The sequence below is a fragment of the Neophocaena asiaeorientalis genome, unplaced genomic scaffold (genome assembly GCF_003031525.2).
Source record: "Neophocaena asiaeorientalis asiaeorientalis breed wild unplaced genomic scaffold, Neophocaena_asiaeorientalis_V1.1 scaffold723, whole genome shotgun sequence".
In the NCBI taxonomy this organism is placed as follows: Eukaryota; Metazoa; Chordata; class Mammalia; order Artiodactyla; family Phocoenidae; genus Neophocaena; species Neophocaena asiaeorientalis.
The window spans coordinates 827,024-971,202 of record NW_020171826.1 but is presented as its reverse complement, the minus strand read 5'-3'; the positions used below and the strand labels follow the sequence as shown (position 1 = coordinate 971,202).

At 38.3% G+C, this 144,179-nt stretch overlaps 1 protein-coding gene across 3 annotated transcripts; it reads right to left on the bottom strand.

Moving 5' to 3' along the window:
• Positions 1 to 49,048: 49,048 nt before the first annotated feature.
• Positions 49,049 to 115,585, bottom strand: CCDC50 (coiled-coil domain containing 50). Of its 3 annotated transcripts, none has more exons than XM_024740242.1 (12): positions 115,074 to 115,585; positions 89,396 to 89,458; positions 88,413 to 88,539; positions 85,360 to 85,450; positions 77,052 to 77,169; positions 72,094 to 72,621; positions 65,051 to 65,166; positions 64,574 to 64,618; positions 64,354 to 64,458; positions 62,089 to 62,168; positions 57,200 to 57,306; positions 49,049 to 55,383 (listed from the first exon to the last, which is right to left on the bottom strand). In XM_024740242.1, exons 1-12 carry the CDS (start codon positions 115,120 to 115,122, stop codon positions 55,364 to 55,366), a joined length of 1,449 nt encoding a protein of 482 aa, XP_024596010.1. In that variant the 5' UTR covers positions 115,123 to 115,585; the 3' UTR covers positions 49,049 to 55,363. The 3 variants fall into 3 exon arrangements, with proteins under 3 accessions (XP_024596010.1, XP_024596019.1, XP_024596027.1); XM_024740251.1 differs by having other exon boundaries at positions 72,175 to 72,621; positions 115,074 to 115,583; XM_024740259.1 differs by lacking the exon at positions 72,094 to 72,621 and having other exon boundaries at positions 115,074 to 115,570.
• Positions 115,586 to 144,179: the final 28,594 nt, after the last annotated feature.

The window sequence follows — 144,179 nt, the reverse complement described above, 5'->3', positions numbered from 1 at the left end:
TGAGGTCTTCTGCCAGCGTTCAGTCAGTGTTCTATAGGAGTTGTTCCACATGTAGATGTATTTTTAATGTATCTGTGGGGAGGAAGGTGATCTCCACGTCTTACTCCTCTGCCATCTTGAAGGTCAGTATAGCTGATTTTTCACTAGCCTTTTTTTGACTGATTTTTTTCCCCTTACCTCCTCATACCTAACTATGTCCTCAGGGAGCTCTCATGTACAAACTGTTCATCTTCCATATAAAATCCACCATTTTTTCCATCTTCTAAACTCATTTTCCTTTGCTGGGGACTATTGTGTCTGTTGGGTACAAACATCTCCAGTGAGTGCTGCCATTTCTCCCAGACATGAATTGCTTTCTGTAGATGCTTACAAGCTCCTTCTGGGTACCACCACCTTTCCTGGGTCTACATCTGCTTCTTCTTGGTACCTCCATGTCCATTGTATAAAGTACCTGTTTCCACTAGATTCTGCCATGTTTCAGTTACCATTATATATGCTGTTATGTATACCAAACTCCACAATTTCCATTAGACCCTATTGCCAAAATCATTAAGTGTCATTAATTTCCTCGAGATTTCACTTTGGGGCAAAGTTCTATAAATAGTCCTTTTATTATTTTTGTATTTTATTCAGTTATTAGCATAACAAATTATCAAAGCAATGATTCCCTGGACCCTAACTGCCTTAGATTAAACTTATACACGTCCTCTCTAGGAGCCAGACACAAGTCTATGGGAGACCTCTTCACTCTGCCAATTAAAACCTTGCTCAAACAGTCCTGACATATTCCCTCTTCTTTTAGATTCTCTCCAAAAGGCTCCTTAGACACCCAGGGAGATTTCTAAAAGGCTCATTTCCTTATGGTCCAGGCATGAATTGATCTATAATACAGCATTACTTTGACCAATTAATGAATTGTAAAAAAAGAGAATTCATTTGGACTTGACTTGCCGAAAATTCTCTATAGAGAGACTCATTTAATGATTTAGGATGACATTTCCTTTTCTCTACAGATCCAATTACACAGCTTGTTTCTGCAGTGAATGATGTTTACATCAATAATGTAAACACTGTTGGGTTTTGTTTTTCACAATTTTGTAAACATAGTGTAGAATTCTCTAGTCTATGAACCATGGAAATGTTAAAATTATGCTAAAATTCTTAGAAACTGGGAGACAGAAGAAGGGAAAAAGAGAGAGAGGAGTTTATACCTGAGCAAACTGCATCTTTTGTTTTTGGAATAAACTGCTACTGCTAAAAATTGATGAATCAAGAAATGGAGTTGTTATGTTTATTTCTTAAGCTTATGGGTGGTAAAGTAGGCAGTACCAGATATCCACGAGAAAAATGTAAATCAAAGAAAAGTAAAAGAGACTGCCTCTTGTAGTAAACCTGCAGTAAGCAGGTGGGGTGTGAAACTTTTACTTTTTATTGTTTGCTCTGCCATAGTAAGAGAATATTTGGGGATCAAGCTCTTGTGTTTACTTGAATAAATTTCTTCTCAACGTGCACGTTGAATTCACCTATCCTAAGTAATATACATGAACCCCTGGTTGGAGAATACCAGCCTATTATATCACAGAGTAAGTATCTCCAGTTTTCTCTTACTCTCTTCCAGGCAAGAAAGGCCAGTCACTTGCCACCACGAGAGGTCCTAAAGATCAGGCTTCCCTGGTGGCGCAGTCGTTGAGAGTCCGCCTGCCGATGCAGGGGACACGGGTTTGTGCCCCGGTCCGGGAAGATCCCACATGCCGCGGAGCAGCTGGGCCCGTGAGCCATGGCCGCTGAGCCTGCGCGTCTGGAGCCTGTGCTCCGCAACGGGAGAGGCCACAGCAGTGAGAGGCCCGCGTACTGAAAAAAAAAAAAAAAAGAAAAAGAAAAAAGAAATGCAGTGGTATTTTCTCTTGAGGGGAAAGAAAGCTCACAGCCACTCTGAAGCACCTTCATGCTTTCTTATATGGGGCTCTTCACTGTTCTGCCCCTCTGCCATTCTTTGTGGTTATGAATTTGGCATCACCTGAAAGAATTTCTATGATGAACATTCTTTGTAAAAACATCTCTCCTGACATTTCTTTAGCCATTTAAAACCCTTCCCTACAGTCTCTACTGCTACCCCCAATCAAACTGAGTTTCTCACTATTCACTGTATATTGCCCCTTACTTTCCAACTTCTGCTCATGCTGTTTCTTCACTTGGGATTCTTCCTCTCAATGGTTTCATGGTGAAATCTTCTCCATCTTTCAAAGTCCATTTGAAATCCCAACCACTGGATGAAGGCTTCTGTGATGATCCTGAAGGTTTGAAATGTCTCCATCCTCTGGAATTCCATAGCCTTTTAGCCACATCTTATCACTTTTGCTTTTGTTGCTTACTTACCTCTCTTCTCTGTCCTTTTTAAAAACTGTTTAAAGAGAACAACATCCTTTATTCGGCCCCAGTAATGCAATACGTGCATCCCTAAGGTCTCTTTAATTCATTCCAACATTGATATGCTCACCTGCGCGCATATGCTCACCTGCGCGCCCCCCTAGTGATGGTACTGTCTGAACTGGAGTCCACAATAGCTGCACGTCCCAGTCTTTGTTTCTTTGTTGACGTTTATGTATACTTTCAGGCGGCCAAGGGCCCCTCCACTGCCGTCACACTGTATCACTACTCTCGACTTCGCTCACAGGCTTCTCGGCTCTCTGAACAATGACAAAGTTTTCTTTCACCTCTTTCTGATGACCTACAAATTGAAATTTCCTGTCATCTTTATCGTCATAAACCTGGCCGATGTTTATGACCTTCTACCCGGTAGGTGAGGTCCGCACCCTGAAGCACCTGGCGCCCAGGGGGTGTCTCCGCGCTGTGCACCGCCCCATCCCAGCAGCCGAAGGAAGGTCACCACCGCAGCCTTCTTGCAGGCTGACCCTTGACCTGGCGCGCTGTTGCGCTGAGCGCTGACGCATGCGCACGGCTCTCTTGTCGGCATATTTAAATCCAAGTGCCCTGGGGGCAAGATGTGGTCATTATAGTATTTCCCAAAGGACTTGGCGCATAACAGTTAATATGTGCTAAATGAATGGGTATAGATTATAAACTTTAAATGTTACCAATTATCTGAGTTTTCACCAGGCTACGAGTAAAACTAAGGTCTCATTATATGAATAATTGAATCTTATTAGTTCTGAGTCTCCAATACCTACAGGAAATTCAGTCTCCTGCAGAAAGAGTCCTTTTCACCTCCGTATTTCTGAGAGTCACCCAAGAGGTCTGCTCATGGTTTGCTTAGGGACGTTTGAAATGTGCTGTAACCCTTATTCATCTGATGATACCTCGTGATGCCTTCAGTGAAAGTACAATTGTTCCAGCTAAATTACCTTTCCACTCACTTCCTAGGAGTTTACCAGAATGTCATTGTCACTGAAAACATCCTTGACTGTCATCCCTGTGTCTTTATGCACACCCTTCTCTCTGTGGTTCTCATGCCTCCCTTCTCTGCATGTCAAAATCTTATGTATCCTTAAAAAGCTAGATCAACTGCCTCTTAGGATAACATCCCTGATTTCTTTACAGGATTTGATTCTAACTTTCTCTGAACTTTGATTAGCACTTTGTATCAATGTACTTCCCCTAGAAACAGAGTTAACCTTATCTCTACTACTAGCATTAACTCTTCTTCCCTCTACCACACTTCTACTTCCTTCGACCCTCCACACACACAATACTTAGTCTCTTTGAGGTCAAAGACCAAGTGTGTTTCATCTCTGTAATTCTCACATTACCTGAGGCATTACCAAGTACATATCTGTGGGTCAGTAAACATTGATAAATCTAAAGTACATAAATTGCAGAGGATAAACTCAATGGAATTTCAGCACTTACCTTCCAATTGCTCTATCACAATTGTGCAAACAGTCCAGTAGCATTAGACAGAAGTAGAGTACAAAGGCTAAGAGCTCCAGAATCCTAACCCAGGACCTTACTAGAATTGTGGCTCTATACATGCCTCAGTATTCTAAACTGAAAATGTAAATAACAGGGCTGGCACATAATCTGGAAGGCTAGTGGAAAATACAAATGCAGAGCCCCAGGCGTGAAGGAGGGACTGGTCAGTGTCCTCTTCCCATGGGCTTGCCTCCTGACCTATAGTGAATGGATCACCTCCAAAGGCATTGAAATTTTCACATGGGAATGAGTTTAATACCTAGATTGGAGATAGGTGAGAGGTCCTTGCCAAACTGCCTGTCCAATGCTCTATGGCCAGAGAGCAATGGTGAAACACAGCCCCCCAAGCAACCTGGTCAACTCCTTGGGCAAAGAGCAGCAGTTTGTCACAGGGAAGCAGGAAGCCAGCAAGAACTTGTCCCAGGGAAGTGGAGAGGTGGTGGGAGCCAGGACAGTGCATGTGCCCAGGTCCCAAACCCACTGCATATGCTCCATTGTCCCATCAGACTTAGCTTACAAAACATAAATTCAAATATCAAATTATTAAGAATTTCAAGATGGTAACCAACCACAGAACATTAAACATTAAGTGCAGGGCCCCATATAGCTGCACTAGTTAGAGGCTCATGAAGCCACACTAAAATTAGTAATAAATCTCTAGACTTGATGTAAAGGCTACATTTTCATGCACTGAATAGTGAAAAGACATTTAAAACTTCAAGATTTAATTTGCTGTTTATACTGAATCATTGGTCATCACACTATGAATATGCATCTGGCTTTAGTCCGAATAGTCCTCCCATTTCATCCTGAACCTCTATCAAGAAAGAGGAAGGAAGGGAGGAAGGGAGGAAGGGAGGAAAGGAGGGAGGGAGGAAAAAGGAAGGAAGGGAAAGAAAGGGAGGGAGGAAGGAAGAAAGCAAGCAAATTCCATTTTCATTTTAACTAGGATGCAGAAAAAAAAAAAATCCACAAATTCAAAAATACAGTCTAAAGCAGCAGAAACTTGCCCTTAACCCCTTGGGATGTAGTGGCATAGGGAGCAGTGGTGCATTGCAGAGAAATCAAGTTTCCAGGGGGGCTGAAAAGCAGCAGAAAGAGCCAGAAAAACATGTGTTTCTTGGAGGTCAGGAGCCCATGGGAAAGAACTTTGGAGAAGTAAGTATTTTGAACAAGGATGAGATGAACTAGACTCAGATCAGACTGAGCCAGCATATGGGGTAAGATGGAGTGATAAAGTGGAACAAATGTCAAAGGATGAGAGTTAAGCCTTTATAAATTCAGAAAGATCCATAAAAACACAGCTTCTGATAGTAAGAGGCTCAGCCATGTCCCTTGGACAAGAACCGTGTTCCTTGGCTGTATTAACCAACAAGGGAGGTGGGGAGCCCAGGGCAGGCAGAAACCCTCCTATGCCCAGTTTGGTTGAGGGATGTGGAGTAGGTACATCCTCACAGCAAAACTCACAGTGCGGATCTATTTGAAGAAAACAGTTGGTATCATTTGCAGCAGAGGACAAATCCTGGGGGACCATAGTATCCCTTGTCCTCTTTTTCCCCTTCCCAAAACTTTGAAGAGCTACTCCAGGAAAATTCAACTCTTTCAACCATATACCATAAAGGAGGACCTAACACAGCCTTGATAAAAGATACTATAAAAAAGAAAGGTGAAAGAAACAAAACTTACTGTCAGAAAAAAGAAGACACACAGAATATATTGTCATAAACGTATGAAAATTATAACCATAAATCTATCATTAAATTCATAAGTTTAATAAAGCAATCATTGCCCAAAGGAAGATGGCAAAATGAAAATGCAAGAATTGAGGAAAGAGGGGAGATAAGAGGAGGAAGTGAAATATAAGTGGCCAAATTGGAACAAGCACAAGAAAGAGTGGACATTGTGGAAAACACAGTAAGGAAAACTGAGAATAGAAATAAACAAATTAAATTTAAAAATGGAATTGAAACACATAATTAGTGGAAAATGATAGATATGAAATGGGGTGAAAACGGAATAAAGCAGTGGATGAAATAGAGTAAAAATAACAGATATAGAAGACTGGCAAAGCAGAGCAAATATAGACATAACATGGTCTCTGAAGAAAAAAACCGAGATAATAAGACGGAACAAATATTTAAAAATATAACTGAATGAAATTTTTCTGGCATAAAAAAAAGGCTTAAATTTGCATATTAAAAGAGTAAATCATGTACTAGGGAAAAGTGACTCAGAGCTGTCAACATCGAGCTATTTCCTACAGAAGTTATTTGACTTTAGACAAAGAATTATTTGGGCAGCTAAGCAAACACTTCATATCACTAGTAAAGTGAAAATATTGTATTGGTCTCAGATTACCCCATAGCAGCTTTCAAAGGCAGAAGACGATAAAGAAATATCTCTTATTCTAGGAAATAAAATGTAATCCAAGGAATTTCCATCAAACCAAGCTGAGTTTCAAGTAGAAAGGAAATAGTCTGACAGCTGATCCCGAGTCTTTCTAGGGAAAAATGAAAAACAAAAACAGAAGCAGAGTATACTTCCTTTCTCTTTTTTTGGCCTCTGCTCGGTTTGCAGTTCCCCAATCAAGGATCCAACCCTAGGCCCTGGAGGGAAAACTTGAGCCAACCAAGAGATGACTAGAGAAATGCAAAAGGAGTGGCAGTGAAAATAGAAGATATTTGATTGCAAAACAAAGACACTTTTAAAGTGTTAGGAGTAAGTGACAGGAAAGAATTTAATTATAAGAGCTGATGATGTAGGGAAGATGTAATTAATATAACTTGAGAGGCGGAAGGTGAGAAAGAGAATAGAAGTTGAATAAAGCTAGGAGATGCCTCTCCAGTAGTAACTGGGACTCAAAGGATAAGATCTAGAGTGACAAGAAAAGCAACAGAATAATAAACATCTTTTACCATATAAAGGTAAAGAAAGTTAATAGTGTTGACTAAAATTGGGTGAGGGAAGAAAGATTATAAACTCTAACAGATACTTTGTAGAGGCTTGCAGAACTATGAATATTATACAGTGGTACAGTTATAAATTAATTATGAGAAAAATAATAACAATCATCTTAAATATCAGAACTGCAGATAAACATAGAAAAGAATTCAGAATATGGGTTATAATCTACATATCAGACAGAGGTGACTGTAGGTCAAAGAGTAGGGGAGACTTTTCTTAAAAATTCACAGAAGCAGGCTGCAAATGGTCGCATTCCACAGCATTGTTTTCTTCAGACCACTTTATTGTTTTTCTCTTTTAGGCCATCTAAGAAATACTCTTTAGGCATCTGTCCACCTTGATGACAGCATGGGCGCCCTATCGTCATTCATATCCTCGATAATGCTGCAAAACAACCTGTCTAGGTAATAAGGAGAGTGTCTAAGTTACTGATTACTAAATTAGAGATAAAAGCTATAGAGAACAAGACTTCCTGAAGGCAAGTAAATTTTAGCACTTTCTACAGATATTTCTTAATACATGAGCCCTGGCTGCTTCTCAAAATGTATGAAGCAGGCATAATTTTTCATTATATAGTCTCTCCCTGTGAATCTTTTCTCCCGCCCACTCTCAGTCCCTGAGGTTCAAAGACTGTTGACTACACCAGCTACAGGATTAGGCATGTGATCCAGATGTGGCCCCACAGAGGACCCCATCCTCCTGACCACAGTGATTAGATCATGCATCAGCATATAACTCAGCCTGGACAAATGAGAACACATGGAACTCTGCGGGCCCTGTCCAGAAAGGCCTTCCCTTTCTCTTGCAGTTGCTGAACTGAAAGAACCCAAGTCTAGAGATTCCAGTAAAGAGCCCAGAAGCAAATCAACACAGAGAAATCAGAATCTGAAAGACTCCTGATGACAGTACTTAAAGTACCTGAATCCAGCTATGCCTTAAAATTTTTCCTTGAACTTCCCAGTTCTATGAAAAGGGAAAAAAAAAAAGATTCCTTTTCTTGGTGGTTATTTAAGCTAGGTTTGACTATCTGTCTCTTGCAGCTCAAAAATCCTAACAGAAAACTTTTCTTATTTAATTATAAGATATAGATACATTTTTAAGGTTTTAATGCTCTCCAAAGTATAAGTATATTGCTTATTCTTTCCAATAAAATCCCCATGAAAATGGAAAGATTATATTTAAGAAAGCAGACATTCAACATATATTCCTTATTTTAATCTCAAATTCTCTGGAGGAGTTAGAAATTTTTCAATAGAAAAACAACATACTGGAGAGAAAAAAAAAACACTAGGAATAATTTTTATAATCCTTATTACAAGTTATAAAGTACCATCATATGCTAACAATTTCATTCTCCTACCCCCATAACAAGCCTTTAAGGGGACGGCGTGTTAACTGCTTTGAAAATGACCAAAGCCAAGTTTCAAAAGTCCTAACGTCCAAATCACAGAGCTAAGGAAGGGAACAAGAGTTGAACACAAGTATCCCAATTTATTCTTCGTATGTCCATTCCACCATGTAGACTTAGATCAGAACAAACAAAATCTGACTGTTCAACTGTTTATTCTCAACTGCAACTGTTCATTTTCACTTGGGTTCTGGAAATCAAATGGATTTCCTCTTTTACATTTGCCAATCAGTAAATCTTTCTGTTCAGTTTTTCCTCTACTAGTCCTGTTCAGAAAATCTGTGTTCACATTATACAGAGATATTGATTTTGCTCACCAAAGAATTATTTTTTAGGTACTATTTATGAAGAGTGTAGGGGAAAGCCTCTTTCATTCATTACAGGAAAGTAAACAGTTCCTACAGAGCTGCCTGGGGCTGTCTTCAGACAATTTAATTTGACACATAAACAATTTACGGGGCTTCCCTGGTGGCTCATGGTTGAGAGTCCACCTGCCGATGCAGGGGACACGGGTTCGTGTCCCGGTCCGGGAAGATCCCACATGCCGCGGAGCGGCTGGTCCCGTGAGCCATGGCCGCTGAGCCTGCGCGTCCGGAGCCTGTGCTCCGCAACGGGAGAGGCCGCAACAGTGAGAGGCCCGCGTACCGCAAACAAAACAAAACAAAACAAAACAATTTACAGAGTCGATGCATTTGTAAATCCTGTGAAATGGTGCTAGTTGTGATGGTGGATAAAGATGAGGAAAATGATCAAGAGGAATAAGACAGCTCCTGTGCTGGGGAGACAATGGGTGCAGCATAGTGGGTAAGAGGATAGGGTGTGTTTCTCGGGTTTTAGAGTTGCAAACCACAAAATTCCTTCCATTTTAAGGGGAAAAAAGAGTCTGCTTTGCATGTTAGGTGACTTAAAATATACCTGAGGTGGAGACAGAGTCAGAGTTGGATGTGTGCAACCAAGAACAGAGTCCGGGGACTGCTTTTGCAGACCCCATTCTTAGTACCAATGGAGACACACACAGCAGCTCTTCAGAGGCCAGACACCTTGGCCACCAGGCTTTCCTGCAAATGGCTCCCATGGGGCGAATGCTCCCTCAGGTAGCTCTCTTGTGAGGATGTTTCTGTTTGAGAGGGTCTAGGTCATATGCCTGTGTCCCTGCTGCAAGGAAGGCAAGGAGGACAAATATCTGGCTTCTGAATTGAGAATAGAGTCACACATTTAGTTGAAATTTCTCAAACATAGAAAGGATATTAAAGGGCTCCTGATTTTTTCTAAGCATATACATGTCTACAAGATAGATTGGAGGAAATACAAAGGGCAGTTTCTAGCATCTTACATCTTAAATCTTACATCTTCTGATGGAAGACATGGCAGAGAGACTTGAAGGTAATGATTTTGAGAAAGACTGTACTTGAAACAGAGCTTAGGCAGCAAAGCTGGACTCCTAGCACCCTAATTATTCTAATCCCTTCACAAAATGTTTTGCTCTTCACTCCTTGGATATCTCAGACAAAGTCACCTTGCACTAAAGATGGTTTTGAAGCTTTCAAGGTGCTTTTATAGAGACAATACTACTGAAATGTAAACTGTCCCCGCCATGGTCTCAAACATCAAACTCACAGATGTCAAACTCTAAACTGAATCCAAGTATACTGAAATAATTTGGCAAATGAATAAAACAAAACTCCAGAATGGAAGATTAACATCTCAAAGTCTAATAATGAGGCAAGCAAAGCAGTTCACATTCAACTTTTTGAAGTGATCCCCAAAGAGCTGATTTATGATAGCCCTGAGCTAACATAAAGCTGGTTCTAAAGAAATCTTTCATCCTTGCTTTAAATGTATAACAAGCAGAGCATTAGAGAAACAGGCCAGACTCTACCAAAGGAGAGGCAGTTTTCATAATTATAATGTCCTCCAGGGCATTGTATATGACACCAGGTCACAGGACAAAATCCCTGAGCAATGCTCACTAACACTCCAGCCTGTGCCTTCCCCCCAAAATGACTAACTTGCAGGTGGACTGTTCACCCAGCCAGCTCCTAGTGCATTTAAACATTTTTATATTGAGGGGTTCAAAGAGGCAGTAGGAAAATAGACCATGCCCTTGCTTTCCGAATGTCTAACATACATCATTTACATGATAGTTTTATTATTTTTTGAAATTCACTCAGTCAAAAAGAATATTAGTTATTATTTTAAATGGAATATGATGTAATGATTACAATTATGTCTCTGGAGAAACGCAGGGTACTAAATATTTTCAATATATTAGTTATATTTTTGAATGCACAGAAAAAATCAGCAAGGATATGCCAAATTTTGACACTGATTGTATTTCAGTGTTTGAATTTTGTGGGGCATTTTTAATTTGAATTTTACTCTTTCTTTCCTTATACCTTCTTACCATCCTGGATGTTCCAAATCATCTATAAAACATATATATTACATTAATAATCAGAAGAATAATAGCAAAGGCTTAGTTTAGGATGTCAAAGTCACGATTATTTAAGTACAATGTAAAATACATGACGATTTATTAATGCTTTGACTATATGTTAGCCCCAGAAACTTGTTTTTGAAATAAAATAATTTTAAACTATTTGGGAAGTTTAACTTTCTAAACTGGACTGCTTCCCTACTGAAAAAGAAACAGCAGGCATAAGAAACACTAAACATTTTTTCAAGGCTTCAAAACAACTAATACTATCATGGACATCGACTAATAATAAGAAGGGGCCTGATTTTTTTTTTTTTCCTGGTCCACATGGCTTGTGAGATTTTAGTTCCCCCTCCAGGGATTGAACCCAGGCCTTCGGCAGTGAAAGGGCCAAGTCCTAACAATTGAACCGCCAGGGAAATTCTGGGCCTAATATTTTTTACTGCAACACTTAGCATCTCTAAACTACTCTATTTCTGAGCTCTTTTATTTATATATTGTCCTCTTGTCTGCATTTCTGTGGGGCTGTGTAGCTGTGGTCATTGCTCCCCTAAAGCCAGCATTGCTTTCTCTTGCCCTCACTCTCTCCTCCCTGGTAGAAGAGTGGGTAGAAAAAGCATGCATGTTGGCACCATGCAGGTTGCATTTGAATTCACATTTGAGCATTTACTAGTGTTCATGATCTAACCATTTAATCATCTGTAAAGTGGGCATGCAAATAAATAATAGTCCACAACAACCCAAATAGTAACCCAACAATAATAGTACCCAGCAAGCATTTAATGTGTTGGAAAATTGAATTAGTTGGGACACATGAAAGCAGCTTTCAAATTATAAAGCAATATGCCAATGATTTTATTCTTTTCAATTCTATATTTGTTGCTTTTAATAATAAGCTATGGCTTTAAAAACCAGACTACACCTACTAAGTATACTGAAGAGTAAAATGAAATCTAGTTAATGAGCTTTAAGTGTTGCCTGAATTAAACTAAACATACCAAGTTTCATCTATTCTAAGACATACAGATTGTTCCACAGTTTCAATATTTCTAAAATTGGGATGTGTCCTGAACTGATCGTGTCTTGTAATTGCTGCTGCCAGATGGCATTGGGGCTGTGGTCATTACCTGCCCAAGGGCAAGCATCAAAAGCACCACCCTCAACCTTGCAAAATGGTGTCTGCAGCTTGGAAGAAAGTCCCAAAGTAAAGGGTGAAGCACTCTTCAAAGAAATTCTGCAATACCAGTTTTCCTAGTGGTACAGAGGATGATACTGGAAGAAATGACATGGATGTGGGTGGCAGTGAGGCCAAACAAGATCTGAAAGAGTCAGACTCTGAGTGTGGAGAAGTGTCAGGAAAAATTAATGAATATTTTTTTAAGTTTTCATTTTTTAGGTATGTACAAAGAGATGTATAATTATGCAAATTTTCATGAATGACTTAAAAAGCTCTATCAATAAAAGCTAAAATGCAAAGTGGTATGAAAGCATATAGCATTATTTTTATTGACAGCATTTTTCTCTCTTAGTTATTAAACAATAGTGGTACATCTTACAATCAATGGATAGAATTAAATAGGGTAAATGTCCACCTGTTCGTTTTTGTTTTTGTTTTTGTCCTGTTACCCTAATACTTCAGCATGCTCTCTTAGGAATAAGGACATTCTCTTATAAAAATTATGGTACTCTTATTACATCTCAGAAAGTGGACAATAATTCCATAATGTCATCTAATATCCAGTCTATATTCAACTTCTCCAATTGTCCAAAAATGTCTTTTATAGTTTTTTTTTTAAACCAGCATTCAATCAAGTTTCATGCATTGCATTTGACTAAAATTTTTATTATTATTAGCACTGTGTACCAACTACTAAGTAGGGACACATTTATTTTGTTTTAAACCTGCCCCCCTTTATCTTTTAAGGCATTGGTGTTCATTTTGTTTCATCCTGTTTTTATCTTGTGGAACTTTTTTAGGTAGGAAATATTTAGCAACCTTATCAAAAGATTTGCACACCTGGAATCTATATTAATTTTTTTTACTGAGTTTCTTATCTTTCAGATGTAAGAATAAATAGAAGGTCATTTTTTTTAACATCTTTATTGGAGTATAATTGCTTTACAATGGTGTGTTAGTTTCTGCTGTATCACAAAGTGAATCAGCTGTACGTATACATATGTTCCCATATCCCCTCCTTCTTGCGTCTCCCTCCCATCCTCCCTATCCCTCCCTTAATAGAAGGTCATTTCTAAACTTAACTTCTGAATTACAACAGAACTAAATTGCTCTCTGGAGCAATACATATGTACACCAGAAGTTCCATATATCTGGAGAAGCATTGCCTTTTGAAAGTTCAATGTCATGTCCCCTGAGTGTTTTGGGTTTGGCTAATCGTGAGTAACTTCCTTATTTCGATGAAATATTCCAATCTTCCTGCTGCTACTTTAAAAATAGTTCCTTTCATATTTTCTTTAGAGAGGAGGTGGTGCTTTGAATATGATGTTCACATTTTGGAAAGAATAGCATTTCTCGATGAATTAAAATATTCTTTTTCAACAAAGAATTTGCTGTACCATTATTGTATAAAATGGTTTATTACTGGTATGGGAAAAGAAATGTACAGACTTGAGAGAAGTGTATAGACTAAAGAACAAAAAAAAATTGAATGTTCAAGATAGTAGGACGGGAACACTGCATATATCTTATTATGCTTTCCATTTATGTTGAAGCAAAAAAATGATATTTTGGGAAAAAATTGGGTATTAAAAGCCACACAATACCCAATATAGAGTACAACGGAGATTATCAAATTTACCATGTTATCTATTTTTGACCAAACAGTTTTCTATCAAGGATCCCAGAATATTTAATTGAAATTGTCTGGCAACCCTAGTGCTGAAAGTATGTTGTATATTCCTATTTTAAGTTGTTCAGAATGAATATTTTGCCTACTTCTAGGTTTCAATAGGATTTTCCATAAGTAAGACATCTAGACAGTAGAATTCTGCATGAGTAGAGTTTTTCTGCTTATATAAATTATTCCTTGTTCAGTTGATAGTAAACAATAAGCTAACCCAGAAATGTGCAACATACAGTGATGTTTAATCATTGGTTTAGCATAACCTCTATTAAATTATTATATAGATTTACTATGCTAACCAGATTCAGAATGGATTAGTCTTAATTTCCAATCAACTGATACATTAGTAAGTGGACAGACTCTATCAACAAACATTCCCTTTTCTTCTGTTTCTCCTATCCTCCCAAAATAATAATTTTTAAAAATCCAAATATATGATCTTGGGATGGAAGCTTCCTCAGTTATGCTTCTAAGACCCATCATTACCATTTGAGCACCAGGGCATCTCAGTGCGCAAGTAAAGTCAAGGCCATTTCTATTTTTTGAGGTTCCCAGTTGCAGGATAAAGAAATGCCAAAATATGGCTACAAAACTGATGTACGTTAAAGGTTTACATTTAACAAATTCATTATGTTTATGCTCTAGAAAATTCAGTCACTGTGTATGTGACATCTTAGAGATAACATGAAAAATATATTTTTAAGTCTCAACATTATGAGAGACCCTGGACTCCGCAGTCACTCTGCAACTTCTGGTCTCTCTTAGGTCCGGCCAATCACACATTGACTTTGGGATATACATAAACTTTTGATTCCCCTATCATCTTCAACTCCTATAAACTATTTTCAATTGGTCACTGTAGCTTTTTTGTCATATCTGTAATTAAAAATGTGCCATAATAAAGTACCAAACATTGACATCCACAGCAATAAAAAAAAATTTATCAATATCTTCTTCCACACAACATTTTTTAGGACAAATCATTTTATACTTTTAGTATACCATTTCAATTTCATGGAGACAATCAGTATTCCTACGAAAGTATCCACAGAAATATTGCCATTTTATTTTATTTTTTATCACAGAGGAGATTTCTCTTACTTCCCAAGATATAGGTCATCATTCAATTTCCTGCTTTTACCTCATCCCTGTCCATCAATAAATAGCTATATCTCCACTGGCTCTTATCACCTCTCTCCAGTTTCACAAGTAAGTTGGTCTTATATCAAGTCAAACATAATCCTTCAAACTGTGCCCTAAATCACATTTTCTTCCTTAGGGACCTCACAATATCTTCCTTCTTTTCTGTACTCTCAGCAACTCTCTCTACTGCTTCCTTTCTCTTCATACATAGGTACATATGAATCTCTCTCCCATTATTAAGAATTAAATGTTCAGTCTGATTTCCAGGGTCTTCTAGCCATCCTTTAATCTCCCTGATTTCCTCTGTAACCAAGTACTTTAAAAGTAGTCTACATTTTCTCCTTTCCATTCTGCCCTCACCCTACTACTATGTGATTTCTATCCCTATCTCTCCAGGGAAATTTTTTCTCACAAGGGTGATCAGTTATCCCATTTTTCCTAATAAAATAAACACATTTCAGCCTTGATCTTACTTAATTCCTCTGAAATATATAGAAGTCTGGACCAAACCTCTTGAAATTTTCTCCTGGAAGACTTCCATGATGCAATTCTCACCTATTTTTCCATCTACATCTCTAGCCACTTAACCTCCTGCCTGAATTCATTTTCTCTCAGCTACCCCTTAAAAGACAGTGTTTAACAGAGTTCCATCTTTGTCCTTCTTTTCCTCTTACTGTATTTGATCTCCCTCGGTGGCCCCACCTACTCTTTGGATTTCAATTAACACTGGGTTGCTAAAGCACAGATCTATTCTTCCAACCTAGGTGTTTCTTCAAAGTACCTGGCTGCAACAAATGGCTTTTGCACTTCTCTATCTACTTTTTCAGGGGTCTTCTTAGTCCCCACGGGATCACTCAGTACTTTTCATCATCTCTCCAAACCGCCTCCCTTTTCAGTCAATGGAACCACCACCCTGCCTAATTCAGAATCCAGGAATTATGCTTGGTCCTTCCCTCTCCCCTACTCCTCACATATAATTGGTTGTCAAGCCTCTTGAGTCTACCCACAAAGGTCTCTTGGTTTTGTCAGATGCTTTTCCCTTGCACAGTTCCTGATGTTTAAAACCTTGCCATTTACATTACCCGCCTACCTCTTCTCCCTACCCTCAGTTTAATGACCTTCAGTATTTCTACCACAGTCTTACCAGGATGATCTTTGTAAAATGAAGAACTGATCAAGCTATTTCTCATTTCCAAAACTACTTAAAACCGCTCGTTGGATTCCTACAGCCTTCAAAATAAAATATCAACCCCTGAGCGTGGCCCTCCACAGTCTGGCACTGCCAATCTCTGCAGCCTCCTCTCTTAACCACATTTGCTCTGCAGACTACATTTTAGTTATACTGAAACGTGTATACCAAATACTGACATTTCAATCATATTGAAATACATGCTTTGAACGAATCCCTGATAAAACATACTCTTTCAAGCATCCGCACATCTGCACATCATCCTTTCTTGACTCGGCTGGAGCATCACCCAGGAAACTTGGTTTGCTCTTTCCCAAGGGACTGGGGAAATTCTGCTGCTGTATGTTCTCATAGCTCATTGAACTAATCTCAGCTACAAGACTGTCTTGTTTTATGATAGTCAATGCATTTACGTGTATATTCTCTAGGCCGCGGATTCTGTGTTCCTTGAGGGCGTGGATCCTATCTTCTTCATGTCCCCATTGTTCTTCTCAATGACTGGCACACACTAGGTACTCCATCAATGCCAAATGAATGAATATAAGAGCTACTTACCAATACTCCTTTGTGGTTAGTCATATGATAAAATCATATGGTCTCAGTTAAACTTATAAGCATTTTATTTTATACAGATGTATAGATAGATGTATAAAACAAAAATAAACCAGGAATTTGTAAACTGAGCTTTCCTACTGTAGACATTAATATCGTCATCCATAATTTTACATGTGTGCTCACACACAAACATACATGCACAAAAGCTTCTCACTCTGCAGAAATACAAATTATTATTTTAGGGATCACTGGTAAAGAAAATGATTAACAATGCTTCTGTGAATGGGAAAGACTTATTGTAATTAGTTACATGTAACTAGAACAGGCAGATGAAAAAATCTAATGCAAGTAAAAAACATTCCATTGGCGTTTTTGAGCTTATAATTCTCTTTTATATAATATTCTTCTAAAGAGAAACATTACATATGGCTATCTTTAAAACATTATTTTAAATAATCAAATGCATCTCTGAGATTTCAAAGAATATTAAAAATAACAGTAAGACTCAGGGAAAGCTATCTTGCATAAAAGCATATAGCTTGTAAATGAAAAAGTCATGAAATGTTGGCATTTTAAAAATTAAGTATATCTCATTCCTTTATTGGAAATGATTGATTTAATTGAAAATATTGTAGCATCTAGGGTCTCTTCTGTAATTTTAAAGTCTCATTTAGACTCTTAAGACAAAAATGAAAAGAATAGTGATTCTATGTGGTACCCACTCATGATGGGACTCTTTTATGTAAGTGTGATGGCACCACAGGGACATCTGCTTCCACCATTAAACTCCTGACAAGTAGAATCTTAGGGAATACAATTTATGTGTCATTAAATCATCAGGGTCCCTGATCAATGGAGAAATCTAAAGTTAGATAATGCCAGCCATGGCTTAACTACTCTGAGGGGAAGGAAACCATCAGGTCGCAAGAAAAAGTCCCCAGAAAAGCAAAGCTTCCCCTTTCATATCCAGCCCCACTACTAAAGGGGCTCTTTACCCTACCAACCTGGTTATACCACATCTGCCACACAGACGTGAGGCTAAGAGATCGTAAGAGGAGGACACAGATGTGTCTGAGGTAAGACCACTGCCATTCTTACTACACTATAGTTCCTTTCTCTGGTATTAATTCAGCGCATATGATGCAAATGAGTTTTAGATCTCACATTTAGTTTTCTTAGAAATCAGCTATACAGTGAGGAATACATGAGGCATTTTAGATAAAGTAGTATTCTTTTTTATTTCCCTGCAATGGTTTCATATCCCAAGAGCAACTTGGTGCTTATGTTTAAATGTGATTTTACATTATAAGGATTCTTATTCATTCATGACAAGAAAAACAACTTCTACAACTTAGCTAATGTAATACACAGTTCACACATGTTTTCATTTGTGTTTCATCTGATCTCTACAGTCATGTAAGTATTATTATTTTTTTACTTTACAGAGCTGTAGTAGGCTCGGGGATATTACATTAATTTGGAAGTTCACATACATACTAACTGGTGGATCATAAAATTGATCCCACGTCTTTAGACATGAAGTCCAATGTTCTTTCCACTACTTAATTCTACAATGTCCTTAAAGACATAATATTAGAGTGTAATATACTTTTTCTTCAACAAAGTTTTTCAGAGTAAGTATATTGGGTTATAAGTATATAGGGTTTCAACTGTACTTGCTTTGTTGAGATATGTTTCCTCTCTAAGAAAAAAAGTACCCAAACATTTGATTCTCTAAATAAAAAGTAGAAACCACTATTCTGTAAAGATGAAAGAAAGAAAGAAAGAAAGAAAGGAAGGAAGAAAGGAATGAAGGAAAGAAGAAAGAAAGAAAGAAAGAAAGAAAGAAAGGAAGGAAGGAAGGAAGGAAGAAAGGAAGGAGGGAAGGGAAAGAAAAGAAAAAGAAAGAAGGAAAGAAAAAGAAAGAGGGAGGGAGGGAGAAGGGAAGAAAGTGTAAAGGGAGGAAGGGAGGGAAAGGAAAGGGAAGGAAAAGAAACATCAGATACTTCATTTTAAAGAAAAAAAATGTACATTAGGAGTCTAAAAGATTCCATCTTTTAAATCTTTAGCTCTATTAACAAACTCTGTATACAGTTCTTTGTATATAAATGTGTATGGCTTTCTGGAGAAAAGAGTATAAGTCTTTCATGCCTAGTAGTCTGTGGTAGTATTATCAGAGGAGTGTATCTCCTAAAGTAAGGAACTGTTTGTGTAGGAGACAGAAAATAATAAGACAGAAAGTTCTAAGCGTAAGGAAGAGGCAACTGAATGAAGCAAAGGGAATCTTGGAGGGGCTTATTGACACTCATGGAATCTGAAAGACAGGTTGAATTTCCACAGGAAGGGCAAAAGAGGAGAGGACATTTCTTGCTAAGAGAAAAGTAGGAGCAAAGATATGGAAGAAAAATGTATGTTTGGGAAAATGCAGATGATTGTAACATAACAAGAACTTAGATCATGTTTAGTAGTCAGGTGGGCTGGAGTGCTTCAGGAAGGGCAACAAGTTTATTTTCTTGTTTTGAAAGCAGTTTATGTTAGCTTCAGTAAGAATAATAATGCCAGAGTCTCTGACCTGAAAAAGATGGTTTGTTTTCCCTTCTTTAATTTACATTGGAGAAATGTGAGCCCTAAACCTGGTTTCCAGCTCTGCACTTTCTCTTAATTCTTATTTATAAAGGACAAGCCTCAGATCTACTCCATTATAGAAAGGCTTAGTTAGTGCTTGTTCCACTATGTATGCTTCCTGCCTCACTCTCATAAACCATTTGGTAATTTTTCCCACCGAAGGAATCACATATTTTTCCCTAGGTATATAGACAGAGCAGACCTCAAAGCATGTTTGCCTTTTGGATAACGTAGATCCTAATTATAACTCTTTGGAATGAGCTAACATCCCAATCTAGCCCACGCTCATTTCTTTTTGAGTTCCTTTTTCTCATCCATCCACCTAAAACGTTTCCAGTTCATACGATTCAAGAAAACTGGGTTAATTGAAGTCACATGTGTTGAGTGTAAATTTATTTCAGCTTTTTCATTACTATCTCAGTCCAGCACTAAAATCTTTAAGAAAGAATTGACTATCATGTGGAACTAATTTTAGAAACTTAAGGTTCATTGGTTAGATGAGCTCTGAAGTCCTTTCCTAAAAATGCTATTATTTTATGTTCTCAAATTCTTTTTCTTTAGAGGAAATAAACTTTCATATACTTCGGTTATTTTTAAATTGCTTTAACATGTTTGAAATTGTCATAGGTTATTAGATACCGTGAAGTTGCACCATATATAGGGATTAATTAAGTTCTCAGATCAGCACAGAAGGTGAGAATCCCATATTCCAAATTACCCTATATGTGTATATATGTATGTATAAATATGCATGTGTAAAATATACTATGGTAATTTAAAATAGTGCTTACCAACGATGAGAGACAGACAGAAATCCATGAATTACAGAATGGCAAACATATAGAGTTGAAAATTAGAAATCTAAAATGCCATTTGATGAAAACTTCATTATATATTTAATTACAGGACCCTGAAGTGATGGTAGTATATTAATAAGGAAAAAGTATGCTAAGAAATTACTCTTTTTGTATTAAAAATTATTATGACTATGCTGATTAGTTATCAGTTTGCTCACACCTCCACATTCATTCTATACTCTGAGATGCTGGGGCTCAAAATACACCAACTCTATTTCCCAGATTCCCATGCTGGTTGGCTGACTGTGACCTCCCACCAACAGGCAGCACTCTGAGAGCAATCCTGGAAAGTAGGAGGAGGGGACAAAGAATTTCGTTTCAGCCTAGGCCCCTACCACTGTAGCTGCCGTAGCAATGATGCTCGACCAAGCCTGCAGCTTCTTTTTGCTTCCCGAAACCAACCACACTGTTTCCCTTATCTTCACTGTTTCCTCTTTATCCCAGGCTCTTCCTATAGCTATTATTTTAGGCCACAGTGTTTCCTTTTTGCTCTTTCAACTCTTTAACTACTGTGTGGTGATATCCCAAATCAAATCTATTTTATTTTCAATGACTAATGCAGTTTTCATTTTCCCATCAGGATTCCAACTGATGCTATAAAGGATTTCCAACTGAATGCCAGTCTGTAAATGTTTTACCATCTCCTACAATGACCATAGATGGATATGATGAGAAGATTGGCCAAAAAAAGAAAAAAGAAAAAAAAAAAAGTCAATGACAGCGTCCTGCCCTTTGGAGCCAAACAGAAACAAACATGTGCTGAATCCAGTGAGCAAAAGATGTATTCTCCTCCGAAGTTACCCCAGTCAAGACAAAATTCCCTACACATCAATCACTCAGAAAAGAGGAAGTAAAAGGAGAACAGTTTTGTTAGAGAGCTTTCCACTAGAAACTGGGTCACAAAAGGGAGGGGAGGTGGTTTGAGGAACATTTTTATCTTCACTTCAAGAGTTTCAACATTATTTTATGCTTTTCAGCTTCAAAAATGGCCTCGTTCATAAAAGTTTTATGAGTAATTTAGGTATGTTCTGTAAAGCAATACAGAATATACAATAAGTTTTTGAGTTCAGGGGTTTTCTCTGTTAGCAACTAATTTCTGATTCCTCTCAAAAGGCACCCCAGAAATTTTGTTGTCTTTCAGCTATCACACTCTCATTTAGTGAAGAATTAAATGAAACCTGAAACCATCCTTTTAATGTAATCTTGGGGATAAAGGTTATGTTATTTTAAATGTTAAATATTTTAGTTCAAGAAAAGAGCACAGCACTTAAATGTCTTTTAGAATGAAGGCAATAAATAGCGCAAGTAGGCCACCCATTAAGATACACTTGAGACATAATTTTGTGGCTACAGCCAAATTATATGTGAATCATGGCAGAGTTGTTCTAACAATTTCAATAAGTTACATCAATACCCCACTGACTGCTGCCAGCAGAAATAACATATAACCTATTGAAAGTAACCAAGGACCTGAAATAGAGAGATATGTATGGCCCACAGGTGTTAAGAGCAAGCTGGGCTTTCCTACTCATCTGTGACTATTCCGGCAGAACAGTTAGTTCATTATATTGGTGTTTCTAGAGACAGACTATCCTAGCAAAATAGTTTTGTCCTTGGTCATTTCTGTCTTTCAAAAATAAAATAGTGCCATTTCATATTTTTAGAATGTACAAATTCTTTCATATCTCTTAACTAATCTGATCCTCGCAGAAGTATCACTCTGAGTTGACAAAGGAAAAACATGAATGCTCCTGGAAAGGGGGGGGCCTTAGGCCTGATCACACAATGTGGAGTCAGGAGCCAAGACTAAGAGTCATAATTATCACAGAGCTGGGGAACGTGGTCCTCAATACTCCCAAACAGAGAGGATATACTCGGGGTTTAACTTTCATTTTTTTCAAAGGAAAAGATAAATGTTTTATTTCAGACCTGTTTCAGGGATATCAGAGGATGAATTATTTCAGTCAGACCCAAGCAAGATTTTATCTTGTATTCACAAGGAAATAAAAACAAATAATGGAGCGACAAAACATTCCCTTGGAGCAAAAGTGTTTCTTTCATAAAGGAAAGTCCAAAGAATAAAAACTTTGGTCTAATACAGCCTAGAACTGCCCTTGAATGATTCTTGTGTATAACAATATAAAAGATGTTGATGGTACTCTACAAGCTAGAAAGCACATATAAGCTTCTAAGGAATAAACTATATAGCAGATGAGAGTTTCCAAAACCTCAGCATAGTCTAGAGCAATGGTTCTCTGTGGTCCCTGGAGCAGTAACATCAACATCACTGGGGAATTTGTGAGAAGAGCAAATCCTTGGGTCCCACAGAATCATAACTCTGGCGATGGAACCCAGAACTCTGCCTTTTACAAATGCCTCCAGGTAATTCTGATGCATGCTGAAATTTTAGAACTTTAGGTCTAATGGAATAATTAAATTTAAGGTCAAATTTGAATTTGTAAGTGTCCACTGTGTCATCTAGGGTAAATAATCCAATTTTTCATGGCCTAAATTTATTCTCTGGCAAAATGAAAATAAAACACCTTCTTACTGTATTATTTTAGAATTTGAAATAATCATAATAGCCAGTGGTCTCATGCCGAAAACTCAGCCCAGAAATATCCTAATAAGGAAGAGAATCAAATAACCATTCCAGGGCTTCCCTGGTGGCGCAGTGATTCAGAGTCCGCCTGCCGATGCAGGGGACACGGGTTCGTGCCCCGGTCCGGGAGGATCCCACGTGCTGCGGAGCGGCTGGGCCCGTGAGCCACGGCCGCTGAGCCTGCGCGTCTGGAGCCTGTGCTCCGCAACGGGAGAGGCCGCACTGGTGAGAGGCCCACGTACCACAAAAAAAAAAAAATAACCATTCCACAAGGAAGCTACTACTAAAATAAAATTCCATGGACACCTGCTTCACCTTGAGCAATGCTTGGGCCATAAAAGTTTAAAAACCACAGAGGTTGCCAAAAGACTCCACACGGCGAAGACCATTCTGCAAGAATGCTGAGCATGGTGTATGCACTGAGGCAGAACTCATTTCTCATCCATATTGCATTACTCCTTTGAAAAGTGGATGTACAAGATTTCAGACCATAAATAATTTACCTAAATACCCATGGATCTTCTGAGTATTAGGGCTGTCCTTTTAAATAGACCAAAACCTGTGAAAATTTGCCTAAGAAAGACAGCTTATGCCCAGCAGCAAAATCTGTTCTGTAGTGAGAGCCAGGGCCAGTAATGGAATGGCTGGCATACCAGGACTAATCTTATCCCTGGAGATGGGAGATTTTCTAATTCTCTTCCCACTGAGTCTGGAGGGCCTCAGAACCTCACCGTGGGTCTTCCCAATTGCTTCCAGGACAGATTGGGTCTAGCTAGTGTCTAGCTGCAGAAATCTAACTTTCTAGAACCTCATGCACACAATTCCAACGGGTCTCCCTGAGCACACAGGGTTGAGCTGGGCCCTGGGAACCTCCAGAAATATTTTTCCTGATGCTCTCATGAGACAATCCCCCCCCCACACACCTCCCCAGGGAGAACATGGCCCTAAAGGCCACTGGGAGTATTGGAATCCAAGATGGAGATCTCAAAGATTCTCCCCCATCTTCTGGAGCAAGCAGGGACTGTCACTTGACCTCTCAGCTCAGAGCAAATGCCAGCAGTCATTAGCCAGCATTCCTATCGAGGTTCTAGATGAAGCTTATTGAAAATCTATCAGAGCTGACTGTGAAGGTCTCAAAGTCACACCAGAAGCCACAAGTCAACTCTGGTGAAGTTGATGCCATCAAGAACTTGGCTTAAACCTGCAATTAGAGACTGAGTTCTGACGACATCCAAAGAACCTCAGTTCTGAGACCCCTGGAAACTTATCCTGGGCTTGGACAGTTAATATTACTGGACTAGAGAAGCTTCTACGTGAACTTGACCAGATTCTTGGGGAATGTTGGCTTTATGTGAAGAGACACGATATGACTGAATATCTCAGCCTCAGGAGCCAGGTGTTAGAGGTTTTTGCTACCCAAAACAAAACAAAAACAAAAACAACAAAATAAACACGGGCTAATCCAAATGTTTAGGGGCCCAGCTGCCAGGGAAGTCTGACAGTTACTAAAAAACCTCATTCTCCTTACAGTGGGACACCCAGAGAAGAAACACCTCTGCAAGTCACAGAAACACCCTAATAGTAGGAATGGCCTTCAGTTAATAAGACCCAAATGTCCTCTAAGAACCAGGGACTCTGGTAAGCCATTCTGTAGTCCATTTCACAGGTTATTACATTGGGGTCAGGTTTAGCATTAGTTGCTAGTGTTATTTCCTTAACAAATGTCCCTGAAGCCAACTATTTTTTAAATAAAACTCATGAGTAATATATGTTTGCTATAGTAATTTAAAAGAAAATATAGTCATTTATAGAATAAAATTTTCTTCCTTTCTTCCATATATATATATATATATATATATATATATATATATAAATACATACATACATGGACATATGTATTTGACTGTTGGTTAAATCTTTCTTGTGATACTAACACTAGAACTATACCCATAGCCTATCCAAGATAAATGATAAGCAGCTTGAGGTGTATGTACTTGGCCAAGCACCTGCACATTATCATCAAGATGCTTTTTCAAGTAAAAAATAAATGATATCGATGAGATACTGCAGTATCAGACAGTGGTACAATTAGCAAGGTATTCAAATCCAGGGCTGATGGCTTCCAAGAGCTCAGCTCTGTCTCTGTGATCACACATGTCCTGAGCGTGTAGTGATTTGGGGATACTGCAAGCTCTGCCTAATAGTCAGAAGACCCCACTCTGTTGGTGTCATGCATGATTTGTTGTTGCCTTTCATTTATCCTGTCATAGAGTGAAATAAACTTGGTGCTGAGTAAATCCTATTCCTTCTCTCACGAGTATATCAGTTCAAACCTAAGATCAACACCAATGATCAGGCAGAGTGGGCATTGCAGTCTTAATTTGCATCTCTCTGATTACCATTAAGTGCCCTTCTGCATTTCTTCTCCAGACTATCTGTTTGCATTTTTTAAACTTTTTCTTTGGGTTGTTGTGTTTTTCTAATTAATTTGTTAGGAAACTTTTTTATATTAGGTGTGGTAACCCTTTATCAATAAGTGTTAGATTGTTTCTCCCAGATGATTGTTTGTTTTGTGACTTTGTTTTAAAGAGGGTCTTTGGCTGTGCATAAGTTTTTATTTGTATGTGATTAAATCTGTCCTCTTGTTGTTATTTGGGGCTTCTGGATTCCTAAGATTTACAAATAGTATCCTTTGTTTGCTTCTCAGGGTTGGGTTTTTTTTTGGTACTCGGGCCTCTCACTGCTGCGGCACCTCCCGTTGCGGAGCACAGGCTCCCGACATGCAGGCTCAGCAGCCATGGCTCACGGGCCCAGCCGCTCCGCAGCACGGGGGATCCTCCCGGACCGGGGCACGAACCCGTGTCCCCTGCATTGGCAGGCGGACTCTCAACCACTACGCCACCAGGGAAGCCCCACAGTTGTGTTTTATTTTCTTCCCACAGCTGTGTTTTAAATTTATTACATAATTTGATCTTTTTAACTTTAGACTACAATTCACCATGTACCATCGTATACTGTATACCAATCTTGATTTCCTTCAAAGGAAAGGAAGCTGTCCCATTACCATTTATTAAATGATCTACCTTGTTTTTCCCCCTGAATTGAAATGCAGCCTCCTCAGATACTAAGAAAATATATATTTACATTTATATTTAATTCTGTTTCTACTCTCTATGCTGATCTACTGATGTATTTGCCTATTCCTGTTTTTCTTCTTAAATCATACCAGCATTATAGTAAGTTTTAAATCTGATATGTAGGTCTTCATTATTATTTGTCAAAGCCTTCAGTTTCTGCTGAGTATAAGATAGGCTACAGGAATGTACTGGGAAACGTGGAAATATAGCCAATATTTTGTAATAATTGTAAATGGAGTGTAACGTTTAAAAATTGTATATTTTTTAAATTGAAAAATAATACAAAATATCTTCTCTAGTTTCTATGGCTAATGATATAGTGCTTACACGGGGTTTGCAAAAATGGAATTTTGAGCAAGTCATGGTCCTACACAAATGTAATTTTGAGTAGGTCACAGTCCCTCTCTGGTACACATTTAGAAAATTAGGTGAGTAGTTCTCAGTGTGTCCCATGGCAGTTCATGTACTTACTCTCCAGTTTTCTGTTCTTTATCCTTGGTGTTCCTGAAGATTTCTTACTTCAAGCTCAGTTGTGTGCTTTGAGTAGGATATCAATTACATTTCATCTGGCAACCCAGGTAGTTGTGTGTGTGTGTGTGTATGTGTGTGTGTGTGTGTGTGTGTGTGTGTGTGTGTGTGTGTGTGTTGTGGAGGTGGGGCTCTGGTCGTATAGTCTGCCATACAGGTAAATAAAATAGAAGTCCTCACCTCTCTATGTTTCAAGGAATTTGTCTCTGAAATAAGGGAGTTGAACCAGATTTTGCTCCTAAGTGTGCGCCCTAGAGCAGAAGCCTGGACACTCCTAGGGACAATACTAGAAAGGCAGAACATAAGTCCCCACCTCAGACCTGCATTTTTTTTTTTTTTTTTTTTTTTTTTTTTTTTTGCGGTACGTGGGCCTCTCACTGTTGTGGCCTCTCCCGTTGCGGAGCACAGGCTCCGGATGCGCAGGCTCAGCGGCCATGGCTCACGGGCCCAGCCGCTCTGTGGCATGTGGGATCTTCCCGGACTGGGGCACAAACCCGTGTCCCCTGCATCGGCAGGCGGACTCTCAACCACTGCGCCACCAGGGAAGCCCACACCTGAATTTTTAATTGGAGTCTTAGGGCTGGTTTGCATATTTGAGTCTGACAAGCACTGAACTAACTGTTCTCTATATCCCTGCAACTTTAGCCATACAGAAGTCAGTAATTAAACTATAATCCTGGTTTTCCTGATTTTTCCTACATGCCAGACTAAATTAAGTCTGGGAACCTGCTCCAAATGTTAAGACCTTCTCTAAAGAGTTAGTAACAGGGAGGGAGAAAGCAGTAATCAGGTTTACTTGGAATTTTCCCAGTTCGTGGTGAATAAACTGTCATTGTCCTGGTAGCTTGCATGAGTACATGTCCTCCTTGATTTCTTCAGTGATATCTTGGTTATTAAGTAGTGTATTATTTAGCCTCATGTATTTGTATTTTTTACAGTTTTTTCCTATAATTGATATCTAGTCTCATAGTGTTGCAGTCAGAAAAGATGCTTGATATGATTTCAATTTTCTTAAATTTACCAAGGCTTGATTTGTGACCCAAGATATGATCTATCCTGGAGAATGTTCCATGAGCACTTGAGAAGAAAGTGTGATGTGCTGTTTCTGGATGGAATGTCCCATAAATGTCAATTAAGTCCATCTTGTTTAATGTATCATTTAAAGCTTGTGTTTCCTTATTTATTTTCATTTTGGATGATCTGTCCATTGGTGAAATTGGGGTGTTAAACTTCCCTACTATTATTGTGTTACTGTCAATTTCCCCTCTTATGGCTGTCAGCATTTGCCTTATGTTTTGAGGCTCTCCTATGTTGGGTGCATAAATATTTACAATTGTTATATCTTCTTCTTGGATTGATCCCTTGATCATTATATAGTGTCCTTTTTTGTCGCTTGTAATAATCTTTATTTAAATTCTATTTTGTCTGATATGAGAATTGCTACTCCAGTTTTCTTCTGATTTGCATTTGCATGGAATATCTTTTTCCATCCCCTCACTTTCAGTCTTTATGTGTCCCTAGGTCTGAAGCGGGTCTCTTGTAGACAGCATATGTATGGGTCTTGTTTTTGCACAGGTCTTGTAGACAGCATATGTACGGGTCTTGTTTTGTATTCAGCCAGTCTATGTCTTTTGGTTGGAGCATTTAGTCCATTTATATTTAAGGTAATTATTGATATGTATGTTCCTATTACCATTTTCTTAATTGTTTTGGGTTTGTTATTGTAGGTCTTTTCTTTCTTTGTGTTTCCTGCCTAAAGAAGTTCCTTTAGCATTTGTTGTAAAGCTGGTTTTTGTGGTGCTGAATTCTCCTAACTTTTGTTTGTCTGTAAAGGTTTTAATTTCTCCATTGAATCTGAATGAGATCCTTGCTGGGGAGAGTAATCTTGGTTGTATGTTTTTCCCTTTCATCACTTTAAATATGTCCTGCCACTCCCTTCTGGGTTGCAGAGTTTCTGCTGAAAGATCAGCTGTTAACCTTATGGGGTTTCCCTTGTATGCTAATTGTTGCTTTTCTCTTGCTGCTTTTAATATTTTTTTCTTTGTATTTAATTTTTGATAATTTGATTAATATGTGTCTTGGCATGTTTCTCCTTGGATTTATCCTGTATGGGACTCTCTGTGCTTCCTGGACTTGATTGACTATTTCCTTACCCATATTAGGGAAGTTTTCAACTTTAATCCTTCAAATATTTTCTTAGTCCCTTTATTTTCTCTTCTTCTTCTGGGACCCTATAATTTGATGGTTGGTGCATTTAGTGTTGTCCCAGAGATCTCTGAGATTGTCCTCAAATATTTTCATTCCTTTTTTTTTATTCTGCTCTGTGGTAGTTGTTTCCACTATTTCATCTTCCAGGTCACTTATCCATTCTTCTGCCTCAATTATTCTGCTATTGATTCCTTCTAGAGAATTTTTAATTTCACTTATTGTGGTGTTCATCATTGTTTGTTTGCTCTTTAGTTCTTCTAGGTCTTGTGAAACGTCTCTTGTTTTCTCCATTCTATTTCCAAGATTTTGGATCATTTTTACTATCATCGCTCTGAATTCTTTTTCAGGTAGACTACCTATTTCTTCTTCATTTGTTTGGTATGGTGGGTTTTACCTTGCTCCTTCTTCTGCTATGTATTTCTCTGCCTCCTCATTTTGCTTAACTTACTGTGTTTGGGATCTCTGGTTCGTACTCTGCAGGTTTGTAGTTCCCATTGTTTTTGGTGTCTGCTCCCAATGGGTAAGGTTGGTTCAGTGGTTTGTGTAGGCTTCCTGGTGGAGAACACTGGTGCCTGTGTTCTGATGAATGAGGCTGGATCTTGTCTTTCTGGTGGGCAGGACTGCATTGGGTGGTGTGTTTTGGGATGCCTGTGAACTTATTATGATTTTAGGCAGCCTCTCTGCTAATGGCTGGCTTTGTGTTCCTGTCTTGCTTTTTGTTTGGCATAGGCTGTACAACACTGTAGCTTGCTGGTCATTGAGTGGAGCTGGGTCTTAGCGTTGAGATGGGGATCTCAAGGAGAGCTTTCGCCATTTGCTATTATGTGGGGCCAGGAGGTCTTTGTTGGACCAATGTCCTAAACACAGCTCTCACACCTCAGAGGCTCAGGCCTGACACCCGTCCAGAGCACCAAGACCCTGTCAGCCACACAGCTCAGAAGAAAAGGGAGAAAAAAAGAAAGAAAGAAAGAAAGAAAGAAAGAAAGGAAGAAAATATAATACATAAAATAAAGTTATTAAAATATTTTTTAAATTGTTAAAAATTAAAAATAGAAAAGTAAGAAAAAAATAGAGAAAGAAAGAAGAGAACAACCAAACCAAAAAACAAATCCACCAATGATAACAAGTGCTAAAAACTATACTAAAAAAAATAAAAACGGACAGTCAGAACCCTAGGAGAAATGGCAAAAGCAAAGCTATACAGACAAAATCACATAAAGAAGTATACACATACACACTCACAAAAAGAGAAAAAAGGAAAAAATATATATATATATAAATTAAAAAAGGAAGAGAGTAACCAAATCAATAAACAAATCTACCAATGATAATAAACTCTAAATACTAAACTAAGATAAACATAAAACCAGAAACAAATTAGATGCAGAAAGCAAACCCCAAGTCTACAGGTGCTCCCAAAGTCCACCGCCTCAATTTTGGGGTGATTCGTTGTCTATTCAGGTATTCCACAGATGCAGGGTACATCAAGTTGATTGTGGAGATTTAATCCGCTGCTTCTGAGGCTGCTGGGAGAAATTTCCCTTTCTCTTCTTTGTTCTCACAGCTCCTGGGGTTCAGCTTTGGATTTGGCCCTGCCTCTGTGTGTAGGTCGCCTGAGGGTGTCTTTTGGGAAGTCTAAGGTCTTCTGCCAGCATTCAGTAGGTGCTCTGTAGGAGGTGTTCCACATGTAGATGTAGTTTTGATGTATTTGTGGGGAGGAAGGTGATCTCCATGTCTTACTCCTTTGCCATCTTGAAGGTGCCCACTCAATAATTTAATTAAATTTTAAATGTTTTTCTACTAATTGATTGACAGTTATTTTCTGGAAGAGATGAGAAATTACTGCTAAGCTTGCTGCTGAACAATATGGCAGAAGTTTTCTATGGCATTTGAAGGCTTTAGATGCCTTCTGCCTCAACTTCGAAAATGTAAAGTCAGCTGGAAGAAGACAAGGTGGCTCTGAGCCATAGAAGCAGAGTTGGGCAGGAGGAGAAATATTGCTGCCTTGATTGTTCATTAAATAAAAATGTAACCAAACTTATCCCTTCAATAGAAACAGTATCTAGGGCCTTTGTTTCTTTAGATTTTCTCCTGAGCCTGACTTGGCACTTTTTAGCACCTTTGCCAAGTGGGTTCAAGACAAGTGTACATATACTTATCCAAATGGCTCAGTTTGTCCTTGTTTAGCAGTTTCGGTTAAAATTCAAGTGTTAAAATAGGTGAAAACTATTGGTTAAAGTGTGAGAAAGAACAAGAGATGTTTTCAATTTTTTTCCATGTCAACAAGTAAGAAAAACAAAATACAAGGGAAACCATTGTATTTCTGATTTCAGCAAGGTTAAAACAGGCACTAATGTTTTGCAAATTAAGATGCAAAATAAATTCGTTATTTGTAATCTTAATTTCTAAACAAGATGGAATAAAATCTAATGAAGAATTTGCAAGTATAATAATTCTATTGTTTTCTCATTTTAACCAATAAAACAGCCACTTGAATAAATTAAGAAAAAATAGACAAGCAAAAGGAAAAATATATTAAAATTACCCATAAATCTCACTGCTAAGGAATGACTATCCTTCACATTTATAAGCTTATTGTTTCAGTCTGTTTTCTATTCTAAAATATATGTGTACGCATAGCTTATATAACTTGGATCATAGTATGCCTATGGTTTTATAAGCCTTCATTTCATTAAAAAATAAATCATGAAAATATTTTACAGGTTAAGATTTTATAATGTAATTGTAATAGCAACAGGTTGATCTACGTGACCAATCTGTCCAATTTTTTTTTCATTTTGAAATTTTAGACTCACAGAATAGTTGCAATAATAGTACTGTATAAAGAAATCCTAAAATCCTTTCACCTAATTTCCCTAAATATTATTTTACTGTACTTTATCTGTGTGAATGTCTCTCTCACTCTTTCTGTGTGTGTGTGTGTGTATGTTTGTGAATTATACTTTTTTTCCTGAACCATTTAAGAGTAAGCTGCAGACAGGGCGACACCCCTTTACCTCTAAACACTAGAGTGCACCTTTCTAAAATGAAGGACATTATCTTACATAAACAGAGTACCATGATTAAAAGCAGGAAATTAACACTGATATCATACTTTTGATATACAGCCTTTATTCAAATTTCTCCAGTTGTCCCTTAAAATCTTTTATAGAATAGGGATTTTCTTTTTCTTATCTGGGCCCAATCACATATTGTGTTAGTGAACTGGGTAAGACGCAGATCAGGGTGAACATTAAGATGTAGGCCTATTCAGAGAAAGACAAATATCCTACGATATCACCTGTATGTGGAATCTTTAAAAAAATGATACAAATGGACTTATTTACAAAATAGAAACAGACTTACAGACACAGGAAACAGACTTATGGTTACCAAGGGGGTAAGGGGTGGGGGAGGGATAAACTGGGAATTTAGGATTAACAGACACACACTGCTGTATATAAAATAGATAAATAACAAGGACCTACTGTATAGCACAAGGAACTATACTCAATATCTTGTAATAACATGTAATGGAAAAGAAACTGAAAAAGTCACATACATATATACACATATACATACACATACATATGTGTGTGTGTATGACTGAATCACTTTTCTGTACTCCTGAAACATTGTAAACCAACTATATTTCAATTAAAAAAAATATTTTTCAAAAAGATGAAGGTCTATTAAGAAGTTTTTACTTAATCTTATAAAAATTGGGGGTTTTAAGGAGGAGGGAAGATTCTGAGATTGTTTCGTTTTGTTTTTTAAAAGGCATTTCTGTTGGTGAAATATTACAGAAAACGGTTCTACAGAAAAAGACACTTTAATAAATTCCTGGAATCATGAGAGGAAAGAGGACACGGTGGAGACTGTATGGATGAAGAGGAAAAATAAGAGATGGACCAAAATCCAGTGTGCAAAGGTAAGCGCCACTCCTACATTCCACAATAGGAATAAAACAGCTTAAATTTGTGATGCCAGACCTTCTCTTATCACTGGTATGAAAATTCACACATAAGAGACAGGACAAGAAACGTTCCCTGTTTTTAACCTATGCTTGCAAAGGATGTTTTAAGATAGAGTCTGCAATGAACATTGTGGTACATGACTCTTTTTGAATTGTGTTTTTCTCAGCTGCATCGCATGGAGAGATCAGCTCCGTGCTTTGTGACCACCTAGAGGGGTGGGTTAGGGAGGGTGGGAGGGAGATGCAAGAGGGAGGGGATATGGGGATATATGTATACGTATAGGTGATTCACTTTGTTATACAGCAGAAATTAACACAACACTGTAAAGCAATTATACTCCAATAAAGATGTTAAAAAAAAACCCAAAAAGATCGAGTTTGTAATGGGTGGCTTACTTCTCAGTGGAAGGAGATAGCCTAGTTTCCCATTTTATTTCTAAAAATCTTTTTATACCATCACAGTCCCTATTATTATACGCCAAATTAAGACAGGCCCTAAATGCTTTACTTTATCCCATAGTCAGAGTAATATTAGAGATCATCCCTAGATTTGTACTTGATTTTAAGTAATCATCTCTTCAGTTATCTATAATGCTAAACTTTTTTTTATAATGCTAAACTTTTGTCATGTAACAAGCTAAATTAAAGAATAAGCAACAGCTTTATTAGTTGAAATGAAAACATATGCACATATGTTGTTTTCCAATCCTATAAAGCCTGAGAGGCTACCCTAACCAAATAGATCTATCAATTAAATGTCAAAGTCCAACCTGAGAGCTTAGTGCATCACAGCTTTCAATGTGCACATGAGTTAAAATGTAGATTCTGATTCCATGGGTTTGGGCTGGATTTTGTATTTGAACATTCTGCCGGGGATGGGGGGGATCCATGGCGCTGGTTCCCAGACCACATTTTGAATAAGAACATAGAAATCGATTGCTTACCGCTGGATAATAGATTTTTCTCCTTGAAAATGGAGGTGGAACAGCAGGTGGGAAAGGGCACAAGGGTGGGGTCAGGATAAGAAATCTAAGACTTGTCTGCCATCAACGAGCTAGGTAATATGGATAGATCCTTTAATCATTTGGGGCCTCAGTTTCCACAATGTAGAAATCTGCATTAGAAGAGCGAATTGCTTTCTAGGACATAAGGTATGTTTTCAATAAAAATTTGACAAACTTCAAGGCTTCAGGATGAACAAGCTAAAGTTGATTTAACTGCAGTAAACATATTTATTTAAAAATGGTAAATGTTTTCCTGCTGAGAGTGCAATCTCAAATAGTTACCACGTGATTATAAGGAAATGAAAAACGAAATTACCTCCATGAGAAACTGACCCTTTCTTTTTAGGAAGTCACAGACTGAATGAAACAGTAAACAAAGAACGTGGCCAAAAAAAACACGATCCAGGAGATTAAAATGTAGAAATGGAAACACTGCTCTTCTGCCTCAGGCATGGCTTTCAGCAATATATACACTTTGAATTTGGAATGAAGCAGATTTTCCTTTATTTCATTTCAACATCTGGCTCGGAACTGATGGGAGGTAAGGAAAAATCAAGTGTCGGGTCTCTTGCTTGAAGAAGTGTTCAGATGAGTATTGGCAGAGCTCCCCAAGGAATAAAACTGGAACACTGAAAATCCAAAATTACAGACATTGTACAAAACGTTATTTCCTAATATAATCTGCAAGTGGTCAAATGGCAAGGATGGAGTTTTTAAACTCTGAGACAGACAGAGAGATAGTTTAACTTGGTCGAGGCTTATCCTGGCCCATGCATTCACTTTCTCACAATCTTCAGGATCATCTGTGCTCTTGAAGCAGACAAGTATCCAGGGTCACCTTTTGCCAGTTGCCTGAGTCCTGTGGCTTTTGATCACTTTCTCTGGCAGATGTGATGTGATTCTTTCTGCCAGCTCATTCCCCTGCGTCTGCAAACTTGGGGCACCCTGCTCTCATCTCACTAGCAGCGCTGCCTCTGGGTGAAAAACACTTAGTCCTGCCACACGCCGCTGTCATCTCCTGACAGCCCAGACTCCCACGGCACCTCTCTGTCTCATTCAGTGTCAGATTCAAAGCCCTGACCAGCTTCCACCGGCATACCGGCAGAAGCTGCCTCTTAATTGCTATAGATTAAAAAGTACTGAACATGTCAATTAAAATAGAGTGGAAGAGGGCAGAAAAGATCTGGCATTTATGAAGACAACCCATTTCCTGCTGGGCTGATGGCTTTCCTTATGCCTCATGGCCCTGCTTGATTAGTGGGCACGTCATTTCCCACCAACACTACGAATACAGCAACTGATGGCAGCATCTGTCTCCTTTGCCCTGCTCTAGCAGACTTTTCTCTCTCTTATAATTTGTTCTGTTCTTTAGCAAAAGGGTTTGTCCTTAGAACTACCTACATATTTCCAGGAGAGGAGAACTCCCCAGACTACACACACAAATATCACAAAAGAAGAAGCCCTATTTCTTTTCATTCACCTATTTGTCCTTTGTTCTTTCCTATTAACATTCTATTGTCATGGCTAAAACCTTGATTTTTAGAGCTGCAAGGGGGCTTCACTACATACCGTCTAAAGGATGAGTGAACAGAGGCCCAGAGAGCTGAACTGACTTGCGCAAGTCTACACAGACACTCTCCTTCCTACCTGGCTTTCTAGGCGATGCACCCTTTCACTGCACAGCTACGTTCCCAGGCTCTCCTTGACTCAAGAACCAGGTCTAAGACCTAGAGAAGCAATTACATGCGGGGCTGAAAGCCAAGCCTAATATGCCTCATTGGTCCTGCCACTTACTAGCTTCCTCCTCTGTAAGGTGGGAAGTTACAGCAGTAAGACAGTCAATGTTGACAAAGCTCTCTGACCTGAACACACAGTGAGTTCTACTTACAGACTCTTTCTTATGTGGAAATTAGTTTTCAGAGGAGGTTGATGGGTTCAGGACAAACCCCGAAATATGGCACCTGGGCGTATTGAATATCTGAGGCTGAAGGAGTTCGAGAAAAGAGCAGAATTAGAAAATTCTCCTGACCTTCCCCCTTTGTCCTTCTTTCCTGAGAAACAGGTCATAAAACTCAAGTGAAGGTTCCCTCCCTGTATCAGGAGGAAGGGAGATATTCTTATCCCTAGAGATGGGGAGTTTGGAGCTGAGAAATCTGTATAAACAAACCTTGTTAAACTCGCCCTTATCTTCCCAGTTACTTCTTCACCATTTAGTACTTCAGGCCCAAACACCTTCTTCTTGTCAATTTTTCACAGATTTATTGTTTCTTTGTCTAAAAGGTATAAAAGCTTTTGGCTCTGGTCATTTCTTCAAGTCTTCATTCTCTTGTGAACGCTCCCTTGGAAATGTGAAAATTCAATAAAATGTGTATGCTTTTCTCCTGTTAAATCTATCTTTGTCAGATTAATTTTCAGACCCTGCCAGTGACCTTAAGAGGGTAGAGGAAAAGTTTTCCCTTCCTGACAAAGTAAATTTTTTGTTCACTCAACGTATTTAATGTATCCAAATAAGTTAGAGACCAATGCTCTCAAATTTGGTAGATCAACAGATTGCCCAATTTTCTTCTCCCAAGTAAGCAGATTAAAAAAAAATCCACTTACTAGCACATCTACCTTGCAAACTAAAGAATGCTTAAATTCAAAGTAGTAGAAAGGGTACAATTTGAAAAGTAAAAACAATCTTTCTCAAAAAGGAATACTTTTGCTTCTGATGAGAAAAACGTTGTCAGGGTCAGTGTTAGGACAAACCCTGGAGCTCGCATGCCCCTTTTCTCCAGCTCATCTTCTCTAAGGAGGAAGCTCCTTGCTGTCTATAGCCGCCTTCCCTCCCACCTTCCCACCCTGAGTCAAACCTCAGGGGCTCTGACTGTGAAGTCAATTTCCAGGCTTCTAAATGATGCAGGAGTCACCTGAGCCTTAGCCAGTGTTCTTCAAACCTGCACATACATTCAATTTGCCAGAATCAGGATCCCCAAAATCAGCAAAGGTAAATGATAGGCAAATCTACGAAATGAAATATAACCTGGAAAAAGAGCACACCCTGCCTTCTGTTGTAAAATTCATCTGCACTTCTGGGGAAGCCCATAAAAATGCTGCATGAGAAACAAACGGAAAGCTTAATAAAAGATCGATGTGGGTTTTAACTGCGTGAACTGCGTCCACACCTCAGATGGTCCATACTACTCAGTTTTGTGGAACTCAGACCGTGCCTGGAGGTGAGGTGCCCGTAAGGAACCGAGACAAACTAACACCGGCAAAGAGGTGATTGGAAGTGCCAAGGCCCTGGGCTGTGTTGTAAAAGGACACTGAAGACCCAGGGACGACTACGTGGGAGAAGTGAACCATCAGGGAGATAGTCACTGTCTCCAAATGTCTGAAGAGCTGTCATGAGAAGAGAAAGTAAAACTGCTAGAGGGCATAAGAAGGTCAAATGATTAGAAATAAGGAAACCAGATTTATGCTGCATAAAGAGAAAACTGTTAACCCTTAAACCTGTCAAGAGAAAAGGAAAAGAGAAGAGAAGAAAGGAGGGGAGGGGAGGAGGGAGAGGGGAAGGGAAGGAAAGGGGAGGACGCTACAGGTTCTAGCAAAGAGTTAGAGAACCTGATATTCCTGCAGTTTGATCTGGAACAACTCCTGGCTTCTTTCTGTTTCTCTTTGCCCATAATTGAAGTTGTTATTGTTGATAAACTCAGAACATCCTTCCAGTCTGAATATGTTCTGCCTTTTATCAATAAACATGTCTGAGGGTTTTTTTTTTGTTTTTCTTCCCTTAGTTTTGACTACGACAACTATCATTTATCGAATATTTTCTATGAAAAAGGTACTGTAAATTTTTGAAATAGATTATATTATTATCCCCATTTTACAGATAGGGAAACTAAGTTTCAGAGTTGATATGTAATTTGTTCAAGCCACACAGCTAGCAAGAGAATCAAAAACTTATTTCTAACCCAAATCTATCTGATGCACTTAAATCCCAGGGTGTGAGGCCTGAAAACAGTTCAAATTTATTACCTTGAAAGAATACTTTTTCTCATCTTGCTCTAGGAGCCTTTGTGGCATTACCAAATTCTATGCCTAGAAATTGACACAAATTCCTGATTACTCAAGGATTCCTTCAAGATTAGCATCATAAGATCTTTGCCCTTCCCAGATCTGTTTTTCTTTGCTGTTAATGTAAACCTCCACAACAACGCCTTCGGTCATGTTCTGAGACTCAAGGCCCACGTAAATGACACTTTAGACCACCAAGTGTTCAAAGTCCTTGACCCTAAACTACAGTCATCTTTCTTTGCACTGCACTTCTCAACTACTCCTTGGGCTTCAGTCCTTTTCCATATCTAAAATATCCTCCTTCTGACCCAAAGCTTTTATTCTTTACACTCACTCCCTCATTTCCTGATCCCTGCACCCTGATCACTATGATCTCTTAGAAAACTTTTCCCTCTTCTCCAAGAATGTTACTCCCTTACCCCTGGGCCTCATATCAAGATGTCACGGTACCTCACTTATTTTCTTTCTTTCTTTCTGGCCCTTTGACTCTGCTACACATGCCCATCTAAACTCCAACAATGGATCACTTCCAACCATTCAGATCTTCTGCCTCTACGTATGGGTTGCTGATGCCGCTGCTGAAAAGCAAGCATTCGTGAAGATTGATGCCACCATAAATGTAGAGAATCCAATCCCAGCTGCTCTCTCGATCCACAGTACTCAGCAGTTCCTAGTCAGTCCCCTTCATCATTTCCCTTGGCCATTTTTCCAAACTGTCACCATTCTCCACTGGCTTCTAAATCTCACTTTTTGGTTGTAAAATAGAACTTTGCTTCTTATTTCACACTCCTCAGACTTCCAACCTTACCCCCTAATTCTCATTCTCAGCACAGGAAATTCTCTCCTACTACACAGGAGGAAAAAAAAAAAAAGGAAGGAAGGAAGGAAGGAAGAAATGAAAGATAGAAACTCTATCCACCTCCTACCACCAAATCCATGTCATCTACACTCCATTTTCTCTGGCCTCCATATTATATATAACCTATTATATAATATGATCTCCAAGGCCAAGTACGAACATATATATGTATGTGTGTGTGTGTGTGTGTGTGTATGTTATACACATAGAATGCATATGACTATGTGTCTCTGGCTCCTCACTTTATCAGAAATTTTATTCTATCAGTACTGAAATTTCTTTATTAATAGTACAAGTTCTTCAAACTTTTTTTCACCCTGGTTGATCAATCTCACTAGCTCTGAAACATGCTCAAATCTCTCTGAACCCTACATTCTCCTTAATATGACTACAATTACATGGAATTAAATCCTATGTACAGAAAAGGGCCTGGAACAGAATGTAGTAAAAAGTGTTTGTAATTGTGTTTCCGTAGGACTATGGGTGATGCATTAATTGATTTAAATTCTACTTATCACAGTTCTAAAAAATTATATAATTAGCATTTAATACTTTCATAAGGTATTGTTTTTTGTAAAGAGTATGACTTTTCCTAACTAAACCAGTGTATTGGTTTTTATATCCAGCCAATCCAGTTGATGGGTGCTAAGTCTCTGGTACTTCAAGGTTTAAGCCGTCTTGCCAGCTCTGAGCGCCCTCTTCTGGTAAAATGTGGGTACAACAGACAAATAAGCGGAATTTACAGTTTGGTGAAGGTTAGAAAACACCAATTCGTATTGATCAATCATTTTGTTTTCACTTGCATTATTGTATGAGCTAGTTAACATGTTAAAATGGGACTCCCCCCTGTCTCCGTTTGAACTGAGGTATGTAATAGATCTGTGCTGTCTGTTAAGAGGAGCCACTAGCCATGTGTGACTCTGGAACACTTGAAATATACCTAGTTTGAACTGACAGGCCTTGTGAGTGTAAAATACACACCTTCTTTCAGAAGTTATTGTGGGAAAAAATTAAGCTTAAAAAAATTAAGGGTTGGGAGGCTCTCAGCTATTTTTTCGTGAAATAAACTCTCTGCTCTCTTCTCCTTCTGTGATACCCATTACCCTAATGTTGCCCTTTCTAAAAGAGTCAAGATTGCTTTTAGAGAATTTCCTCATATTTTTAGATCTTAATTATCTTTTCCCTTCTACCTGTCTCATTTCTAGATTTCTATTTCAAGCTCACTATTTCCCTCTTCCATATGCCCTGCTTTATCTCCAATGCTTTTAAATGCATTCTTCATCTCATTTATTGAGTTCTTTAGCTCCAGAATATGTTTGGTTCTTTTTTAGAATTTCAATTTCTTTGGTAAAGTATTACTTCTGTTCACTAATTTTATTCCTGAGCTCATGAAATTGCCTCTCTTGGTTTCCTTGTAGTTTGTCAAGTTTCTTCATGACAGCTATTTTGAACTCTAACAAAAGTCAGATATTCCACGACTTTAAGTTTGGATTCTGAAGAATTGTCATTTTCTTTTAGTGATACAGTGTTATTGTGGTGCCTGCTGGTGCCTTTAAAGTAGTGAACATGTTTCTACTTTAGATAAAGCTTTTTTCCTAACTTGAATCTAAAGATTCAACAGATTAGAAATTAGAGGCCTTTCTCTTACTTCTCAGTAAGTGGCACTATAGCATAACATTTTGGCTTCCCTTATCTGAGCTGTCTCTGGTTGTATTTGAAAGTCCTCACTTTCCAACCCTCCACCACCTCGGTCAGAGGTTTCACCAAGTGCTCTTATTATCACTGCTTTTGTGCCCCTGGGATTGTTGGTGCTTTGCTGCGGCTGGTGTTGCTGGCGTTGCTGCCTGGGGCACTAGGATGGTGGGCACTTCTGCAGCGTTCAAGATCTTCTGAGTTGCAGGCTCTGCTGCCACAGAGAGAGAGAAATGGGGAGAGGGGAAGCCAGGGTCATGGGTGCCCCTGCCTTGTCCGGTGTTATCGGGTTCCTGGATGCCACCACTGCAGGCAATCGTCAGGGGGCTGGAGTAGTGTGCATCGCCTTTCCTGCAGATCCTGGGTTCTCTGGGGCTTCAGGCTCAGCTGCCATGGCCAGGGGACCAGGATTGCAGGCACAGCCTCCACTGTTTCCATGGTTTTTTCTCCTCTATCTGTTCCACCCATCTTTAAATGTACAGATATGTGGAATTATCTGGCATCCTGGTGTTTTGGACAGAGGCGCCTTTTTTGAGTTGTGGATGTTTTACTGGTTGTAGATTGAAAGGGAGGGACAAAGGAAACATCTCACTCTGCCATGATGCTGACATTGTTCTCCCTTGTTCTTTTATTCTTTATCCTATAAAAGCTTCCCGCCTTCCACCCCATTCTGCAGTTCTCTGAAAGAAGACTCCACTTCATAGTTTGCCCCCTTAGTTTGTTAGTATCACCTAAATTGTCTTCTTTAATCATTTTTTAACACTCTGCATAGTAAATGGGGATCCCAAGAATGTCAAGGTTGGAGAGAGCTTTAGGAGCCCTCTTTCCTTTCCATCCGTCAATTTACTCAGCATAGAAACTTCTACGTTGAGCTCCTACTATGTGTCAGGCACTCTGCTAAGCAAGAATAAGATGCAGTCCTAACCAGGGTTACATGTGGTTAGAAATCACTATTTCCCAGTGTAGCCCACTTCACCTTGAAAAATATTTCAAATTAGAAAGATTCTGTTTACATCTAAATAGAATTACAAAGGAGTCTGTATGTTTGGAGAAAGTGAGTTTATAGTGGTTGGAGCATAGTTTAATGAATAACTTCCTGAGGCAGCCTAACAGCTTTAACTGTTAGAAAAGTTCACTTGTCCACTTTGTCGAAATCATCCTGGTAACACGAAGGCTGCAAGTTTATAAAGTGTTCCTCTTTTTCGCCAGTAATATTTTTACCGAGGTTTGACTTTTCTGATATTTATCACAGCTTTATTTTGGTTAGTGTTTTCATGGAACTTTTTTGTTTGCTTTTTGTGTTTTTTTTTTTTTTTTTTTTTTTTTTTTTTTTTACTTTCAACATTTCTGTATCATGTATTTTAAATATTTCTTATAAGCATCATATAATTGGGTTTTCTCAGTCTGACAATCTATGGCTTTTAATTGGAACATTTAGTCCACAAACACTTAATATAACTACTGAAATGTTTAGGTTTGAATTTACCATCTAACTACTGGCTTTCTACTTGTTTCACTTTTTCTATGTTCCTTTTAGATTGATTATACTTTACTATTCCATTTCTCTCACTATTATCTATCTTAGTAGTTTTACATTATTTTACCACTCTTTTTGTTGTTATAATAAAGATTACAGCAAGCATATTTGACATATCAAAGTCTAATAAAAGTTAGTATTTTTACCTCTTCCTTTACCTTGCTTCTTAGTGTGTTGTTAGACAAGCGGCATAAAAATCACCTGGGAGCTTATTAAAATTTAAAATCTCCAGCCCCACTCCAGACCTTTTGGTCAAAATCTACAATTTAACAAGATCCCTAGATGATTCATATATTAAAAATTTGAGAAATACTGCTTTATGGCACTTTAACTCCATTTACTTTATCATAATTCATATACAATTTTGGTGTATTTTATTTATGTTTTAAACCCACAAGATATCTAATCATTGTTTTAGACAGTCAATATTCATTTATATTTACCAACAAATATATACTTTTCATTTATGTTTATTCCTTTCTGTATTTCTGACCTTTCATCCAAGATCTTTTCACTTTTGCCTGAAGTACACATACATCTTTAGTGTGGCTTTTCATAGCTTTTGTTTGAAAATTTATTTCCCTGTCATTTTAAAAACTTCATTATGGACATTTTCAAACATATATAAAAGTAGAGAGAATAGCATAATAAATCTGATTTACTCATCACCAGTTATTGATATATGGCCTATCTTTTCTTTTTTATACTCATTTATGTCCTATCCCTGACACCGTATCATTTCATCTATAAATATTTCAGTGTGTATTTCTGAAATATAAGAAATTTTTGTTTACAACACAACCCCAATTTCATTATCAGACCTAAAAAATTAACACTAAATTCTTAATATCAGCAAATATCCAGTCAGTGTTCACATCTCCCTAATCACCTTATAGATTTCAGTCTTTTCAACTAGTTAAAAGTATTGCTTGTGTCTTACACTGTTCCCCTTCTCCATTTTCTTTACAAATATATTTTATTTTGAAGAATTTTTGTTGTTTGTTTTATAGTTTCTCATAGTCTAGATTTTGCAGATTGCAATCTTGTGTTGCTATTTAAAATTGTCCTGAATGCCCTATACTTCCTATGTATTAGTAGATAAATCTAGAAACTTGGTAATTTTGTTGATAATATTGTTACCTTCACTTGGAGGGACATAATATCTAATTCTCTCTCTTTTTATGATACCAACTGTTAGTGATCATTGTGTAGATCTATTAATTCTTTGAGGGTTGCAAAATGATTCTATCATTCTATCATTTTTAAAATTTGACTATTAGCTAAAATATTCTATAAAGGGAAATTTATCATAATCAGCTATTCATTTACTCATCAGTAAGATACAGATCTTATTTTAAAAAGAAAAAAACAACAGGCAGGATAAATGCTTGATTATTCTCCATATTCACCAGTTTTCAAAATAATGAGCTGGTCCATAGCATCTGCCACAGGTGATCAGTAAGGGTTATTTTAAGGGGATAAAGATCATTTTATATACATGGGTTTAAACATATTTTATGTCTTTCTATCCATTTCAGTTATTATCCCTATTGATGCACAAATTATCCTGTCTTTGGCTGATTGGGGATATTTTGACAAAACCTTTTCTTTGATAGCTTCTTTGCTATCTGGTAATACAAGATATGGCAGTTTCATCTTGCAAATTTAAATATCTAAAATTAGCCATTTCTCTATGAAAGTCTGATTGGGTTTTTTTTGGTAGAAAAAAAGACCACAATCTGTGCATGAAGGATGTTAATCGCTACCAGGGTGCTCTTTGTTTCTAGGTCTATTTGCTTTATTTTACTTTCACTTTTATAGTTTTCCTTTTACTTGTAAAATTTTGTTTCATAGTGATTTAAAATAAGTATCTGGTTATAACATCAAATCTACAAGATAAGGTATATCCCATTATGTCTAGCTTCTACATATCCCCTACACATGTATTTCCTCCCTCCCTATAGCTAACTTTAAAAATTTTTATAAACATTTCATTTTTTCTTATTATAAGGAAACATGCATACATAGCAGCAACCCCACACACCCCCTTTTCCAGATACATGATGCAAAACCTTTATGCTTTCACCACCTTCCTTTTCTCATTTAAAAATATATCCTGGAAATGACTCCATGGCTGAGACTTCCCTCGTTCCTTTTGACAGCTAAATTGTACTCCACTGTTTATTACTCCTTTCGTTACTCATGAAAAGCATAGTAAGATAAATTTCCCAACATTAATCTATAAAATGACTCAGATTTGCTTTTTAAGAAACTGCTCAGAGTGATGGCAGCCAAGTGACTATGTAGGCACCTCCAAGCTCCAAATTCTGCCACAGAAATATCTAGAAATAAGCAGAAACTTTGTCAGAACTATGGAAAATAGTCATAGGTTTACATTAACCAAGTGAACACAGAATCCAGAAAAAGTTAACTTAAAAACAGTAGAAAAGCTTCTAGGCATTTTACTCGCCATTGCCCCGCCCCCTTCTCTGGCTCAGCCACAGTTGAAGACAGTAGCCTCCATTCCCAGTTGGGGCACCCTAGTCCCTGGTTCCAAAGGAAGCAGAGTAGAATTTATTTGCAAATTATTGTGTAAATCTTCATAACTTGACTGGGGGGCTACCTGAAGGAGTGATGCAAAATGCTCATCTCTGTTTTGCCTAAGTTGGAATTGACCGAGGCTAGAAAAGCAGTGGGCATCATTTGAAAACATTGCAAAGTAGATAAACCATTCAAAGGCAACTGGGGCAAGAGATTACAGTTGAGACAACAGATAGCCGGTCTTAGGAGAAAAAACGGGGGAGAGAGTTTCTTTGTGAAATTGGAGCAATTAAAAGCACCCATATTTATGGAGAAATTTAGAAAACCACGCACATGCCCAGGGCAAGATGCAAGCTCAGAAAAGACCTCAGAAGAACTCAAGCTTTGACCTTGGGTAGATCTTAGACTCAGTGAAAGTCTGGCTAAGTGTTAAAGGAGGGCTTCAGAACAGAGTCAATCTGCAAAGACTAGGAGAGATTTTTTCCTTTTCTTTTTTTTCACCTCTGATGTTCAAGAAAATCTCCATCAAACACAAGAAATATACATAACATAAAATATGCCATTTTAGCAATAAAAGAATATACCAACTAAATAAATAAATCAATGAAATGATGAAAAAAAAGAAAATCGCCAAAGTGATCTTAAGTTTCCCCTGGAGGAATAAATATGAAAGAATAGCCATAGACATATTTTGAAAGAGTAATCAAGGGGAAATGTCTCACTAGATGTTAATTTCATGATTTAAAATGTAGTAAAACAAACTCCAGGTGAACTAAACATCAAAACCTAAACAAAGCATAAAAATGCTAGATTAATATACAAGTAAATAGTGGAGTTTTCCACTTGTAGGAAGATGAAATAAACATACTTCTCCCTATTCTTCCCACTAAATGCAAGGAAAAACAAACAAACAAACAAAAAAACCTTCAATGTTATATAGAAAACAAACACAAGAAGACTTAAAATGGTAGAGAAAAAAAAGATGAGGGATTTGGGGACCCCAGGAACAACATGATTTTGAGTTCCTTGGGTTTTCTTTTTGCCTTGTATATATCAGACTTGGATCTGAAGAAGCCAGGAACCTGGAAACACCAAGAGGCCCAGAAAACAAAAGGCACCAACCAAGGGCCTGCTATCTCTAGCCAGAGAACTGGGAAAGGGACAATCTGGCAAGACAGATACGTTTAGACAACAACAGTTCTACTCCAGCCAAACACCACAGAGAAAAGGCATGGCTCCATGACTCCCCTTGCCAGCAACGGCCTGGTGGGAAGCTTAGACCTTCAGCCTTGTTAGGCTGTGGGGAGGACCCTCGACCCCCTATCATACTAGGGTGGTGTCAGAGAAGGCAGAGTAGGGAGCTGGGACTTATATCCTCAAGGTGATGAGCCATCCACCATGTCCTCTCCCTGACCACACACATACACAGTGTCAGTGGGGACCATGTGAGGAGTCTGGACCTCCTCCACACCAGGCAGCAACAAGACATCCCTCCTCTTTCTTGTTAGAATGATATAAAAGGAGGCCTAATCTCCACTAGTCACGACTTCAATAAACCTTGACCTAAACATCACACTTTATGTAAAAATTAACTCAAAATGGATCAAAGATTTAAATATAAAACTACAAACTTGTAGAAAAAAATACAAAAGAAGCGCCTCCCTGGTGGCGCAGTGGTTGAGAGTCCGCCTGCCGATGCAGGGGACACGGGTTCGTGCCCCGGTCCGGGAAGATCCCACATGCCGCGGAGCGGCTGGGCCCGTGAGCCATGGCCGCTGAGCCTGCGCGTCCGGAGCCTGTGCTCCGCAAGGAGAGAGGCCACGGCGGTGAGAGGCCCGCGTACCACAAAAAAAATGTAAGACTAGGCAGAGTTCTTAAGACTTGACACCAAAAGCATGATCCATAAAAGGAAAACTTGAGACCTATCACTTGGTACCCACCTCTCCAGGCCAGAAAAGTCCACTGTCATTTACACACACATCTGCCAATGGCAGATATACCTGCAGACACACACACACACACACACACACACACACACACACACACACACACACACACACACACACACACACACACACCGCCCCCAGCTCTGCGTCTGAGAGCCCCCAAGGCCTGGTCAGGGATTTGAGGGCAGGTGCTTGGTGGGTCAGCTGGAAAATCTTCCTCAAAATCAGGCAGACACTGAGAGCACTGCTCGTGAGGGCACAGATCAGGAAAGGAATGACACAAAATAATCAAGTGTGGCAGGTGTGCATTACAATGCACATGACCAAAGGCTCAGGAATCGGTCAGAAATATACATTTCAGGAGTACGAAAAGTAAGGTATACTAGCTGGAGGTTCAAGAGTTCACAAGAATATCTAAAGACCTTTCAGTGAAAGAGGGTCATATTTGAAGCTTGGGGATAGAAAGAGACAGATTTGGTTAGAGGAACACATGTTAAGTTGAGGGCAATGTGCTGGGTGCGGAGCTAGGAGCAGAACAGCGCAGTCAGGAACACAAGATCAGCAAAGGGAACAAACACTCAGTTATAAGTTCTGGACACTAACGTACAACATGGTGACTACAGTTAATGGTAATGTGGTATATACTAGAGATTTGCTAAGAGAGTAGGTCCGAAGCGTTCTCACCACACACACCTGCACACACAGGTAACTATGAGACGCGACGGGTATGCTGCTTTGATTGTGGTAATCATTTCAGTGTATACGTTCATCAAAACATCACATTGTACACCTGAAACATATACAGTTTTTGTCCAAAATAAACAAAAAAAAATCTTTTTAAAGGACACGAGTTCAGGAATGAGGCCTTACAAACGAATGCCTAGGAAGAGTTCGGGATTTTCCAGGCTCCCAGTAGGGCATGAGGCTCTTCTCTTTTTGAGGTATCTTAGAGGAACCCAGCACATCTTGACAGCCAGGATCCTAGAATATTCGACCTGAAGGAGTACTTACAGATTGCCAACTCTCACTGCAATGAGCTTATTAGTAGAAAGGATAAGTGGTGTTCCAAGGTCCTGAACCAAGTTCACAGAAAAGCCAGGACTAGGACTCAGACCTCCTTATTCCTGTCGATTTCCTTAGTCATTGGCTCTACTGCAGTGTTTAGTTCATGTTTGTTTAAGCACGTAACTCAGATACAATGGGGAGGAAACACGTGATCTTTCTGCCCCTTGATATGTGGGTGAAATTTCTTCAAATCCCTACCCTGTGACATGTAGTAGTCCAAAGCCTTCTGAGATTTCTCTGAATTTCCAAGGAGTAGAAGGCAGCTAAGGTTCTCCCGGCTGTCTTTGAGGAGCTTTCTAGTGTGCTACCTCTCCACACCACATGGCCACAGCCTGACATTCGGACCCAGCCATACCCACAAAACCCACCCAGGCATATTGGGTACCTCCTGCCACAGATTAAGAGGAGCTGCCTTAATTACATATTTAATTTTTAAATTGACTTTTAGGTATGCAAACTTTTATCCCTGGCAACTTTCACCCATTCTTCAGAAACTGAAATCAACACATTTCTTCAACTAAAAAATACTGTAATGTCTGCATATCACCAGTGCTCCTTAGGTGTCTGGTAGTGATACACAGTGTAAACCTTAAACAGAGCAAAGAGCAATTTTCCTTAAGCAAAAATTAGTTTATATGGGAAAAGCAAAGGACAATTTGGGACAAGCCAACTATGTTGAAACATAAGCAAGTCTGGAGAACAAATGGGGAGGGGCTGTTTTGAACAAAAGTTCACTGGAGGAGAATGAGATTTTGAAGTGGTGGCGGCTTCTCATTGGCTGAAGATTAGGGCAGCTTACTGTTGCCAGGTGAGAGAGGAACTCTTCCTCCTTCCTGCTGAACTATACAAGCTGCAACGCGTGGCACGTGCGACAGCCCTCCCTTCGTGGCTTCCCAACTCCAATTTTGGATTAGGTTTCCTTAACATGTTTTCACAACAGTATAGATGTATAACTGAGATCACTTAGATTCCCTTGTAACATTTGCCAGAGAAGGAAGTGAGGTCTTGAGTCTGGCCAAAGGAAACTAAATATTGGGTTGGCCAAAAAGTTCATTCAGGTTTTTCCGTAGCGCCATGAAAACCCCGAACGAACTTTGTGGCCAACACACTAGTTACCTCTTTAAAAATCAGTTTAACAGTCATTGAAAATAGTATCTTATTTTTGTTACGAGGGTTGTTTGGTTTTGATTTTTTTTTTTTGCGGTACACGGGCCTCTCACCGCTGTGGCCCCTCCCGTTGCGGAGCACAGGCTCTGGACGCGCAGGCCCAGTGGCCATGGCTCACGGGCCCAGCCGCTCCGCGACATGAGGGATCCTCCCGGACCGGGGCACGAACCCGTGTCCCCTGCATCGGCAGCCGGACTCTCAACCACTGTGCCACCAGGGAAGCCCGTATCTTATTTTTAAGTAACCTGCTAAATTTCTGCAGAATCAGTTTCCACATCATGGCTAGTCTAGTAAAGAAAATTAGATAAAGAAACACCTCATAAAGGTAAAATGTTAAATGCTGGTTATTATTAATGTCTATTTTTAACATCCATGGACTGCATGTGTGGTGCAGACTTGGTTTTTGGCCTCATGGAGCCTTTAATCATTCGGATTACTGTGTGAACATCCACTTACCTGTTTTTCTTTCAAATACATCAACCAAGCCACCAATCACCACACACAAAACAAAGCCACTTCTCTAACGGATTTTTTTTTTTTTTTTTCTAACGGATTTGGACTTGGGAGTATTTGTTGAGAATGTTAATGTACTAGGAAGTACAGTGTTATACATGGTTACAGTAACCAGAATAAGATAAAAAGCTACTGTTATTAAACAAAGATACATTAGGGTTAACTTTGTAAAGAAGAAAAAACAAATGAATATTCCCAGATCTTCCCAAGTCCTTGAATGTGGTAAAGAAAACATGAGACAGAGACCATTAACGTAATAAATGGATGACTGTATTAAGAGAAAAGGACAAGATCGGTGTTTGCCTCCATCCGTTCAGGAAAACAAGCACACGGACTTATACAATACTTTGGTTTAAAAATGATTCATAATATCAATGTTAAACCTGATATTGAAAGAATCCAATGGGTCACAAGGTGTAAAAAACGAACCACTGAAACACAAGCTTGCATAGATGAATGAATGAAGATGTATAACTGGCACTGAAGGGAGGCTTGAGCACTGGATTCTGAATGACGTTAGCACCTCAGCCGCCCAAGACACAAGAACGTCTCCAGCACCACATTTCTCACTTTCCCCAATGAGGTCATGAGCAGAAACCTGTGCTGTATGAAGGTGGACTGAAACAGACTGTTTCCATCAACTTCTTCCAGAAGTGTGCACACATACCCACTGGTACCCAACATCAGTCACCTTAAGGCATCCAGTGTCCCTCACAGTTTCACTTAATCTCTAGATAGGCATGTGATTTGAGGTGGCCTCCTTGTTTTCTGTCCTCAGACTGGCAACTCTATTCCATTAAGGTTCTGTTCAGTTCCATGAAGTAACTATTTCAAAGCTGCCTTTCCCTCTGGGGCTTGGCTACAAACTGATGAGCACTTGAGATAACATCTCACTTGTTTTTTTAAACATCTACTTTCCAAATGTCAAAGGGCTTTCTTACCAAAGCATCCAAAACCTCTGGGCACTGTGCAGTTACCTCTTGCAAGAGGATACTTTTCCAAATTTTGAGACAAATGACAGCACCACCTCAAATTTCCTGAGCAGCTTGATTTATATGAACAAACTCCTATACTTTGTAATTCGGCACCTTTCAAAATACAATAATGTTGGGATGGATTCTTCTTAAGGAAAACCGCATTACAGAGAATTCTCATTTTGGAACATCATTTTTATATGCTATCATAATACTTCATGAACTAAATATTGGGTTGCCTTTAAGAGGCAGGTGAAAAATATAGCTATATCCGAGAAAGGGCATTTGGCTTTCAGTCTATGACAAAGCTGAAGGTATAGCCTATGGGGATTTCAGAGGCTAATTCAATAAGAAATTTTAGAAATTCTGGTATCAAAAACCCTCTCACTAAATTTAGAAAGAGTTAGAAACTCTTTTAGCAATTATGGTCTGAAACTCAGTGCAACAAAAATTTATCCTAAGTATATGTATGATGTGTAATAGTATATTCTCTCAACTGTCTTCTCTTTGCTGTCCTTAATCCTTGCTCTTTTGTGAAGGAAATGTCACTTGACCCCTGTCTTTCAATTCTTCCACTCTTTCTATATGAAACTCAGCAATGAATCGTGGGGCACTAAGTTACACAATTAGTTCTGTTCTTATCTGAAATGCCTTATGCTATGAAAAAGTTACTCAAGATGAGAGAAAAATTTTCTAGTTTGCTGAGAATACACAAAAACATTTAAGTCTATTAGGAACATATATCTAGGCAGTGTTCACACATATTTAAGGGCAAAGAGAATGATTTTTAGGACCAGACATTTCCACAAATCAACATGATTACTTAGATGATTGTGTTAGTCTGTAGCATCAAATACAACCCTAAAACACACTCTGGTGTCTCCCCTACCATAGCAAAAGTTTCAGATTGATTTTCTCTTAAAAGTAATAAAATACAAACACTCTTCATATCAACAAATCTCCCATTTGAGTAAATGTCTCTGTTTTGTTCGGTTTTCTTTTTTTTGTTAATGCATGCATTTTAATACATAAGAGTGTTGGTGAAATTCTTACAAAACATAATGACTTCACACTGCATAAGAGAACCTTTGGAAATATCTTCTACACAGTAGCCATAGAAAAGGAGGACAGTCAACTCTCAATTATTTAGGAAGTGATCACCTGAAGAATCCGGTCAGGAAATTCTCTCTCGCCTACTACCAGCCTTCTTGGTCATGCCACTGCTCATTCATAGATTGAGAGGCGATTTGAAATGGAATGACATACCTATCAGTGTGGACGTCACTCACAGCTTGGTGTGAGGATGTCTGGGGCTCACCTGTGAATTTTATATCTCAATGGAGAGTTGACAGTCGTTCACATATAGGAAATATAGTACACTGACCTTGGTCACAATCAAACTAGTTTAAGGCAATACTGCTCCTCACAGACGTTGCTGGCACACAGTGCAGGTCTCCTAAGAAAAGTGACTGTAGAAGTGAGCATGTCCTACTCTACCCTTTCCTTCTTGGTTTCTCTAGAAATAAATTCAGCATTCCTAATGAGAGTTAAATGGCAAGAGTAACAACAGCCTCAACTCTTCCCTTTAACAGTCTTATGTATCCTCAGGGATAAAAGAGACTCTTCCCAGAGAACTCTGGGTGACACTGGGTGCCCCGTGCGGCATTATCAGGCCAGTCTCCAGTTTGCTTCTCCCTGCCCAGATGACCTACTGTGGACTAGGGAGAAAAAAAGGATCCTGTCACCAGTAAGATAAGCAGTTATGGCTTTAAGACTCACAGGCACCACCAGATAGGAGGAAAAATGGGATCATTTTATCTAACTTTTCTCTGACTCCAAGCAGTAAGCAATGGACAAAGTACTCTAAAAATCTGTTTTCGTCTTTGTTTCTTTTCCTTTTCGCTCAAAGAGCAGGTCTTGATTTCTGTATGCTTGTTTCTAAAAAGCCAGTATTATCAGAATATGGCACACTATGTAACAGTGAAATCTACCTGAAGGATTCCCTTTTCCGTATTAACGTCCCTTTTCCGTATTAACGTCCCCAACACAAATAGTGCTTTCCCAAAAGGGAAAAAAGTCTTTGAGTGCAAGTCCTATCTTGTTCTCAGTCCTTCAGAAAGCTGCTTACACAGGGGTCTTACGTCTTTATGTGGCTGAGGATATTACAGCCAATCACCACAGTTATCTTTCAAGGAAATCATCACTGAATAAATGAATAATCTTGGTACTCCCCAACGTGATTTTTATATAAAGACAACACTCATTAAAAATCAAGGCCCTAGAGTGTTAACCACTTATGTGGTAAACCAAATGCACCGTATTATACCAGGTGTTTCCAAAGAGCAATCTGGCACAAGACAAAATTCAGAGAACATTTGACAGTAGTAAAGAAAAATAATAATCAGTTGAAAGTTAATTAGTTTTATACTGAAAAGTCCCAAGATTGTGTGAAAGGTATGGACAATGTCTGCAACAGATTTATTCATGGTCCAGTCCCACTGTGGGCCACAGTACAGAAGAAAAGGGGTAAACAGGTCTGGTTCCTAATTTCCTCGTGAGTCCAGTGGAACACAGGCCCAAGTTCACACGTTATGGAATATGTTGGTCTAGATCCAAGTGGCCACTGCCATTCTAAAAAGGTTTTCCTCCTGGGAGCATCTATCCGTTTCTTTTCTAATTTAGATGTTTCTCTATGATCAAAAACCATATAGTCTTTTCTGCAGTTCATTAGTCTGTTGCTGGTTGTTGTAAAGTCACTTGGGAAATAGTAAGTCCAAGACTCTGTACGCAAAGTGACCTTCTAAAAATTGCAGTGTTATTTTAAAGCATGTGTAGCAACCGTCCAGTCTCCCAATAAAATTATGTCTAACAATGGCTAGACAGCAGAGTCACACTATTTCCAACTCAGAACATTTAATCTTACCCTTACCTAAACTTGCTTCCAGGCGATGACTTACAAAAAGTTAGGCTGCGGCAATGGGGTGTGCATGTCCGGTAGCCTTATGATAAGGCTCCACAACACACTGTGCTCATTCAGTGATACTGACGTTAATGAGGCCTGGTCTCCACAGAACAGAGGTATGGAAACAGAAAGATTTTCTAAAGGCCAGAAGTATTCGTTTACATCACAACATTAAAGCATAATCCACTGTGGGCCTAAAAATTAAATTGCGTGTGTTCCAGCAGTAGGAACAGAAACAAAATAAATGCTTCCATATTTATATAAAAATGACAAAGTGACAAGCAGAGAACACAGTGAAGAATGTCTGGCAGTTTCTTAAAATACAATTGTTAGTTGCTTCTATAGTCTCAAAGATAACAATTACACTATTTGAATGAGAGTAAGAGGAATTCCACTGGTTGAATTTGATCTGTCTCCTTACTCACAGGGAAAGAATTATTCTGATACTCCTTAAAGTGTTTGCTTTACAAAAAAAGTTAAATTAAATTAAAATATTTAAAAATTCTAATCTTTTAAAAACCTTAAAAAAAATAACAAATTTTCAATCCAGGTGCTGAATTTGTGTGTCACGAGGGAAATACCACCTTTGGTCACTCACTAAGACAGCTGAAACACTAACATCCTGGTCACGTGTTAACTCACCTGACATTTGTTTTGAGTAAAATATATCCAGTTAGCATTTTACAATAATAAAGATGACTGGATGAAGTAATACATGAGAGGCAAGAGAAACGAAGAATTTGAAAAGAAGAACTGATCATTGTATGAGATAGAAAAATAAACATTTATAAAATAAAAATATGGCAAATGTTGCCCATTTGCCTGATTTTCAAGTAAAAATATACTGTTTTTTTTTCTTTAAAGCTACCATAAAAAACTTTTTAAAACATGAAGCAAAATCACAGGGCAGACAAAGAAAAATATAGCATTACTGTAAATCAACAATACCTAAACTTTGGATATTGAAACCACCCTCTGGAATTTGATTTAAGGCTAGGGTCTCCGTTTGGTCTGCCCTTGCCTATTTAAATAAAGACTTTTTCTCCTTCATTTCATCCTGGACATTCAAAGTCCTGTTATTCTTCCTTTCCCCAATTTTCTGAAATGACTACATCCTTAAGGGTTTTGTTTCTTTCTAGATTATCATTTTCCCAAAACTTAATTCTTAGATATCTTTTACTTAAGTTCACACAGTCCAAAAACTTTATGAAACTAAAGATCTTTCTCAAAATGAAAAACCCAAATCTGCTCTGAGAAACTAGTCTAAAAAGCTTCCTGAATATTGCCCAACTTTAAAGACTATCTCAAAAGATAAGGCAAACAGAAGCCAGAAAAGAATGGATTAACCATTTTTCTCAAGTCACCCACAGATTTCTTTCCTAAACAAACATCACACTAAAATGCCAAAAACGTCAGATTCATACAATGAAAAATAACAGGAAGTCAGGCTGAAAGGATATTATTTATATATATAGCATGACTGATATTTATGTTAACTAACTAGTATGGGAAAAGAGGCATTTCCATGAGGTTAGAAGATGGAAAAAAATTCCATATTTCTTGAAGAGGGGTTTAAAGGTCTGGCACAAAAGGAATCCAATGCCCATGTGTCATTAACAAATGTGTAGAACCAAATAGTTGGATGAAGAACCCCTTTATCAACTTCATGCCCAATTAATCTACTTATTGACAGATACACAAAATATTTTTGAGAGGTTGCCAACATATGCTGCTATGATCAATCTTACAGCTAGAGAAAATGATGGCAGCACCATGTATATAAACATTTTTCCAATTCCATTCCCTTCGGCTTTATAAGTAAATGTAAAATAAGAGAAGGGATACAAAATTTTTCATTTTCAGTTTTTCGATTCTCAGTTGATTTTGCACAGACTTTAGTTAAAACTTCACAGAATTAAATTTTTGCTAGTAAATACTAATAAATGGTCCAATGCCCAGAGGCTTCAGAAAGCCTTGCTATTGAGGAGGCAATGGCAGCGACAGTGTTAGTGAACGACATCTAAGCCAATCTTCCCAGGAGGGCGTGTAAGGATACGTAAAACCTCTACAGTCCTGGTAGTCTGTTACATATTTCAACTGTTCCAGGTTTTTTGGGTTTTTTTTTTAATATTTTATGGTTGTGATTTTTTTCTTTCCTTGAATAGTAAAAAGCAAATGTCTCTGTCTTTTAATATATCATACACTAATGAACCAAAAAAAAGCTATTTCTCATATTCTTTTATTCTGCATTGCATCCAAACATTGTGTTACTTTGATCATTATCTCCACAAAATTCTAATTGCTAAATAAAGCCTATTCCCTAGATATCAATACTCCATACCTAACGAAAATGGCATTTTATAGAGCTCTTAGATACTATATCCCAGGAAGCATATGCAGCATAAAGGTGGCCAATATTCAGAAGCTAGATTTTCTTGTACTGCCCACGTGATCAGGAATAACCAAAACATTTTAAATGAATGAAAATTATTTATGGTCTAAAAAACACTTGAGGATAAATCTGAGGAATACAAAATATAGGAGAAAAAAATAAGCATGGAATGCATTCTGTATCATCCAGTAATTTTGCTACAGTGAGTCCGTTTTCAAGGCAGGTTCCTAGGTTTTTACGGCTTATAGTGGAAACCTGGAGAGAGAAGGAAAAAAGAAGAAAAACAATGAAGGAAAAATCTCTGAGACACTTTTTCTCCCTGCTCAGGTAAAATAATTTACCTATATTTATATGCATTTCAAGTGGTTCATATTTTGTTTGTTTTTGGTTGTAAGAATACAATTGGCTCTCCATATCTGCAGGTTCCCCATCCACCATGGACTGAAACTATTCAGAAAAAAAATTTCCAGAAAGTTCCAAAAAGCAAAACTTGAATTTGCCATACGTTTGCAAGTATTTACAGAGCATTCTCACTGTATTACGTATTGTAAGTAATCTAGAGATGATTTACAGTTTAGGGGAGGACGCGTGGCAAATGCTATGCCGTTTTATACAAGGGTCTTGAGTATCTGAGGATTCTGAGATCCTCGGGGGTCCTGGAGCCAATCTCCTGCGGATACCCAGGTTGTATTTACATTCAGAATCAATGTGTTATTTTAATATTATGTATCGAATGTATGTCAAGGGCAGGAAGGCACCTCCTAAAAGTGATGCATGTATATAATTTGAGAAAGAACCTCATGAACTTCCTCCACTTAAACAAGGGATGGTAAAAAGGCCACCAACTAATGGAAATTGTAGTGTATGGGTTGTTTTGATAATATTCAACTAATCTCATCTTTTAAGTAATGTTTTTTGTCTTAATGTCAACATTGGATGAATGACAGAATGATAGGGAAGCAGGAGGAGAGCTTTTAAAAAAATACAAATGTCTGGCAAAACCTGCCCCTGGAAATTCTAATTTAATTAGTCTAGAGTTGCACCTGTGCAATGGTATCTTGTAATCACCTCCGAAAAGAAAATTTAAGTAAGTTTGGGAAGGCAATCATTAGATTTGGGAAAGGATAATGAAAACATCACCTAATAAATCTTCAAAAACCATAAAGAAAACCAAACATCAATTGATAAGACCTAATCTTTGTAAAGTCTGTTGCAATCTGCTTTCATGTATTTTACTCATATAATCCTGACTGTGCTGATACCATTAAAATCACCTCCATCTTTAGATGAGCAAATTAATATGAGAAACGACATTTTCCTCACTCATTTTATGACTGTCACAAAAATACATCTAAGGGAACGCATATGGTTAGTAGAGGAACTAGACCGATTATTCCTCTCATTTTAAAGATCTGGTCCAACTTAGATCTCACATTTTTTTCTCATTTTCTTTGTCCCATTTTTCTTCCATGCGATGTGTTTTGTGTGATGTGTGTACGTATGTGCTTAGTTTAATCTAATTAAGAGAATCACGGGCAGATGAGAAACAAGAGCCAAGACAGGAAAAGCCCAGTAGATCTAAGTGGGGAACATAGTCTCCCTTTAAGGATCTGATAAAAGCTATGAATGAACTCTCTCTGGACCCTTGAACAATGTGGGGTTTTGGGGTGCTGATTCTCTGCACAGTTGAAAATCCATGTATAGTTTAGAGCTGGCCCTCTGTACACACATCTGCAGACTCAGCCAATATGGATGGTATAGTACTGTAATATTTATTATTGAAAAAAATCCATGTATAAATGAACCCCTGCGCAGCTCAAACCTGTGTTGTTCAAGGGTGAACTAACTGTACATAGAAAAGTCCTGTATTCAGCTTAAGGTGTTTGCTTTCTGTTTTTTAATCATTTTTGTTTGTTTTCCAAAAAAATGAAGACTACTATAATGATCTGCCAAGAGGAAGAATAACTTATTTTTCCCCTCTAGTGATCTGTAAGACAGCGTCTGGCTTTCCCACCACAGCATGAGGATTACCAAAACGGATCTGAAACCTGACCATATATATTTTTATTACCTTTATGAGAAGACTCTGACTTTGAGAAATGACGCGTGGAATTATGCTGGTTTGTAAAATGAGTGTAATCCAAATCCTCAGCCTCTGTCATGGTAGGTGGTAGTGGCCTGAAAAAAAGTTAGAATTTAAGGAGATACTCTAAGGGGTAATGACAGCAATTCCACCTCTCATTGGATCACTTGGCAAAGACATTTTCGGTAGAAATACAAAGCCAGAATATTTTAGAATCCTCATGTTAGTTCCTGGCCAGTTACATGACCTTGGATAAATTATTTAATCTTACTGTTCCTTTGTTCTGATGCACATAATTCAATGAAAACAAATATTTTCTGAACACCTAGTATGTGTGAGGCATTGTGCTAAGGGCTAGAGAAACAAAGATTAATGTTATCACTGCCATTAATGAGAAGTATACTTTGTTTTGGTAGGTATTACGAAGAAAAAGAGAAAGAAAGGAAAGGATAGAAGGGAAGAAAGTAATTAAGGGAGAGAGGGAGGCAGGTAAGAAGGGAGGACAGAGAGGGGACGCTGGCCAACACAGAAAATTTAGAGCAAAGTTCCTTAAACCACTAGGTGGCAGAGTAGAACTTAGAGAAGGGAAGGGCAGTAATAATACATGTGCAACTTTTCATGTCAAAACAAGACAAACTGTAAAAAAAAATTGGGACATTTTTAATACTCCAAACTTTGTATTATCTTACTTATATAACATAGATTTTTGCAGACATCTGGCACTGATACAGATAGAACAAAATCTCTCCCTTTTTTTGGTTGTTGTTTCCTAAAGGTGTGCTCAACATTTGTGTTAAAGCATGGAACCAGATGAGGTTAAGACCTGCCAAATATACAGCCACGTTGTAGGATGTGTCGTGTAATTATATATGCAATATGGAAAGCATAAATATTTTGAAGTCTGGAAAGTTATGGTCGGTTTGGGTATAATGGGTTCTGTCATAGAAGAATGAGGACAAGTGTTCAAATTTCTCACCCTGACCCAAGCAGTAGGTATCTCCCTGGGTAGTCAGTGTCTGGAAGAGGTCAGCATCGGATGTAAATGTGTGTATATACTGAGGGCTATGCTATGGGCTCTACAGAGACAATCTCAACTTTCAGGATGAGTTTGCATGGTAGCTATCATCCACATATTTTAGAGTTAGATTAGGTTAGATCAGGTAAGCGATCTAAGTTCACACAGTTGGTGAGTGGTAGAGCCAGGGCTCAAACTCAACTGGACTTCAAAACCAGTGCTCTTAACTACTATACTATGCTCTGCTACATAGGTGTGTGTTTTTATCATTAGCATTATCTGCATTCAAGATTATACAAACACACACACACATGCACACAAGCACACATACTCCTTATACTTTCAAATGGTACGTGGCATATGTTTTTATACTTTCTTACATTTTTATATACATATGATAAATATGAGCGCAACAAATAACGTGGCATTTTTCTTGTTTTTCTTTTTGAACCATTTGTTTACAAATATTAGAAATCAAACCAGTGTTTTCCTTTCATTATTCATGGATATTTATAACATTCGCCTTTAAAAAGTAACATAAGACTTGGCAGGAACAGTTGAGACAAAGCAATCTGACTCCAGAATTAAGAAAGTTAACTAAAGAAGTAACTGAGGCTCAAGAAAACAGGAATGGTAATCAGGGTGGCAGGCTCTATTTTGTACTCTTTTTAATACCCTCATTAGGTGACTGGAAACTGGAGAAACACAAGCCAACTGGTACTGTCAAAAAAACTCTATGTTGGGCTTCCCTGGTGGCGCAGTGGTTGAGAGTCCGCCTGCCGATGAAGGGGACATGGGTTCGTGCCCTGGTCCAGGAGGATCCTACATGCCCCGGAGCGGCTGGGCCCGTGAGCCGTGGCCGCTGAGCCTGCGCGTCCGGAGCCTGTGCTCCGCAATGGGAGAGGCCACAGTGGTGAGAGGCCCGCGTACCGCAAAAAACAAAAACAAAAAACTCTGTTGATTGCCTCACCATCAACTCATCATCAAGGAAAGGGATGCTAAAGAGTAAAACAAAGTATAGGACACCAATGAACTCTCTAGGATCCCCCCTATAAGGATAAACAAATGAATCTAGAATGCCCTCAGTTCTCTTGGTGTGCTGTTTTGTTCAATATTTGATTACACGGAGAACAAATCTGGGCTTACTGCTTCCAGGGGTCCTACCAAATTATTTGTTGCACTGGAGACGGTTACTTCAGTTAAGGGTATTCATATCCAAAGTTGGAAAAACCCTGTTAACTAATAGTTTGTTTTACAGTTTTTGATGTATTAGGATTACTTGTTTCCAACTGCTCGTATGAAATGATTTGTATCTTTAAGCTAATAGTGATAAAGCCAAATATGCTTCAGAATTCACTCAAAATTCATTGCTTCGAGAAGCCCGCCTAGACACCTAGACTAGTTTAAGTGTCTCCTTATGCTCTGCTAACAACCTGTATTTTTCATCCTTAGCATTTAACACAATCATGATAGTTATTTGTATAATTATCTGTTTAGTTTATAAATTTCATAAGAGCAGGAAACAACTTTTTTTGACTGCTGCTTACTTTAGCTCTGGACAATTTATTAGGGTGCTCAACAAATACTTGATAACTGAGGAAAGGGAGACAAATATATTTCATATTCATAAGAATACTGTAGGAACTAAATGAGATTTATAAAATCCTTAAGTTTTTCTAAGGGAAAAATGCAAAACTAAAATACCAAGTAGTATTATTAATATACAATCCTAGAGTTAAAACAATTTGGAACTTGGGTTGAAACTTTTTCCAATTACAAAGAATTGGAATTAACTCAGATTGCCTACTGGTTCTCTATTTTTTTAGACTAGAAATCTTATAATAGACAATGAAAATGACTTTTAACCATGACTGTTACACTGAAGTAAACGTCTTGAACTAGTAAGCTCCGTGTTTCTCAACCCCTGAAACCATCTCTTTCTGTACAAATGGATAACTCAACTTCCACCATGACTAAATGTGAAAGAGGAAACCACAGACTCTAACCAGAAAGCATAATTCTGATATTAATTGTATAAGATACCTATAATAAGATAATAGGCTTTAAGTTTTAACTATGAAAATATAGGTTTCATAAAATTCTTATTCATTTTTGTTTTGCCATATATAGTCTTTCTGCAAAAGCTATTTAAAGACAAACATTCCTCTTAATTCAATTCAGTTCTATTAGTCATAGGCCACTTCTCACTCATTTACAATAGCCATTTTTAACACAGGATCATTTGATTATTCATAATCAAATACATCAAATATTTTAAAGAGTACCTATTACATTCCAGAAACTTGTTTTCAACTTTAATAAATCCTTTAAATAGACATTCCAGACTGTTCTATCATATGCTGTCAAAGTTATTCTAAAAAAGCCCAAGGTGCCAAGGTGTTCTAAAAAGCCCAAGGACTTTGAAGACTGCAAAATTACTAACTCTAAAGATGATTTTAATTCCCTTCATTAAAAAAACCATAATATGCCACACCTATTTACCTACTGAGAACAGTTTAGTTACTTCTTATTTGGCTGTTGTAGGGATATAAATAAAGCTGAAGTATGTAGCTCTAAAATTTGCTTTAAAAGGCATTTGGCATGTGCATAACCAAAAGCTGGAAGAGGAACCAATTTTATACAATTAGACAAACTACACTACTGTTGCCCTAAAAGCTTTACAACCTGATAAAGTTTTCTGAAACGTATTTATCTTCTGAAAGCCCATGGATTTAAAAGTAGAGTATGGCATTTTAAGGACACTATATTCTCTTTAAGGAAACAAGTCTCGTAGTTTAAGTGTGAGCAATGAGTGACAACAACAGTGTATATTTTTCAGTGTGATAAAATTTTTGTTTTAATAATTAATGAAGGGCTTCCCTGGTGGCGCAGTGGTTGAGAGTCCACCTGCCGATGCAGGGGACACAGGTTCGTGCCCCGGTCCGGGAGGATCCCACATGCCGCAGAGTGGCTGGGCCCATGAGCCATGGCCACTGGGCCTGTGCATCTGGAGCCTGTGCTCCGCAGCGGGAGAGGCCACGACAGTGAGAGGCCCGCGTACCGCAAAAAAAAAAAAAAAATTAATGAATATATTATTAATAATCAGGACCAAAGCACAAAGTCTCAATAATTTAGAGTTTTCAAAATATTAGATTTAGTGTTACTTTTGTCTTTTTCTATTTAATTGCTCTCTCTTCCTCTTCCAATCAATTTCCCTTTGAAAAGCAACAGAAAGAAATAAAGAAAAAATAAAGGTTGCTTCCCCAGAGACTTAAATGTTGAGAATCTGCAGTGGAAAAACAGCAGACGCTCCATAACCATGACCCAAGACTGCTTGAGAGAAGTCAGAAGGTATACATAGCATAGCCACAGCTATTTGATCTAGTGGGATTTAGAACAATCTGCAATGACTCAAATGAGTATTTGCCTAGGACGTTGAGACTCACATAGAAATGAATTTAGGTGTATGCAAATGTCATGCACACACTAATGTGACCATGAAACTCAAAAAAATTTGAAACGTGAGATTTTACTTAGGAAAATGGTTAATCTCATCCCTTCCTAGCTGAGGTCAGTCAATTCAGTGACTCCAGAGACAAGAACTTGGTCCTAACCAAAAGTACATCTTTCCTTCTATACCCCAGCTTCTGTAAAATTCTCCGTCTTCCTGATTTGCCTTGTTCAACCCAATTTAAAACTGAAAACAAAGCTTGAAAATAACTCTGCAAGACTTGACACCACCTTACAACTGCAGATTTCTGGATCTCCTTTCCAAGGAACAAACACTCTTTTCAGGCAGCCAACATCTCCTTACTCACCCCAAGATCAAGTTCCTCACTCCCTTTTTCAGGTGTCATCTTACCGTGCTGGCCTGTCATTCTTAGAATGGTGAGGTTCATCACTCTCTTTTGACTTTGAGTGTGCTGATTTAGCTGTCTTGGGCTATGGGGAAAAAAAAGAAAAGAAAAACACACACACATACAGAAAACAGCAAACAAACAGAGAAAGATTAGATTCATTAATTATCTAAATGATATGAAACTCTCCTTTAGTAATTTCAGGTTACTTACATCCAGTTGAGCAACTTAAAATATTTTTAAAAATACAGCCACTCAGAGACAAAAAAATATATAATCATGAAAGTGTGTTGCAGGTTTTCAGTACAGCCAGATGAGTGGGCTAAACACACACAAACACGATCCCCCATAGAGATGCGCTTGGCCACCCATTATTAACAAAACAGCTGCACAGCAGCTGACGAGAACTATAACTGATCAGGACCCTATCACGCCTTCCAGGGACAGACCCCCCTCCCCCATATTCTCTGCCTTAGCTCCTCTCTGAAGTACCTAGGTAATAGTATCTGGTGCACATTTCCTGAGTAGTTTTACAGATGTGAAAACCCCCACCAAATGGAAGATGTTAACTACTTGATGACCATGAGCACACAGCCCCCAGGCCTTCTAAAAATGCTCTCCTGAAACCCACCGGGGAGTTCGGGCTTCTTGAGTACTAGCGGTCCCAGACTACTAGTATGGGGCCTTACAGTAAACGCTGCGCTTTCCTTCCCCACAACCCGATGTTAGTAGAGTGGCTTTACTGCACATGGGTGAGCGGACCCAAGTTTGGTTCAGTAACAGAACTGGCGGACTCCCAGAGTCTGTGGAATCTAGCTTCATGCTCTTAAGCTTATTTCTGAACACCTGACTTAGGGATGCTAATTTTCAAGCTCAGAAACTAAGGCATATTCATGCCAACTTTTCCAGGAGAGAAACAATTCCAGCACCAGTTACAGAATCTAGAGATGACAGAAGTCCTGATACTGCTAGAAATGTGGTCTACTCCCTCTTCATTTCCTGATTTGCAATCTTTAAAAATACCTACTCCCTCACAGTTAACAAAGAACCTGAGTAACTCCTGGTCAACTACTTATGGTTTAATTTACGTAACAGAAGCATTTGGGAACCCTTCTACCAAAATGAAATATGTCTGTTAGGAAAAATCATGCATTACTAAGAGAGTACAGGAGGGAGATAAATTAAATAATTAATATGCAAATAATATTTTCATCTGCTTTCAGACTCACAACTAGGTAACTGAGCAACAGGCAATAGTAGAGCGACACCGTCATCATGCTTTCTCTGTCTTTGTTTTTCTCAAAACATGCTGAGACTGTGACAGGATCAGAGACCCAAGGGAGGATTTTGTTTGAGAGAGGGAGGGAAGAGGGGGGAAGAACAGTCCTAAACATCAACCATATCATGGACACACACCCTGGCTCCATCCTTCCAGCATAGTACAAACTCCCCCCCTAAAAGCCTTTACTATATGAATTCTCACCCCCGCTCCTTTGTTGTTCTTCCATTTTGCATTTTTCAGCCAGCTTGACCTTGTATCTGTTAGCTGTCTATAGTTTATCTTCCTCTCTACATTACACATTATTCTGGGGAAAATCTACCTTTGTCTTTCCCTGTAAGTCCGGAGTGGTCCTTTGCACACAGTAGCTAATGAGTAAGATCTGTTCAACTAAACTTGCAATCACCATATACAACAATTAGATTACAGGAAAATGAACAGCAGTCGCTGACTATTTTGTCTACTATTTCTGATTAACGAGGGGATGCTTACAGTTCAAGCTCATGCTAGAGGGTTTCATACGCAATGATTGCTGGTGATAAGAATGGCCGTCAGTCTGCCATGGGTCAAGTGATGTCAGAGGAAACAGAGACACCTGCGCATGATCAAGGAGGAAGGGCAGTATACGCAAACAGGGAAAGTTGAGAGAAGAAGAGAAGGGCAATTTAAGAGCAAGTGAAAACACTACATTCTCCTGTAAGGCAAGCATAGTAAAACTAAGATTGCTCATGGCCAGAGGCACCTACCTGCATCTCAGTTGGTCTTAAAATGAAGGACATGAGTTTTCCGACCTTAGCAGTAACTTTTAACACAGTTACTTTGAAGAATTCAATATGATTTTTCATGGTGAATCAACTTTTACAAGTCAGATTCACATATGCAATACAGATAATTTGTATACCCTAAATATATTTGGAGCTTACCCTAAAAAAAGTCTCCCCATTTCAGTTCTAATTGTATTTCTAATTAAAAACAAACAGACAGACCCTACCTTCCACTCGGGGTCATGCTTTCTTTTGTCCAAAGATGATTTCTCTCGTTCCCTGGCTTTCTTGTAAGCTTTCTTTTCTTCAGCCATTAGAAGTCTAGCGATTTCCTAAACAAAGTCCAGTCAGTATCATTGATTGCAAAGTTGCAGGTAGAAAATTGGGACAAATACTGGGATATTTCCAAAGAATATCAGCTAAACAAATTAACTAACACGAACTCACCTCATCCTGAGCTACCTGAGCTGCTCTCATGTCCACCTGGGTAGCCTACGGTATAGAAAATACAAAAAAGTATAATTTAATTGGAATCTCTGTTGTCCATTAAAAAAAAAAAACTTCATAAAAATAAATTGGTATTTGAAACTAGTGGTGATTAACACCCCTGAAGATGATAATCAGTTGGTATACTTTTGTTAGCCAGAGCAGGGTCTATTTTTATCAAATTCTACAGCGGATTCTTAGAGAATTATCAGAACTCAATAAAGGAGAGACAGGGATATGGAATTCTGTTGCTAATGCTTACTCAGTGAGTACAACTGGACACGTTATTCCTATTGTCTTGATTTTTCCACCCATAAAAAAGGTATCAGTTTCTTGACAGAGAGAGGACTATGACGCCTATTATATAATGTCAAGATTGATTCAATTCACAAAAAAAACCACTAATCTACCTAAAATTCTGTATTAAAGTTTGCTCACCAAAATTTCTTCTTCTTGCAGTTTTCTGGCAATTTCAGCATCATTCCATTCCTGATCCCTGTTGGTCACTCGTGATGGAGTAGAGACCATTTCCTTCATCCCTCTGGGCTTCATTCCTAGAAAAAGCTCAGTGCAGTAAGGCTACTGAGTGTGTTTTCTGAAAAGTGGCAAAATTTATGATAAAGAAATTTTTCTTCAGTATCTAACAGTGACAATACTGCCTCCACTCTAAAATTCAACGTAGGGTGTGCTGGAAATAATTGTTTCCCCTAGGCATGCAAGACGTGATACAGGTAACCCACACATTTAAAACAAAGTTACCCACCCAAACCTGCTTGGTAAAAACTGCCCTCTCACATAGTTTCTCCAGCAGTAGAAAATCATACAAGGAACTATAAGTGAGGCTTTTGCAAAACAGGAAGTGAAAAAAGATTAAGTCCCTGTAATGAAAAGAATTTAGAGAAAAGCAAGTTATTTGGAGTTTTAAAGAGACTAAACTGTCAAGGCTGGAGGAGATGAGAGGCTTTCCATCTTTTTACCTCGGCCCTGCACACCTTACTTCAGAGGGAACAGAAACAGCATCATCTGTGAGTTATGTGACAGTCCCTATTAACCAGTCAGTGGCCTGCCAAGTGGCTTCTGCTCTTATGGCCTCCAAACCCACTTGCTTCAGAGCTTTCCTATAGCTCTGATCAGCTTAACGTTGCTAAATTTTAGGGAAGATGTAACGTAAGTGAAATGTCAGAGAGCACAATGACCTTAGGGTTCTATTGCTCTGAGGAGAAAGGAACACGGGGACTGGTATGGAATTTTGGCTTTTTACTTTGAAATTTTATAAGCAGCATATATTCCTTTTATAACTTTCAATTCAGTGGTAAATGCTAATGGTTATTCTAAAATTGTGGGTATCTCCTTCTTTGTATCCTTTATAAATTACAATTATTCAAAAATGTGACTGTATTACATTCAAAAATAATAAAAAATTTTAATGCAGTGAATAAGATTAACCATCTGGAATAGTGACTTTCAGTAAATGGATTACTAAAGGGAGAAAGAAAATTTACTCCCAGTTGCCTATTTCTTTACATTAGAGGTTCTCAATCATGTCTATATATTAGAATCACTTGGAGTACTTTATATACACATGAAAATTTTTGATCCAAACCCCTGAGATTCTAATATAAGTAGCCTGGGTGAGATGTGGCCTTTGTTAGTTTATTTTAAATCTTACCAGTTGATTCTTAATTGCAATTACCATTAGAACTACTAGTTTGGTGTATTATGTCCATCAAATTAACTGTACATGAATATAATTTTTATCAAAATGCCTCAGCACATGATTCACTTGCTTTAAACAAAAGAGGAAAAAGGAAAGAAAAAAATACAACTAAATTCTGGGCAAATGAAGAGTTTAAATTATCTGGTGAAGCCTCTTTTGAACTTTAAACCTAGCTTTGTGGTAAATCCAAAAGCCACAGACTCATATGCCTTTCCCCAAATAAAGACTATTAAACTTGGCTTTCTTACCTTCAAGTCTATTAGCACCTGATTACCCAGAATTACAGAATCTACTTCAACTTCACATTATCTCTAGAGTTACTGAATCTTATGCTAAGCTGGGCTGGTTTTAACGCAGATTTCTGAGTGGTCTGGCACCGTCAGGAAACAGTGGTATACTCACTCCCAAGAGTAGATAAAACTCCTTGAGTTATGTTTAGCTTAGTCATAACTAGAAGGGAAGATTTCAGGGAAAAATAAGTAAAATTAGATAGGGAAGTTGGCATTGGGAAAAGTCAGTGGACAAGATAGGTTGCTATACCATATGCCCTCCTACAGAAATGGCACTTCCACGAGCAACCCAAAGCCTAGCTGAGGACGACAGGGGAGACACACTTATGCCCTGCTCTTTCAATTTTGCCATCTGGGGAAAGAAGTACAATGGAAATGTGCTCAGATTTCGAGAACTAAACTTTCTCCACTACTATGCCTCCTACTCTACACCGCAAAATTAACTGAGAAAATATTTTGCTTTAATATCAATCAAAGATGCTTGGAAGGCATTCAAGTGAAACAGTCAAACAAAGAGTCTTATTTGGTTTGAAAGGTGTTAAGACTGTGACCTCTTGGCAGTTAAAAAGAGAATTACACATGGGAATTCCCTGGTGGTCCACTGGTTAGGACTCCGCACTTACACTGCCAAGGGCTCGGGTTCAATCCCTGGTCAGGGAACTAAGATCCCGCAAGCCACGCGGCATGGCCAAGAAAAAAAAAAGAGAGAGAGAGAGAGAGAATGACATATAGATCAGTGGAACAAAACAGAGAGCCCAGAAATAAGCCCATGCATATATGTTCAATTAATTTATGGCAAAGAAGACAAGAATACACAATGGAGAAAGGACAGTCTCTTCAGTAAATAGTGCTGGGAAAACTGGACAGCCACATGCAAAAGAGTGAAATTTGACCACCAACCTATACCATACACAAAAATTAATTCAAACTGGTTTGAAGACTTGAATATAAGACCCCAAACAACAAAACTCCTAGAAGAAAACATAGGCAGTAAGCTTCTTGACACTGGTTTTGGAGATGACTTTTTGGATTTGACACCAAAAGAAAACTCAACAAAAACAAAAATAAGCAAGTGGGACTACAACAAACTAAAAAACTTCTTCACAGCAAAGGAAACCATCAACAAAATAAAAAGGCAACCTACAGAATGGGAGAAAATATTCACTAATCACATACCTGATAAGGAGCTAACATCCAAAATATATAAAGAACTCATACAACTCAACAGCGAAAACACAATCTGATTAAAATAATGGGCAGAGGATCTGAATAGACATTTTTCCAAAGAAGACATACAGATGGCCAACACATACGAAAAGGTGCTGAACATCACTAACCATCAGGGAAATGCAAATCAAAACCACAGTGAGGTATCACCTCACACCGGTTAGAATAACTATTATCAAAAAGACAAGAAATAACAAGTGTTGGCAAGGATGTGAAGAAAAGGAAACCCCTGTGCACTGTTGGTGGGAATGTAAATTGGTACAACCACTATGAAAAACAGTACAAAAGTCCCTCAAAAATTTTTAAAAAGTTAGAACTACCATACAATCCAGTAATTTCACTTCTGGGAATTTATCTGAAGGAAATGAAAACACAAGCTCAAAAAGATATATGCACCCTGTGCTTACTGCATTATTATTATTTACAATAGCCAAGACACGGAAACAACCTAAGTGTCCATTGATGGATGAATGGATAAAGAAAATGTTAGATACACACACACACACACACACACACACACCCACACACACACACACACACACACACACCCACACACACACACACACACACACACACCCACACACACACACACACACACACACACCCACACACACACACACACACACACACACCCACAGAGAGAGGAATATTATTCAGCCATAAAAAAGAATTAAATCTTGCCATTTATGACAACAGGGATGGACCCTGAGGGCATCATGGTAGGTGAAATAAGTCAGAAAGAGAAAGGCAAATACTGTACGATTTCACTTATATGTGGAATCTAAAACAAAACAAAAAATCCTGAGCTCAGAGATACAAAGAATAGATTTGTGGTTGCCAGAGTGGGAGTTGGTGGGATGGGCAAAATGGGTGATGAGAGTCATAAGATACAAACTTCCAGTTATAAAATAAATGTCATGGGGATGCAATCAATGTACAGCATGGAGACTGTAAGTACTGCATTGCATATCTGAAAGTTGCTAAGAGAACAGATCCTAAAAATTCTCATCACAAGAAAAAAAATGTGTAATTATGTATGGTGACAGATGTTAACTAGACTTATTGCGATCATTTTGCAATACATACAAATATACACTTGAGAGTAATATAATGTTATATGTCAACTATACCCCAATAAAAACAAACAGTTATATTTTGAGGTAATATCTCTCTAGGTCAAATATTTAGAGGGAAAAAGAAGAGTTTATTTGAACTCTTGATATATCTTTGGAACTTGCATGTCTCATAAGTAGAAAATTTCTACAGCCTGGAGTACTAGATTTCTGGACTGACAGGACTGCCCATTAAATGCAGTATACTCCGTACCAAAGGTGAAAAGAGCTTTTGTAAGTATGTAATGAGGAACTTCAGATAGTACCGTGTAAGGCTGTCATTACAGAAAACAGAGATGCTCTAAAATGTTATTAAACATAGTTAATTCAAAGAAATTACCAAGATGGCTGCCTTCTTTTTGGAAACCCAAACATAATTTGGAAACTAGCTTTCAAAACACCAGGTGAACCATACTTTCAAGAGTTCCACATTCATTTCTTAATCAAATTCTTGCTTATCTTTTTCCGTTCATCATTCTCCAGTCTGAGGACACAAGAATCTCCCTCAATAAACACAAACAAAGCTTACCTTTCAAGAAATTCTGATAAAATAAAACTGTTAAAAGTACTGGTACTCAAGATAAACTTATCCCAAACTATGGAATAAGGTAATCTGATGACACATGGATCCTGATACCACTCAAGAGTATTTTGTAATAAGCCATTCTGACACTTGGGGAATATCATAGCAGCATGGTGTTTAATGGTTCTGAGACGTTGGAAGTTGACCAGCAGAAAATTAATAAGCTGTTGTAATTTAATAGCTCAATAGAGGTGTTTACCCTCAAAGGTGGTATGGATTTACTGCCCTTTAGAAAATTAACCAATCTTATATTTAATTTAGCAATTTTATTCTGTGTTCCATTTTCAACCAATTATAAAACCATGTCCTGGGCTTCCCTGGTGGCTCAGTGGTTGAGAGTCCGCCTGCCAATGCAGGGGATGCAGGTTTGTGCCCCGGTCCGGGAAGATCCCACGTGCCGCGGAGCGGCTGGGCCCGTGAGCCACGGCCACTGAGCCTGAACGTCCGGAGCCTGTGCTCCGAAACAGGAGAGGCCACAACAGTGAGAGGCCTGCATACCGCAAAAAAACCCAAAACAAAACAAAAAACAAAACAAAACAAAAAACCATGTCCTGCAGATCAATGCTCTTTGCTGTCCTGCTAGTTTCTTCATTATTAAATAAAACTTTGGCCTATGCTAACAACTTGAAGAACTGTGCTTTCACAACAGCCACCAGTAATAGACACCAGTATCTAATAATTATATTTTCATGTATCTTCTGACCTATTCTGGGTAGGTGGGGGGGAAGGGCACCGCAAATTCAGACGCCTACAGGGCCCACGTCGGTAAAGTTTGCAAAGTAAGTTGAATATAAAATGACAGACGCTAGCAGCTATGTTGTAGCCATTTTAGTAGCTGCCTAGTCACACTGTTTTTAAACCCTTATGCTATTAAAATAAAACAAACAAAACATTTGCCTATAACTCCAGTACTAGGGCCTGTGAGTCAGTGTTTGTTTCATATTAGTTCCACCATTTCTAAGCCTGTTTAAGATACCCTCAAGTGTACTGAAAGCCATAAAGATTTAACCAGCCCTCAGAGCACACTTAGAAGGTTGGAGTCACAGAATCAGAAATGTAGAGGCCGATGTAATCACCATTCCTCCCCGGTATCTTTTGGACTCCAACATGTCTTTCTAAATCTGGATCCAGTGTAACTTACTCATAAAGCCTACTCCACGTAGATGTTATCACTTCCTCCTCAACTGCCCCACAGCTCTTCGTTAAAAGTATATCAAATTTGCAATTGTTTGTCTACATATCCATCTTTTTGGCTTGACTCATGAAACTTCTGAGGCTCAGATCCAAGCATCCATCCCCAAACATAAAGCCTGAGGCAAGAATATTTGTGGCAGACACTCATTTGGCTTGCTGAACTGAATTTTCATTTTCTTTATCACCAAGTCCTTTAAAAACTTAAAGGACTAACATGAGAGGAAGAGATAACATGAAAGGAGGAACCAAAAGGATCAACCTGAACCTGCAATCTAGAAACTACTTTCCAGACCAGAAGTAGAGGTTGGCTGGGCAACAGTAATGGAAGTTCAGTAAGAACAGTCATCTCCTTGGTACTTTTTTCCCAATAATCCTCGTATCTCTGTAAAACTTCCATGAGAGCAAAACAGAACTAGGGAGATGAGTATGGTCTAATTAAAACACCAGACAGTGCAGTACTATGACTTGCAGTGGTACAGCCACACAGAAAACATCACAGTGGCAGTTTCCAGACAAGAATAGAGAGAACCACTACTATGTCAGTGACAGACTTCAGAGTTAGGCCTCATGGATGCCAGAAATTTGAGGTTTAAGACTAATCTTCACCTCGTTCTTATATAAGTACCAAGAACTTACCTCATACTGGCACTTCAGAACACCAACTGTAGAGTTAGAGTTGAAGATGGTTAAAGCACAGGAAGGAACTCAAGGCAATTGTTTTCAAACTTTAAGTACATGAGAATCACCTCCTGGTCTAAAACAAACCCGAATTGCCATGTTGCACTCCAGAGATGATAACATATGTAAGGCCCAGAAATCTGAATTTTTAGGAAATAGCCCAGCTGATTCTGATGAAAACAAACTTGAGGCTCACTATTTGAAAAACGCTATCTTAAGAGATTGCCTCTCCCATCTCTCACTTTAGAGCTGGGAAAGATGAGGTCAAGAAAATCCAGTACTTCCAGCCCCGCAGGTCTTCTAGTTAGGCAAATACTATGAATGTGGTGTGCCTAAACCTTCTGGGTTCACTGAATCAAAACCAGAAACTCAAGAGCATTGCTTTGCTATCAGAATCTCTGATATATGGTCGTGGCAAATTAAAAATTGTATCTGGGATGGGTACCTCCACTGCAATCTGGAGCTGGAAGAATGTTGTAAGGAATGAGTGTGTTCTCTTAGAAGGCAGAGATTTGAGATTAAGTGAATACCTTTTTGTAATATTTGGCTCCAGGATTTATTTCCAAGCCAGGAGCACAAGCCAGAGAGAAAGAACAGGTTGTTTACGATGCTTATTAAATACAGTTGTTTGTATGTATATACATGATACCAGAACTTCCAACGAGGCTGTCCTTTATTACCTGCATCATGGAGTGGGTGCCGCGCCTCACTCTCTGAGATGGGAGGAGCCCTGGGCCTGTGCTTCCTCTCTCTGTGCTCACCTTGCCCATGGTTGCTTCTATATACAGCTTCCTTGCAGTGAAGCCCCGCTTTCTGTGAGGCCTTGGGAGAAAGTTGGTCTTGGTGCCTGGACTGTTTTTCCCAATTCCAAGTTCGATGGCTATGGTTAGCCTCCCAGTCTTCCGATTCAGTGCTCAGAAACACCTCACCACTGATCTTGGGGAGAGGAGGTCTTCGGAGCCTCTCATGACCAGATCGTTTCCTTTCAGGCTGCTCAGTGTTAATTTGGGGATCGTCCCTCGCTTTACCCAAGCTAGAGGACGAAAGAGGTTTCTCTGATGAACGATGCTCTTCCAGTTCTTCCAAGTTCTCCTGTGGAGGTTTCGATTTCTGCTTTCTCTGCTTCACAGTCTTTTCCTCACTTTGGAGTCTATAAGACTTTGAGAAGCCAGAACCCAACTCCCTTGCCCTCCTTGACCGTGGCTGGTCTGAGCGGAGGTGGAGGAATGTGAAAAATAGAAATGCAAGTTAACTTCATGAGTATGAACTCACTACAGGACAGAGACAGGGCCCAAGTTTAACATATTTTAAAATGAAGAAGACTACTTTTTCAATTTAACACACTGAAACGAAGGAATGAGCATTTGTTGGAATGGTCCATGCGTACATGAAGGATTCTGGGTACATAGCCAGAAAGGTAGAAAACTAAAATGAAAGTAAGTGAAAAAAAGTAAATCTGAAAGAAGAGCTTGATATGATTAGCGAAGAGCTAACACATACTTTAATATTTGCCAATAACAAAAATTCTAGTCATTAAATGTTTAATTCTATTTATAAAACCAATTTGGAACTAGTATATGGGGGAAAAGTGAGAGCTAAGGGAGTCTTATAAAATAGAAAAAGAACTAAGCTTTGTGATTCCAGTCAGAGACTTTCAAATATTCTTATTGGAAATAACAATAAATCTATGTCAGAATATTGCTAATTTCTACTTAGTCCACTAGAGTGATGAGCCACAGATTTTCGTATTCCTCTGTCCTTTCCCCATAGGTGGCCAAAGCCAACAATCCCAGCCATGTTACAGTTCAGTGTGGAAGAAGAGGGAGTAAAGGAGAATTTTAAGTGAGTAAATGACCGTATTATCTTTGGATAACTCTGTTCCTAATCTTACTTGAAATTCTTCAGAGGAAAAAGTTTAAAAAGAGATGCCATAACAGAATACATAAAAAGGAGTCACTTCCTAAATACATTTCAAAAAACTTTATGATATTGTTTTCTGGGTATAAAAATACAATATGTGCTAAATATACAAGTCCCTAAGTTTAACACAAACTGCAGAAACAGCACACAGATGGGTGCTTTTTTGTCAGGTCTCATTTAAGAACAAGCAAACTGTGAAAACAAAGGAAGTAAATTAACAATGCACATTGCAAGAGCATATTTATTTTAACATCTTCTAAGACTTTTACCTTAACTGGGAAGTAACAAAAAGAAATCCTAATTCCGTGGAAAATTGCTAAGATAGCCAAGATTTCCCTATTGGAATTAGTCACTCGCTGAACTGCTTTTGAAACAGCTACCGTAATTGGGTGGGATGTAGAAAAAATAAACGACCCATACATTTCCTTAGTTATTACGGGTTTTGTTTGCTTGTTTTGGGTTTTTTGTTTTTGTTAAAGTGTGTTATTGTTATCTAATGAAGGAACAGAGGTGGGGAGATGTGTTATATGTATCTCTTATGCGATAAGCTTCCACTAGAAACTCCAAATTGTTTCCTCTTGAGCTTTCCAGAAGAAAAGAACATTTGCCTCAGAGATGACATCTAAATTAAAATCTGTCTTCTAAAAAGTCTGTAGAGGTGTTTATCTTCATAATTTATGGAAAACTTATTTTTTACATAAGCAGAAGTGAAACAGAACAATTACTCTCTGTAATAAAGTATCTATTCTTTTAGCCAAACTGTTATTTTAGGAGTATCTTGACAGCTGAGAAAGAATCACTTCACTACTGCTGTAAATTAACATAATACTGACCAGCTACATAAATGATGACCCCAACTAGGAGACAATGGTTTAGTGTTAATACCTATGTTCCCACAGAAAACTGCAGGAGCGAAGCCTGCCTTTAAGCCCAAAAAGAGACAAGAAAGGTTTTGTTTTCAACATGGATTTGTCAAGTTATGACTGTTTTGTTTTTACTTCTTTCTAAAAAGTTAACAAATATTAGTAGTTTTACTTTAGGGAAGTGTGTTGCAAGAATTAGAACAGAGCTGTCACTATGTTTTTACACAGTTGACAGGAAAAAATATTTATTGTGATCACTTGTGATATCTTTAAACCTGGGAAAGAAAAAAAAAAAAAAAAAAAAAAAAGAGACGGGGTGGAGGAATCTGTTTGAATCCTTTAAAACCCAGTTCAGTTAAGGATTGAGACTTTTATGTTTCTTGAGACCAAGTTATTTGGCAAATATAATTAACTTCCTTATAGCCAATACATACATACATACATATACATGTATATACGTATACATATATATACACCCACACATATGTTTGCATATATATATATGCATATATATATGCAAACATTTGATTTGTGTGCTTCCATGTTTGTCTTTCAAAATAAAATGATTTTTGTTTAAATAGACAAAATACTATGTAGTACACATATTACATTAATATATGTATAAATAATAGTACTTTAGAGTTCGTAAGTCTTCAGAAAAATTATGTTGTTTAATCTTCTCAACATCCATGCGAAGGATTTATTTTTAGAATCTCCATTTTAGAGATGAGAAAAAGGCTTAGAGTGATTACAGTAGATAACTTCCTTAACATTACAATTTTTCTAAGGAATGGATGAAACGTGAATCAAGGTCTAATGACTCCAAAGACCATGACTTAAAGTCTCTAATATGCTTGCAATACAGGTAAGTGGCTTTGAAAAAAAAACATGGATTCATAAATGAATAAGATATACCATTTCAATCGATATAAATCTGACAGATGTTTTGGATAATTTCAGATTTGTAGAAAATCTATAAATGATTATTCTTAAAAGATTAATTTATTAAAGTTTAATTAAAATGAAAGCTAAAACAAACACTTCTGTAATGATTTGCTGTGATTATTATAAGACAGACAAAAATCATATTGCACGCAAAGAAGTACAATTAAAGAATATCCCTTACGTGTTGGGAAAGGACCACTGCAAAGAACATAAGGCTGCTTTGTAAATATGAGCTGGACTGCAATACGGTTTCTGTGGAACTCAACTTAGTCTAACTCAAAGGCATATAAATGAAGATCATGTGCTCAGCGATATATCGTCTCCCAGCAGCAACACAACTGAAGAGAAATTCCAACAGTACTTTACAGGCACATGCTCTGAAGGTCATTGTTTTCTCTTACCAATCCCCCCCAACTCCAAAAAAGTAGCATATATGCTATTCTCCGTAACTTTACAAAAGCAGTTAAATAGAGATTTGTAAAAATTTTAGGTGTCCCTGAAAATCCACAGAATTCTTAACATAGTCTAGAGAGATGAAACAGTATGTCAGCAGTCTGGTCGAAACCACCAGGCTTGAGTCCCAATTCAAGTTAGTATAAAGGTTTTAATAGAGGAATGCTAAAATTAGTGTACTTAATTTACTTACCACCCTAATGTTTTACGCCAGACCACATTTCTAAGATTTTAATTAAAGCTGACGAGTAACTCTTTACCTTCTGACCTCTAGTACAGAAAAATACGGCAATAATTTTTCTTTTTAAATGATGTACTACATTTGATTAGAAAGACCATCATAAGGAAAGTGGCTATCAACAAAGAGCTGAGCATTTTACATATGGAAGAACAACACGCCAAGCAATAAGTAGAGAATCAACCTGCTTACTGATTGTGTTATAGAGCTGAGCTCTCCTGATTAGGATAGATTTAGAACACTGTGACTGCAAGACTCAAACTATAATAATCCTATCACCTATATATATGTATCTTTCATTCTACTCATCAAAGACAAATACCTACTTACATTTTACAATGAAATTATAGAAAAGCAATTGACAATTAATTTTCAAGGGACTTGGGGATTACTGACCTTAAAATCTTTACTCTCTAGAAGCTGCTTTTAGATTTTATTTAGCTGGTATCCTAAGTATAGTCTCCAAGCTGAACTACAATAAATACTGACACTAAAAACCATAGGAAATGTCTTTCCTTTGACAGATCTTTAAAAAGGACTGAACAATATTTGTTAATACTCGTTTCCCAACACACTTTTAAGATAAAGATTCACCACCACCACAAGTGCCACCCACCACACCATCACCACCACCGCCACCACTGCAAAAGCAAGCACTAGAGAAGGGATCTCTCTATTTCAGAAATTTTTCTATATGGTAATCAAATAGCAAAGAAAGCATCAAGAGCAAAAAAGGAACAGAGAATCTTAAAATTCAATTTTGTCATCAGCAGGTTAACCCATTGGCCTAGGTTTAAAAGACAAGAAGCATGGAAAAAAAGCTTTGGTATCCAGTAACTGATAAATGCTGTACCTCCTTTAGTATTTGTGCCACTTTGCTGCTTCAAACAGTACTGTCCAGATTTCCTTGAGAAAGATCAAGCCCAGAGACTCATATGCCACTTTTCCACACCCCAGTTTATGTGCTTAGAATGTAATACAACATTCCAAGTAGCAATAGTGCAAAAGAATGCATGACAAATTTTGCTAAACTATATTCAAGTTTTAACAGCCATAAAAATGGCTCTGGTCATCCAACTAAAGAACAGATGAATTTATTAGATAAGATAAAATTCCACCACAAATCTAAAGGGGCCCTAGGGTCACTTTACAGACAAATTTAAAGGGGTGTCTTGCAACTGAGTCTAAGGATAGAGTAGGTCATGATGCAAAAACTTACCTCCATCTTCATAATAGTAACTATCACCATAAGCATTGGCTCCAGGGGACTCTGGAAAGTGTTTTTTTCGCTTTTTCTCTTCCTGTAACTCTTTTTCTTGCAAGAGTCGAGCTATGTCCTGCAAATACAAAGAGAAGGGAAATAAACATTACCAGAGAATGAACAAACTCCATACAGTGACCCTACAGGTCAATGGTTTGACATTCCACTGCCAGGCTTTTGTGGCTCTGCCTCCAGCTAGGCTCTCTAAACTTCCTGATATTAAGCTCCTTCTGTCCAAATGCCACAGATGACTGCTCAATAGGAAGGGCACAAGATCCAGATGAGAGGGAAAGTTTTTTTTTAATTGAATTTAAATCTAACTTAACTTGAAGACATTCAAATGTAATGTTCCTACAGGTGGTTATAGAACAGAATTTTTTAAATACATATTTATGGGCCCTTTTTCCAAGATGATGATTCACTAAGTCTGAATGAGGAAGAGTACCATAATCTATAAACTTTTATAAACTGTATTTACAATGTAATTTGAAAACTTTTTTAAAAGAATTTTTCAGTTGGTTCTCATTTAGCTTTGCATTAGAGGACCACCGTCTTAACTAATAAAAAAGAGAAAACAGTCTTCCTCCTGTCTCCCCTCTGCTCTATCTCCAGGCAAGTTTTTAGCAGTTACTGAGTGATGAGTAATAACATTCTGACTGCGTCCCCTAAATGATTACCGTCCCCCATGAAAACAAAGGTATATACAAATAGTTGCAATACAACTGAATTATAAATGCCTCAAAAAAGAGGGTAAAATGTCTATGGGAGCACAAAAGAGGGAATATTATTTCTACTCAAACGGATTAGTTCAAGGCTTTGCATTAATGTTAGGTTTTGAACAAAGAACTGGATTCCAACGGGTAAAGGAAGAACAGAGAACAGCATCAGCAAAGTTATAAATATTTTAATGGGCATCAATCTAGGGAACAACCAATAGTCCAGTTAGAACACTGGATGTGGGGTGTTACAGAGAAAGGTGAGGCTAAAAAACCAGGCAGAAGCTGGATCACAGGCACCCCTTACAGACAATCTTAAGAAGTCTGGTGTCTGTAATGTAAGGGATGAGTGGTTCCTAAAGGTTTTGAGGTAGAAAGTGACAGTGTTCTGAATTTGAAGATTATTTCTATGAAAGGCCCAATAAAATAGCACATAAACTTTATTCATGTACACTTTTTTGGAAAAAAGATCCCTAGCCATTATCAGATTCTTAAAGATCTTACAAATATGGCAACAATACTCACCGATGCAAATGGTAATAATAGCCATAGGTAGTTTGAGGGGCTAACTTCTTTATATTTACAATGAGGAATATAAGATGTGCTCAGATGTAAATGGTGCAAATTTTGAGGCAAGAATTAATCACTATTCTTCTTTTTGCAATTTTCTGAATAAGTCAATGTGAAGAATATAATAAGACTGCAAGGCAAATAAAATTCATCTGAATGACTCAATTTCTCTTATATCAGTGTAGCAGTAAGTTGGATACTGAGGCTAGGTAAATTAGCAAACGTTATCCATATACTCGGCTTTTAATGCTCACAAAATAGCCTTACAAACCTGACTTTATGTTAAGTCCATGCCTAAATTCAAACTTATAAATATACTATTAACATATGTCCTTTAACTGATTTCTATGCTGGAAACTTCTCATAAGTCTGTAAAACATATACATATATATTTGATAAGTAATCCATGTAAAAGCACTCACAAAATACTGCAGCTCAGAATGAAAGGTAAAGAACACAGTCCCACTTAAAACACAAGTATAATTTTCATGCAAAGAAATCTGAATTTCTAATACTCTGATGGAAAAAAATCCCCTAAACCTAAAGAATATGATGATTTTCTTTTTCTCTTCCAGTTCAAGTCAGAGATGCTTTAGAGACACTGGGACAGAAACATTAACTACTAAAATGGATTTCTTTGGGCCTGAATTCTTTATCTGTAAAATAGAGTCTGAACTACTCAACCTTAAAGTCAGATGTCTTGACACCCTAACGCACCATTGTAATAAATCTGAGAGTGTTACCAGGTGCCATCCCCTGTGCCAGGTTCATTCTATTTGATGTCTTGCAAAGCAATATACCAGTCGGTTAGGAAAAGAGAGAGGTGTGACAAGATAATTTATCCTCCCCAAAGTAATACCTGAATACAGAATTTCGCAAATCCCTATTTATTTTACTGCACAAGTAGGAAGAAAATGTAAACACTTCCCTGAGTTGTCATGTTTACTAAGCACCCAACACTCATTTTCCTAAGTGGTTTGTTTTACCGAAAACAAAAAGTTTCCCTTGATATAACTGAATAAAAATATAAAGGAAAATTACCAGGTCCAACTGCCAGTAGAAATTATTAAACTCTACTCCAGGGACTTTATAATTGCTTTGCTGCTATTGAATTTGGTCCTAATTAATACATAGTAATAAGCCTTCTCAATGTGAAGAGCCAAAGTTGAACCAAAGAGAAACAAAGGTGATGCCTCTTTTGTACAATGCATTAGCTAGTCAAAAGGAGGGCTTTTAACCGAGTAGAATAATAAGAATCATAATGTGTCATGCACCTCAGCACCCAAACCCTTTGCTGTTTTAACCTCTCAGCTCTTTTCTGAGTAAGCTTCTTCTGTCTGAGAAGAACAGCTAGCTAGACTTGGGGAGTGAAAGGAAAATTACTGCTATATTATAAACCGTGGTTTAGCCCAAGTCAGTTTTCTTCCCTGCTCTCCAACATTACTGCACAATGGGTTTAGTTAGGTGATTTCAATATAAAAAAATTTCCCCTGAAACAAGCTAAAGATGGCAATTATTAGTCACAATGCTTGGATGCAGCTTGGTCACCCTTGACATAAACAACCTCCTTAGTCTACAGCTTCCTTCCTGTTAAAGGTTAGTCTAGAACAGCATTTGTCAAGCTCTGTTTCTGAGAACACTGGTATCAAAAGTTTCTCCAAATAAACCAGAAAGCATTCAATAGAAAACACGTATTATATCTAACTCTTTAAACACATTAGCTCATTTTAACACTTTGATAAAAGAAAAGTAACCTGTTATCTTCCTGTAACCCAGGAATTTCCAAATTTATTTTGTGACAGATGCCTTTTTGTTACATAAAAAAATATAAACCTTATGAAACTAGTGTTCAATAAAACATAACTTGGGGAAAAAATCTAAAAGAACTCATAAGCCCTTTTGAAGTCACATTCAATTATTTTTTAATTAATCAGGTAGACTTACTTTGGGTTAATATGTAGAAACAACTCTGTTGCATACAAGACTTTCTAGTAAATACATTTATTGAAACAACACTCAACTCTGGAAAACTGGAAGCTGTGAGCATAAGTAAGGGCACATGTAAGGATCCCTGGAACGCTAGAGGAAAGTTATTTTAAGAAAAACATAGATTTACTGATTCCCTTCAATGGGTCAAACATTCTGCTAGAGACCTCCTATAGGGAAACAAGATATGTGGTCAATATTGTTAATGTTCTTATCTATTAAGTGCTAGAAGAAAAGTGATTAACCTAATATAAGACACGCAAAGATGAGTGCTCTAAGAGAAGCATTCATACAATCAAGGTGCAATGGAACCCAGAGGAACCCCACGCATCTTTCTCAAGTAGAAGACAAATTACTGAACTGTGGTGCTGGATCCCTTAGGGTATTTTTATGGTTTATATGATTTTATATCAGGGTTACTTCCCCCTTAAAGTTTTCACCTCTATCATACAATATGAGAAAATCTTGGGTATAAAGACAAGCTAAAGGAGATCTGAAAATGTGATTGTCAAATGACTGTCAGAAGAACAAAAAAAAGGAAGCCATTCCATTAGATTGCTAAATTTCTTTTATTAACTAGCAATTAACATATTAACATCTAACTCAGTAGGGAACTCAAAGCAGGAATAATCCCAAAAGGGTTACTCTATAAGACCAGAAAAAGAGGGTAACACCAATTCCATTGCTATAAAAACATCAGTATAACTAGGATAAAAAGAGAGAAGAATTTTCTCAACCAGAAGAAACCCACTCACTCCCCATCTGGCTATATATGTATAAACCTATTTCTAAAGTGCCAAAACATAGGGAAAAATTTCAGTTGCTAAAATTATTATTATCTGAGCTATTCTCTAGATATTACCAACTTATATAAATATTTTTTTAGAACACAAATTACTAATGACCTTAAGAATGCTATGAAAAAGTACCATGGCTCACACTAGATTAATTTTTAATGTAAATTGTTTACTAAGTTTATCCCTGAACAGTTCACATTATAAATGGCTCCAAATTGTTGGACTAGTGCCACAGACTTTTCATAACATGGTTGGCCATGCTACTGTTTATTTACGCAAAAAAAAAAAAAAAAAAAAAGTTTTTCGCTAAAATAGTTTCACATTCACATATATTTGGACCTAGGTTTAAAGACACACATATGTATACATTCACACACAATTAGTTAAGAGTTTTATTTAAGAATAACTGAGTTAAATCAACTAAACACACATTTCTTGGCTTCATTAAACAACACTGACAAATGCTAAAGCTGTGACCAAAGGGAAAGATCCCAATAAAATTAATCCCCCCATATTAATCACAAACTCATACAGTCCAGTATTACCAAAGGCTACAAGCCCCTTCAACAGGGCACTGAGAGGAAGGAAGGAAGGAAGGAAGGAAGGAAGGAAGAGGGAAAGAGAGAAAAGAGGGAGGGAAAGGAAGGAGGGAGAGGCCACAGTGCTGGTAAGAATACAAAGGATCTTTTTTAAACTTTTCTATATCTGTCTCCCCAATGGAAATGCTACCTTCCTTACATCTGTGCTCTGTTAAAAAACACAATAAAATTATACCATAACAAAGCTAGACATGCGAATTCACCCACACAAAGTCGTATAATGCTACTCAGGAACAATGTTGTTCAGAAAAAAATCTGTCCCAAGAGGAAAGGGGCCTTGGATTCTACATCTGTTTGGGGGGACTAGGAACTACCCAAGAGAGTTGACCCCAAAAATCTCTAAAAGAGATTTGGGTGAAAATCCAGAGAGGAATTTTCCACAGCCCTGCCGTTCAGTAAGAACTCATTAGCTAGGCAGACTCTACAAGGAAGCAGAAGAGCATGGGGGCGGTGAGGAGGGGGGAGAATTCGGACAGTTGATGAGTAACAGGCAATGCAAAGTTGGACAGAAAAATCAGCACAATTGTCTTAGTCTCCCCTATTAGGCACCCTGGACTAAAATAAATAAGGATTATCATACATCCTTCAACATCAAACTTTACTAATGCAGATTTTGTTTATTTAATATTACAACATACTAGTCAGCTGGAAGTCACATTTTTCTACAACAGAAGAATATCTTGGCGGGACAGCCATCTAATCTAAGGCATCAGTGAAAAGTCAAAAAAGTCTGAAAGCAGGGCTTCCCTGGTGGCGCAGTGGTTGAGAGTCCGCCTGCCGATGCAGGGGACGCGGGTTTGTGCCCCGGTCCAGGAAGATCCCACATGCCGCGGAGCGGCTGGGCCCGTGAGCCATGGCCGCTGAGCCTGCGCGTCCGGAGCCTGTGCTCCGCAAGGGGAGAGGCCACAACAGTGAGAGGCCCGCGTATGGCAAAAAACTAAAAAAAAAATTAAAAAAAAAAAAAAAAAAAAAAAAAAAAAAAAAGTCTGAAAGCAGTTTTTTAAAGGCTAGTCTCACTAAACGTCCACAACTGGATTTCTCATCTCTCACTGCACTGCACTGGGGAAGGGGGAACATTGCAGTAGGTCAAACAATAGTGGAAGGCAGTGTAGTAGGAGAGCAGCAAAGCATAAACGCCTGAAGATCCCTCAGATCAGACCACACTAGAACACACCTAAGCCTGTGTATTGTTTCCCCTTTCTAATTTCACGCTTATCTCCCTATAAGAGAAATCAGAGTTGTTGTAAGGGGCAGAATGATGGGGAAAACACCTGGCAAGAAAGCAAAAAGGAAAGAGCAACTATTAATTTAATATGTGGCAGAGACTTTATATACTTACTTTTATTTAAACTTCACAACAGCCCTTTGGGGTAAGTGTGGAGTTACCATGGACTTCTTCAGTTTGGAACCTGAGGCTCTACATGGTTAAGTGAGATGCTGAAAGTCTCAGCTAAAAGTTAAATGGATAAGATTCAAACCCAGGATAGTCTAACTCCAAAGTCTCTGTGTTCTATGTTGTGTCTCAGTACATCCAGGTCAGAGGCGGTCAGTCAGGAGACTGAACTGTACAGACATTTCTCTGGCATCTTATTGTAGCTTGGGACCAGTCATTTACTTCTTCAAGACTTAATTTCTTCATCTGAAAAATGCAGTTATTCACTACACTACACGCTTTATATAGTGTAACAATGAGATTATTGTGACTGCTATTTAGATTCCACATGCGTAAAATAAAATATTTTGGTTTCCCGAATACTGTTTTTCCCTGAACGGGGTGGGGGGAGGGGGGAGAATTACAGGACACCAGTAGCATTTATAAGAAGCCAACTTCGTTACTCTGTGATATTTAAAATAGAAGCTTTTCTGTCTACAAAACATAATCACTTCTTTCAGTTGCCAGTTTCATCTCCAAGGCAGTCTTGACTATAGAGATGCAACACATCCTGTAGTAAGAAAGAGCTCCTGTGTTGCTAACAGGAAGGATGAAAAGGAATCCTTAATTCCTACTTACAACTCTGATCATCACATAATCATGGTTTGTTTCTTAAAGAAATAGCTAATATGCTCACACCAGGCGTCTCACACTCACCTGGCATTGAACAAGGAGTTCCAGAGGAACAAGGATGGCTCAGTGGAGGAACAGAAGATGCAGGCTGGTTCACTGATAACCCTGATTATATCTATTTAATAGGGTGATCATATGTACCAGTTTGCCCAGGAGAGTCCCAGTTTATGTACTTATTAATAGCACCCACTTTAACCCTGAAAAGTATTTCTGAGTATGCAAAATACCATATGGTCGTTCTACTATTAAAAATAATAAATCATTTTTTCCTTATTATAAATCAAGACAATGGCCAAGAACAGCACAATAGGTGTAAAAAAAGCAGACAGAGAATCAATGTAAATTGAAAAGGAACCATTTGAAATGCTGAAAACATAACACAAAAGCAAGTGATCATTAAGCGCAAATTCAAGTCTTCTCACAAACCATATACTACTGCTAATTTTAACCATTTTCAGCTTTAAAAACAACACAGTTTAAAAATATATACAGAATCAAACAGATCATTGTTTTGAGGCAGCATATCACAGGAGAGTGAAACCATTAACAAAAAAGAATGAGAGCAATGAACAGTCCCTGACTCCTGTTCAGGCTACACTCAAGGTCTGCTCTCCCTAAAGTTGTGGGAATAACCCGCAGACAGACACCCAGTATTGAGCTGAAGCGTCCCTTAAAAATTCATTTATACCAAGAACTTCAGAGCATGATCTTATTCGGAAATAGGATCTTTACAGATATAATTAAGAGGAGATCATACTGGATTAGGGTGGGTCCTCAATCCAATGACTGGTGTCCTTATAAGAAAACAAAAGGACAAAAAGATACAGGGAAGAAGGCCATGTGACAATAAAGGTAGAGACTGACATGATGCAACTACAAACCAAGGAATGCCAGACAGCCAAGAGCCACCAGAAGCTAGGAGGAGGCAAAGAAGGATCTTTCCTAATAGGTAGCATGGCCCTGCGAACATCTTAATTTCGATTTGCAGCCTTCAGAACTGTCAGACAGTAAAGTTCTATTGTGTTTTGTTTTGTTTTGTTTTTTGCGGTACGCGGGCCTCTCACTGTTGTGGCCTCTCCTGTTGCGGAGCACAGGCTCCGGACACGCAGGCTCAGCGGCCATGGCTCACGGGCCCAGCCGCTCCATGGCGTGTGGGATCCTCCCAGACCGGGGCACGAACCCGTGTCCCCTGCATTGGCAGGCGGACTCTCAACCACTGCGCCACGAGGGAAGCCCAAGTTCTATTGTTTTAAGCCATGTTTGTGGTAATTTGTTACAGTAGCCCTACGGAAACGAATTCACAATTTATGTCAAATTATCCATTATCATCTTTTAAGATTTCACCACTTAAACAACTGGTCAAAGGGCAATAAACAGTGGTTCATGGAGGGTGACACTTGGACTATGCACCCCAAAAGGGGAGAGTTCTGCCCATCCAGCAACCCTACACTGAGCCTGTGAATATAGAAAGTCACAGCTCTGGAGCTGAGCAGCCCTCCTCTGTGGGGTGGAGGGGCATTAACTAAGTTGTACCTCATCCTTCTTCTCCTGAATGCGTCGTCTCTCGGCCTCAATAGCCAGCTTCTCCTGAATCTCCTGAGCAATTTCGCAGTCTTGTTGTTCACTAAAACACAAAGATGAAAACAACATGAATAAAGAACGTAAGGAATGATTTTTCCTAAACACAATTTCCTGAATACTCACTATGAGGCAGTGCGTATTTTTATCTCACTTAATCTTCACAATAATGATGCAAAGAGGTTGATATTGTCATATCCTACAGATGAAAAAACTTGAGGCCCAGAGTAGTGGAATCATTTCCCTAAGATTGCAGAGAAAATAAGTGGTAGAATCAGAATGTAATACCCAGACACTACAACGGAAAGCTCCAGGCTTTTTCTATACTACCATATCACCTCATCCTACTGGGGTCGCTTTACAGAGACAGGCATGTTCCCTCAAAGGAGATGTATACTGTGAGAATAAGGTCCACAAATAACCAAATACGTACAGAGTATGCAGAAAAAAATTGGGAATGAGTTCACTAAAATAATAATACTGTGGCCACCTAGAGGTGGTGGTATGACTTTAAAATGATTTTTATAAATTTTTTAATTAGAGGCATTTTTTTTCAGTTTCAATAAAACTTTTAAAAAGGGGGGAAAACAACCCAATGTATATTCCCTAGCTTTAGGTCCCAGGAGAAACCTCTGTGGCTGATGCCAGTTTTCTTAATACTCTGGCCACTAAAAAGCCCAAATGTTATAATACGGCTGCTACCACAGTTTTGTTTTGTTTTGGCGTTTGTGCATTCAAAAAGATTCAAACAACACCTGCTATCATCCAGGCACCATGCTCAACACTGAGGATACGAAAATAAATAAATCTCCATCCTGCACTCAGAAGCCCACAGTACATTTTGGTGGGAGAAACAAGACAAATCATTTTGGTGGGAGAAACAGATCCTTTAAAACAGCACCTATGAAACAGTGGTTCCAACAGAAAATGGGGTTTGGATCTCTCAGAGATGGCTACAGATACACCAGTCTTCTGGTTGCAGATTTCAAGAAAAGTCACTGGGCAGCTTATAACTCTAGAGTGTGATAGTGCTGGGGAGCCAACCTTTACACAGCCTTTACAACCTTTAACTGCTAACTAGGAGAGAGATAGCACGTTTAGAGTTCACTATCTAAAAAGATGCTGGAACAAAATTACAATTGTGGTTTATATATGCAGTTCGTTTGCTACACAAATATTTCCTCTTATTCTCCCCCTGCCAGTTGAACTTAAAGTACTCAGTTAATCCAGTCTTGGTTGTATATTCCATGTTTAATGGCAGCCTTTTATAACTGAAAAGTGTTGGGTGTTGGAGGCAATATCCTAACTTCTCTGGAGGAATCGAAATCCATACATTCTATTCTAACAAAACTGAGGGGATGAAGACTATTCTCATTTGTATAAAGAACTGGTCACTTTCAACATGTTGGGAAATAGATTTGCAGGTGAAATCTATGTAGGTAAAAGTAGATGTAGGTGAAAGTAGATGTGTGCACACATGGGGGTATGTATGTATGTGTATAACGCACATACAGGACAGAAAGGGAGGAAGGGAATACAAGATAGAGAACACAGGCCAGAAGCAGAAATGGCAAGCTTTTTTAGAATCAGTAGAAAAAATCACTGGACAAGATGCCTGGAGACCTGATTTCCAGTCCTGCCACTGTTAGCCAGCGAATCATGCACTCTTATGTCGTCTTATCAGCTATAAAAGTTTTTGGACTTAATGACTTCATATTACAGGTCTAACATTCAAGGATTCTGAACCATTCAAACCACCGAATTGAAAATAAAAATATACTCATTTTTTATTTCCATACCCTCTTTTCACTTACTTTTTTTTTAAACTTACCAAAAAGTGTTTATTAATCTAGTTTTAAGAATATGGAATGTTTCACAAATTTGAGTGTTGCTTTGGCAAACGCTCAGAGTTTATTTCCCCTGAGTCCCTTAAAGGCAATGGCTATGTTTTATTCATATCTGTGCTCTCTGGTGCCTTTCATGGTGGCAGAGTTATTAGCGAGAGTCAGTAAGAATGTTTATGTACAAAATAAGGAAGCTGAATAAAATCACGAATAAAGTCCTCTCTGAAAATAATAAAATAGAAAAACCCTTCCTCAAAGGCAGCAAAAATAATAGGCTATCCTGTTTATTTAAACATGACAACGAAAGTAAATAGAAGGGTCCCTTCACTTCCTCCTTTACCCCTTCCTCCTCAAAACAATTTTGTGGTTAAATCCACCATTAGAGATTTAGGTATAGGAGCCTCTCTCAAAGAAGAAAGGTACTCTGTGAGCCTTTAAAACATGAAAAAGAATAAAAAGTCATTGTGCTGGAAGAAACCTTAGACATGATCTCTCCATTTAGGAGGAGACAGAGAAATAACTTTGGTCAGACACTGAAGTTATGAAGAAAACTAAGGGTACGATTCAGAGCTTTCCAAAAGATTCTGCCTCTACTTAAAAAGCAAGGGGTTTGGGACTTCCCTGCGGTCCAGTGGTTAGGACGTGGTGCTTTTACTGCTGGGGCACAGGTTTGATCCCTGGTCAGGGAACTAAGACCCTGCAAGCTGTGCGGCGCAGCCACACAAAAAGAAAAGCCAGGGGTTCGAGGAAAATAGGAGTAGCAAACACTGCTAGGAAACAATAAAGGAACCCAACAGACCTCATAAAGTTCTTTGACATCCAGTATTTCGCTGGATTCCCCCCAAAAGCCCAGGAGGCAGAGGGGACAGAGATCATTTGCCCACTGTACAGGTAAGGAAAACTGAGTCAGAGAGGTGGACTCATCAGTGAGAGTGTTGAGTCCACACTAGATACCACATGTCCCAAAACCTAGTAAAGTATTCCAACAACAAAGACAATTTTTTTAATTCAAAGAAAACTATGGGATAGTCACTGTAGGATTTGTAATCTAATAGTGAAAGGAATCAGAGGAACAGATGGAGAGTCCTCTTCCCTGCCCTGGTTGCTGACCCCACAGAGAAAACCAGTCCGGGCATGATGCCCTCCCAGTCCCCAAGTCCTCACAGGTCTTTGTAGCGCTTCTGCAGCTGAGCCTGAGCTTTCAGATCCTCCTCTTGAAGCTGCTTAGCCACCTGGAGATCATGCTGGACCAAACGGTTCCGCTGAACATTCGATGCCAAATGATGCTCAACTGGATAGTAAAATTGGAGAGAGGAATTATAATGCTTTGGCTTATTAATGATAAACCTGAGAATAAACTTAAGAAGAGCCTTTCCATTAAAAAGGGCTTCACATCCATCATTTCATCTTATGCTCTAAATAACACTATATAATACGCAGCACAGGAGTTATTATTTTCATCTTTGCATTGCAGAAAAAGAGAATCAGACAGGTTAAAGTAATTTGTACTGGGCACAAGATAAAACAGTGGCAGTGCCAGGACTTCTACTCAAATAATCTAAAACCAGGGCCAGTGCTCTTTCTGCTCTACAAGTTGCCACCTTATTTATAAAATACTATTTCAATACTGAATTTTTATACTGACACACTAATTAATGATTCACAAATTACAAATTCATACTTACGTACTTCTGTATAACACATATAACTTAGATTTACTATTCATGAGTACATACATAAAAAAATTCAGAAAAATCTACAAGCTAGACACCGCCCGCGCCTGGGAAAAGATGTTCAGGCCTCCTATTCTAGGGGAAGGAACCCATCCCTCTGCCAGCCTTCTACACACCCCCGATGCATGTATAACCACTATCTCCCTCCTATAGCACTAAGGCAAAGGAAATGGTTCAAGTCCCTCTTTTCCTCTGATACATCCAACAGTCTTCTCATCCCTAGCAGCTATCTGACTTCAAAACACCCAGAACTTCATTCTTCACTGAGGTGTCATTTGCCTAGACAGATCCCTCAGGATGGATGGGTGATATAACCCGATGACTCTGTTTTCTCCCTGCCTCACTCTGAGAAATCTGCCTCAAGCTACCACTAAAAAAGAAAACTGAAGGAGCACGCAGAGGGCTATTACTCACTCTCTTGTTCCTGCAGGCTGTGGGCCAGGGTGTGGTCCTCCAGGACAGCAAAATCTCGGCACACTGCAGAGGATGAGGGAGAAGGGGCAGACAGAAAGGCTCATTAGTAGTACTTTAACATAAAAAGAAAAAGATCTTGTTCAGGACTTCAAAGACTCCAACCTAATATTTTAGGATGATCAACTTTATAACTCGCAATGCACAAAACAGTGACTAGTTAGTATAAAGTCTTCATTCACAAAAATCCACATAGTACCTGCTCAGGGCCAAGAACAAGGTGTCACAAAATAATGGTTAGGTCCCTGGCCTGTGGAAATTAATCACAGAATCAGAACGCGGAGGCCCAGAAATTCTAACCCACTTCTATAAAGGACTGCTGTAATAATAAGAGACAAGAATGTTTCACATATTGCAGCTGAGAAAAATCTGAGTTTTTGCATGGTCAGAGGAGTTAAGCCATCTGGGATTCAGAGGATCCTTTCCCAGAGACTTATGTGTATCCTGGTGCTCTTAAGGAAAAACACACCTTTATTAGTCCCTTAGGCAGGAGCGGATCTCTACTTTAAGTGTAGTCACATTCTTCAATGGGTCCACACCCTCAGACACGAGTTAGAACTGGTTCTCTAGGTCTCTCTAAATATAGAGCTGCCTAAAGAGAGCCTGCAAACCAAAAGACAGTGGGAACCTTGGAGGGTACCAGGCACCTGCCCCCAACTTTGCCTCCATCTGGAGAGCCAGGCAAGAGCATTTCCTGAACTACTTTCTTAGACACAAATAGGAAGAGATGGTCTTAAAGGTCCATTCCACCCCAAACTGTAATTTAAACTTCTGCTTCTTAAAACAAACATACATATGAAGGACTCTTATCATGAAAAATGCTGTTTTGTTTGTTTTAAGGACGTGTAGTTTAGGTGATATATCCTTACTCTATTCCAAACATGTACGTCACATTAAAGAGGAAAGTTCCCAAAGCCTCAGACTATTGCAATGTGTAGGACTCATGAAACTGTCCTCTAGGGCTTACCAGAGTTTACAGATTTCTTTCTGCAGCTCTGACTTTGTCTGTGAAGACATTTAATTAAAACAGAATGAAAAAACATTCCTTTGCCATTCTTAGCACTTATGTATGTTCACATACACATTCACACAGCCCTGTCCCTCGCTGAGAGATAATGCAACAAAAAAGCAGGCAGGGCTTGGAGGCGTCAAGATTACTCTGAAAAGGTTTTATGATGGAAAAATCATTTCTGCCCCAAAATCATATTAAACCGAATATGACCTACTTAGCCCTGGCTCAAATGCAACTACAAAACCGGCAATTTCAATAGAAAGTCCTGTTCTTTTACATCCAATATATTCTCAGCAAATTCTAACAACTTGAGGCCCAGGTCAAAGTTCCCCAATATTTCACAGAATGAAAGTGCTTTCAAGAAGAGCTAGTTAAACCTCTTACTTAACAGGTGAGGAAAATAAGGGCCAGAAGAAAGAAAGGGCTTATGAAGGCTGTAGACATAGTTTGCCGGTGGCAGGGCTGGGAGTCAGTTTCTCAGCAAGCAAGAGCTCTTCCTGCTCATGGCAACCAGCCCTCCTGGACTCTGGTAAACCACAGTCGGAACAGACTGAAAGAAGATATTCTATACTGACCGACATGCATTCTCTAAAACACTTAGCCGATTAACATTAATTAATTAAATGTCTAAGACACGTATGGATTTAGTTCACAGACAACAAATATTCAGAATGAATATTTTAAAAAGTTTAAAAGCCACTTCAATTTATGTTATTAGAGCAGAAAGGTATGCCAAAACGATATATTTTATATGCTTTTAATATTATGCTGAATAAAATAAAAATTATAAAATTACTACAGTTTTCCATGTGAATAACTGCAATATTTTCACGTTTTTTATTTCAGTCAGCATGACATTAAAAATATAATGTTTATGGATACATATACCTGTAGTAAAAATATATGGTCTTAATATCTGGCACTGACATAGTGACCCCTAGAGACACAAGCAAAGGGGCAGGTGTGCCTTGACTATATATATGCTGTTCCACTGCTTTACAAACAAACTAGGGAAGACTGAAGGAAGTGAGGCAAAATATTAACATCTATTAAATTTAGGTGATAGGTTCCTGGGTTTCTATATTTTCTGTGCTTTTTGTAATGTTTTACATATACTGCACTTAAATTCTACAGCTAAACATAAAAACTTTAAAAATTCTCATCTTTATTTCATCAGCAGCACATATAAACCATAAACATGATGACACATTTCACATATCATGATATACCAAGGAATTTATGAATTTATGATTGCCTTAATAATGACTCTTAATTAGTTCTTAATATGTAAAAAGCAAGGCTGAAGTATATTTAATTATTGTGATTTGACCCTGAATCTTATTACAGTAGAGGCTGAATTGGTACCCACAAAATATGGGTAAGGCCTGCACTAGAAAAGAACCTAGAAGATCTTCCATGATTACAAAGATGTACACACACTCATACATGCACAGGGTTGTATTGTCAATACACAGATTTAGCCCTTCAAAGTTTACTAAAAACTTCCAAATATATCATCTCATTTATGCGCAAATATTACTTACTTAATCCATAATTTCCTATGCATCCACTCTAGTTGCTTTCAAAGTCAGCCCCTGTATTCTTTGCAACGCTAATCTAATGCAAGCTGGGAAAATCACACACCCAGCCACCTTGCAAATCAGTAACCAGTTTGGGAATTACAGAAAACAATTCTCAGCCAGGACAAGTTCAAAGCCAGGAGCTTTGCTCCTGCTCTAATCCACTCTACTTTGAAGCAAAGGGCTATAAACAGTACTGAGAATAAACAGCATAAACTCGTCTCACTACGTTTCCAGGCAGGCACATTTAAGACGAACTACTGGACCCTGAGCTTTTATCCTGCCACTTCTCAAACTTTTTCCCTCCTATGTTTGCTTTCATTCACCCTAATCTCAGGTTATCTTCTTGCCATTAAGCCAACCCCATCATTCTCCATTCCCATCCAGCCCTGCAATCTTTACACCTTCCACACAGTTAGTGCTGGATGTAGCATAAATTTAGTAGGACTTCAGGAGATGCTCATTAATAGAAAAAAAATGAAGAAATACTGGTCAATAAAGTCAAAGAACAGAGTTCCATAGACAGGAGGAAAACAATGTTATGAATAGAATTAAGCTCTGTCGCTATTGACAGCATCACAGAGACTTGTAAAATTTTTCAGACATTCAAATAAAGACTAGAAACCTCTCCCTTTCCCATGAAAAGAACAGAGCTTTAGTGATTTTTAAAATCCAGATATGTACATATATACAGTGGATTAGTTTATATTAAGGCAAGCAAGTCTCAGGAATGGGAAGTAGGATTTATATATCTCCCACCTATTTTCCTTGAAGAGAAAGATGATTCTCATTCATCTGTGGATCCCTCTAAATAAACAAATAGCATAGTACGCACCTAGTAAACACAGTTATTCAACAAACATTTGCTGAATTCTATTATTAGGAGGAATAAGTCATTTACAAGCCATCAAGAAGGTGGAGTTGAAGAAAGGTAAATAAGCATAATATAAAATGTAATAAAGTTTATAAAGACCTATAGAAAATTCCTTGAAGGCATAAAAGTGGAGCAGTTGTGCTTGTTATGAACTGGGGCTAGGTGTAAGGAGTGGGGGTGACTTGGCAGAGCTGTATCAGGAAACCTTAAAGTAGTTAACATACAAAACCAACCTCAAAGGAAGGTTAAAACTCCTAGGGCAGAAGTGGTAAGCGTTCTTAGCAGAGGGACGAACTAACTCTATACAAACTAGAAGATGAGTGAAGAAGTCATTCCTGTTTTGTCATTTTTTTACCCACATCCCCAAACTTTCTGAAAATAAATGGCTATGAAAACTGAGCAAGCTTCCTCCCACATAAAAATGCCTGGGTTGGGCTTCCCTGGTGGCGCAGTGGTTGAGAGTCCGCCTGCTGATGCAGGGGACACGGGTGCGTGCCCCGGTCCAGGAAGATCCCACATGCCGCGGAGCGGCTGGGCCCGCGAGCCATGGCCGCTGAGCCTGCGCGTCCGTGAGCCTGTGCTCCGCAACGGGAGAGGCCACAGCAGTGAGAGGCCCGCGTACCGCAAAAAAAAAAAAAAAGAAAATTCCTGGATTACTAATACATTCACTAGAAACTATTTCTTTCAACTGTGTCTGTATTACCTTTTATGTTCTGGTATAATTTTGTGAATTATTCTGTTTTAGTGTAAATGCTATTAGTAGCAGATGGAATACATACTCACTGCTTTGAGAGCTGGGTTTATGCTTACTTTCCTTTGTTCTGTTCACATGGAAACACCCTCTATGAATGAGGAAGATGTTCCAGACACAGATTTTGTCTTGAAAAGTTTGGCAATGACAGGCAACTGCAACTGACATTGATATAATACTTTGTAGGTTACAATGCACTTTCACACTTCTTCCTCCTAACTGTCTGAGGGTCTGAAGGTTTTTATCAATATCCTCATTTTATTTATGAGGAAACTAGGCTCAGAGAAATAAACTGGCTTGACCAAGATAACCCAACAAATGAGCAAATGAACTGCAAACCAACCTGAGCTCTTCTGGCCTCCAATATTTCTGCTCAAAGAGCTCCTAGAAGAAATGGGCCTATGTTTAAGTATGTCAGAAAAGAGTGATATTATTAAATACTAAATAAGACAAATATGCATTAGTTTCTTTGAAATTGAAGATGAAATAAAATTTAGGTAAGGGTGGTACATGTGTTCAGAAGGTGGGTTCCAGGTCCTAAAACAGAGCAATAACAATTGACATAGTTTACTTTGTCTCACTATCTCCCAAGAAGTCTCTAGCTATCACGGTTGGCCTGTGTTCACTTCTGAAAAGCAAGGACAAAAAAATTTTGCACAGTATTTCATAGATGACCTGTAAGAAAAACCCTAGGTAGTAACTGCAGTGGGAAATTCCAAGGAAAATCTCCGTTTGGGATCTAACCACTTTCCCCCATCTCCACCCAAAATCAATGGCTTTTCTTCCCTTTGGTAAGAGAGCATTAATGAATTCTGACTAATGTGTCTCAGAGTTGTTAAAGACAATTTTAACTAAGAAATGATAACATAGGTAAAACCCCTAAGCCTTTGTCTGCTGCCCTACAAGAGAAATGTCTCGCTAACCTATTAAAGAAGTCTCTTCCCTTTATTAAAAGCTTTAATAAAACTGCCTCAGTAGAAGAGAAATGGGATGCAGGTAAACTGTGAATAGACCTCATCCTAATGCCAAATCTTCCACCTCCTCAGCCCCAGCAAAGTTTAAATATAGGGACTAAGATAACATCAACATCACCACCACTAACACCAACACCAAAACCAGTCTCCAACACCATCACCACCACCATCAGTGGGAGCTTCTTAGAGATGCTCAGCTATGGAATGGAGACACTCTCCTAACCACCTGCCCCAATTATGAGCCCCAAAACAACAAACACAGCTTTGAGCCCCTGGTCACTCTGACAACTGAAATTTCCCACTTTCAGGCAGAAAGCTGAAAACAATTAGAATAATACCCAAGTGATGTTTGAGCAATTAATTTATTAGGGATAAAGGGTAACTGAAAGGTAACCTTTGATCCTTCTCTGACTTTTAGTGTCTATAATTTCCATCTTGTAGAAATGAACAAAACTGAAGTACAGTATGACAGAGGAAATAGAGTGGCACCTAATTTTGGCTGATGCTAAAGAGGTAAACAACACAGGTGTTCCATACTCATTACTTTGTTCCTAGTTGAAGTAGCCAATGGGTGGGCTACATTTCTGACCAAGTCTCCAAATGCCCTGTTCTTTCCCATATACATACTATGGTTACTCCATCTGCCTGGGAGATAGAAGAGCCTTCTGAGCAGAGAGCTATAAAATAATTAAGTCAGATCCACCTTCCTGTACTTATTGTCCTTAGTATAATTATCCCCCCTTACTAAACTACCCACAAAGTACACACAGATTTCTGCAATTCCTTTATGAAAGACAAAGACTTTCATTCCACATATTGTACAAATGATTGGGGCATCGAGTATCATTAACCACTGTTTCAATTGTTTGGAGATTTTTATGGTTATTGGTTTTGGTTTATGTTTTTCTTGGGTGGTTGGTGTGGGTGTGAAACACAGAGAATGGGGGAGTCTTGCAAGTCTGAGGGAAGTTTAGTCACCGTTACACAGATGATGGGCTTAAGAACCCTTTTCTATCTGCCAGTGGTTCCTCTCTACTCTCAAAAACTTCATAATCAACCTTCAGAAACCTCATTCAAATGTTACTTCTCTATCAATCCAATCCTATAGGACACAGAACCAAAACCATCACAACTGACACTCTCACACACCCAGCAGATTTACTTATGCTTTTTTTTCCCCCCAGTGATTTCATAATATGTAGTAAATATAACACTGGAGAACTAATCATATAAATACATGTACTCATTTGTTTCCCCATTATACATTCAAGATCCTGAAAGGTAGGAAAAATCTTATGGATCATTTTCTCTCCAATATTTATCTCAATGCCTGGGATGATGATTTTCAAATAAATCCTTGTGGAAAGGAGGGCTCCTGAGAAAAATGATGACTAGTATAAATGATGCACCATGAAATCTTGCATTTCCACATTCTCTAGCTTACCTAAACAAAGCTAAGAAGCTGCACATCTACCCACAGTGCCTTAAATGACAGCAAAGGGTTTCTGTTCCCAACACCCCAAATTTCAGGTGTATTATAATGGAAAGGATAATTACCTGATAGACTCCTAGAACACCTAGAAAAGTTGTACACTCGGGCAGGTGGTCAATTCTTGGTTCCTTTAGGTGACAATTAAGTACATCACTCAAAATGGCTCTGAAAGTTAGAATAACATGCCAAGGATCACATAGTTAAATATGCGGCATTGCCAAGATTAGACCCCAGGGCTATGAAAAATGTCTGTATACATGAGGACATGTTTATTAAGCTAAACAGCCTGAAAGGGTACATAGGATGTATGTGGCATTTTAAAGCAGAATGCACTGTGTGCTAAGGTGCTGGCATGAATTTTCAGAATCTGGAGCTAGTCCCCTGAGCTATTTGTTTGATAAAACTGTCTCATGTCCTCAGAAGTCCTCTATAGTTGCAGGCTGCCAAATAGTCCCGAAAATTAGAAAATGTTAATAAATTAAGTATAAGGTGAATGAAAAACGTCAAGGATGACAGAACCAAAAAAAAAAAGTAGGAGGAGAGAAAAGTCCTGAGAAATCTAGTAACAGAAAGACATTTTCAGGGTTAATTATCCTTCCATCAACATTACAAAATGATAGAAAGCTCCCCTTTTCATAAAAAGCTCCACAAAGACCAGAACAGTATAACCCAGGATTTTCTGCAAAGTTCTACCAAATATCTGATCTGCTAAAGTCACCACCTTGGTTAGAAGTCTAAAATGTCTTAGAGCATCAAGAGGCTTTAATCCAAAATACCTCTGAAAATAATAAAGGCCCTGGATGACAGGCTGGGTTCCCAAGTTTCCTCAAATATTTCTAAATTTCAGTCACTGTTCATAAAAAGGTGCTGATTCATCACTTTCTTAAAATTATAGAAATTGACTATCAGAAAGGGTCTGAGTAGTTGTTAAGTCCAGCTTTATCCTGTCCAAATAATCATCTGGACTCCTCATAAATATTTAACCACAGGAAGCCCACTTCCTTTCAACAGAGTTCCCTTTCAGGTAACTATAAAATGGTCTGTGGAAGGACAAAACCTGCCAATCTAGAGATATCATCCCTGGTCCTAGTTCCAGCCTCAGAGTGCACTCACATTCCCTACAGTGTATGTGGGTGTTTTGTACAAACCACTGGCACTCTTCAGTCTGTTGTTTTATACACACGATAGATGACCATCCACATGGCATATTATATGGGCTATATGCACAGGTGAAGTCCTGAAGGTACTCGCCATGATATGGGCAGAGCCCAGGGCTGATTTCTGAGCCTTTCTATAGTGTACACTGACTATAGCTGAAATATTTGATTTTTCAAGTTAAATTTTATTTAGAAAATACTAGAAAAGATAAACATCAAAATCTTAACATTGATCAGGTACTGTGGGACTATAATGTAGCTTATTTTCCTTCTAAAACATTTCTATATTTTCCAATTTATCTACCATGAAATGGAATCTTATTATTTATAATCCCTTGCATAACATTTTATAATTAAAAAAACGCATGTTTTTAATCTAATTTAAGCACCTAAACAGTGAAGCAGCAAATATTTACTACAGGAAAAAATAAGTTGCAGTAGCAATGTTATGGATTCAATTTAATTATACTGTTTCCTTAAGGTTAGAGAATAAGTTTTTTTTTTTTTTTTAAGGAAAAATGTATGCTAACAAAAACAAAGTCTACGTAAGACCCCAAATTTGCATCTGATCTTCCTGAGAACCAAAGCAATCAGGGAAATATGAAAAGCTGTTCAGTTCTCATTATTGTAAAGGAGAAATAACACCAGTTCCTGACTGGAGAGAAATGTTTTACTAGTACCAAACACGAAAGCAAGTTCAGCCACCATGTTGGAACTTAAGTAGAAAACACTGAGTTATATAATGTACTTCTCAATAGTTCAAGCATGAGTTTTAAACACGTGTCTACATACACACAAACATATGCACACACCTTCAACAAAAGAACAAGACTGAGCTCAGTAAGGAGACATTTTAAAAAGCAAAACAACTGATTTAATCCCAACATTTAACTCTGATGCAATTTATCAAAATAGGTTCCTGAGCTTTTGTTTTCCCCTCATCCCCCCAATTCAAAGTTAAATGAAAGCCCCAGTAACCCAAACCACTTGTTTGGCAAGGAGATATATTATAGCTAACCACAGACACACTAGATTGCAGGCAAGTGGGTTTTGAAAATGCTGAGATAATATAAGTCCTCAAATCAGAAGTACTACTTTAATATCACAGACCATCTGCATCATTATCAGAGACCACAGAGTAACTGGGTAACTTATTGGAGAAGTGAAAATGGCTGAGTCAGAAATTTCCATCGGACAGGGTAAAAGACTGAGGGTGAGAGGAATACTGAAAAAGGGAAGGAAGGTAGCAGGGTGGAAACAGCAGTTTTTACTCATCCTGGTAGAACTGCTGGATAGAGATAAGACTTTCCATTAGGAAATATCTGACTCAAGTTTTCATAAATGATTAAAAATACCCACAAACACAAACCACCTCACAAGCTTCCTGGGCTACAGGCATAAACTTTATGGACTGGTGCTTTGAAGCCAAACCTTTTTGTGTTGGCAGTAACAGAAGAAAAAAGTTACCCAAGGAAAATCACAACTCTCCAAAACCCCAAGTGAGGTGCATTCACATGGTCCAATGTTGGATGGAACACATATTAGAAAAGACTGCCCTAAACTGAAGCAAATCTGTATGTTCTATCCATCCATCATTATTCTACCCACTAGGGTCACAAAAAATTTTTTCACACTATATATGGTAGCCACTAGTCACACATAGCTATTTCTTTAAATTAACCAAAATTAAATTATAAAAATTCAGTTCCTCAGTCTCACTAAAAACATTTTCAGTGCTAAATAGCCTTATGAGGCTGGTGCTTACCATTATGGACAGTGAGGGATACAGAGTATTTCCACCTTCACAAAAGTTCTGTTGGACAACACTGCCCTAAACAATAATCACAGTATGACAGAAAGGACAGTGTCAATTTAGACAACCGGACCACTCAGCAGCATTTAAAACCATTTTAATCATGTGTGTGTGTGAGAGAGAGAGAATGCATATTTATATTTTAACCAACAGATATAACTCGCTTTGCCAGTATGGACAACCAATATATTTTTAGCCTTGTAGTAGCTACTGATTTAACTTCAGAGTACATTATTTCTCCTATGCTTCTTTTTTCTCAGCCTTAAGGTGATGGTAGTTTTGCTAACCTCAGCCGGTTGAAAAGAATAAGAGTTGTTGTACATCTATCAAGTAACCACTGTGCAGATACAGTCACAGGAACAAAGTGAACAAACATCCTCTTGGAAAGGAAAGTGAGCTGTTAATTCAATATAGTTAAGGGAATTCGATTCTGTGAAGTACAGCTACTACTGAATAACCTACCAGATCTCTAATACTTTACAGATCATTTACCAAAGAACTGTAGATTCTCATTAGCAAATTATGCATTTGTGAATTTCAACTGGCATGTAAAATTAAACTGATCATAATCAGAGGAGTCTTCTCCTAAAAGTACTGTCTTTGGTGCCTTCCTTTAAGAACAATTACATTTTACATGGGCGTTCCACTTCAGAACAATTCAGGAATATATGAATTTACACAGCAGCTAAATACGTAATTACTCTTACTATCATAAAAATGATTAAAAGGGAAGCACTCCTGCTTTAAAATGATTCAGTTGATTTCTAAATAGATTTATAAAATTTCATAATTAAACATAGAAAGATGACTATCAAAGTTACACTTAGGAAAAAATGAAACTCTCAAACAGTGTTAGAATTCTGTAGTACACTACACAGAGCATTGGTAACGAGATACTCAGTGAATACCTACTGCATACAGAGGTACTACGGTATAACCAAGGGTACGCTTACCTAGATTCTAATCCTGGCTCTAACACTCACTAGATGAATAATCTTGAACAAATTAATATCACTTACATTTGCTCCCCTGTAATATGAGCGTAATAATAACAACTGTAAGTACTTAAGCACTGCAGGAAATTTTCTTTTTTAAAAAAAGTACTCACAAATTATTCTGATGGAGATAAACCTTCTATGTAGAAAACAACGGACCACTGATAACCACAGGGGTCCTCAAAAGGGTAAAAACCCTTAGACAAGCAGTAGCAGACAATTTTTTTCAAAGCAATTTTCCACTATGAATATCCTGGTAGTAAAAATTTCTTTCTTTTATTTTCACCCCATGTATCCCTAGAGAAACTCCGACCTTCTGTCCCTCTATTTGAATGGCACTTTTCCTGGCACTTAAGCCCACAAATGGTTTGGCAGCCCTCAAGTGGTTTGGTTTCTCTGTTTGCCTTAGCCTAGAAAGAAAAGCCACCCATCTCCTTAAACCTCGGTAGGATAAACCCAGTCATGCCCATTAAAACCCAAAAGATCACATCAAGCCAACTTAAGTACAAGTTTACACCAAGGGAAGAAAAACCATTTTGGTTTATTGGCTTCATATGACAAGTTTCCTTAAGTACTAGCTACTGCAAGTTCTATTTATCTTTGAACTTTCAACTTCTCTTCTGCAAGTAGATACTTTAGCTAGCACTTTCTTTCTTATTAGGATTAGTAAACTCATTTCGATTTCAAAAGATTGAGAGTACAGTAATACTCGAAATTTAAAAAAAAACAAACTTAAAAAATTGCTCATGGGATAAGCAGGTATGGGAAAAATATTCTCTTACAATCTTGTTCCCATAAAGCAAATTGCAACAGTCACAGTTCCACTGTGGTAACCATTTGTCAGAACTCTACACTCATTTCCAGTAATCTTGGATAATGTAAATCTGAAAGTATGCACATAAAATAAATGGGCAATTCTTGAGATTTCTGGAATTCTACTCTGATATGCTGCCGTATGCTCAATAATTGGTCATGTTTACTGACTAGATTGTGTTTTTCTAAAAGGCATCTTGAGATCATGGGTACATTCCTAAGATCAACTCAGTTTTTACACTTACTAGGGGAATGCCTCCCCAGAAGACCAGGAGATTTCTCTTACAAGCAGGCTTACATTAAATGCAGATTTTGTCTCCTAGAAATACTCTATACAGAAGAAGGTAATGACCCAACAGCAAACTGGAAAAAACAGGCCTGTGTTCCAAAGTACACCCAGAAACTTCCTAAGCAGGTAACAGGGAGTTGTGCATAGATTTTAAGAAGGGATTCTGTCAACCACTTTGGTTCTCCATGTAGTTCATCAGAGGGGATATTTTACTTTATTTCTTTTCTTTTTGAGAAGGAAACCTGTATTCACCTTAGTGGTATTTAAGTTAGATGTGAACTTTTGATGGTTCTCTATTACCAAAGAAGGTTGGACACTCAGTGCTATGGGAAGAGAGAAGCAAAAACTGAAGTTTAGTAATAAACTCCAATAAGAAAGAAGCTGAGATGTCTTCAACGATACAAAAGTGAACAGAGTACATAAAATGGCATGATGGTTCTGATTTGGATTTTGCCTAATGTTTAAAGAGTATTTCAGAGAAGGAAAAACAACTTTGGAGCTACACAGATCAGGATTCAAAATTGCTTTCTTATTGGCTAAAAGATCTTAGGCAAGTTATTTGATCTCTTTGAGCTTCAGGTTCCTCATCTGCAAAATGAGGATAAATGTTGTGAGGACTAAATTAGGTAAGTGAAGGGCCAAAGAAAACATCTGTCACTCAGTAAAAGGAAGTTCAAGAAACGGAACTTCCAATTATTACTGGCATCATCAGAGTTAATGAATTCTTATAATTAGTTATTTTCTATTAAGTACTTCTTTTAGTCAGGTCCCACTAAGTCCCTGATTAACACAGATATATCACTTCTGTAGTATAGAATCTATAATGGAATAAGCAATCACTACTTCCTCTTATGAATGTATGGAAATGTTTCCTGGCAAGGAATTACAATATAATCAACAGTTGACTACATTTCAATAGCTCTTTCTAACTTCATATGTTTTCCCATGAGGGAGAACATGTTTCCTATATGTATGCATTGTGGGCCTGAGTTAAAAGGAAATCAGTGTGTCTAGAATGTTTAATAAGCTCCACCACCCCAAACTTTTTTCAGTTGAATGTCCAGGATTAGAAAGCAAAGTAGAATTCTATGTGAAAGTCATGTAATTATAGTTTACTAAAATAGAAGAATCATCAAAGTATCACCATTAAGAATGGTAGGAGAGTAGACTGTTGAGAAGAAGTGCAGCCATCAAAATCTAAACAAAATATTAACATGTAAATTTAAAATACAGCATGCCTAAAACCAGATGAATTTTCCTAATTTCTGTTCCTTGAATACGCTAGTAAAAGCTTTCTGCCAAATCCACATGGCATTTTGGCATCTTACTATAAGAAATATAGATATCTCTTTCCCAATTTATAGAAATATAATGGCCTTATTGTAGCATATAAGGAACAAACAGGTTGAGTAAAAACAGTCCAGTTCTTCATTCCAGATACCGGTCAGAATTTTAGTTCTGCCTCTGTCAGCAGCTCACCAAGTGACCTTTGACAAGTCACTTTCCAAATCAGAACTTCAGTGTCCTGACCTATAAGGAAACAGTCCAAATTATTTTTAAGAACTCCTCCCACTTAGATATAAGGTAGTATGAAATTTAGTTGATTCAGTATAAGTAATATATATTTGTCTCTTGGATACAGGCACATCATCTAAAATGTCATAACCACAGCCTATATAAAAGACTATCCATACAGGATGACTGTTATGCTAACTTTCTCCTGTAGCAAATATTGCTTTCTTCATTGCTGTTGTTGGTTTTATCATTTCTACCATACAAAATGGCAAACATCTGCTTTTATCCATCATATTTTATGTATAGTAGCCTTAACCACCAATAAATCTTAAAATAACCTTTTTGCTCAATCTAGTGACTTATAAAAAGGTAGACTTATCCTGTCTCAACTAGCAGTTCTCACAGAGCCTTCAGTATCATGGTAAAATGAGACCATGTTATCATTGATTCACTGTCCAATGAACGCAATTGTGGACTGTACTATTTACTAAAAGGTTAACCTGGGGCCCAATGAACAGAGTACAGCCTGGGAAAGTGAACACCCTCAATATTCAGAAGTCTTCTTGAAGATCACCAAATTTAAGTTCAACTACAATGTGTTCTAAATGCCTTGGATTTCTCTATGTGTGTATTGTTACTGAAACTGGCTTCAGTATAGTATATTTGGTTATCCTATAGTATATTTGGTTGTCATGTAATTCCCCTGAAGAGGAAGTGAAAGAAAATCAGGGACAGCCTGCATCTGTGAACAGGAAGACAAGCTGTCCAAACACCTTTCTGCTCTAGAGGATTGATTCACTTGTCTCACTTGTTTTTTAAGAATTCAAAGTCATTTTGATGATTTTTAAAAACTGCTATAATATCTACTTAGAAGTATAAATTGGTTTTTGTAGCACTGCATGTTTTTAAAACAGTGTTAACTTCTAATACACCACATGAAACTGAAAGAGACTACGCAGTATGCCCTAATTTAGAAAACCATCCTAAAATAAGTATGAATTAAACGTATCCACCCCCAAAACAAAAATTCTTGAGCTCTTTTGCTCACGCTTTCCCACCCTCTCTTGATCATAAACCATACCAGGTTTATAATCTGTACATTCATCTTTTTAGTTTCCAACTCAAAATATTCAGATTCTTCACAATCAGGAACTCTATAACCAAGAACTTAAAAAATACATGTTACATGTGACCTGTTTAGTTAAAACTTTGTAAGAACTTTGACCCCTTTACCTAAAAATAAATCTAAAGGAGAAAACAGTAAACATAAAAAGTCTGAATAGAATCCAATACCATCTAAGAAACTAATTGGATCCTTTAGTAACAGCAACAAAATGATACCATATCACAATCCTGGAAAATGTACCCACTTGAACAAGGTCTTACTTAACTAAAATCAATCCGTAAACAGGTAAGATCATTGCTTCCAAAGGAGCCTACTATGTGTTTTGGCCTTGAGTTAACCTTAACGCCAATCAGTCCCCTACAGACATGTGAGAGATGGGGAAATTTCATGCAACAAAAAGTAAAAGTGATTGCTTCTAATCCTCTATTCCTATCCCAGTGAATTCATGCAAATGATCATAGCCCTTATTCTAGTGTCATTAGTTCAGTTAGCTCAGGTCAGTCTGCCCACTGAACATAAGCTGTCAGATACTCTGACAAGTTTTCTGGAGTATCTCCTATGGGTAAGGATCCCCAAGTAGTACTGAGATCAGTCAGCTACCAGTCTTGTCTTGATGGAGAGCTTTCAGACCAATACAGAGGATGAGACATGTTGCTTAAGGAAGTAAGTTAAAAAGATACACAGGAAAGAAACAGGGTAGACTTAACTGAGAATCAGCATTTGAGCTGGGCCTGAGGAGGTAGTGAGAGGATAGAAATATGCTATATTTAGATAGTATAGAAGGAAATACCATGCAGAGGATTAGGGCTCAAATAACCATGGTCTGGAAAAAGGAAAAGTTGGAGTATTTTAGGGTAACTTGAACAGTAATATCACTGAGACTGAATGTATAACACTGCATTTTGCAAAATACTTTCATATCCATTTCTTCAATTAACTCTCATGGAAAGTCCATATATTAGACACAGTAAATATTATCTCCAATAAACAAATAAGGAAAGTGAAGCTTAGAGATACTGAGTGTTTTTTCTGAGTCCTTACATCAAATAAGTAGGAAAGATGAGATGTGAAACCAAGGCTTAACAAGTCTAGGTTCAAAGTACTTCCCCTTTCCAAAGAAGTCAGTCTGCTTAAGTTAAATTTTATACAAGCTTCCTTTCAATCTGGACAAATTATTTAATGTATCAGTAAACAAGAGCAAATACTGCAAAATAATTCTAGGAGGAGCTCAATTACTTAAAAGATACACAGCAGAAATGCACAGAGTAGAATGGCAGCCTCCTACTCTATTTAAGGTGAAGAAAATGATACTTATATTACATACTGCCAAGTAAGTAGGAATCAGAAATGTGTGCATTTCTTACCTCCCTTCAATTACACAAATCTTTTCAACACCCATTCTCCACATTCAGAGGGAATAAATGGGGAGAACCAATAAACAGGAAACAAAAAGAAAACTAACTAATTAACAGTAGAATTTTAGGGGCTTCCCTGGTGGCGCAGTGGTTCAGAGTCTGCCTGCCGATGCAGGGGACGCAGGTTCGTGCCCTGGTCCGGGAAGATCCCACATGCCGCGGAGTGGCTGGGCCCGTGAGCCATGGCCGCTGAGCCTGCGCATCCGGAGCCTGTGCTCCACAACGGGAGAGGCCACAACAGTGAGAGGCCCGCGTAACAAAAAAGTAGAATTTTCGGAAACCCACATATGAAGAGCTAAATGAAAACTTAATTATTCCTACTACCTCCAATTGAGCAGATTTCACTTAGTAATCAATTATGAAATAGAAAACACATTAGGAACCTCAAGATAGTATACGGGAAACAGGTACCCTTCAGGTTTTAAGTGTCAACAAAAACTTTACATTTCATATCTAGAAAGGGTTTTTTAACAAGGACCTTGCTTACTCATCATATCCAGCTGCCTGTGGTATTTCAGCAATGTGTCTTGCAGTTGTGTGGTCACCAGCATACACCTATTCTGGTAAAATTATTAGGATCACCCTTTTTACTCACAAAGTGTCTGGGTTTGGCCTATAAATTATTTGGCAGCACTGCCTTTAAGCCTCAGTAATTATCCTATTTTGGGGGAGCCTGAGTGCCACTGCAACCAAGTTCCTGGAATTCAGGGATGTTAAAAGCACAGTAAACTGGAGTCTATCAATAATAGCTCCCCAGCCATTTTCTAAACCTTCAGCTTGTCCCTTCCAATATACACACATAGCCAAAATGATCTTTCAAACATTAGCTCTGTGGAGTTTTAATGGGGTAACTTACAAGGGGAAAAGAAAAGAAGAAATGCTTCATGGGTACACTAAAGCCCAATTTAAAATAATGAGGTCTGACCATGGAAAACTGGGAAAACAACAGAAACAGACATGGCAAGTTAGGGAAAACAACAGAAGCAGACATGGCAAGTTAGAGTCCAGCAATCACTGACAGGATAAGGAACCGTTTGTAAGCAAAGCCAGAAAGTGATCTGTAAATGCAGACACTGAGAGTGCATAGTCCTTTCCAAAATAGCTGCTGGCAGATGTCAGGCCAATCTCAACGTGCAGATGAGAGGATATGAATCTTAATCAAGTCCCTTGTTTCTCTTCCTCTACTTCTGGTTTCCCATCTAGACATTAAAAACGTTTTGAAAGTATTTGCCAACCCTGACATTCTGTATTTTGCTGAATTTCATAATATGAAAGACAAAGCTAATATTTTAAAGTATTTGGTGGGAAGTGCTACTCAAAAATTAGTGAATTTAATACCTAAAGTGAATCATGGACTCCTCTATATAGTCAATAGGCAAAAAAAATTTGTTGATGGGGAGGCAATGAAGAGGGAAAGATATCCTTGTAAGTCATTCGTGCTTTTACTATATGCAGTTAAAAGTCCTGGAGTAATGCTAATGGAAAGTGACTCAGTCTTTATGACTCATTAGAAAAATAAAAGCCAAGAAAGTCCAGTGGGGACTCCCCTGGTGTTTGGTCATTAAGAAGCTGTATCAGGACTAGAAATGCCCATCACACACTAGGCCTTCAAAGTTTAGTGGTAAATCAACCTAGGTACTTCTGATACAAGTATCCAAGAAGACAAAGTGGCACTTCATTCACGCAAATGTTTGTAACATGTTTTGAAGACAGCCAGTAACAAGTAACAAGCTAAGAATCATAAGCAAACTTTTTAGAAGTTGAACTTGTTTACTCATGCACTTCACTCATGAAAGCCCCACAGATCCTTACTCAGAGCTGGCATATGGATTATTCTCACTTTACATAAGATTTCTACCTTGATAATCAATTGTGAAGTCCCTAGAAATTTATATGGAGAGCACATTTTCTTCTTAAAAAAAAGTAAAATAAAAATCAGGATGTAAGCCTGTATTTTTAAAAGTCACTACAAAAATAAAACATGCTACACGAGTTCAGCCAATAATAGTCCCCAACAGGGCACCACTATAATTAAAGAAAAGTTTTGATAAATGTTCATAGTGATAACTGAAATATCAAAAAAGATTAAATAGGGAAGTTTTTTAAACGGTTTCACTGAAATGGTCCCAAAGAAATTATTGTTTTCTACAAAGTACCAGATAGTAAAGAATTTAAGCTTTGCTGATCATAGTCTCTGTTATAATGACACTCATCTCATCATTTGCAGCGTGAAGGCAGCCACAGACAATATGTAAACAAATGAGCAAAGTTATGTTCCAATAAAACTTTAGGCATTGAAATTTGAATTCCATATAATTTTTACCTGTCACAAAACATTCTTCTTCCTCTTTTTTTTAATCATTAAAAAATGTAAAGACTGTCTTCAGCTCACTTGTATAAAAACAAGCGGTGGCCCATAGGCCATAGTTTGCAAACCCCTATCTTAGAGGAACTAATTTCAATTACTAAAAGGAAAAAAAAAAAAAATGCTGCCCATTCTTTAACCCTGATAAAGAAATGAGTTGCCAATGCAAAAGCTTAAAAAAATCAGAGTAGGGTAGGATCAATCCCTGCATTAGGGTGGCCACAGTATTCTTAGTCATATGTTCCAAATGTCTATTGTAAGTCCAAGAATATAATCTAGATATAAAAAACTACAGATTCCTGGGACCATCTCCAAGAGATTCAGCTGATATCAAGTTGGGCAGGAATATGCTTACAGCAAAGCTCCCCACATCATCCTAATGTTGCAGCAAGGTTTAAAGACCACCAACATTTTCAAAATATCTATCTGATAAAAGACTTGAATTCAGAATATGTAAAGAACCCTCAAAACTCAATAAAAAGAAAACAGTCTGATTTGTTTTTAAAGGCAAAGCTTAGAACACACACTCCTTCAACAAACGATATGAGAATAGGAAATAAGCACAAGAGGCTCCAATCATTAGTCATTAGAGAAATGCAAATTAAAGCCACATAAGATGATATTACACTGTTAAAATTTAGATCACACAGCTACGAAACAACAAAACCAGAATTTAAACCCTTAAAAAAAATAGTTAAAAATTTAAAAAAATATATCTCGACAATGTAAAGTGCAGACAAGGATGCAGAGCAATTGGAGCTCACATACGTTGCTTGTGGGAATGCAAAACGGTACAGGCCACTTTGAAAAAGTTTGGCAGTTCCTTATAAAGCTAAACATACATTCACCATATGACCCAGTAATCCTACCCCAGGTGCTTACCCAAGAGAAATGAAAACATGTTCACCCCAAAAAAAACCTGTATACAAATGTTTACAGAGACTATTTATAACCACCAAAAGTGAAAACACCCCAACGTTCGTCAACCAGTGAATGGATAAGCAAATGGTGCTACAGCCGTACACTGGAACTCAGCAATAAAAAAGAACAAAATTACTGATGCACACATGATATCAGATGTATTATGGTAAGCGAAAGAAGCCAAACTCAAAAAGCAACTTATTGGATGATCCCACGTATATGACATTTTTGTAAAGGCAAAACTATAGGGAAAGCAAACACACCAGCAGTTGGTGGAGGCGGGGAAAAGGGTGGAGCAGTCTGGGGGTTATGTAACTGTTCTGTATCTTGATTGCTGTGGTGGGTACAAGACTATACATTTGTCAAAACTCAGAACTGCATACTAAGAAGGATGCGTTTTTACTGTACGTGAATTATACATCAATGAATTTGACTAAAAAGAAAAAAACACTGATATACAACAAGCAAGACTGGTTTTAGATTGGTTCTAGTTTATCAGAAAGTTTTCAACGCTTTTATGTCAGTGTATGGTTACCAACTATTATATGAAGACCTACATATCTTAATGTGTGTGTGTTTATGTGTTTTAATGATAATAATGACCAAAAAAATAGTTCTTTTGAGTGTGCATGTTTGTTGTGTCCTTTTAAATGTAGTATCTAGGAACTCTTTTGTACTGGTTTCTAAATTCAAACATCTGGGAATAAATAGTCTAAATAATCCCCAAGGTATATGAGACCAATGATCCTTTGTAGGTCTTATTTAGGATCTAGGGTATGCTAATTTTACAGGTTTGAAGCACAGGACACTTTTAAATAGGTCATCAGTTAAAAACATTAATCCAACAGCCCTTCCAGTGGCTACATCTGAAACTGCAAATGTAGCTGTGATAAGGTTTATTTTTTTCCCCTTATAGGTCAGGGTAGTTAATTTTAAAATATACTCCTGTACTTAGAAAACTGGGATTTCAAGCAGAGTTTACCTAAGTTTTATGGTATCACACTGCTTTTTGTTACTGAGGCAAAAATTCATTTATCTCAATCAAAACTCCTATGTTCCTGAAAAGAATTAGAGAAAAAAACATAGCCTATGGCTTTCTTTATTTCCCTAATATGTTTAAACCTCTTAAAATATCCAAGCCTCTAAACATTAGCCCCTTCAGCTGAGTGTACCAGAGAAGAAATGCATTTTCTAGGTAGAAAAAAACACTGAGGCAGGAGTATGACCTCCTGTAGTTCACCCAGTAATTCATTTGCTGAATCGAAATAAAAACCTAAAAAAAAAAGCTTTTAATTAAAAAATAAAATGAAACCTATGTTAACTCATTAACATTCATATCAAACATTATCCCTAAAATAAGTTGAGAAAAATCTCTGGAATTGTTTTGTCATTCATTATTTTTATTCCACTGTTTTAAATGACAGTATTAATGGAATACATGAGGAATGATTCTTATGCATCTACAGAATAATTTAAAAGAAAGAGAAGAAGAGTGAGAGGGAACAAAGGAAGAGAGAGGAAGGGAGGAGACAGGAAAGGAAGGGAAGGTGGGAAAGGAGAGAGCAGGGAAGACTGAGCTGTGTGAATACTCAGTTTTGAACTTTTCTAAGTCTAGGCCCCATGTGACAATTTTTAGATACTTAGCCTCAGCGGTTTGATACAACCCACTCTCCCATCCTGGCTCTCAGATTTTCATCTGGAAAATCTGGCTGGCCTAGATCAGTGGTTTTTAATGCTTTCTACTCTGAGATCCTTTTTTAAAAATAGCAATTAACTTTACAGTTTCCCACAAGGGAGAAGTTGTCCTTTATGTACTTGTTTAAAAAAAAAAAAAAAAAAAAAAGCATTTCTCAAATCATTAAGATAATCTTTATTTTACAATTAACAGCTATTTCATTTTTTAAAAATCACTGATTCATTTAAGAAGGTACTGCATACCTGCATATAGCAATAAACTGAAAGATGTTTTTTTCCCTTATGTGAGAGGCATTCTGGATGCACGTACGGAATTTCAAGGGCTCTTTACAACAACTCCTTGAATTCTACAGGACTGCCTCTCCACCACAGCGAAGATCAGAGAAGAAAAAACATTAGAAAAATAGATTAAAAGTTTTTATAAAGTTAATAGCGGCACTAAGATACATGATGCCCATGGTTAAAAGGCATTATCTCTGCCCTTTAAGAGCTTATGCTCTGAGAACTTTCCTCACAGTGGTTAAGAATCCGCCTGCTAGGGCTTCCCTGGTGGCGCAGTGGTTGGGAGCCCGCCTGCCGATGCAGGGGACACGGGTTCGTGCCCCGTTCCACGGAGGGGCTGGGCCCGTGGGCCATGGCCGCTGAGCCTGCGCGTCCGGAGACCGCGCAATGGGAGAGGCCACAACAGTGAGCGGCCCGCATACTTTGCGCCTAGAGCCCGTGCTCCACAACAAGAGAAGCCGCTGCAATGAGAAGCCCGTGCACAGCAACAAAGAGTAGCCCCCGCTCGCTGCAACCACAGAGAGCCTGCTCACAGCAACAAAGACCCACCACAGCCAAAATTAAATAAAAATAAATTTATAAAATAAATAAATAAATAAAATACAAAAAAAAGAGCTTATGCTCTGAGAAGGAATATGAAATTATGCCAGAGATAGGATTCCTAAACTAAAAGGGAGCATCTAGTATTCATGATTTACTCATTCATTCATTCATACATTCAAATATTTGCTGAATCTTTGCTGGCTATGTGAAAGACCTGAAGCCAGATGAGGGTAAGGAAAAGCAAGACACAAACCTCCTAACTCAAGATGTAGCCGTGGTCTCATTAAAAGACAGTAACAACAACAACAAAAAAACTGCTGTGGAATTTTGCAGAAAACAGAAAGTGAGTTTGCCCTGGAGCCAGATAATGCACCTCTCAGAGATCACCATCGCATTAGGTACCTAGTGTGCGTGTGATATGCTTTAGATCTCTGGGACTACTTGGTTTACTCACTGCACCAGACATAATTTTGTATTCTTCCCCTTAAAGTTCTGGATTTACGCCATTAACTTAATTTACCCCATTATGCCACTGGGGTGTCCTGGACCTAAAATGAATCAGTGCTTTCTAGGCATACTTCTGAAAATGTATTAACTTTTGTCTTTCACGAAAGAAAAAGGATTTGCTCTCAGAATAGCTAGCTACCTTTATTTCAAGAAACGTCTCTACCAAGTGCACCAATTTCAGACGCTAATCGTGACTGCATTCAGGTGCACACGTGCCTGCACACACACACAGAGTTAACTAACTTTGGAGACGGTGGAAACTTCCAGTTGAAGGACAGTAAGGATATATAACACATAATAAAATGTCTTACTGCTTAAAGGAAAGAAAGAAGAAGGTTAGCCCTGGTAGAAGATGGGAGGGTTGATACATAAGTGCTCAATGGCTAAAAGTGGGAAAACGCTAATGACTAAAAAACTGCAAAGGAGTTAATAAACTTTAAAGGGTCTAGAAATGGCTTTGATGGACAGGCTACAGCACTCAGACCAAAACTTGAAGATAACGTGAAACCTCTGTTAGGTGGGGGAAAGGGCAAGATTAGTGATTGGTGAGCAATTAAAACTAAGTAGAAAGATGGGAATCAGACTGCAGAGAGCAAAAAAAAGTGGGGAGTCTGGATTGTGGTTTCAGAAAGAAGATTCAGCAAAGAAGCTAAAATTTACCAAAACTCTAAGCTTGTTAACTAATGAAAAGTGCTCTTTTTTGGGGGGGCGGGAGCTCTGATCTAAACTAAAAAACTTTCGGAATATTGTTGGAACCTTTGTCTATTTGAGAATACCTTTGTCTAGCATTCACAAATTGCATGATGCATTTGAGTTACACATCTACTGATAAAAAGTGGCTGAGAATTATTTCCAATCTTGTGGCAAAGAACCTCAAATGTTTCAGAAGAAATAAAGCATTACTACCAAACAATGGCAACAGTATTTCCATTACAAAAAGTATTTAGATGTTCCAAATATGGTTTTAAACCAGAAATAATGATGTGTGTTGACATTTAGTTAGACTTAATTCTTTTCACTGCATAAGAACTCACACATGTCCCTTTGTCTCCTATTTTAAGAGAGATTTCCCAAAGTAAAAATACTGCTGTAGTTATTTTTTTCAAAGGTCTGTCCAAATGTTGAATATCTTTGGCCATCTTAAAACTAAATAAGCAAGCATTCGATTTTAACCTAGAAAAAAAAAGTTTTCAAATAGTCTCTTTCCCTGATGTCAGCTGCTACCCATGACCTCTGTTGAGAAGTTCACAACAAAAGTCCCAGGGCTCCCCATCCTCTCCTAAAGAAAAGGGCAGTGGGAAAGCACAGACATCCACTGCATTATTCTTCTCAATCTCTATTGGAATCTACCCCATGATCCCAATTGTAATTGTATATAAAGGTTTAGATTGATAGGAGAAGTAGAGGAGACAGATTTTTAAAACTGGAGTTTAAAAATCTGTGCCAGAATATTAAGTGAATTATTGCTAAACTTCCTTTTCAAACTGAGTTGGAGTTTCAGTATTAAAAAGTCTCAATGTTTGTGTATGTTTTACCCAATCATGGACACCAACTTTATTTTCTTTAATTAGGGTCCAGAAACATCGTTAGGGAGCAACTGGCCATAATTAAGAGTTATATTAGGGAAAGATACACTTTATTCGATGTGAATACTTCCCAGATCAAAAACCACACCACCATTAGCACATTCCTAGTATAGTGTATCACTTCCTTTGATGATCTTTAAACTAGAAAAATCAGATGCTTACATAGACAATAATCTTCTCAACAATTTCGGACCACCTTCAAAGTAAATCAATACTTAATTCTAAATTAATGAAACAGCCACAGAAATGTCCTTACCACTTTACCATATCATGTAAACCCGACTGCCAAACACCATGTTGTGCAAAATAAAAGCAATCCAAATGTGTTAAACTCCGGAGTTTAGCAATGGAAAAATTTTGCATTTACAGATGGAAAGTGTTTGTTGAAACCCTTAAGAAAGAATATACTAGAATAAACCATTCATGTCTCGGTTAGAAACCAGAAGACCTAAGAGTAATATAAATGCATACACAGAAAGTGAGTTTCAAGTTTGTTTCAGGTCACTGACATACAGGGAGCTGGGTAAAATCTTAGCACTACCTGACTAATACTTTACATATGAAGGTTGTTTTCTCTCTCTCTCTCTCTCTCTCTCATACCAGAAAGGTTAAGGACAATCTCAAAGACCTGGACTTCCAAAGTGTAAATTTGCCTTTCCTATCACTCAGGCTCCAGACTTGACAGTGTTAAGAAAAGTTCATTTACATATGAATGCCAGAATCTTCACCAAAGCCAGGTTAGGAACTGAAAGGTTGAAAAACACTATTTGATAAAAATCTCAGGCCTAAACTCTTAACATCCTTCAGGAACAACAGGACAGGCCCAGCCCAATTAAAAATTCTACATAAAATCGCCTAGTGTTTGGAACTCTGGGACATAAAGTAGGCAAGCTTTCTTCGGATTCTGGGGTCAGCCTGAGCACCCACAAGCCCCTTTGAATCAAATCAGGTTGGCAATGAAACACGCAGTTCCAAGAAAGCAAAGATTCTTATTTTCAATTCCATATTCCCAAGACAACTAAGACCACAAGAGTCAGCTGAAACAAATAACATCCACTACAAAGACAATCTCTGCAAGCCCGGATAGCACTCTGGGACTTCCATGCTTCCCAAGGTCAAAATAACAGCCAAAGATCACTAAAGATTAAGGCGATCCAGCACCCAAGACCTCAGTTGAAAAAAAAAAAAATACTAGGACTGGATGAAGACGAGGAACAAGAAGTCAGTGGGCTACTTGCTAGAACCCAAGCCAGACCAATACTAATCAATCTTGATTTTTCTAGACCTTAATATACGGAGCCAGTAAAAATCAAGGTCACAGTGAGTCCCCTGCTCCCCTTTGCTTAGTGCTTTTTGTGAGAAAATGCTCATTTATAGCAGCTTCCCATCTGCTGCTCGCGCTGGGCAGTGCCCAGACTAAACTTTTAAACCTGGAGGAAGGTGGGAAAGTCAGCCAGCCAGACGCAGGGCTAGGAAAAGTAGACAGAAGAAGGTAAAGAGTCAAGTTTCAAAACAAAGGCTCCACAAGGAACTGAACGTCAACTCTTCCCCACTTCCTAGCCTTCAAGTTAGCTAGACTGGGCCTGAATTTTTAGGACACAGCTCCCAGCTCTGGAGCATTCACTAAGGGCATTTCTCTTCAAGAGAACCTTTGCACAACCACTTGATGAGGGTGGTGCTGACCTCTCTGCCACAATTTCCTTACGTAGGAGAAAACTGAGGCTCAGAACGAAAGTGACTTGCCCAAGGTCCCACAGCAGAGCCTGAATTCAATTCCCTCCCGGCCAGGGCGGGCCGGCACCAGATGGGCGCCGAGCAAGCGCCGCTGGGGACGCCGAGACGACGCCCCCGCCGGGAGGGACGCCGGGCTGGGAGCCGGAGGGGCCCCGGCGCGCGCTCCACGGCCCGGCCCCTACCTTCCTTGACTCCCGGCAGCTTGGATTGGTCGATGGTGACTTCAGCCATGTTGGCCCGGGCTCCGGGCTGCCCTTCGCCTCCCGCTTCCCGGCGGCCGTCGGCACCGAGCGCGGCCCGGAGCGCAGCAGTAGCAGCAGCAGCGCCCGACCCGGCGCAAAGTCAGTCCGGCAGCGCGCGCGGGCCCGGAGGACAGAGCGGGCCGCCGGGCAAAGACTGGCGACAAAGGCGGCGGGAGACGGGCCCCGGCGCAGCAGGCTGGCGGCCCAGCTGCCCCGCCGCAGCCACCTGCTCCCGCGCCCCCGGCCCAGATCGATACCAAATACCCCGAGCCCGGAAATGGACCCGGGCCGGCCAGTACGGAGGGAGAGAGGAGACAGAAAGGCCGGCGGGCGGGCAGGCGGGCCTGGGTGGGGAGGGGGAGGGGAACTGCAGGTCTGTAACCGCAATTGCGAGTGGCTGGCGAGTGCAGATCGGCTCCCGCGGCCGCCTCCCTGCTGTCTCCTTTGTGCCGAGTGACGCGCGCCCGAGGCTGGGGCCCGGCGGTGCCCCCGCCCCCGCGCCCTGCCTCCCTCTCGACGAAGGGTCGTGTCTGTCGGTGTCGGGCTTTGTGTCCTGAAGGGTTCCTCAAAAAGGCCGCACGGGCCCCGCAGAACACAGTCGTTACTGTCTCCGGTGTAGTCCCCATTCTGTGAGCTGTTTCCACAGGATGCTTTTCTGTGAGACTGGCGCTCTCGGGCACTCTTTGCCTCCTGGGATTAGAGGAAAGGTAATACATGGGCGTTAAAAACCTCTACTACAACTTACAGAACTAAAGAGCAGCTGATCAAAATCTGGACCAGTTAGGAGAAGAGAGTGTTCACAATCAGCCGGGGGAACTGAGTCATTCATTCATCAGAAATGCATGAATGTCTACCAAGTGTGATTTTTAGGTTCTGAGGGTGGTAACAACGTGTGTCAGACATCTCTCTCTTCTGGCATGTCACACATTGCTCTATAATTGTGACATTTTATCTCCTCGAAATAGACAGCATCTCCTGTCTGCATCTCCTGGCAACAGAATTCTCCCTCCCTATGGGAAGCCCTCCTCAGGAGGGCCTCCTCTCACAAGCTTGTACAACCGGAGAACCTCTCCACCGTCAGCAAGCTTCCTCCCTCATCCACATACATTCATCTAAGGATGGGTGTGTGACCGAGACAGGTCAAGCAGAATACTTCTCTGGGGTTATTATATAAAGAAGGACAGATAAGCATTCTATTTCTTGTGGGGAGGGTTTGCTCTTCCTAGTAGACAATGAAGCCAAACTGAAGACACAAACCACAATAGCAAACCAGCTGGTCCCTGGAGCAGCTGGGATTCCTGCTGCTCTGCATTCTGGGATTTACCCCCAGCATCCTCTCAATTTAAGCTAGTAATTTTACTATCTTAAACTAGTAAAAGTTGATTTTCTGTCACTCACAGCTCAGAGTCACAGTATGAGAGGCCATATGTAGGAGGTTTTATTTGGACTTGACATTGACTAAGGCCAGAGAAAAATTAAGAAAGATTTTCTAGGCCAGAGGGTGGCAAACCGTGGCCCATAGGCCAAATCCAGCCCACTGGATTTGAATGACTGCTTTTTATGTGTTTAAATGATTACATTTAAGTGGTTATGGAAAAAACATAATATTTTCAATTTTGCCTCTTAGGACTCAAATTATAAAATATTTACTCTTGGACCATTTTCAGAAAAGGTTAGACAACCCTATTACTAGGCAGAAAGAACACCCAGTAAATTAAATGTGTAAATAGAAAGGAAGTACTATTAGAAAGGTAGTTTTGTGAGGATTTTTAACTTGCCTGCCTCCTGTGACTTTTTTTTTTAACTTCCTGTGGTCATAGAGAATATTTATAATAGCAGTATTGTCTGTTTCCCTCCCCAAAACCCATTGTCTTCACTGCTCTGTCATGCTCTGCCCTCAGAGGCTGACATTTATGAATATATCACCAGGGCCTCCTTGCCCTGTGGCTTCTTCCTTTTGAGTTAGACAAACGCACAGCACTGGCAGAAGATCAAAAAAGGGAGGAGAGAAATATCAGGGTGTGTATTACACCCCTTTCCTTTATGCTAGGCCAAAATTTTGGTCATACTGTGTCCCTCTGACTACAATGCCTGTCTAGAGCCCTCCTTCCCATTGTTCCAGCTCTCATGGGTCTCTAATAATACCATTTCTTTCCAGTACCCCTTCAGGCCTAGGATAGTAATGGCTTCACTGCTGTTCCCTTAACCATACCCACGCCTTGGTAAGTAGTCCCTGCATTTTATTCTTTCCAGTTAAACCGTTTTGAGTGTGACTTCTGTTTCTTGCCTAGGCTCTGACTAATATGGTTAAGATATGCCAAAGGGTCATTGCTTTGTTTTCCTTAAAAATATCTACATTTCTTATGATCTTCATAAGATCATAAGCCATATTGATCTATTCATATGATCTCCACTTCCTATTCTCTCATTCTTTCTTGAACTTATTCCAATCATACTTTTTAGCCTCACCGCTCCAAAAACAGCTGTTTTTATGAGAATTAACGATGACCTCCATATTGCCAAATCCAGTGGTCAATTCTCAGCCCTCCTCCTATTGGCTATTACCATGTAATAGATATGATTCTATTCATCTTCTTGAAACATTTTTTTGTTTTGGTTTTTGTATTTTTGCTTATCTCATTTAGCTCCCAAGACAGTTCTACACCACTAGCCGCTTTGTTCAAAAATTATCCAAACCAATGAAAGCTCATTTTGATGGTTCTTCTGGATAGTGGTATCTGCCAGTTATTGGAGATAGTTATAGGCTAGCAGCTCCACCCAAATTGTTTCTACTAGGTTACAAAAAAAGTATGTCCAAATTCATATATATACACATTTATTAGCACATAGGTACAAAGTCATAAAACCTGCTCTGCAAACTTAATACAGTCCCAATTCTTTATCCTTTTATAGGCTCTAACTACACAGTCCATAAAAGATTTGTGCAAACACAGCCATAATTTTGGAATCATGCGTTGGGTATCGTTGCACAGATTAAAGGCTGAAAGGCTCTCTTGGTTCTTATACACTCTTCAAACAAGAGTGGGGAATTTCTTTAAAGTATTTCAGTCAATCCACATATCTACATATTTCAAGTGCCCCCGATTTTAAATGCATTTCTAATATTCACTAAATTATGCTATAAAAGTTCTGTTATTAATCTAAGATTTTAAAAAATAGCTTAAGTTCTCATAATTTTCTTTAGAGTGTAGCCTTCTGGTAAAATCCTAGGTTACAACACCTGCAGTTTGTATTCCTAGTTAGGCAACTGACCACCCCTAGAATGTACACCAAAACTAAACACACACACACACACACACACACACACACACACACACACACTCCTATATCACATTCTTTGGGGGTTCCTCCCAATTTCCTAGACCTTTAGTTATTTATTTTTTTGGTGGCCACACCATAAGGCATGCGGGATCTTAGTTCCTGGACCAGGGATCAAACCCGAGCTCCCTGCAGTGGAAGCACAGTGTCCTAACCACTGGACCGCCAGGGAAGTCCCTTCCTAGACCTTTAAATGCTGGAGTGTTTCAGACAGCACTTCAGTTCTCAAACGATTCCTTCCTAACTATTCTTACTACTTTGGGTAATTCATTCAGTCACTTTGCTTTAATTATTAACTCTTGGGTAAATGAAATTGCCAATATGGAACCATTTTGACTGACAATTAATATGGTTCAACCTAATATTCTGACAACTCCAAAATTTATATTTTCAACCCAAACTCTCCCATGAGTTCCATATTCATGTATCCTACTGCATATGTTTCATATTCATTCAAAGGTTTAATTGGCTGTGGTGTCAAATACTGTTGAAAAAATAAGGGCAACAAGGACTGGGAAAGAGGACTTTTGATTTGACATCTCGGTTATTCACAAGGAAAGAGCAATTGTAGAGTTGAGAGCCAGTAACCAGATTACAAAGTTTAAAAAATGAATGAGGGTGTTTCAGTAAAGATGGTGGATTGAACCTATGTATCTAATTCATTCTCTCCTGAAAACCCACTAAAGCCACACTCCCATTGAAATATCAATCAATTTTTAAATTTTTTATTGAGTTATAGTTTATCTACAATATTATATGTTACCAGTGTACAATGTAGTGATTCACAATATTTAAAGGTTATCCTCCATTTATAGTTATTATAAATATTGGCTATATTCCTCCTGTTGTACAATATATCCCTGTAGCTTATTGTATACCTAATAGTTTGTAGCTCTTAATTCCCCACCCCTATGTTGCCCCTCCCCCCCTCCACTGGTAACCACTAGATTGTTCTCTATATCTGCTGAATCACCTACATTTTATAATACAAATCAGAGAATGTCACTCCTTTGTACTTAAATCTCTAGTGGTATCTCATCTTTAGAATACAATCCAAAGTGCTTACCATAATCTGCTAGAATCACCCCTAGCACTCTGATTTCATTTCCTTCCTCTTGTACCCTAACTCACTGGCCTTCTCTCACCCTGGCATCTTGCCCTTCCTCCTTGATTTTCCTCCTAGGCCGTGCATATTCTTGCGACAGGACCTTTCACTTAACTGGTCCCTCTTCCTGGAAAGCCTTCACCCCACCCCACCCCTTGCCAAACAACCTCATGATGTGCTTCCCCAATTTCATTCAAGTATCTATTCAAATGCCACCTTCTCAGAGAGACATTTCCTGACCTTATCTAAAATAGTAATCCAATCCCTGTCATTCCATATCTTGTCTCTTTTTTCTCTCCACGTCAGTTAGTTATTCCTGCAGATATTATTTGTTTATTTATTATGTCTGTCCAGTCTAGTAAGAGGATTGGAACTTTGCCTATGTGAATTTTTACTGTGTCCTAAGTACATAGAATAGTGTTGGCACATAATAGCTGTTCACAAAATATGTATTGAATACATTGTTGAATAAAGCATTTGGTAAAGAAGTATTAAAGCAGATCATGGCCGTGCTGATCAAACAATATTTTTGAAAGTAAATTTTTTAATGTTTTTAAAAACTGAGTTTTAAGAAAAAAATCTAGACCTTACTAGATAGTAGACATCATTAAAAAAAAGTTGGAGAAACAACTGGGTTAAAAAGACAGAAATCTTGGGCTTCCCTGGTGGCACAGTGGTTGAGCGTCCGCTTGCCGATGTGACGGGACACGGGTTCATGCCCCGGTTGGGGAAGATCCCACATGCCGCGGAGCAGCTGGGCCCGTGAGCCATGGCCGCTGAGGCTGTGCATAAAGACAGAAATCTCATTTTGCCAAGAGGAAACGTTAGCTTATATACCACCATGTCCTGAAGTCTAACTTTTGTTTACAGGGTATTTATTTGTTACATATAAATACATTTCCAGTGTGAAAAAATAAGGAAAATAAAAAATAAGTATGGATACCACTGTCATTTGGGAGATTTTTCATGACTACCACGAGAGTGCAGGCAAGAGACAGTAATGAAGAAAGTGAGTCTATATGGAGCCAGAGCAAGGGATTCTTATCCAAGAGACTTGGCAGGGACTAAGGTAGGATGTCAACAGTCTTCATATCCAGGGATATTAAGCACACTGGCATAGGTTCTGACTTGTGCAAGAAGGATCATGATCTAATACAGAGCTAAAGCAAGATTCAACAGTGTGAGCTATGTTAAAAGGTTTCTAACCTCTGGGGGACAAATACCTGTATGCTGGAGTTACTTTCATAAGTTCCACTAATTTTTATATATATATATATATGTGTGTGTGTGTGTGTGTGTATGTATGTATATATAAGGAATTATCTGCAAATTGCATAAATTATAAATCTCTCATAAAGCATATTTCTAGTTTTTAAATGAACTCAAGTGCATTTGTGATTCATATACAAAAATTTATTTACAAATGTTACTAAGATCAGCATAGCTTTCTGTGATTATGTACTTTTTTCAACCAAAGGTGACTAAAAAATATTATGTATGGAGGAAGGTCTTAATTAAAAGGAGATCTTCAACCTAGAAAAGATTGGAATCCACTCTTAAAGATGAACCACATAGTCAGTTTTTCTCCAGGAGACCCATAATTTAGGAATCTTCTTTCCACGTGTTATTTTCCCCATGATACCTATAACTAAAAGGGCAGGACTATAAATTCAAATTGAGAGAAGGAAACAGGATGAACCTGTGTAACTCAAGCTGTCAGCAGTGTAATGGTCTTAGTAGATTCTTGGATAAACACATCTAGGGAATTCCTGTCCTATAACACATTTATGAGATTTTTCATTATTTTGCTTGGCTCTATGTGGAGAATGCTTGAAGTATGAAAGCTGTTCAGTGCTAGAGAGAGCTGTACTAAAGATATAAAAATATGCATAAGAAGTTTACACATTGATTACAGTGGCTACCTCTGAGCGGTGGGAGAAGGGGAAAGAATAATGGATGCAGGAAACTGTGAGTAGTAGATTACATTTGCAAAAATGACCACAATATTGATTCCTATCACATGCCCTCTTGCACTATGATGTTGTAGAGCTCCATCAAAACATAGAGTCCAATTCTCCTCGCATTGAATCTGTGCTGGATCTGTTACTACATTGACCAGTAAAACATGGCAGAAGTAATATTCTGAAACTTGAAAGCTCTGGCATTAAGAAGACTAGGCAATTTCTGTTTTGATGCTCTGAAAGAAGTAAGGTGCCTTGTAAGAAATCTGACTATCCTAATATCTCCTTGCTGTGAGAAGCTCAACTAGCCATGTGGAGAGGCTATCTGTAAGGGAATAAAGATCCCCAGCCTGAACCCCTAGTGGAGCTCCCAAATGACAGCCAACACCAAGAGGATTGCCAAGCATTTTGGATATGGATCTTCAAAACCCAGCTGAGACATTCTAGATGAAGCCAGGTGGGACAGAGGTAAGCTGTCCTCACTGACCTGAGCCAATTTGTTGAATATTGAACAAAGAAATGAATGTTACTATTTAAAGCTAAGAAGCTGTAGAGTGGTATATTATATAGCAATAAATAACCAAAAAAGTATGTTTCAATTATATCTGTAAAGTTTCAGTTCTTTGAAAAGCCACATATTTGAGACAAATATGGAAAATTTTCCATTTTTTTCTTTACATACAAAATATTACATATTTCATAATTTCAAATTTAAAAGCATATTTATACTTGCACTTCTTGCTAGCATAGAGTAAATCGTTCCAAACATGTCCTCCATCTATAAACAAGTATAAAGCTGGAGAAAATGTATGTGGCAATGTTGACAAGTCCTGGGCTTTAGGGAGTATGATCCCTGAGACAAGAGAAATACATGAAGTGAGCTCCTATGCTCTTATTAACTTTGTAGCTTTGTACAATTTTCCAACTTTTATAAAGGGAGTGGAGTCCAAGCAGAGTCTCTCTGGGGAGGCATAAAGTAGAATACAGGGCTGCTGATACAATTAGAACTTGTGGGGTAGGGGACTGAACAAGCAGGAGCTGCACACAGGAGTTCCCAAGTCCTTGGTCAAAGCCTGCACTGCATATCTGCCAGATGAAACCCTATGAGGCCTAACGGAAAGCAGTTTCCACAGAATAGAGGATGGAATGGGCACTCTAGAGGACACTAGATGCTGGGAAATGTTAAAGACCCACTCAGAGTGGAGAGACCTCATTAACACGTCTGGTATTCAGGTAAGCTACCAAAGAGGCCATAAGTTTTGTGGATAGCCTACCTGCAAAGGATATTCTGTAGCTAACCTAACACAGCCTAAAACCAAGCTTTGACAGAAGAAGAGCTTCTAGCAAATAACCGCCTGCCGAGACAAAACTCAACAATCATTAAAAAAAAAAAAAAGTCAATTTAATTCAGACTCCTTACAAAGTATCATTCAAAATATTCAGGACAAAAAGTTTTCCCACCAAAAATTACTAGACATGTAAAGCAGTAGGAAAATGTGATGAATAATCAAGAAAAAAGCAATCAGAGGGGACAAACACCAAGGTGACCCAGATGTTAAATTTAGCAGGCAAGGACGTAAAGAGGCTATTTTTAGCTGTTATTAGAAATATTTTTAGGGACTTAAAGCAAGATATGTGGTCATAATGAATAAACGACTAGAAACTCTCAGCGAAATAGAACTTACACAAAAAACAGTGAACAGATATAGAATTTTAGCAGATTAAAACCAAAAACATAAATGGAAATCCTTGAAACAAAAAGTACAATATGTGAAGTGAAAAAAAATCACTGATGGACTTAATAATATTTTGGAGATGGCACATACAGACTCAGTGAACTTGAGAGCAGATGAATAGAAATTATTTCATATGAAAAAACAGAAAACAGATTAAAAAAACAAGAGCCTCAGGTACTAGTGGAATAATACCATACTGTTTATAACACAGGTACATAAGGACCCAGGAGAGGAGAGGAAGATAATGAGGCAGGAAAAAAAACAACCCTTGAGAAAATAATGGTTGAAAGTTTCCCAGATTTTATTTCAAAACCTCAGTCTACAGGTCCAAGAAGCTCAGGAAACCCCAAGAAGGAGAAATACAAAGAAAAAGCACTTAGACCACTCTAGTCAAAATGGACAGCAACCACAGAGGAACAGAAAATCTTCAAAGCATCTAAAGAAACATGGCATTTTTTTGTTGTTTGTTTTTTTTTGCGGTACGCGGGTCTCTCGCTGTTGTGGCCTCTCCCGTTGCGGAGCATAGGCTCCGGACGCGCAGGCTCAGCGGCCATGGCTAACGGGCCCAGCCACTCCGTGGCATGGGGGATCTTCCCGAACCGGGGCATGAACCCGTGTCCCCTGCATCAGCAAGTGGACTCTCAACCACTGCGCCACCAGGGAAGCCCCCCAAAAAACATAGCATATTTTATACATGGGAAAACTTATATAAATGTTGCCTGACTTCTAACCAGAAACAATACAGGCCAGAAAATAATAAAATTACAACTGTAAAGTGATAACAAATACCTGTCAAATGAGTATTCAATACCTGACAAAATTGTCCTTCAAAAATAAAAATAAAATAAAGATATTTTCTGAAAAATGAAAGCTCAGAAAATTTGTAACCACCATGTCTACACTACAAGAAATACTAAAAGAAGTTCAAGAGGCTGAAGGAAAGGATAACAAATGGAATTTCAGATTTAAAGGAAAGAAAGAAAGATCTAAATGTGAGGATAGGTTTCCAGAAGACTAACTTCTTTTCTTTTTTTTCTTTGTTTCTCTAAAAGACAACTTATTTAAAGCAAAAAAAAAAAATCATTATAAGGTAGTGTTTATAAAGTGTGTAAAAGTAAGATTCATGACAACAGAAGCACAAAGTAATGGATGCAAAAATGAAATTAAAGTGCTATGAGGTTAGGTGTGGAAAGACTTGAATAAGCCAGGAGGAGAAAACATGACCCAATTTATTTTATGTGTCTAGCATAGCACTGAATACAAAACCTGATAGAGATATTATATGAAAAGAGCAATATAGACCAACACCCCTGGTGAAGATAGATGCAAAATTTCTCAACAAAATATTAGTAAATCAATAGAAATATACAAAAGGAAAAACACATAAACAACAATTGAGGCTACTCCCAGGAATGTAAAATTAATTTTATATTTAAAAATCAGTCACTGTAATTCAACAGCTTGATCATCTCAATAGAGATTATCAAAAACAATTTTGACAAAATGGAACAGCAATTCATAATTTTAAGAAAATCAACTCTTACCAGACCAGGAATAGACCAGCAATAGAAGGAAGCTTCCTCAATGTTGTAAAAGGTATCTATGAAAAATAAAGAGCTTGGTGAAATATTGCACTGTTTCCTCCTAAGTTGGGAACAGTGAAAGGATATCAATTCTCCCTATTTTTATTCAACATTTTACTGTGCAACACTCCACAGTGAAATAAGAAGAATAGAAAATAAAGTTCACTCAGATTGGAAAAAAAGTCAACTTTATTTATAGTTGATATGATTATTTACATAGAAACTATTTAGAAGCAAAGCAACTATTGGAAGTAATACATTTAACAAGGGCATAGAGTACAAGGTCAATATACAAAAATCAATTGTATTTTTATATACTAGCACCAATTAAAGAATAAAAACATTTAAATCAGTTTCCTATAGCAACACCCCCAAAACAGTAAGTAAGAAACAGTATCACATTCCAAAGGAATTGAAGAGATTTGAGCCACCATCAAATATATAAAAGATGTAGCAAAATTAGCCATGAGCATTTTTCTGATCCATTCATTTGTCTGACCTCTGTAAACACCATGGGTCATGGTGTATGATGGGAGACTGCTGTAACCTTAACCAGATTATAACTCCAATTATTGCTATCCTACAAGACATCAGGAACTGGGAAGTGTGAGATTTTACTCCACTTGCAAGCTAATAAGTTAGACTGTCACAGTTTCTTGGACACTGGCAGAAAATAGGAGATTCCTGGGTTAGAGACAAAAATAGTGTATTACTTACAGAAATAGCAGTAGACAGTGTATCAACATTTGCACCAGTTCCCCAAACCCCAGTTCACACAGGATGATACAAAGACAACCAGGTGATTCCTTCACACTCAATGGGGTGTATTATAGGAAAGGAACCTCAAGCTTAAGGATCCTGAATCTTTTATAATGGGAAGTAAGCCTGGTTGCCCTTTGCCTTGATGGGAGATACTGTCTTTCTTATACTGGACTGTAAATAAACCTACTGTTGGCTCTGAAAGGGGATGCTTTCTCTGTCTTCCAAAGCTGTCTACTATACAATCATCCTTTGAAAGATAGTTTAGAATAAAGAAAGTCGTGCTTTGTGACCACCTGGAGGGGTGGGATAGGGAGGGTGGGAGGGGGACGAGGGAGGGAGAAGATATGGGGATATATGTATATGTATGGCTGATTCACTTTATTGTGGGGCAGAAGCTAGCACACCATTGTGAAGCAATTATACTCAATAAAGATGTTAAAAAAAAAAGTCAGTGTCTCTGCTTACAAGTTATGCAGATATGTGAGATACCCATTGAGAGTTGACTCCCAGTAGCTAATTATTATCTTTATTAACCCAGTCTCTGACATTTGGTGTGCTCTTATCAAATTAACGATCCATTTAGCATAGAAGATCAAGCACAGTTTGCCTTTACATGGTTGTGTTAACTGTAATACTCTTTCGGGATCTAGTCCTCAAGTGTCTTGACCATGATGATCGTTCTCACATTCTACAGAATATCCCAATGGTCTGTGTATAGATGACATCACTCTAATCATTCTGATTGGCCTGGTAAGCAAGAGTGAACAAGTATTCTCAATACTTTAGTAAGACACATATATACCAGAAAGTGGAAAGAGACCCTACAAAGATTCAGGAGTCATGTGTTTTGGGTCTGGTGATCTGGGGCACACTGAGTCCTTCCCTCTAAAGCAATGGTTATCAACCGGGGAAAATTTTTGCCCTCGAGAGACATTTGGCAGTGTCTGGAGACATTTTTGTTTTTCAAAAATCAAGGTGAGTGGGTAGCATCTAGTGGGCATCAGGGGTAGAAGTCGGGGAAATAGCTAAAGTGGATAGAAGCCATGGAAGCAACTAAACATGCTGCAATGCACAAGAAAGCCTCCTCCAACAAAGAAGTATTCAACCCTAATTCTCAGTAATGGCAAGATTGAGATTACTTTAAATGAAAGTAATAGATATGATTTTGCCTCTTGCAACTCCTACATGACAAAAGAGATATAGCACATGTGAGCCCCTTTAAATTTTGGCGGTAACATTTATAGCAAATGGCAATACTACTGTGACCTTTAACTGCGACTTAGAGGCTGCACGTTTTGCTTGTGGTCCTGTACAAGAGAGTGTTCTGTAGTGGGTCCATGTTGCAATTCAAGCTGCCCTGTCACATCTTTATGTGGCTCCTCTTTACCTTTATCCCTGGCCCTAGCACTTGCTTCCAAGCCACAGAGATTTTAGCAATAGCTCTTGCCATTCCCATGATGATAAAGGTACAACTATTTCTACTTCTCCCACAAACACAAATGAATGACCCCCTGCATAAGGTACTTGAGGCCGAAATCTCAGCCTCTGTACACCATTGCAGAATCTAATCTGGGAGACAGAGGTTTGGGTGAAGCAGAAGAGAATAGCCTTATTTCTTTGCCAGGCAAAGGGGGACACAGCGGGTCCCTGCCCTCAAAAACTACGTGTCCCCACCTGGGTGGATTTGGTGAAGGGTTTTATACTAATAGTTTGAGAGTGGGGTTGCTGACAAGAGTAAGGTGTGAGCAGTACCTGTACTCCCTAAATATCATCATAGGTGGGCAGTCTCCTACCCTTGATGAGCTTCTCCGGTCCCTTTCATCTTTTTTTTTTTTTTTTTCCGGTCCCTTTAATCTTGGTTCAGGTGGTTTCTTGGTTGTTCCTACCTTGAAAGCAACTGTTTGAATCTGCCCTTTGGAACTCAGGGAAGGTTATGGAGGCTGAAGTCTTGACTACAAGAAATGGGGGACAAAAGGGCCTCCATGCCCAAGAGCCTCACAAGGCCATGGCTTACTGGTGAATTGAAGTTGAGGAGGTTCTAGCTTCCCTACCGGAAGCCTTGGGAAATAACACAGCCTGAACGTTCAGGAGAGGGAACACTCCATGGAGTAGACCAATAAGATAGTAAGACCAAGAGACCAATAAGACCAAGAGATGAGATGGAGGTAACAGAGAATCCCTTGCCCTACCAATCCACCGAGGACTCTTTTGAGGTGCAGTGATTCCTTGCAGAGAGTGCAGATATATCCTGCAAGACTCAGGTAAGTAATGGGAGACTGTGGCCAGCACAGCAACACATTACTCTGTATTTGGTTCCCCTCTTTCCATGCCTTACTTTCCCTTTTTGTCTCGTGTTCCTTTGTACCATTCAGGAGGCAAATGGTAACTCTAAACCTCTTAGGGTTTTTGGCTGGGACTCAGAATTAAATTGACATAAACAGATTAACAGGAGAAAAGCATAAAAGTGAATTTAATATGAGTTTTACATGACAGAGAGCCCTCATAAGTAACTGAAGACCCAATGAAGCAGCTAGATTTGAACGCATCTATATACTGAATTGGGCAAAGAGTAGTAAATGGTGAAAATGTGGCAAGGTAGTGGGGCTAGAGCTAGGATAGTTCATTGGGTAGAAAAGTGACCAGAAAGATAAGTGTAGTTTAACAAGGTTTATTTTTATAGGTTTCTCTCAGTGCTAAGAATGCTACTTTCCTCTTGGTATTAGGAGGGCGTATTCCATAAGTGGATTTATCTCCTGCTTTCGGGAAGAAAAAGAGGAGTTCACAGTGCCCTTCTTTCACCTGATTATTTTTCAGATGTCTTTAGCTCAAAATAATCCTTATGTCAAAATGGCATATTTTAAGGTGGCATATTCTGTCACCCTTCAGTACCCTCCAATAAAACATAAGCATGTAATTTTGCCTCAGGTTTTCTTTTCTGAAGTGCCCAGGCTAAAACACAGTATACTAGAATATGGAGGAAATGTGGTCAGCAAGGAGACTATAGGGAAAGGTTGAGGCTAGACTATAGGGATAGGTTGAGGCTAGATATGGAGAGCCTTCAAAGTCAAGCTTAGTATTCAAAGCAAGCTCAGGTTCCAAGAATCTATGATTCTGTATTCACACAGAGTGGTCGCAACAGAATTCTGCCTCAATAAATGACTCAGTGCCTGTCCAGGCGTTCATTAGCTAATTAAAATGGGAAGTGAAGATTGCTGATTCTTTCTCTTCACATAATTCCAATGAGTCTCTCGTTCATTTAATTTCATGGGTTGCACTCTCATTCCTGTCAGTAGCCTGTCTCTCATGTGCTGGAGAGGAAAGGTCTGCCAGAGGTGAAGCAAAGCTTCTTTAGGGAATTAGTTAATGAGAAATCTGCAGCAACTATAAGCATGAAATTTCCTCATGCTTACCGGAGGGGAATATTTAGTGCTCAAGCAGCTAAAGAACCCCAAAGCAGGTCTTTTGAACTATTATAAATATCTCCATGGTGCTTTAGGCAATTTCTGAAACTGCAATGGAGTCTAGTGGCTATTTTATGTTTCTGACTTGCATACAAGATAAAACAAGAATAGACATAAACTAACAAAATACATGACAAGTAGATCCTTGCAGGACATTTGGTCCTGTCCAAAATGTCCGTAAGACATTTGGTCCATTAGATATTTGGTCTATGCCAAAATGTCCTTATATTTTTAGAACTATTTGATCCTGTCCAAAGCCATTTGGCATGGACCAAATATGCTGATGGATATTTTAGATAGCACCAAATGTCTACTAGCCCAAGTAGATTATTTGCAAATTGTAAATGTGCTAGAGTTAAATCGTCTTTATACCTAATCTATAGATGATGAAATCAGTGAGCAGGTTGAATATGTCTCTGAAGTTAATTGGTGCTCTTTATGTTTTTACAGCAATGTAGTTTTTCTTTGTCTTATATGGTAAGTGAGGGAAAAGGTAAGCAGTACACACATATCTTGTGTTTGTTGAGTTTCTGTACAATGGAGTTTTGAGGTTAAAAACAATATGTGAATATTATATTTTATTAGAGGTGTCTTAATTTGCTTTCTTCAGAAGCATACCTTGAGACAAGGATTCAAGTATAGGTAGTTTATTGGGGAGGAAATACCAGAAGAGACTGATGGGGAGAGGAGAAGTGATCCTAGGAAGGGAAGAAAGCCGATGGAGTATGTTATCAAGCAAGATACGATTGTGGACAACTGGAGTAAAATCCACTAGGGAATTTGGGATGACAGTGAAGTACATTCTTCAGAGTTTTCCCAATCAAGGTCAAGAAAACCAACATAACTATTTTTCAAATCCCTTTCACTGGATGAAGGCTGTTTCAGGAACTCTACTAGATTTCATTCTAAAGTCATCAGCTAAGTCTCTCTTCTGAAATATATTCTTCACCAAGCTGGACCTAAATGAATATGTCCCATCCTATTCTATGTCTGGCTACACAGAAAACTACAACTCCAGAGGGCTTTAGTGTGGGTCAATAACATGTATATAATACTCCACAGACAATGAAGAGTTGTTGATTGTACCATCAGCTTGAAATACTGGGAAGAACAGCAGGTGAGGAAGAAGATAAAGAAATCAGGACTCACCAATTATCATGACATTCACAAGTGGTGCATCACAGATTGAACGTAGGCATTCTGAATCTTAGTAATAGGTTCTTACCATTATGGAACACAGCTTCTTGAATGATTTTATCCCACATGTCTCTTGGCTCACTGGTTGTTACATGGTTGGGGATAAATAGGTACTTGTGAAATAACGGTGAGATTTTTTTAAAACAGAGAATATATTGCTAGACACTACTGTCCCAGTTCTTGTCTCAAATTTTCCCTCTCCAGAGACATTAATCTGTTCATGGGTTGTAAGGGATGTTTGATGAAGATGTCTCATAACAAAGCTAAGTATGGAGTTGACTCTCAGCAGTCAACAAAACTGATTGCTTCTACATAACTCACTTTCCAGGGACTATTTTCCTCTCAACTCACATTTCCTAGCAAAGCTTCCAGTAGTGGCAATAATTTTGAGTTCATCCTGTTACAGTACTTAGTGGACTTAAGAACAGCTGAGCTAAAAAGTCATACCCTGGCAGGAGTTACAAATTATACGTCAGGATAAAAGCTTCATAAATATTGATTCCACCTAATGGTTTGTGTCAAAGGAAGAAATCTCATTATGATAATGGCATTTTCTCCCTAAAACACTGCTCTTTGCACTGAGTTTCTCTAGGAGTATTAAATTCATCAAGAAATTAATTAATAAAACTGAATTGTTCAATATCTAATTTCATCCATTACTTAATGTAATGACAACATAGAAGATTTCTCACAGTGAAATCTTGAAAAATATCGTGGTGCAAAATGAAAGGAAATTTGTGGTTGGCAAGGTAGCATTGTGAATCAACCAAGACTGAGCAAAATGGGTTGTCCAAGCCAAGCATATTTAAATGATTTTATTTTCCTTTAAACTCTTCAGGCCACCCGTTAGAATGAGACAAATTCTTTTGCTGGTTTGATGAAGGCTTATATAAATTCTTAAATTTGTTTAGCCACCCAAAAAGACTTCCTGGAATCCACCAAAAGGAGAGGAGATGGCTTAGTCAAGGAGAGGAAAGTGACATATTGTGGGTAAGCAGAAAGCCACCACTACAAATGGAAGAAAAGGAAAAATAAACTAGAACACACATACAGTAAATAGATTTACTGAGAAAAAAGAGTAACCATTCTAAGCTAAACAAAGCAGTGATGATTTCATAATTTAAATCAATGATTTTTTTGTGAGGCTACTGTGGATCTATTATTGTGTTCAGTATTATATTAGGTGTGAAAATGTATGACAAGAACCTTGAATTATCTTTTGTTTTAAGATGATTTTTGCATGCTACAAATAGCTTATAAGAAAGTGTTCATTAGAAAAAGAACAAAAAAACTCCCAAAGTTAGCAGAAGCAAAGAAATCATAAAGATCAGTTCAGAAATAAATGAAAAAGAGACGAAGGAAACAATAGCAAAGATCAATAAAACTAAAAGCTGGTTCTTTGAGAAGATAAACAAAATTGATAAACCACTAGCCAGACTTATCAAGAAAAGAAGGGGGAAGACTCAAATCAATAATATTAGAAATGAAAAAGGAGAAGTAACAACTGACACTGCAGAAATACAAAGGATTATGAGAGATTACTACAAGCAACTATATGCCAATAAAACGGACAGCCTGGAAGAGATGGACAAATTCTGAGAAAAGCAAAACCTTCCGAGACTGAGCCAGGAAGAAATAGAAAATATAAACAGACCAATCACAAGCACTGAAATTGAGACTATGATTAAAAATCTTCCAACAAACAAAAGCCCAGGACCAGATGGCTTCACAGGTGAATTCTATCAAACATTTAGAGAAGAGCTAATACGTATCCTTCTCAGATACTTCCAAAATATAGCAAAGGGAGGAACACTCCCAAACTCATTATACAAGGCCACCATCACTCTGATGCCAAAACCAGACAAAGATGTTACAAAGAAAGAAAACAACAGACCAATATCACTGATGAATATAGAGGCAAAAATCCTCAACAAACTACTAGCAAACAGTATCCAACAGCACATTAAAAGGATTATACACCATGATCAACTGGGATTTATCTAAACAACTACAATGAGGAATCACCTCACACCAATCAGAATGGCCACCATCCAAAAATCTGCAAACAATAAATGCTGGAGAGGATGTGGAGAAAAGGGAACCCTCTTGCACTGTTGGTGAGAATGTAAATTGATACATCCACTATGGAGAACAGTATGGAGGCTCTTTAAAAAACTAAAAATAGAACTACCATATGACCCAGCAATCCCACTACTGGGCATATACCCTGAGACAACCATAATTCAAAAGGAGTCATGTACCACAATGTTCATCGCAGCTCTATTTACAATAGGCAGGACATGGAAGCAACCTAAGTGTCCATCGACAGATGAATGGATAAAGAAGGTGTAGCACATGTATACAATGGAATATTACTCAGCCATAATAAGAAACGAAATTGAGTTATTTGTAGTGAGGTGGATGGGCCTAGAGTCTGTCATACAGAGTGAAGTAAGTCAGAAAGAGAAAAACAAATATCGTATGCTAACACATATATCAAATCTAAAAAAAAAAAAAATTGGTTCTGAAGAACTTAGGGACAGCAAAGGAATAAAGATGCAGTTGTTGAGAATGGACTTGAGGACACGGGGAGGGGGAAGAGTAAGGTGGGACGAAGTGAGAGAGTGGCATGGACATACATACACTACCAAATGTAAAATGATAGCTAGTAGGAAGCAGCCGCATAGCACAGGGAGATCAGATCGGTGCCTTGTGACCACTTAGAGGGGTGGGATATTGAGGGTGGGAGGGAGACACAAGAGGGAGGAGATATGGGGATATATGTATATGTATAGCTGATTCAATTTGTTATAAAGCAGAAACTAACAAACCATTGTAAAGCAATTATACTCCAATAAGGATGTTAAAGAAAAAAAAGAATGTGTTCAACAGAATATTGCAACAGAATGTTTAAGCGGAAAGGATCTCAGACATAACTAATCTCAGCATCTTACATTGGGGAGACTGGAGCTCAGAGCTTGGAAGTCCCAATGTTATATGGTAGAGCAAAATGTATTACTTTGTTTTTTCTAAGGTAGGTGACAAAAGGCACATTTAATCTGGCTGGATAACGATGCAAATATTTCTTTAAGTACATTTTATGATGAATAATGTTTTCTTAAAATTAATTTCTTAGTAAATAGAGATGGTTTAAATAAAGATAATGAATGGTGGTATAATTCTTCATTGTAACCACCATTTATAACCATTAGGAAGCACAGCTTCTTAATTCTTTCATCCCTCATATCTCTTGACTCACTGATGGTTACCTGGTTGGGGATAAATAGGTACTTGTGAATTAACTGTGAGATTTTTTTAAAAAAGAGAATATGTTCCTAGATACTTCTGTCCAGATTCTTGTCTTAAATTCTTCCTTCCCAGGGAAAATATGTGGAATGCATCATGCTAAATTTTTTACCTCTCATATTTTCTCTCTTAATTCTTACCACAGGCTGGAAGATATATATTACAATGAAAAATAAGGAATTACTATCCTTGTCCTTAAGCAACTCAGATTTAGAAGGCAATCCAGACACTGACTTAAGGAGTAACCAGTATGATGCCACAAGTACAGTAACACATAGAATTATATTATACTCTAAGTATATGGAAGAAGAAGCAATTTATTCTGCCTTAAGGAGTTCTTGGAATTCTTAATTGGAAAATACAATCCTGGACTTCTGATTTTTTAAAAATAAGTTTTCCAGGTAGCTTAAATGAAGGATAAGGATCTGCTAGACAACGGGAACTGTGTGAACAAAAGAGTGATCTCTTAAAAGTATTTTATCTCCATTACATAGTAAGGCAAGTTCTAAACCAGCTCTCAGAGTAAGAGAAAGGAAAAAGCTGAAATCAGGTTCAGAGAACAGCAAATAGGACTCCTGAGATTAGTTCCTAATAAGTGTAAAGTCAGGAAAATGGCCACACATAGATGAATTACTCTATGAGTCAGACACTCATAACAGACAAAACCTTTAGGTTAATCTGCAAATCCCAAGGTCACACACAAGGAGAAAAGGCAAAGAACTTATAGGGAAGCTCTTCATTTGAAGAGATTCTCATAGAAAAATGCTTTTTGTTCCTGAGCTCCGCTGGATGAAGCCTTGATTCAGATTCTAAGTGAACTGCAGCATGCCTGCCAGTTTCCTTTTCTGACATCACTTGGTTTCCAACACTGTTCTTCCTCACAGATAATGACATTCTTTCTCAAGCACAGCAAACACCATTATAGTTTATTGCCTGGTCTATATACACATTAAGGTGTTCATATATTATTAGTTAGTTTGCCTATTAGTTCAAAGTCATGTTCAGTTTCCCTTCACCTCACATGCTCAGTGCCAGCTACTTCCTCATTTAGGAGAAAAACAAAGAATACTATATGCCAGCCTTTGTCTTCTCTTGTCCTCTTTTCCTCTGGGCATGGAAATTCTCAATTTGGAAGTCTCAGCCCTGACTAGTTTTAGAGATACCCATCCTTCCACCTTTCTTGAGACAGCCCTATTCTATGTCTTCTTCCCTCTAGCAGGTGGAGTTTGAATTAATCAAACTAATGGAAAGTACCCAAGCACAAATAGGACTACAAATGGACTCATTCTTCTTATCTATTCATTTGTTTAATCATTAGATACTTTTGGGGAGACAATTGTGGGCCAGGATTTATTCTGGTTGCTGGGGATATAGTTATGAACAAGGCAAACAATCTTACAAGCATATTGAATCTTATAGTGCAATGGAGACCGACAATGCACAAAAACATACATGAGTAATCGATTTAGAGTTAAGATATGCACTATCCAGCAAAGTACGGCACAGTGAGAGGCTGTGATGAGAGGGCGCACCTACTCTGGAAAATCGGAGATTTTGCTGAGGAAGTGACAATTTTAACTGAAGCTTAAAAGGGAGTGTGTGTGTGTGTGTGTGTGTGTGTGTGTGTGTGTGTGTGTGTGTAAGGGGAGAGAAGAGAGTGCGCCTCCCTGCAGGTACAAAGTCCTTGTGGCAGAAAGTAGTGACATTTTTGAAGAACTGAAAGAAGGTCATTGTGGCTGAACTGTGGTAAGAGAAAGATGGGTCTGGACAAGATGGAAGATGTAGGTAGAGGCAGACAGTGCAGGACCTCATAGACTGTATCATGACGTTTGATCTTTATCCTAAGTGTAATGAACATAAGACTGAAGGGTTTTAAGTAGGAGTATTACAGACAGGTATTTGCAGTTCCAAAAGATTACTCTAAAAGCTTCCTGGAAAATGGATTGAAGGGGACAAAAGTGGATGTGAGGAGACTTGGTAATAAGGGTACTTCAATAACGTAGGTGTGAGATAATAGCTTCTCAGTCTAGGGAGGTGGTATGAAAGATAGAAATGGAAAGATTTGAAAAAATACCTATGATATTGAGACAGAACTTTGCAGTTGGTTGGAAAAGATGGAAAGGAAGAAAGAGGAAGGGGTTTCTTGAATGAATAACTTGGTAAATGGCCCTGCTACTTACTCAGGTAGTAAACATTGGAAGATAAGTGAAACATTAGAGTGAAAAATGAATGATTCACTTCCAGATGTGGTTGAGAAAATTGTAAGAAGTCCAGGTATGGTAGTCAAAAGAAAGGTGAGGTGAGAGGTATACAAGTTTGAGTCACTGGTATGTGGATGAGAATTAAAGTCATACATTTCCTAGAAGAGTTTGAAGCATGATAAGAAAAGAGATTCTAGAATCAAACCCTGAGAAAGTTCATCTTTAAAGGTCAGAGGAGGAGGAAATGGTAAAAGAAACTGAAGAAGAATGACAAGAAAAGTAGGAGAACACAAGGGAGTTTTTCAGTAAGAAGGGTGTGGTCAACAAAGGAGATTCTGAAAAGATATCCAGGAAAAGGAAAAGCTAAAGTGTTCACTGCATTTAGCAGCAATAAGATTATTGGAAAGGACTATTTCAGTGGAGTTGGGAAGAGGAAGGTGAAGGCAAGATTGAAATAGGCTAAAGTAAATATATGAGAAAGAAGTGGAGGCAGGAAATTACTTCAGGAAGTTTGGCCATGGTGGGGTGGAGAAGCTAGGAACAGTAGGTGGAAGATTATGTGAGTAGTCTAATAAAGTTTATTTGCTGTTTGTTTTAAGATGGGAGAGAAAAAAGGTTTGATTAAATGTTAGTGGCACATGGAGATCCTGATCTGTGATAGAAGGATAGACTGTCTTTACAACTACCATCTCCATGGTAACTGAAAAAAGAAGGTGAATTTAGAGACATTTGTTAGAACAAAGGGCCCCTGTTGGCCAAGGAGTCTACTCTTTAAACTGAGGCCCAAACCTTTTATTTTATTTTTTAACAGTTTCTTCCTCTGATCTCAATTCTAAGAGTCTGGCTTCCTGCTGCTTATAAGCTTAGAGAATCCTTTTTGTTACAGAGACACTGCTAATTTAATTTTTCATCCTCTAGTAGAGCCTGGATTTTGAACCCAGTTTCTCATCTCTTTCTGTTCCCATAGGCTATATTTCATATGATTTTTTGCTCAGTGATTTCACCTCAGTTACAGTTCTGAATGCTGTTCTGTCTTGCATTAAGTGCTACAAGTGAAGAAGCATATATTCTAAGTTCCCAGTCTGGACCAGAATCTAAGCCCCTATGTAACTTGTACTCAGACACTTACAATGCTCTCAATCATTATCAGAAATGCTACTTGAAAACAGACTAAACTCCCACATTATATTGTGTTGGTGCCTAGAAGTTCCTGATGCCCTGCTCATCCACTGGAGTAAAGTCTCTTCTGGATGTTAATTCTTGTTGGTGTTCAGTATTAGTTATATATGTTGTTATTACTATTACTCTCCCCTGGACTCTGCCAGAGAGGTCTTTGTATCTCATGGCTCTTCTTGATAAATAAGTGACAAATATCTCAGTGTTTTGTTTCTAGATTTAAAACTTATATAATCAAATTCCAAACTACTGCTAATCTTACAGAAATAAAAAAGGCATATAAAGGAGTACTATGAAGACTTTTATGCCAACATTTAGATAACCTAGATGAAACGGACAAATTCCTTGAAAAACACAGACTGCCAAAACCAAATCAAGAAGTAGAATAGACCTATAAGAAATAAGAAGATGGAACTAGTATTTCAGAAAAAATCCCCACACAAAAATGTCCAGGACCAGATGACTTCACTGTCAAATTCTACCAAATATTTAAGGAAGAATAAACACCATTCCTTCAGAAACTATTTTTTTAAATTAATTTTTATTGGAGTACAGTTGCTTTACAATGTTGTGTTAGATTCTGCTGTACAGCAAAGTGAATCAGCTATACATATACATATATCCCCTCTATTTTGGATTTCCCTCCCATTTAGGTCACCACAGAGCATTGAGCAGAGTTGCCTGTGCTGTATAGTAGGTTCTCATTTGTTATCTATTTTATATATAATAGTGTAGATATGTCAATCCCAATCTCCTAATTCATTCCACCCCCTTCCCCCACTGGTATCCATAGTCCATTCTCTACATCTGTGTCTCTACTTCTGCTTTGCAAATAAGTTCATCTGTATCATTTTTCTAGAGTTCACATATAAGCAATATTATATGATATTTGTTTTTCTCTTTCTGCCTTACTTCTCTCTGTATGACAGTCCCTACGTCCATTCATGCCTCTGCAAATTGCACAATTTCATTCCTTTTATGGCTGAGTAATATTCCACTGTATATATGTACCACATCTTCTTTATCCATTCCTCTGTTGATGGACATTTAGGTTGCTTCCATGTCCTGGCTATTGTAAATAGTACTGCTATGAACATTGGGGTGCATGTATATTTTTGAATTATGGTTTTCTCAGGGTATATGTCCAGGAGTGGGATGGCTGGGTCATATGGTAGCTCTATTTTTAGTTTTTTAAGGAACCTCCATACTGTTCTCCATAGTGGCTGTATCAATTTACATTCCCACCAACAGTGCAAGAGGGTTCCCTTTTCTCCACACCCTCTCCAGCATTTATTGTTTGTAGATCTTTTGATGATGGCCATTCTGACTGGTGTGAGGTGATACCTCATTGTAGTTTTGATTTGCAGTTCTCTAATGATTAGTGATGTTGAGCATCTTTTCATGTGTTTGTTGGCCATCTGTATGTCTTCTTTGGAGAAATGTCTATTTAGGTCTTCTGCCCATTTTTTGGTTAGGTTGTTGTTTTTTTTGATATTGAGCTGCATGGGCTGTTTGTATATTTTGGAGATTAATCCTTTCTCGTTGCTTTGTTTGCAAATATTTTCTCTCATTCTGAGGACTGTCTTTTTGTCTTGTTTATAGTTTCCTTTACTGTGCAAAAGTTTTTAAGTTTCATTAGGTCCCATTTGTTTATTTTTGTTTTTATTTTCATTACTCTAGGAGGTGGCTCGAAAAAGATTTTGCTGCAATTTATGTCAAAGAGTGTTCTGCCTATGTTTTTCTCTAAGAGTTTTATAGTATCTGGCCTTACATTTAGGTCTTTAATCCATTTTGAGCTTATTTTTGTATATGGTGTTAGGGAAAGTTCTCATTTCATTCCTTTACATGTTGCTGTCTAGTTTTCCAAGCATCACTTATTAAAGAGACTGTCTTTTCTCCATTGTATATTCTTGCCTCATTTGTCTTAGATTAGATGACCATAGGTGCATGTGTTTATCTCTGAGCTTTCTAACCTGTTCCATTGATCTATATTTCTGTTTTTGTGTCAGTGCCATACTGTCTTGATTACTGTAGCTTTATAGTATAGTCTGAAGTCAGGGAGCCTGAATCCTCCATCTCCGTTTTTCTTTCTCAAGATTGATTTGGCTATTTGGGGTCTCTTGTGTTTCCATACAAATTGTGAAATTTTTTTGTTCTAGTTCTGTGAAGAATGCTGTTGGTAATTTGATAGGGATTGCATTGAATCTGCTGTTGGTAATTTGACAGAGATTGCACTGAATTTGCTTTGGGTAGTATAGTCATTTTCACAATATTGATTCTTCCAATCCAAGAACATGGTAGAGCTCTCCATCTGTTTGTGTCATCTTTCATTTCCTTCATCAGTACCTTATAGATTTCTGAGTACAGGTCTTTTGCCTCCTTAGGTAGGTTTATCCCTAGGTAATTTATTCTATTTGTTGCAATGGCAAATGGGATAATTTCCTTAATTTCTCTTTTTGATCTTTCATTATTAGTGTATAAGAATGCAAGCAATTTCTGTGAATTAATTTTGTACCCTGCAACTTTACCAAATTCAGTTAGCTCTAGTAGTTTTCTGGTGGCATCTTTAGGGTTTTCTATGTATAGTATCATGTCATCTGCAAACGGTGACAGTTTTACTTCTTTTCCAATTTGGATCCCTTTTATTTTTTTTTCTTCTCTGATTGCCATGGCTAGGATTTCCAAAATTATGTTGAATAAAAGTGGTGACAGTGGACATCCTTGTCTTGTTCCTGATCTTAGAGGAAACCGTTTCAGGTTTTCACCATTGAGAATAATGTTTGCTGTGTGTTTGTCATATATGGCCTTTATTATGTTGAAGTAGGTTGACTCTATTCCCACTTTCTGGAGAGATTTTATCATAAATGGGTGTTGAATTTTGTTGAAAGCTTTTTCTGCATCTGTTGAGATGATCATATGGTTTTTATTCTTCAGTTTGTTAATATGGTGTATCGCATTGATTGATTTGCATATATTGAAGAATCCTTGCCTCCATTGGATAAATCCCACTTGATCATAGTGTATGATCCTTTTAATGTGTTGTTGGATTCTGTTTGCTAGCATTTTGTTGAGGATTTTTGGATCTATGTTCACCAGTGATATTGGCCTGTAATTTTCTTTTTTGTGTGTGATGTCTTTGTCTAGTTTTGGTATCAGGGTGATGGTGGCCTTGTAGAATGAGCTTGGGAGTGTTCCTCCCTCTGCAATTTTTTGGAAGAGTTTGAGAAGGATAGGTGCTAGCTCTTCTCTAAATTTTTGACAGAATTCCCCTGTGAAGCCATCTGGTCCTGGACTTTGTTTGCTGGAAGATTTTTGATCACAGGTTCAATTTCATTACTTGTGATTGGTTTGTTCATATTTTCTATTTCTTCCTGGTTCAGTCTTAGAAAGTTGTACCTTTCTAAGAATTTGTCCATTTCTTCCAGGTTGTCCATTTTATTGACATAGAGTTTCTTGTAGTAGTCTCTTAGGATGCCTTGTATTTCTGTGGTGTCAGTTGTAACTTCTCCTTTTTCATTTCTAATTTTATTGATTTGAGTCCTCTCCCTTTTTTTCTTGATGAGTCTGGCTAAAAGTTTATCAATTTTGTTTATCTTCTCAAAGAACCAGCTTTTAGTTTCATTGATCTTTGCTATTGTTTTCTTCAATTCTATTTCATTCATTTCTGCTCTGATCTTTATGATTTCTTTCCTTCTACTAACATTGGGTTTTGGTTGCTCTTCTTTCTCTACTTGCTTTAGGTGTAAGGTTAGGGGTTTTTCTGTGATTCTTTTATTTGTTTCTTCAGGTGGGATTGTATTGCTATAAACTTTCCTCTTAGAACTGTTTTTGCTGCATCCCTTAGGTTTTGGGTTGTCGTGTTTTCTTTGTCATTTGTTTCTAGGTATTTTTTGATTTCCTCTTTGATTTCTTCAGTGATCCATTGGTTATTTGGTAGCATATTATTTAGCCCCACTGTGTTTGTATGTTTTGCAGGGTATTTTTCCTGTAATTGATTTCAATTTTCCTGTAATTGATTATCAATTTTTCCTTGATGCAATTTCAATTTTCTTAAATTTACCAAGGCTTGATTTGTGGCGCAAGATGTGATCTATCCTGGAGAATGTTCTGTGTGCACTTGAGAAGAAAGTGTATTCTGCTTCTTTCGGATGGTATGTCCTATAAATATCAATTAAGCCTATCTGGTCTAATATGTCATTTAAGGCTTATGTTTCCTTATTAATTTTCTGTATGGATGACCTGTCCTTTAGTGTAAGTGGGGTGTTAATGTCCCCCGCTATTATTGTGTTACTGTCTATTTCTCCCTTATGGCTGCTAGCATTTCCCTTATGTATTGAGGTGCTCCTATGTTGGGTGCATAAATATTTACTATTGATATATCTTCTTCTTGGATTGATCCCTTGATCATTATGTCGTGTCCTTTCTTGTCTCTTGTAATGGTCTTTATTTTAAAGTCTATTTTGTCCGATACGAGTATTGCTACCCCAGCTTTCTTTTGATTTCCATTTGCATGCAATAGCTTTTTCCACCCCCTCACTTTCAGTCTGTATGTGGCCTTAGGTCTGAAGTCGGTCTCTTGTAGACAGCATATATACAGGTCTTGTTTTTGTATCCATTCAGCCAGTCTGTTTTGGTTGGAGCATTTAATACATTTACGTTTAAGGTAATTATCAATATGTATGTTCCTATTACCATTTTCTTAATTGTTTTGGGTTTGTTTTTGTAGGTCTTTTTCTTCTCTTGTGTTTCCCACTTAGAGAAGTTCCTTTAGCATTAGCTGTAAAGCTGGTTTGTTGCTGCTGAATTCTTTTAGCTTTTCCTTGTCTGTAAAGCTTTTGATATCTCCGTCCAATCTGAATGAGATCCTTGCCGGGTAGTCATCTTGGTTGTATGTTTTTTCCCTTTTATCACTTAAATATATCTTGCAACTCCCTTCTGACCTGCAGTTTCTTCTGAAAAATTAGCTGATAACCTTATAGGGATTCCTTTGTTGCTTTTCCCTTGCTGCTCTTAATATTTTCCCTTTGTATTTAATTTTTGTTAGTTTGATTAATATGTGTCTTGGTGTGTTTCTCCTTGGTTTATCCTGTATGGGATTCTCTGTGTTTCCTGGACTTGGGTGATTATCTCCTTTCTCATGTTAAGGAAGTGTTCAAGTATAATCTCTTCAAAAATTTCTCAGACACCTTCTCTTTCTCTTATTCTTCTTCTGGGACCCCTATAATTCGAATGTTGGTGTGTTTAGTTGTCCCAGAGGTCTCTGAGACTGTTCTCATTTCTTTTCATTCTTTTTTCTTTATTCTGCTCCATGGCAGTTATTTCCACCATTCTACCTTTCAGGTCACTAATCCATTCTTCTGCCTCAATTATTCTGCTATTGATTCCTTCTAGTGTATTTTTCATTTCAGTTATTGTGTTGTTCATCACTGTTTTTCTTTAGTTCTTCTAGGTCCTTGTTAAACGTTTCTTGTGTCTTCTCAATCCATGCCTCCTTTCTCTTTCAGAGATCTTGGATCATCTTTACTATCATTACTCTGAATTCTTTATCAGGTAGATGGCTTATTTCCTCTTCATTTATTTGGTCTTGTGGATTTTTACCTTGCTCCTTTGTCTGCAACATATTTCTCTGTCATCTTATTTTGCCTAATTTACTGTTTTTGTGGTCTCCTTTCTGCAGGCTGCAGGGTTGCAGTTCCTCTTGCTTCTGGTGTCTGCCCCCTTGTGGTTGGGGTGGTCCAGCGGCTGGCGTAGGCTTGTTGGTGGGAGGGACTGGTGCCTGAGCTCTGGCATGTGGAGCTGAGTCTTGTCCCTCTGAAGGGCAGGGTCGCATCAGGTGGTGTGTTTTGCGGTGTCTGTGAGCTTAGTACAATTTTAGGCAGCCTGTCTGCTGATGGGTGGGGCTGTGTTCCTGTCTTGCTGGTTGTTTGGCATGAGGCATCCAGCACTGGAGCCTCTAGGCAGTTGGGTGGAGCTGGGTCTTGGTGTTGAGATGGAGACTTCTGGTAGAGCTAACACCAATTAATATTCCCTGGGGTTGAGAATTCTCTGGAGGTCCAGCGTTCGGTGCTCTTACCCTGGAGGCTCAAGCCCAACCTCTGGCTAGGGAACCAAGACCTGGAAAGCTGCATGGTTTGGCCAAAAAGAAAAGGAAAAAAAAAAAGAAAGAAAACAAACAGGTAAACAAAACCCAAGACCTATGGTAACAGCAAAATCAAACAACAACAAAAACAACAAAAAACCCAAAGAAAGCAAAAAACAAGAGAACAGCCAAACAAACAGAGGAACCCCATAACCAAAACAAGCAATAAAAACAAAATTAACAAAAACAAAACAAAAACAGGAAGCAAACTAAAATAAAGAAAACATAAAACAAACACAAAAATGAACAAAAAGAGCAAAAAACAAAACAAAGACCAAAACCAAAAATAAAACACAAAGCAACAAAAAAATAAAATAAAAATAGAAAAATAAAAATCTAATAAAAATTTTTAAAAAGAAAAGAAAAATAAATTAAAAATCCCAAAACCAACAAGAGAACAAAATGAAACAAAACAAAATAATGATAGTAATAATAATATTTTCCTGAGGCCTCTGCTGTCAATATCCTTGCACTCACAATGAGCCACAGCCAACCCTCGCATCCACTCTTGGGTCTTAAATACCTCTAGGTCTCTGGAACTGTTATGAGCACTGTGGGCACAGCACAGACTCTAACCTCGCCCAACTCCCATGTGTACTTTTCCCCAAAGTCAGCTGCTAAAGCTAGTCCAGTGTCAGTTGTGGGAGCACTTGTTATCTATTCAAGTATTCCACAGACACAGGGTTTACCAAGCAGATCATGGGGATTTAATCCATGGCTTATACAGCTGCACAGAGAGATTTCGGTTCCTCTTCCTTAGTTTCACAACCCCTGGGGTGCAGCTTTGGCTTTGGCCCCACCTCTGCATGTGCATTACCCTCAGGCCTCTGTTCCCCACCCAGGCAAGAGGTGTCAAAAGCAGCAGCTCATTGGGGCACGTACTCATTCAGGCTGGGTAGGGATAAGGTGGGCACAACTGGGGTGTGCGTGAAATGCCGGTGACAGAGACTGGCAGGAAGTTGCAACATACTGGGGAGCACTCGCTCTGTTGGGAGTGCCTCTCAGTGCCCGTGAAGGCAGGGGCTGGTAGGTCAGGAAGTGGGTTGCAGTGGTGGTGCCACCCCTTGAACACCACTCAAC

Coding starts and splice junctions, on each gene's coding strand:
- CCDC50 (XM_024740242.1), bottom strand. CDS start 115,122: ATGGCTGAAGTCACCATCGACCAATCCAAGCTGCCGGGAGTCAAGGAA. Junction 77,170..85,359: donor TTCAGGAGAAGAAGGATGAG/GTACAACTTAGT, acceptor TTGTATTTGCAG/GACATAGCTCGACTCTTGCA. Junction 64,459..64,573: donor CTCAGGTAGCTCAGGATGAG/GTGAGTTCGTGT, acceptor GACTTTGTTTAG/GAAATCGCTAGACTTCTAAT.